Source organism: Ornithorhynchus anatinus, chromosome X1, assembly GCF_004115215.2.
Source record: "Ornithorhynchus anatinus isolate Pmale09 chromosome X1, mOrnAna1.pri.v4, whole genome shotgun sequence".
NCBI lineage: Eukaryota > Metazoa > Chordata > Mammalia > Monotremata > Ornithorhynchidae > Ornithorhynchus > Ornithorhynchus anatinus.
The window spans coordinates 86,836,163-86,979,744 of NC_041749.1; the positions used below are offsets into that span (position 1 = coordinate 86,836,163).

Sequence of the window (143,582 nt, forward strand, 5' to 3'; positions counted from 1 at the left end):
TCCAGGCAACAGAGTGAAGTATGGAGTGGAGCGGGGAGAGACAGGAGGCAGGGAGGTCAGCAAGGAGGCTGATAAAGTAATCAAGGTAGTATAAGTGCTTGGATTAATGTGGTAGCAGTCTGGATGGATTGGAAAGGGCAGATTTTAGTGATGATATGAAGGTCAAACTGATAGGATTTAGTGATGGATTAAATATTCAGAGAGGTTTGCTTGATTTGCTTGAGACTGATGGGCAGGACTATAACCCAGGTTTCCTGATTCCCACACCAGAACTCTAGAGAAGAATGTAGAAAATATTTGGGGATGAAATTCACTTTTTCGCTTCTTCTGTTTGTTCACAAACCAAATCATTCTACTTAATTCTACTGGCCTGTCCCAGGTGGTTCTGCACCCAGTATTTGCTCAATAAATACTATCAACTGATTGTTAACCACCACTACAGGTGAAGGGACACAAAGATCCTCTCACACATGCTATGAGACAGTGGCATTTCAGAAGGAGTTCCCATCTTTAGGTCCCCAAAGGGCTGGCCAGATAGGAAAAAGCCACAGGGTGCTGGTGATCACTAGAAAAAGACAAAAATGGTAGCCAAGATTTGGGATCCGTTCTGGTACTAGTATAAACAACTGGGAATCAGGGCTCCATCCAAGGCCAGGTTGGGCTAGAACTAAACCAGTCAGCTGGACCTGGGGTGGGCTCAGATGGTCCCCATGGTCCCCCAATATGAAAGCTATGGATGGGGAGGGGGTGGGGAGAGGTGCAGCATGACAGCTTGGGGAAATCGCTCTACTGGAAGTGAGGCCTGATTGAATCTGAATCAAACAGATGAAATCTGCATCAAACAGAAACTCCTTACCGTCGGCTTTAAAGCACTCAATCAGCTCGCCCCCTCCTACTTTACCTCACCATTCTCCTATTACAACGCAGCCTGCACCCTTCAGTCCTCTAACGCCAACACCACTATACCTTGATCTCATCTTTCTCACCGCCAACCCCTTGCTCACATCCTGCCTCTGGCCTGGAACTCCTTCCCCCTTCTTTTCCTACAGACCACCACTCTCCCCACCTTCAAAACCTTATTAAAATCACATCTCTTCCAAGAGACCTTCCTAGACTAAGCCCTCATTTCCCCTACTTCCTCTCCCTTCTGCACTTGGACTTGTAATAACAATGGTTTTTGTTAAGCACTTACTATGAGATAAGCACTGCTGTAAGTGCTTTGTACCCTTTAAGCACTTGATATTTGCCCCAATTTTTTTATTGTAAGCACATTTATTTTATGGAATTTGTTAAACATTAACTACATGCCAGGCACTGTACTAAATGCTGGGGTAGATACAAGGTAATCAGGTTAGACACAGTCCCTGTCCTACATGGGGCTCACAATCGTAATCCCCATTTCACAGATGAGGTTACTGAGGCACAGAAAAGTTAAGTGACTTGCCCAAGGTCACACAGCAGACAAGGGGTGGAGCTGGGATTAGAATTTAGGTCCTTCTGACTTCCAGGCCTGTGCTCCCAGGCCATACTGCTTCTCCATTTGGACCTATTTGTAATTTTTTAAAATTAAATCATTCATTCATTCAGTTGAATTTATTGATTATTTTCTGGTGCAGAGCACTGTACTAAGTGCTTGGGAGAGTACAATATAACAATAAACAGATGCATTCCCTACCCACAGCGAGGTCTCTTTCCTCCTATAGACTGTAAATTCCCTGTGGACAGGGACATGTCTACCAACTCTGTTATGTTGTACTCTCCCAAATGCTTAGTACAGTGCTCTGCACACAGTAAGCACTGAATAAGTACAATTGATTGAATGATTGATCAAAGAGGGCCGGGCCTCCCTTCAAGATGCAAGCTCGTCTTGGGCAGGGAACATGTCTACCAACTCTGTTATATGTACTCTCCCAAGCACTCAGTATGGTGCTCTGCACCCAGTGAGCACTCAATAAGTACCATTAATCGATGGATTCCATATGCATAGAAAGCTGCTGGGACTACAATTCTGCCTTTTCCCAGCTGGCTCAGTACCCAAATCCTCTGTCTGGATCCAGGGCTGGGCCAAGCCAAGCAGGGACTGGGGCAGTCAGTCAGGCCTTGGATTTCTTGCCTGTACAGAGCTCCTTCAGCTTGTCGTGGGCAGGAATATGTCCACTAACGCTGTTATATTGTACTCTTCCAAGAGCTTAGTACAGTGCTCTGCACACAGTAAGCGCTCAATAAAGACCACTGATTGATTTATCATCCCTTCTCCCTTTGGGCCTCAACTTCTCCAGGCATAAAATAGGTGAGACACCCTGAGCTGGCCTCCCTGCTGCTTCCTGGGGCCAGAGTGATTTTTGTTTGGGTTACTGGGATTGTAAACTGGTGTGTGACTGGGCTTGGGAGTCAGAAGGATGGAGGTTCTAATCCCGGCTCTGCCACTTCTCTGCTGTGTGACCTTGGACATATCACTTAACTTCTCTAAACCTCAGTTCCCTCATCTGTCAAATGGGGATTAGGACCATGAGCCCCATGTGGGACAGGGGCCCTGTCCAACCCCATTATCTTATATCTAACCCAGGGCTTGAAACAGTGCTTGACACATAGTAAGCGCTTAAAGAATACCACAGTTATTATTAAGAGGTGACTATCTGTGGCAGTGTGAATGGGTAACTGAGATTGGTTGTAGCTGCATGCACATGTGTGGGTGTGTGCACGTGTGCATATGTGTACATGTGTGTGGTTGGGTGTGACTATGCGTTTATCTTTATATGACCCTGTAGGATTGTGTGTATAATTGGGTGTGTCTGTATGTGTATGTGAGACTGTGTGGGTAGGTGTAGGAGAAACTTGCTCACAAAACAGCCCGGTAAGAGAGACGCTACGGATTGATGAAGAGGGGTGGGATGGATTTGAGAATGAGAGCTGGGACTTTTAACCCTAATAATTGCTTCCCCCCGATCCCCGGACCTTAACGATCGCTCGGAAACCTCTGTTCCAATCCCAACGATCACTTACTGGCCTGGGACTGTGGGACAAGGGAGAGACCCAGGGATCCAAACCAGGACTGCTCTAGTTTCCTTGTCTCTGCCCTGTGGAGTAATTAGGGCTGCTTTCCCCAGTCAGCCCCGCCCCGATTTCAAGATTTCACAGATCTATGCATTCCTGGGCAGGGCCTCCTCACGGAGGGGAGGGGAGAAGGAGAACACAGCAAGAGGAGGAGGTAGGGGGGCTGGAGGTCATCAGGTCGGGAGGAGGGCAGAAATCCAGGGAGACACCCAAGGCCGGGAATCCCCCAGGCCGGGCATCAGACTGGGGGGAGAGACAGAAAGAGAAATCTGAAACCACCCAGTTCCCATCATCCAGGTTTGGCACTTGTAGAGGAAGGGGTGGGGAGGGTTCATAACGAGAAGTGCCGAGCAAAGGCAGTGGGTTGGGGGATGGGCAGAGATACCCCAGCTCCTTCCAGCCTCTGTCTGGAGAAATCGTCTGCTCCTTCCCCAATTCGGCAGTCAGCAGATGGAATGAAACAATATCTTCATTTCAGCCCTTGAGACTTCACCTGCGTCTGGGGAATGCATTCAAATGAACTATGACAGTGATTCACTCCCTTGTCTTTACGAAGAGCCTACCTGCAAAGAGTCTGGCCTGTTCTGGAGAAGGGTGGGGGAGAGGCTGAGGCAAAGTCCCTTAACCTCCCTGGACTCTTGGTTTGCTATCTTTACTTGGGGATCAGAAGCCAGAAGGGATATTGAGCAGTGCAATTCTGGTCCGTGATTCAGCATATGATAATGGATGCTCAAACCAAAGCCCAGAGAAGTCAAGGGGCTTGCCCTCAGCCACACAGCAAATAAAGCCCAACTCTTCTTCACTACTTTCTTTCCTGGTTCCAGTCCCAGATAATAGGCCTACTCTGCCTCCCCCTGACCCACACTGACCATTCCCCCAGTGTTGACTGACAGTCAGGGGGTGCTGAAGACTAGTGGAAAAACAATGGCCAGTTGGAGTGGAGTCTGAGGGCTTTCAGCATCTTCTCTCCATTCTCTTCTCCCTCACACCCCTTCTCTTCTGTAAAAAGCAGTGAGATTCTGGAATCAGTTTTCTCATTTTTCATCTTGAATAGATTGATGATGATGATTTCAAATATTTGAAATCTTGTGACAATTTCTAAGGGAAAGCTTGGGAAATTACTCCCTACTTCCCAAGTCACTGCTGTTATGCTGGAAGTACACCAATTCATATAGTTTTGTTTTCAGGCAATCTCGGGATACTCAGCAAATTGCTAGACACAGGTGGGGATCTGAGACTTCATGATGGTGGACAGATCAATCAATCAATCAGTCATGTTTATTGAACACTTACTGTGTACAGAGCACTGTACTAAGTGCTTGGGAAAGTACATTATAACAGAGGGATAGGCATGATCCCTGCCCACAAGGAGCTTACAATCTAGAGGGGGAGGCGGACGATATTAAAATAAATTATGGATATATACATAAGTGTTGTGGGGCTGAGGGTGGGGGGAATATCTACTGCTTAAAGAGTGCAAGGGTGATGCGGAAGGGGGAGGGAGTAGGGGAAATGAAGGCTTAGTTGGGTAAGGCCTCTAAAAGAGATGGACTTTTAGAAGGGTTTTGAAGGTGGGGATAGTGGTAGTCTGTCGGATATGAAGGGGGAGAGACTTTCAGGCCAGAGGCAGGACATGGAAAAGGGGACAGCAGTGAGATAGATGAGCTCGAGGTATAGTGAATAGTTTGGCATTACAGGGGCAAAGAGAACGTGCTGGGTTGTAGTAAGAAAACCCCCACAGACCTGGGCACTGTCAGCAGGAAAGAAGCAAATTGCTCAGGTAATGTTTAACAGTCAGATTTCAGGCTTCGTTACTAGTGGGCCATTGGGGAGAATACCACCTATTGGAGCAAAGACCAGCAGATTAGAAAATCTAAGGTCGTGGCCTGTACTCCAAGTCGTAGCAATCCAACAGCCACCTATAGCACTAGTGGATTGATTGAGTTATACCCACCCTCAGCACTTTTTTATGGAATTTGTTAATAATAATAATAATAATGTTGGTATTTGTTAAGCGCTTACTATGTGCAGAGCACTGTTCTAAGCGCTGGGGGAGACACGGGGGAATCAGGTTGTCCCACATGGGGCTCACAGTCTTAATCCCCATTTTACAGATGAGGTAACTGAGGCCCAGAGAAGTTAAGTGACTTGCCCACAGTCACACAGCTGACAAGTGGCAGAGCTGGGATTCGAACTCATGACCTCTGACTCCAAAGCCCATGCTCTTTCCACTGAGCCACGCTGCTTCTCTTACTATTTAATAGTAAATGTTAAGCATTTACTATTTGTCAAGCACTGTTCTAAGAGCTGGGGTGGACACAAGTTTATCAGGTTGGACGCAGTCTCTCTCCCACATGCAGCTCACAGTCTGAGGGAGTACGATTTGATCCCCATTTTACAGTTAAGAAAACTGAGGCACAGAGAAGTTAGGTGACTTGCCCAAGGTGACAGAGCAAGCAATTGGAAGAGCCAGTATTAGAACCCAGGTCCTCAAACTCCCAGGTCTGTGTTCTTTCCACTAAGGCAGGATGTTTCCTACGTGTATTACATTCAATTGTACAATCAAATTATTCACTCTGACTCCACTCCTTGGAAATATTTTTAGTTCTGTCCTCATGATAGATTGTAGACTCCTTATAGGCAGGGAACACTTCTTGAATTCTGTTGTACTTTTCTAAGTGCTTAGTGTAGTGCCTTACACTCTGGAGGCATTCAATAAATACAATTATTATTACTACTACTTCTTTCCTTCTGTATCTTACCAGATATACTTCGATATCCCTGGAAGCACACACTCCCAAGAAGGCATTCAAAGGACGATGAACTGCTTTTCACAGACACCACAGCGGATTGTCTGTAAACTTGAAAGAGGCTGTGGTAAGGTACTGACTGAAACCAACAATAAGGAGCCGAAGGCTGCTGCTGAATCCTGCTTTCCAGGCAGGCCACAATTCCATGAGGTGCTGAAGAAAAAAGAAAAAGAAAACTGAATCAAGGAGGGCAAGTTGTTTTTTGGAAAATGACAGACTGTGGACTACCCACATGGCATCAAGCCCCAAATCAACCTGAAGATCTTTAATCAATCCGTCAATCGTATTTACTGAGCACTTACTATGTGCAGAGCACTGTACTAAGTGCTTGGGAGAGTACAATACAACAGTATTAGCAGACCCGTTCTGTGCCCATAATGAGCTATGTATCTCCTCCTCAAATGTTGTGAGTCACGGATTTTCTGGAAGAACTAGCAAATGAAGTAACAGCTAAATGGTGAACTGAAAGGTGGTAGGTAAGGCTACACCTGGAGGCAAAGCTGTGGCCATCTGTGAAATTATGTAACATAGGGCAGAGATGAGAGATGTTCTACAAAAAAGAGAAGGAGCAGTGTGGCCTCATGGGTAAAGCACAGGCCTGGAGGACAGGACGACCTGGGTTCTAATCCCAGCTCTGCCACTTGTCTGGTGGGTGACCTTAGGCAAGTCACTTCACTTCTCCAGGCCTCAGTTACCTCATCTGTAAAATGGAGATGAAAACTGTGAGCCCCACGTGGGACATGGACTGTGTGCAACCTGATTAGCTTGTGTATAACGCAGAGCCTAGCTTAAGAAATACCATTAAAAACAAGAGTAGGGAGGTGGGTGTTAAACTAAGGTGTGAATATGGAGATGAAAGGTGATATGGAATTGAAGATGACTCTGAGGTTTCTACATGGCAGAAAGATGAAATGACAGCGTTAGCCACAGTGACAGGGAAAGGGAGTTAAAGAAGGAGCAAACAGTTCTGTCTTTGCAGGGCCGTTGACTTGGTAGTTGGTAGTGGTTGCTGCCCTCTAGGCCGAATCCTGTGCTGGATGAATCGAGAGGGAGGGGTCAGATGTTGATAGAAGAAGATATGACTGTCACTCAGGTGAGCAGGTAACCTTGCCCAGGGTCCCAGTGAGGATGGAGAGAGGAGGTGGTCAAGGAGAGGCCTTTGGGTGGAGATTTGGCTGTCAGTGGAAAAACTACAGAAACAATGGGTGAGGAGCAGAGCACGAAACAGTCACTGAAAAGTCATGACTGAGGAGTTGCTGGAGGCCAAAGATGCCAGTGGCTAGAGAGGACAAGCAGGGTCAGAGTAGTGCAATGATCTTTTGATTAGGCAGCATTGATCACCTGGATATTAAAAAAATCCCCTCCCAAGGAAAATAGGAATGAAAACAAGGCAGTGGCAAAGAGAAGTCACCACCTCTGACCCACTGCTCACACTCTCACCCTCTCCCCTCCCCTCTATCAAATCACATCCCCTCTCCTTGAAGGAATAATAAGAATATCAACATTTATTAAGCTTTTATTCTATGCCAAGTTATGTGCTAAATTCTGGGGTAGATACAAGATCATCAGATTGGATCCAGTCCCTGTCCCACACAGGACACACAGTTTTAGAGATAAGAGAACAAGGGATGTAATCCCCATTTTACAGAGGAAGAAACTGAGGCACCGAGAAGGTAAGTGGTTGCCCAAGGTCACAAAACAGGTCAATGATAGAGCTGGAACTATAGAGTCTGGGTCTTCTATCTATCCCATGTCCGTTCCACAGGGGCCATACTGCTTTTATATATTATTATTATTATAACATTTATTAAGTGCTTACTATGTGCCAAGCACGGTTCTAGGCACTGGGACAGGTACAACATAATCAGGTCAGGAAGAATCTCTGTCCCACATGGGGCTTACTAAACAAAGTAGGAGGAAGAACAGGTATTGAATCCCCATTTTACAGTTGAGGAAACTGAAACCCAGAGACGTTAAGTGACTTACCCAAAGTTACACAGCAGGTAAGGGGCAGAGCTGGGATTAGAACCCAGGTCCTCTGACTTCCAGGCCCAGACCCTTTCCACGAGGCCACACTGCTTCCCTATATATAAAGCTCTTCTAAAAAGCCACCTCCTCCAGAACTTCCCTGGTTGATCCCTCCACCTTCCTGGTCCTGCCATCCCCTCATCCACTTCAGCACTCATGTGCTTATTTATCCACCTGTGTTTATTATTTGTATGCAAAGTATACTCTTTGCATATATATGTATATATACACATATACAACACACTCATATATATATTCATATAATAATAATTATGGTATTTAAGTGCTTTTTATGTGCCAAGCACTGTCCTAAGAGCTGGGGTTGATACAAGGCAATCAGGTTGTCCCATGTGGGGGTCACACTTAATCCCCATTTTACAGACGAGGTAACTGAGGCACAGAGAAGTTAAATGGCTTGCCCAAGGTCACACAGGTGACTAGTGGCGGAGCCAGGATTAGAACCCACATCCTCTGACTCCCAAGCCCGTGCTCCTGCCACTAAGCCACGCTGCTTCTCTGATCTCCCCAATTAGATTACGAGGTCTTTAAAAGTGGGGATCACGTTTTATATCCCGGCTCTGCCACTTGCCTGCTGTGAGACCTTGAGCAAGTCACTTCACTTCTCTGTGCCTCTGTTCCCTCATCTGTAAAATGGGGATTGAGAACGTGAGCCCCATGTGGGACAGAGACAGTGTCCGACCCGATTTACTTATATCCATTCCAGCCCTTCGTACAGTGCCCGGCACATAGTAAGTGCTTGACAAGTACCACAATTATTATTATTGTTACTATTGTTATTATTAATAGGTGCTCAGGCAAGACTGTTGGTGATGATGGTAAGGAAGGCAGCATAACCTAGTGGAGAGAGCGTGGGCCTGGAAGTCAGAAGACCTGAGTTCTAGTCCATGTTCCACCGCTTGCCTGCTGCGTGACTTTGGATTTACTGTGCCTCTGTTGCTTCATCTGTAAAATGGAGATAACGTTTTCTCTCTCCTTCCTAGACCGTGAGCCCCGTTTGGGCCAGGGACTACGTCTGATCCGATTATCTCGTATCTACCCCAGTGGTTAGCACAGTGCGCGGCGCGAAGTAAACACTAGATGCCATCATCATCAGGAGAAAGAGGGGGAGGGAGAGAGACGGAAGGCGAGGCGAATGGAAAAGTAAAGACCAAGCAAAAGGGGAAGAGGTCGAGCAAGAGCCCGGGCGGGCACAGAGGGTGGGGGAAGGGGGAAGACGGTGCCCAGGGCCAGGACAGAGTCCCACTCCGCCCCCCACCAACCCTCGCCAGGTCTCTCTTCGCTAACGGCCTCACTCCGCTCACCTTGCGGGGTAGTGGAGGCATCTGGCTGGTCCGGGGAGTTTTTGCCGCCTGGAGGAGTTTCGGGGATTGGCGGGGGGAGAGGACTGGGGATCGGGAAACGGAGCAAGAAAGAAAGGGGGACAGAGAAAGGGGAGAGAGGAGTGAGAGACCCAGAGAGGCGGGGGGTGGGGGGTGAGAGAAGGCGGAGGAGCGAGGGCAGGAGGGAGGGACGGAGGGAAGGAACTGATTCCAACCTCTGGGATCGGAAGGTGACGGGGAAGGCGGGCCTCGGGCCAGACAAGGAGAGATTGGACGGGACTGGCGAGTGTACAGGCGGGCCCGGGATACCCAGCACCTGGGTGAGTTCGCGGCCGCCCCGCCTCCCCCCCGGCCCCCCGCCCCCCTTGCACTTCCTTGTGTGGCGGCGCCGGGAGCGGGAGGCGGCCAGAGAGGTGGGGTGGGTCCCCCGATCAGAGGGACCCCCAAACTCAGCCGAGAGACTCCCCCGAGAGGAAAGACCTCTCCGGGCCAGAAAGGCACCCCGGAAGGTGAGGAGGGTTGCGGGGAGGGTGGCTGGGAGCGGCGGGGAGGACTCGGGGGGGCGGGGGAGCCTGGGGACAAGGGCGCCGGACCTCGGAGCGGGGAGCGGGGAACCTGGGAGGTCCGGGAAGGCTCTCCCGCTCCTCCACCGCTGGCCACTCTCGACTCGGGTTCCCGTTTTCAGAAACAGAACCGAAGGAGGAGAGTTCGGCAGCGTCCCGCCTCCGCCCCTCCGCAACGTCCCTTTCCCCCCGACACTCCACCCTCCGGCCCCTCTGTCCCCACCGCTCCTCTCTCTGCATCCGTCGCCCCCCTGGCTTCTTTGTCTAACTCTATCCCTCGCCCGCTCCCGGTCCCCTCTGGAACTCGCCTGAACTTCCACCGGTCTCCGCGTCCCCTATCGCTCCCTTTACCTGTCCCTCCTCCATTCTTACCACGATTCTGTCTCCCCGCCCCGGACGCCCTCTATTTCCCACCCCCCTCTTTCTGTCATCTCTACCCCTTCTCCCTCTCCATCCTTCCTTCCCTCCCTTGCCGTCTCCCCTCTCACTTCCCTCTCCTCTCCTTATTTCCCTCCTCCCCCTCCCCCCCACCCTCCCGCCCCCGACCTCTCCCTCTGTCATTCTCTCCCCGGGTCCCCGCCCCCCACCCGCCCCCTCTATTCCCCTCCCGGGGTCTCCCCCAACCCTTTCGTCATTGCAGAAGGGACCGAGAGAAGCAGCTCTGAGTTTCTCTCTGTGTGTCTGTCTCTCTCTGAGTCCCTCTGGGCCCGACGGGGCAAGCCGGCTTGCCCCCAGCTCCCCAGTGCCGGGGAGTCTTTGGGACAGCCCAACAGCTGGACCGCGGGACGCGACGGCTCCCGGCCCGGGCGCCGGTCCAGCTCCGACTCCGCCCCCCGCCCGGTGGGGGCCAGGTGAGCCCGGAGGAGGAAGGCAGAAGGCCAGCTCTGCCCTCCTGCTCACCCGGAGAGGAGCGGGCGGGGCGGAAACACCGGGCGCTCCGTCGTGGGTCCTGAGGGGCGGGGGCAGTGGGGAGGGGGAGGAGACGACCCCCCGCCCCAGACGGGCCTGCCCTCCTCCTATACCACTTCTTCTGCTCCGCCTGGCAGGGAGAGCCAGGGGTGAGAGGTGCCATCGATCCAGCCCCCAGCGCTCCGGGATTATCCGGGAAGGAGATCGGGCAAGGGACGGGGAATAGGGGCACATTCAGATTCATTCAATCGGATTTATTGAGCGCTAACTGTGTGCAGAGCACTGTACTAAGCGCTGAAGAGTCTCCTGCTGACCTTTTCCCTCCCATCCTTCTCCCCCCGCCCCCCCATATCTCTTCCACTTCTCTCCTCTCTTTCTCAGCTTTTCTTCCTTCCTTCGTCCTCCAACATGTCCCCTCCGTCCCGAGCGAGGAGGTGGCCCCGGGAGATGCAGAAAAGCAGTGGCAGTGCGAGACCAAAGGAGGCGGAGGGGGAGGGGTTGGGCTGATAGAAATCAGGGTCCTTTCTCTGCCCGAGGGTAGGTATATTGCTGAATTAATTTGTCAAGGCATTTAGTGTCCAGTCTCGATTCACCCACATGGTGAGACTGCCGCCCAGGGGACTAGTGTGGGAATAGAGTGAGGGGAATAGTGGGAAAAGGGGGGGGGGGTCCCCCTCATTTCTCTGCCACCGTCGTGGGACTAAGGAGAGACACAAACCTTTCAGGTTGCTTTGTTCAGGAGATGGATTTAAACAGGACTCAGCTGGACATTCCAGCACAGGGCGGGTGTCCGTGTGTGTGTGTTTGCGTGCACGCATATATGGGCCTCCATGTCCGTGTGGGTGTTTTCGTGTTATTCTTTTGTAGAAAACAATTCCTCTTTGGGGCTGTGAAGAGGTTTGCAGTTCAGGAGCCTTGTGGTTTGCGAAGTTAACTGAGCTCACTGAGGACTGGGTGTCTGGATAATTCAAATCCACGGATCATCCCAAAGTTTCAGTTTAAACCAGCTTGAGTTTCCCCTCCTCTCTCAACTCCGGACCCCTGCCCCTGACCAACTGTGGAGGAGAAGCTTGATGAGCAGGGAAATGGCCACAAGGTGGAGAGCAAGGAGAAGCGAGGGACCTGGATAATCTTCACGCGGGATCCCGGCCCTTAGATAATTGAGACTCGACTGTGCTTATTCTATTTGATTCTAGTACTGAGCTGCTTGGCCTTAGGGGGTGCTGACACCATTAACAGGCAGAGATAATTGATGTTTTAAATTAGAATTAAAAATAATGTAAAGTAAGAGGATTCAATCAGCGTAAGGGCCGCAGTATAGTGTCTGCATGGGGTCCAACTTGGCGAAGAGGATCGTTCGGTGTATGGAGGGAGCAAGAAGGGGTCTTGGGTGTTTCGAGCATGGGGAAGGAGGGCTGCAAGCTCAATACAAACTGTTTGATGAATGAACGAATGAACAGATGAATGAATGAGCTTGAGAACGTCTCTCTTCTAAGATCTGTGTTCTGTCTGCTTTGCAGGTCCAGCAAATCAGATGTTGGTTGGTCACGTCCATTCCCCAGGCTCCATATAGAGCCTGCATTACTGGAGACAGAAGAAGGAACTGCAGTCCAGCACAGTATTCTGTCAGGTAAAGGGCTGGAGGCCTTCAAAGGTGCCAACTGACCTAGCTTTTCTCTTCCAGTTCCCTTTCTTCCCTGCTATGCCGTCCCCCCCGTCCCCTCCCCCGCCGCGTTCCCCCCCTTCCAACCCCATTAGAAAAACATGAGGCTATTGGGTCTTGCTGGGAAGGGAATCAGTGTCCATGGCAAGCAGATTTCTGAGTGTTGTTGGTATGTTGGGACATCCAGGGATTTGCAGAATGAACAGGCAGAGACAAAAAGTTGCTTTCTTTACCTGGATTGGGTTTGCTTTCATACTCGCCAAAGCCTCATGGTCTTTGTTTGTAAAAGGAGATGGGCCTAAGGGAATAGGAGTCTGAGGCTAAAAGGAAAAAAAGAAGAAAATGATGATGTGGTTTGAAATTTTTCAGCTAATGTGCCCTTGTACATGTGCATTGAGAGTTTTCTTCCAGGAAATGGGTGCAAAATAAGGGCCAGGTAGGGTAAGTCACTCCATCTTAGAGGAACTTCTGGTAATACTGTGCAGTGAAGAAGGCTCGAGGCAGTTTCCCAGTTTGGAATGAGAGCTCCAGAGCCGGTGAGCATCCCCACGGAGTTTTTAGGGATTCAGTTTGTGCAGCAGTCTGTATCTTGGCTAGCAGAAGGGGTGCCTTATAGGAATGGTCCAATTCCTCTACTTTGGGTATTTGGTCAAGCACTGGACCCTATTCTCAGCTCCTAATGTTGACCCTGACCTTGTCTATCTGGCCGTGAGCTAGATGCATCCTACATGGCATGGGATAGTTGGTCTGACCTTGACCTGACATGACTCAGTGGCCGACTCTCCGGTCCAGAGACTGTAGTGCTGAGCGTGGATTTGTGGGGAGTGGGGCCTCAATAGGGGCAGATTTGAACATGATGAAACAGGGAGAACAGGTTTCTAAAGGCCATCACGGTTCCCTGGGTCCTGCAGGTTGAGTTGTCGGTTTGGTGCTTTTTCAGCCCAGAGTAATCTCCAATCCTTGGGGGTTCCTGGGCCTGGGCTGGAGGTCGTCTGGAGGTCGTCTGGCGTGCTTGAGGGACTGTAGAGGGGAAGGTGGCCAGCCAGCCTGGGGGTTGGGGAGACAGTGGGGGAAGGGGCAGAGAGGCAAGGGTACAGCCTGCTTCCTTCGTCTTGTCTGAGGGGCTCGCTCTCCAGAGCTCCCTTGGCCACGGGGAAAATGGGGAAGCCTCTCCAGGGCTGACCCTGCTACACAGGCTTGGGATCAGAGGCTGCTGAGACTCTATTCTGCTGACTCCCGGTGTTTGCAGTCTGGTTCCATTCTTGACTAACCTCTGAGCGGAATACTTCCACACTACCCTCCTCCCAGCCATTCCAGCAGAACACTGTTATTACTCTATCATGGTTATTACAACTTAGAGCAGTGTTACATAAGACACAGTCTATATAAAACCGTTAGCAATACCACCTCAATTGAATAGACTGCTTTCTTCAGAGGAGTTCAAAGTCCTTCCCAGGTGGTGCCTCCCTCCTTTTCACCCCATTTCCCAGGGCGGGGGGGTGGATGAAGGAAGGGGGGGGCACCATGGGTTTGACTCCCATGTTAGAGGAGCCCAGAGAGGTTAAGGAGTCGGTTTGAAGTCCCACAACAGAAACAGTTACTGCTCCATGAAAACTCTAACTCTGCCTTTAAGAAGTAGTAAATGCATTTGAATAGCTGGGTAGTGGGGGAAATCTTGAAACCTTCCAACTCCTGTTCCCTGCAGCAGTTTCTCCTTGGGGATGGGCAGAGAAGTCCAAGAGGGAAGCTGAGCCTTAAAGCAGAATCTTCAAAGCTATAAATTGGAGGGAGAGAGGGCCACAACCTGGACACCTGGGAGTCAAATTCACTCGCTGGTCCCTGTCCCTCTCATAAGCCCATCTCTTTGTCCTGTCAGATACCCCATTTGTATCATGGGCCCGTGATTGCCGCCCCTCCCCCAGCCTGGGAATTTGTGTGTGTGTGTGTGTTTGGAGGGGGGCGTTGTGGCCAAGGGTGTCTGGCACTCTAGTGGGGTCTCTGAGCTCAGTGAACCTTGTTCCCCTTGCGAGTGGGGGTGGCGTGCGAAGCGGGCAGCCCTGGCTGGCCAGAACCAGGAGTTCATGGAGGGGAAATACATGAAACTGAGGTGCCTGCAGTAGCCTCTGTCACAAGTGCCACTCCCTTCCTGTGTCCCCTCTCCATCCTCACGGTCGGACGGCCTCCAGGATGTGGCTCTGTGCTAGGGGTCTGCTTTCCATCCTCCTCTCTCCACCCCTGCCCACAAACTGGGTCCTGCTTCTCTCCCCAAAGTCCACAAGCACAGACACACTGATCCCCAGGGATGGACTGGGGCAGAGCTTCCAGATCCGATCCAGGCGGGGGTCCAACGTCCCCCCCCTGGGAACTAGAAAGGGGACTCTGCCAACCTGGCTCTTCCTCGCTTCCTCCCTCTACAGCTGGGCGCCGTTGGTGGCTACGGAGAAGGAAACCCTGTGGTTAGAACGGCCATCGGAAGTTGTGTCGGTGGAGAAAGCAAGGGAGGGTTGGGGAGTGGAGAGGCAGAACTCGGCAGCTCCTGCTGACTTTCTCCAGCCAGGGGCGGCCTCAAGGGTCATTGACAGGTCTGAGTAGCATTGTGGCCTAGTGGAAACAGCTCGGGCGTGGAAATTAGGAGACCTGGTTTCTCCTCCTGGCTCTGCCACTTGCCTACTGTGTCATCTTGGGCAAATCCCTTAATTTCTCTGTGCCCCATTTACTCATCTGTAAAATAGAGATAAAATCCCCATTCTCTCTCCTCCTTAGACTGTGAGCCCCCTGTGGGACAGGGATTGTGTCCGATCTGATTACATTAGCTTGTATCCACCTCTGCATTTAGCACCGTGCTGGGCACATAGTAAGAGCTTAACAAATGTCACAATTTATTGTGCTCTAGATAAGTGGTGTCCTGGGGGAGTGGTGGGGAGCAGGGGGGGCGGGGAGGTTGCGGGGAAGGAATATGGAGGTGGATTCTCTCTGTGAGTGTGTGAAAAGCCCCCCAACAGGTGAGATCCCCAGCGGGGGCTGACCAAAAGTGTCTGGGTCTACACTCCCTTGGCAATTCCAGTGTTCAGGGTCAGGCCCCTGTAAATTAAGAGGCTGCTTTGTCAGTAGAGATGGAAAGTCTGCTACACTAGCAAAGCTGCCTTTTAATTTACAAGCGTCCAACCCCACCCTTTGGAAACACCGAGTTAGTGAAGGGAAGGAGGCGAGTGAAGGGAGGTTCTAAATCGGATTAATTACCAGTCTGTTCAGTTCCCTTTGGTGCCGAACAGGAAGCGATGTAGAAACCAGACAATTCTCGTCCACTAGTGGCTGAGGGGGTCGGGATGGGGGTCCCTCCTGTTTCCTCAGAGCAATCAGTGAGGTCCACGGGGCCTGACTTTGACCGCCCCCATAGAGCAGAGTGCCCTGTGGCTTTCTCTAGCCAACCGGGGAGGGGCCCAACATTAGGGAGGAAAGACGAGATTCCTGTGCCTCCTCCCCACCCCACAACCGTGGGCAATGCTCCCCAAATCCAGAGGGGCCCCGGCTAAAGCTGAGCAAACTGGTTGCAATGCTGCAGCTCAGCAGTCTGCTTTCAGGGTGGTGTGATATAATGCAACTTGGGAAAATCCGAGCTACTTGTCGAGCCTCCTGGATGCTGGCAGACTTGGGCCATGCTTTCTAAATTGGGTACTACAAAGGCAACCCCGCCACCCAGTCCAGTTGTCCTCAGATTGTTTTCAACATGATTCACTTGGGTGCTACAGTGAAGGAATGCCTACTGTGCCACTAGCTGAGGAGAGGGTAGAGAGATGAAATCTCCAGAAGACAGCTCTGCGGAGGGTGGGACTGTCACCCGTTCCCCCACTCTCTTACCCCTATCTCCTCCCCCTTCTTCCCTCTCCTCTATCCACCTCCTTCACTGGCTTTCCTGGCAGTACCCGCTCTCATTCCCCACTCCTCTTCACTGTCTCAAGGAAAAGTCAAAAAATTTGAGTTTAGAAAACAAATTCTAAAAATGTAAATCAAAATGTGTCCCAAGAGCTGGAACCCTAATTACCCCTCCTCTCCTCCACACCCCCCTCCTGCCCAAGCCCCCGCATGATTTTCTGAAGTCACCCGGCCCCTCAGCATCCCACGCGTGGGCTGCCAGCACTTCCATTGAAGCCGCTTTTCCCAGAGAAGCTTCTCCTTGCGTCGGCGAGCAGAGCTGCAGGACGGCTGATTGTGCTCTCACTCAGCTGCGGGGGAGACAGCAAGGTCGGGGCATGGAGAGAGAGGGGGCGACAGACAGCCAAGGGAAGGGTGCCCAGTGGTGTTTCTGCTATCTGCCTTGGGTGGGTGTAAATCCTGAGACCCCTCCCAGAAACTCCAGCTCTCTGTCAGACCCCTCTCTCCGATCATCCTTTTGCCCTTTCCCGCCCACCCTCTCCATTCACCGTTCTCCACCCCACAGCACCCCTGAGCCTGATGGCCCCGGGTTGGGAGGTGGTTGTGGGAGGTAGCCTGGCTCTGAGCTGGAAAAGAGTTTGGAAATGGGAGGCGAATGGGGGGAACTGGCAGGAGCCGAGTGGACCCAACATCTCGCGTCCCTCTCCCCGGTAGAGCTGGGAAGGGACTCCGGACTTGAGATGCGGGTCTCAGGGGGTGCTTCGAAGATAGGACCAGGGAAGGGAATCAAGGGAACTTGTGAGTAAGGCCGGGGGCTTAGGTCTGGACCCCGTGCTGTGTCTTTGCCCAGGTAGGCTTTTGCAGAGGATTGAGTGTGGTGCTGTGGCTGTAGCCTCTATTTTCACAACAACCGCGGGGAGTCTTAGGAACACTTTCAGTCTCTGTTGGGTAAATAGGAATGGTGACCTGAGCACCAGAGCCTGGGACCATCGGCAATGCTTGCAGAGGATTGTGTTTCAGAACCCTGAGCCCAGAAAGTCACTTGGGGGTACGTGTTTTGTTTTGTTGTCTGTCTCCCTCGTTTAAACTGTGAGCCCGTTGTTGGGCAGGGATTGTCTCTATCTGTTGCCGAATTGTACAGTGCTTAGTACAGTGCTAGGCACATAGTAAGTGCTAAATAAATACGAACGAACGAATGAATGAATGAATGAATGAATGAATGAATGAATGAATGAATGAAGTGTATGGGGGTTCTTAGTTTGGGGGAGTGTGTACGTTGGAAGAAGGAGCTGGGGATGTCTTGTTCAGAGAGGGCCCTAGAGGAGACCAGGTCCCCAAATCTTCTTCCCCACCAGCAAGCCCAACCCGGAAGTGTCATCACTAGAAACTGAGAAACTCAGGTGACAAAAGCTCACAGAATTTCTTCATCAGGGAGAACTTCCTGGACAGGGGGTTGGGGGGCGAGGGACTTAGCAGGAGGGGAAGAAGCAGCTGAGCAAGCACAGGGAGGATCCGTGTCCCTGAGCAGAGGAGCCACACTCTCCTTCATAATAATAATAATAATAATGTTGGTATTTGTTAAGCGCTTACTATGTGCCGAGCACTGTTCTAAGCGCTGGGGTAGATACAGGGTAATCGGGTTGTCCCACGTGAGGCTCACAGTTAATCCCCATTTTACAGATGAGGTAACTGAGGCACAGAGAAGTTAAGAGACTTGCCCACAGTCACACAGCTGACAAGTGGCAGAGCCGGGATTCGAACCCATGACCTCCGACTCCCAAGCCCGTGTTCTTTCCACTGAGCCACGCTGCTTTGTGGTGAGATTCCCTGCCTTTTAGGAGTTTTCATAGTCTAGCTGTGGAGGTGTGCCAATATGAATCTCATTCATTAGAATTAACTGAGCACCTGTGTACACAGCACTATACTAAGCACTTGGAAGAGTACATTAAAGGATAATGACGAAATTCCCCGCCCTTGAGGAGCTTACAATCTAATGAAGAGAGACAGCAGAGACAGAGAGAGACTGGATAGAGACAGTGGGAGCGGGAGGCAAATCGGAGATACGAATGGCAATAGCGTGAGATAAACAATGAATAAATGGAAAACGTAAATCTTCGTGTCGGAAGAAAGAGTCCGTGCACACGGAACCTTGTGCCGGAACAAGAGACAGCTACGGCGCAGGTTTTCTTTAACGTGGGGCTATTATGCAAGACCTCGACTCCTGCATTTTCAGAAAAAATGGGCAGTCCGGGGTAGGAGGAGGTCAAGTCAAGGAAGGAATGAGCTTTACTTTGACCCCGTCACCCGCCAAGCTTGGGAGGCGGTGGAGACGGTCCTATGGTCGGGGAAGCTCGAAGGGCAACTGAGCCTTTCTTAAACCACGAGCCCTGTGCGACAGAGCCCGGTGTCCAATCCGATTCTCTTGTATCCACCCCAGCACTTAAATAAGAGTAAGCACTTAACAGATACCTTCTTTGTTGTCCTCCCCCAGCACTCAGTACGGTGCTTTGCACACAGTAAGCGCTCAACAAATACGACTCCATGAATGAATGAAATGGCTAAGTGTAGCTGCTGGAATGACATAATTGGGGGCAACCAAAAGAAGTTGAGAAATGACTCCTGGAAGAGGTGGGATCATCACCGATATCTCATTCTTCCCCACCCAGAAAGTGGCCACACACAGTGAAAGTGGCTGCTTATTGCCATTTGGAAAGAGTAAATCGGGTTTCAAACAATCCCGTCGGACAGTCGTCATTGGGCAGTTCACGTGCCAGAAAAACCCCGCTCCTACATCTCCTGAGCTTTCGGGGTCTGTGAACTGATGGGAGGCCTCGAGACAGAACCGGCGAGGTTTCGCAGATTGATCTTGCCGTCCTCTCCACCCTACAGCACACATTCCATCTTGGGTGGGGGTAGTACAAAATGGAGAACCAGAAGGTGGGAGTGGTCTGCTCAGGGTGGTGGGGGGTTGGGGGAGTTGTAGGAGAGTGTAATGTCATCCTGCCGGCTTCCCCGGAGGAGCCTGGGTGAATGTGTGGCCAGTTGTAGGACTGGTGGAACAGCCTTGACTGAGCTCACTGTGGGCAGGGAATGTGTCTGTTTATTGTCGGATTGTAGTCTCCCAAGTGCTTAGTACAGCACTCTGCACACAGTAAGCGCTCAATAAATAAGATTGAATGAATGAATGTATAACCATGGAGAGATAGGGAGGTCAGCCTCCTATGCCAGTGATCCAGCCCAGTCCATTATCCATATTCCGCCCCCGACTCTCTGGCAAGCTTCCGTGCCTCCCCTCCCCCTCTGCTGGTGGCCGGACTGCAGTGTTACTTACATACACACTTTGGACCTGACAGCTGGGCGACTTTGCTCCGATATCATCGCACGGAGCAGTTGGAGGCTATTTCAAAGTGACTCACTGGAATAGTCTGGGTGACAGCTCCCAAATCTCCCATGTAGCCTATACAACTCATTCTCCCCTCTTCGTCCCCATCTGTCCCCCACCCATTCGCTGGAGTTCAGATTCTTCCGGAAACTGGAAAAAGTTGCATTTGATTTTTTTTTTATAGTGTGTGTCAAAACTAAAGGACTGAGTGTTAACAAAGGTTCCCCATATTTCTGCCTGCCTCTGCCTTCTCCTACGTCTGCCAAATCTTTGCCTCTTGGTCATTCCCCAATCCAGCCTTTAAGTGACAACAGGGATGATTCAGTGTCCTGCCCTTTGCCCTTTTCTCACAGGTGGTTGCTGGAGGTTTGGTCCACACAGACACAGATTCCCAGTGGGAGTGCACTGTTTCTGTTGGAGGTGTTCGCCCCTACGCAGTCTATCAATTAATAGTATGTATCGAGTGCTCACTCTGTGCAGAGCACTGTACTAAGTGCTTGGGAGAATAATAGAGTTGGTAGTGTGCTCTAGTGGAAAGAGCACAGGACTGAGAGTCTGGAGACCCATGGTTCTAATCCCAGCTCAGCCTCTTGTCTGCTGTGTGCCCCCTGTGGGACAGGGACTGTGTCCCATCCAATTACATAGCATCTACCCCTAGCACAGTGCTTAACACATAGAAAGCACGTATAACAAATACCCCTGTTCGATTAGTAGTATTAGTAGACACCATCTCTGCCTCCAGCCCTTAGTACAGTGCCTGGCACATAGTAAGCACTTAGCAAATACCATTATTATTATTATAGTCTCCCTTCCCTTTCCCCAGAGGGTCTGGAGTGGGCGTTGGGAAGGGAGGAAGAGAGAGATAGAAAGGAAGAGCTAAGCTGTTGCAGGCAGGGAACATGTCTACGAACTCTGTTATATTGTACAGTCCCAAGTGCTTAGTACAGTGCCCTGCCCACAGTAAACACTCAATAAATACGATTGATTAATCTACATATATTAGTGGGACTGAATGCAACCTGCTGTTCAAGCCATACTGTGCTGGGTGGGGCAGAAATTCCCTTGTTCTCTCCTTTAGCTACTTTTACAGAAGCGGTTTTGTCTTCGAAGCTGCCAGTTTTACTCCATGAAAGGAGCTTTGTTACCCTGGGCAGCGGGAGTTGGGGATGGGGGGGGATTCCTCTTGTTGAAACTCAGGTCAGGGCTTCCCTGGGAGGGAGAAGGTCAGGGGACAGTGGTGGGTCAGATCAGGATTTCCCTGAATGAGGAGGTAGGAAGGTTGGCTGATCCCCTTGCTGGGTTGGGAGGTGGTTAGGCCTTTCCCGGGCTACATAGAAACCAGGTCAGGTTGGCCCAGCTGCTCCCAGATTCAGGAGTCAGAACTAGGGTGGCCAGAGATGGCACTCGGAAGGACCTGGGTTCTAATCTTGGCTCCGCCACGTGTCGGCTGTATGACCTTGGGCAAGTCACAACTTCTCTGGGCCTCAGTGACCTCATCTGTAAAATGGAGATTAAGAGTGGGAGCCCCATGCGGGACAGGGACTGTGTCCAACCTGATTAACTTGCATCTACCTCAGCACTTAGAACAGTGCTTGGCTCATAGTAAGTACTTAACAAGTACCATAATAATTATTATTATTATTATCAATAATAATACTGGGGAAGGAATCACGTTTCCCCATCTGTAATTTATTTTATTAATAGATTGTCTGTCTCCCCCTCTAGACTCTAAACTCTTTGTGGGCAGGGATCGTGTCTTCCAACTCTATTATAGTGTATTCTCCCAAGTGCTTGGTACAGTGATCTGCACACATTAAGTGCTCAATAAATACTACTGATTGATTGATTAATGTGACATCATGCATTACGCTGGTCAAGCAGCATAAAATGATGCTATCATAAATATCAAAGTGCGGGAGTATGCCAATTTCACCTGATCCCAGAAGATTTCCCCAGGGGAACCTCTGACCTCCATCTTGTTCCAGAACCTTTGAATTCCCCTTTCAGGTCCATACAAATTCAAGCACCAATTCTGAGTGCTGAAAATAAAAATACCAGGCATAAAAGTGTCTGGTACCTAATCAGATCTGGTCAGGACACTGGCCTGCTGAAAATCAGGCTGTCTGTTGTAAAGCTGAGCAAATGACAACTCCTGACCATTGGCTTTAAGACACTCCAACAATTCTTTCTTACCTAACCACTCTCTTCTCCCGCTAGACCCCAGCTCACACTCTTCATTCTTCCCAAGCTCACCTTTTCAGTGGGCTTCATTCTCAACTCTCTTGGCTCAAGGTCTTCATCCTGCCTGGAACTCCCTCCCTCGTCAAATCTGTCAGGCCACAGCACTTCCCATCTTCAGAAAAGTAGTGTAGCATAATGGTAGTGGATAGAGCACAGTCCTGGGAGTCAGAGGGATCTGAGTTCTATTTCCGGCTCCACCACTTGCCTGCTCTGTGACCTCAGGCGAGTCGTTTAACTATTCTATGCCCCAGTTACCTCATCTGTAAAATGGGGATTAAGACTGTGAGCCTCTTGTCGGACAGGGACTGTGTCCAACCTGACTACCTTGTATCTACCCCAGTGCTTAGAATAGTGCTTGACACATAGTAAGCACATAATACCATCATTATTATATTATCCAAAGCTCTTCTAAAGCCCCACCTCCTCTACAAGGCTTTTCCTGCTTCATTTTTTGTCTTCCCAGTTCTCATCCTCCTTACGATCATCTCAGCACTTTTGCACTCACTACTTCTCATGTCACTTTTGTACATATCATCTTTCTAACTCTATTGAACACGTTTTACTCCACTTTATAAATTACTTCATATTGGTCTTCTCCGGGAGACTGTAAGCTCCTTGTGGGCAGGGATCATTTCTTCTTCTATTTTACTCTCCCAAGTGTACAGTACAGTCAGCGCTCAATACACACTATCGATCGATTAGCCGACTAATCAGAGAAATTCCATATTGGTTAGAGTGGGTGGCATCTCCTTGGAGGCCCTCTCCAAGTCCATGGTATGGATTTCCCAGGGGCTTTCAGGGAACTGAGGTTGCCCAGCTCTGTCCCTGGGGCTGTGGTCAAGGAGTGCCAATGGGAGCTTCCATCTAAATGTGTCTGTGAGATTGATTCTCTCCTCCTGGGCCTGCTTTGTCCATCCTCCCATTATTACAGAAATAGGCTCAACCTATTTGCTCAAAACTCCCCCCGCCCCCCCAAACCTCTTTCACTTCTTACTGACAGCTCATTACTTTGAGCTGCAAGCAGGCTTGGGGATGGGAAGGGGAATCCCGGGAGAGCTTTGTTTCAGAAACCCAGCAACTTTAAGATTTGTGAGGCAGCTTGTAGACAGTCTGGTAGAGCAACCAAAATCTCCTTGGGCCTCTCTGAAGTCAGAGGCTCCCCCATCTAGCTAGGAAGTCAAGGGTCAGAAGTTGAGCAAGGACTACCCAGGCCACAGAAGCAGGATCAGGGGTACCCTTTGCCTCCCCTTTTCCCCCACAGTGGGATATTGGGAGCTGTAGGGTGTCAGCTGGGAAAAGGGATTTAAGTAGCTTGGGGAGGGTAAATTCCTCGAAGGCAGGGATGATATCTTTTACTTCTAATGTATATTCCCAAGTGCCTTATACAGTGCTCTGCACACAATAGGTGCTCAAGAAGTAGGATGATGATGATGATGGAGAATAATAATAATGTTGGTATTAAGTGCTTACTATGTGCAGAGCACTGTTCTAAGCGCTGGGGTAGATACAGGGTAATCAGGTTGTCCCACGTGAGGCTCACAGTTAATCCCCATTTTACAGATGAGGTAACTGAGGCACAGAGAAGTGAAGTGATTTGCCCACAGTCACACAGCTGGCAAGTGGAAGATCTGGGATTCGAACCCATGACCTCTGTCTGACTCCCAAGCCCGGGCTCTTTCCAGTGAGCCATGCTGAGAAGGAAGAACAGTCTCTGGAGGAAGGAGGAACAGAATCTTAAGGAGAAGGAGCATGGGTGGGTGCCCAAAATTGCATCTGGGGTGTTATCTGGGGTCCTAGTTGGGCCCCTTGCTCCTCTTTGTCTCTGTCCCAAGTGAGCATGAGATACTGCTATGGGGCAGCTATGTGCCCATCTAGAAATGGCTTGCATCTCTGGCCTTGGCTGCATCTCTGGCCCGGGGGTGTGGGGGTCGGGGAATACCTGAGGATCCTTGGGGAAGGAAGTTCTCACCATCATCGCTATTGTCATTATCCCCAGTATTTACTGAGTGCTTATGGTAGGCAGAGCACTGGGAACATATAACAAAGTAAAAATCGTATAGACCCACTGCCTTCTTTTCCTCTCCACCAACTCTCCTGTCACTCACAGCAGTCAGGTTTTCAAAACCTTCAATCCATTGAGATTGCGCTCTCTAAGGTCGCCAATGACCTCTTCGTAACTATGTCCAAAGAGCGGTATTTTGTCCTAATCCTCTTCGATCGCTCAGCTGCTTTTGAAACTATGGACCACCCATGTCTCTGATACGGTTCCAACCTGGTTCTCCTTCTACTTCTCTGATTACTCCTTCTCAGTTTCACTCGCTGACTCCTCTTCTGCCTCTCATTCACTCCCAGTTGGTGTTCTGCAAGGCTCTGTCCTGGCTCCCCTAATCTTCTCACTCTCCACTCACTCTCCCAGGAGCTTATCTATTCAAATGGCTTCAGCTGCCATCTTGAATCAGATGACTCCCAAATTCACCTCTCCAGCCATGACCTCTCATCAACCTACAATCCTGTGTCTCCTCTCACCTGCAGGATTTCTCTCCCTAGTTGTCCTGCTGGTGCCTCAAGCTCAACATGTCTAAAGTGCAACTGCTATCAGAGAAGTGGCATGGCCTAGTAGAAAGAGCACAGGCCTGGGAGTCAGAGAACCTGGGTTCCAATCCCAGCTCTGCCACTTGCCTGCTACATGACCTTGGGCAACTCATTTCAATTCTCTGACTCTCAGTTGCCTCATCTGTAAAATGGGGATTCTATACCTGTTCTCCATCCTCCTTAGACTATGAATCCCACTTTTCTGACCTGATTTTCTTGTATCTTCCCTAGTGTTTAGCACAGTGCTTGGCACATAGTAAGCACTTAACAAATATCATTATTATTATCATTAAATTATTTATCATCCCTCCTCCTAATTTTCCCACCTCCAATACCACCATCCTCCCTAGCCCAGAAACCCACAACCCTAAGTGTCATCCTCAATGGCCCTCTCTTTCATCCCATGCTCACTTTGAATCTGCTGCCAAATCTTGCCACAGTTCTTTCTATATAATTTCTCCCAGATCTGCCCTTTCTTCAAATCCCATCTCTTTTAACATGGTTTCCCTGATTAGTTTTCTCTGTGCCTCATTTTCCTCAACTGCAAAATGGGGATTCAATCCCTGTTCTCTTTCATACTTAGACTGTGAGCCCCATGTGGGACAGGGACTGTGTCTGACCCGATTATCTTGTATCCACTCCATTGTTTAGAACAGTGTTTGACCTGTAGTAAGCAATTAACAATTACCATATAAAAGGGGGTCTTGGAAAGAGAATCCTTGCATTCATGCCCACCACGTCTCCCCTGAGTTAGGTCTTCTTTGTCTATGAAGGACAACTCTATGACCATGAGTAAAAACGAAAATAAGCAATTAAATAAAAAACAAAAATTCAACGTACAGATTTACATCTTAGTGCTAGCGAGGCTGATGAGATGGCATGATCAGTATCTTCATTGCATGGGAACCCAGGCCTATTTCTGGACTCAAGGACAGATCCCTCTACAGGAACTGGCAATATCAGGTATGGTAGTTAGCTTCAAGGCTCATCAGAGTCTCCTCCCTAGCAGTGGGGAGGTTGTTTTGAGCAGAAGTGGGAAGTGGGGGAGGGAGGGAGAGAAAAGGGTTCCATAATGCCCCTCTTCACCTGGCCACAGCTGGATAATAATAATAATAATAATAACAGTGGTATTTGTTAAGCGCTTAGTATGTGCCAGACACCGTACTAAGCATTGGGATGGCTACAAGCAAATAGGGTTGGACACAGTCCCTGTCCCATGTGGGGCTCACAGTCTCAATCCCTGTTTTACAGATGAGGTAACTGAGGCACAGAGAAGTGGTGACTTGCCCAAGGTCACATAGCAGATGAGTGACAGAGCCAGGACTAGAACCCATGACCTGAGTCCCAGGCCCATGCTCTATCTTCAAGTCTCTACACTTTGCTCTTTCTTGGTGGGCCCCCTTGAGATTGTGCCACTCTCCAAGGGCTTAATGATTAAAGGCCCGAAGCGGGGAGGGGGGAGGGGGTTGCCACCCACCAGGGCTGCCCCACTGAGTGGCTTCAACTTTCACCCCTGTTGGGGATGTAAAACTCACCCCGAGCGAGTGCACACTTGTTGGGGTGTTGCAATCGAGGCTATCTGGGGGAGACAGAAAGCAGTTGGGGCTGGTCTCTTGTTGTCCCCGGTGCAGAGCTGTTTGCGGGAGCAGGGTTCCTACTGCTTTCAGGCCCTACTCTTCCTCCCCACTCCCTTCCCTCTTCCATTCCTCTTTCTCTTCTCTTCTTCTCCATTCCCCCTCCCCAGTTCTTTCCTCTCCCCTTTGCCCATTTCCCCTTCCATCCGTCCCTTCCCTTCTCCTTCTGCCTCATCACACTCAGCCTTGTAACCTCACCCTCTCTTCGCTCCTCCTTTCCACACTCATGCTCACCAGAACAGAGAAAATGTCCAAAATGTTGGAGATGTTCATTTGAGTGTGCAGGGATGAGCGTGAAAGCGCAGTGTGTATGCTGGCCCGTGTGTGATGTTGTGCGCATGTGGGAGGGTGTGAGCACACAGAGTCAGCTCTGGTGAGCTGGCCTTATGTGCCCTCTATGGCATTGTCTTAGCCCTGCCGCCCATCTGGGTGGTGACATACTGGGAGCAGGGTAGTGCTGCCATGAATGACTTTTTGCCTGCCTATCTCCAGGTGTACCAGGTAGTATTAGTCTAGGGGATTCAGACATGACACTCACTCTCGCCAAATATCTGCAGAAGTCCCTCCCACCATTTCCTTGGTGGGTACTGGACCACCTTGACCCTAGAACACTGTCTTGGGGACCTTGGAGGGAGGGGAAAAGAGGAAGTGAGGAGAAGGTGACCTCCTCCCCCTTCTATCCTTCCACGCCCATCCCATCGCCCAAGCTGAAGGGGTCTCATCCTGAGGAAAGGAGGATCCTGGAGAGGAGATCCGGCTCATGTCCGGAATGTGGCCATCTCCCTAGGACCTTGCCATCCACTGCCAGGGCTGGAGGGGCGCTGGACCAGCACTGACCCTGAGACTGAGGACTTCTGATCCCCTGAGACAGTTGGCACTAATTCTGGTGTGGCAGAGCTTGTCTCTCTCTCCGATGATGAGACCATCTGGATGGAGCCTCAGCCAGATCGTCAATGGTCCTGAGTAGGGGCACCAGAATGGACCAAGGCACAGAGAACCACTTCACCCCGGCACTATCAATCCTCTGTCAAATTCTTCCAGTTCTTCCCACACATCATTTCCTGGATCCTTGCTTTCCTTTCCACCCAAACAACTACCCCCTTGATCCAAGATCTGGTCATATAATAGTAATGGTATTTACTAAGCACTTAGTATGTGTCAAGCACTATTCTAAACCCTGGGATAGATACAAGTTAATCAGGTTGGAGACATGCCTGTCCCACATGGGGCTCACAGTCTAAGCAGGAGGGAGGACAGGTATTGAATCCCCATTTTACAGATGAAGAAACTGAAACTCAGAGAAGTTAAGTGACTTACCCAAGGTCACACAGCAAGCAGTTGGCAGAGCCGGAATGAGAAACCAGATCCTCCGACTCTCAGACCTCTGCTCTTTCTACAAGGCCACACTGATTCTCATATTACACAGTTTAGGCTAGCTTATCAGCCTCCTTGCTGGTCTCTCCATCTCCAGCCCCACCCCCAATCTATTCTCCACATTGCGGCACGGATCATCTTCTTGGAGCATCGCCTGGCACGTATCTCTTCATTCCTCAAAAACCTTCATTGACTTCCCTTCTTCTTCCAAATCAAGCCAAAACTCCTCAATCAACTTCAAGGCTTTCTGCTAACTCACCCTCCTCTTACCTATCTGTTCTCTTGATTCCTCCCCAGCTCACCTACCCGTACCTCGCTCTTGACTCTCCCGCCTCTCTCCCCTTGCTCACACTGCTCCTCCGTCTTGGAACCCCCTCCCTCCCCAGATCCCACAGCTTTCCCCATATTCAAAGCCATCCTAACATTCCACCTCCAATGAGTCTTTCCCAGTAAACTCCTAACACCCCAGGCCATGTCAACTCACCAGCCATCTCTAGCACTCATGTGTTTATTTTTATCCATCCTCTGCATTTGTGTGTCTATATTCATTCATTTTTATAGTCTATTATTTACTCTGATTACTCTACTGGTAAATATTTTTAAGTCGGTCTCCCCCAGTAGAGTGTAAGCTCCTTGTGGAAAGGGAATTTGTCACTTCTAGCATACTTTCCCAAGTGCTTAGTACAATGCACAGCATCCAGTGGGCACTCAATAAATGTCATTACTATTTCTACCACTAAAGCTACAACTAACTACAATTTACTGTCTCCCCTCTAAACTTTAAGCTCATTATGGGCAGGGGACGTGTCTGCTAATTACCTTAGACTGTACTCTTCCAAGTGCTTAGAGCAGTGCTCTGCACAAAGTAAGCACTCAATAAATACCGTTGACTGGTTGATAGTACTACCTCCAATCCCATGATCTCTGCACCCAGTCAGGATTCCACTGACTCTTAGCTGCTCTTTGCCTCTGGGCGTGTAGGAGAGGGGAGAGAAGGATAGGTAAAGAGCCAGCAGCACCAGTTCTGTGTTTTTGCCCCTCCTTCCCACTCCATCTGAGCCATATGGGGCTCAGCACTGTCTGGAGAGGAGGAAAGGGAGCTCCCGGAGTCAGCCTGGTTGATTGATACTGGAGAATCCAGAGGACGGGGGCTGGGAGTGCCGACAAAGTGGCGACTGTCCCAGTGTGTACATGGAGAGTTGCTGATTCTTCCTTTCTGCCCTCCTTTCCCCTCATCCTCTCTCCCTGCCCCACAACCAGGTATAAGTGGAGAGGTCCTAAATATGGCAGGAATGTCTGGAGGAGGGAGAGACACTATTTTTATACACCCTTCTCACTCTCCTTCCCCTGCTTTCTCCATCTTTCCTAACCCCTCCAACTTTCTGGGTTTTCCTTGCTAGGAAGGGGCAAAGAGAGGCATGCACATCCCCCTCTTCCCCCCACAACTTGCACACAAGCACATTCTCCTAGCTGGAAGTGGGGGAGGGGAGGGAGTTGCCTTGTGCTTTGCTTATCATACATCTCAGAGCTGTGCACCACAGGAAGCCAAGGCCGTTCAGGGTCCCTAGTCATCATTCCTTGGCCACTTCCCAACAGCATAGAAAATCCCTGAACCTAGTGAAAGAGTGCGGGCCTGAGAGGCTGGAGACCTAGGTTCTCATCTCAGTGGCTCTGCCGCTTGTCTGCTGAGTGACCTTAGGCTAGTCACTTCACCTCTGGGTGCCCCAGTTTCCTTATCTCTAAAATGGGAATTCAATACCTGTTCTCTCATCCCATTAGACTGAGTCCCATGTAGTTCAGGGACTGTGCCTGATCTGATTAGTTTGTTACTTTCCCCAGAGCTTAGTACAATGCTGGGCACCTAGTAAGCACTTAACAAATACCACAGTTATCATTATTGTTTTTGCTAAATGCCAGCCGCCAGGCAGCTCAAGGAACCTGTCCCCATCTTCCTCCAGCAGTAAAATAGTCATCCACTTGACAGAGGGTCAAAGGTCACTATCCCTCCCTGTCACACCCTAGGCCCCAGCTCAGTGACTATTTCCTGGTCTCTGAGAGAAAGCTGTCTGACCCTACTTCACTCTCAGGATATCTGTGAGAGGGGTGGACTTGTCCTCTTCCCTGTGATAAGAGACCAGACACGGAGTCCACACCGTTAACCCCAAAGAGCAGGTCCAGGGAGGAGGAACAGGTGGAATTCAGGGAGGGAAGGGCACTGGAACCAATCAGCTTGGGGCTCAGCAAGGGGTAAACAGGTCACCCATCAGGTTGAAGTGAGGGACAGCTTTCCTCGGACGGGAGGATGGGGCTGGGGGATCTGATCTTTGATGCTGAGTCTGTGTCTTCCCGGGGCAAAGCAGTCAATGATTATGGGTAGGAACTGTTGGGATTAGGTGGATGGCATGGCCGAGAGAGGGTGTGTGTCTGGCAGGCTCTAGGATCCTTCAGGGGTAAGAGAGAAGCAGCATGGCCTAGAGGAAAGATCATGGGCCTGGGAGTTAGAGGACCTGGTTTCTAATCCCAGCTCTGCCACTTGTCTGTTGTGTGATTTTGGGCAAGTCATGTCCTTCATTCACTCAATCACATTTATTGAGCACTTACTGTGCTACTAAGTGCTTGGAAAGTACAATTCGGCAACAGATAGAGACAATTCGGCAACAGATAGAGACAATCCCTACCCAACAACGGGCTTACAATCTAGAAGGGAGGAGACAGACAACAAAACAAGTAGACAGGCAAAAACTCTGCCTCAGTTCTCCCACCTTCCTAGACTGTGAGGCCCATGTGGGACAGGGACCGTGTGCAACCTAATTAACTTCTCTCTATCCCAGCGCTTAGAACAGTGTTTGACACAGAGGAAGCGCTTACCAAATGCCATAAAAAAAGGGTGGAGCTCTGAGGTGGCTGGAGCACCTGTCAGTGTGCCGCTTATGATACTTTCCAGATCTTCAAGCCCCCTTTCCATTACTCATCCCCTCCTCACGGCACTCCTGGGAAGGAGACGGGTAGGTAGCCAAGACACGGATAGGTCTGGGGTGAAGGAAAGGTAGTAGGAAGTCAAAGGGTCATAAATTTCATGAAAGTCATCCCTTTCCTTTCAGACTGGATCAAAATTCTTTCCCCACTGGTTCTCTGGTAGGTGCAGGGAGTGAGTCAGGGCAGTTGTGCAAGGGGGCTCCACCTAGGACCCAAAAGAAACTGGGCTGCAGTCTAGACTGTGCAAAAAAATAAAATGCAGCCCCCAGACTCGGCCTGCTCCTGGCCATCAACTACGCCATCATGGGAACTCCCTGGTGGGGGGCAGAGGGGGAACTGGAAACCAGCTCCGTTTAGGGGAGTCTTTTGCCGGGCTTCCTCAGGGCCGTTCAGTGCCCACTATCATGACCGGAGGTCCCTCTCGGCAGAGAGGGGATGGGAAAGGCTTTTCAGAGACCTTGTCCTCTGCCGAGAGCCGCCACCCCCTGATCCTTGCGGCCTAGCACTTGGGAGAAGCGTTTCCCTGCCACTGAGTGCGGGCCAGCCCGAGTTCCTGGAGTCTGGGCTGGGGCTGGTGAGCAAAAGCGTGCAGCTCTGCAGAGAGCCTCAGGAGACCCTGCAACCCTCGCCACTAGAAATCTGCCAGACAGAATAGAGAGCTGCCAAACAAGGAGAACTCCAACCCAGCTGAGAAAATGCAGGCCATGCAGATGGCCTTCTGGGCATTGGGGGGCTGTTGGGGGGATGAGGGGGAGGGGAGAGGGACTGGTCATTGAGGGAGATAGCAAAGACACAGAGGGGAAGAAACGGAGTACTCTCTCCTGTTCTGTGGAGAGAGGCTCAGAAGGAATTGAGTGGAGTGGCAGAGCAGGGTCAGAAGAGCGCCTTGCTTCTGGGTTGTTCTTGACCCCTGCTGAGGGTTCAAGCCAGCAGCAGATCTTTCCCATCATTAACTGGCAAGCTCGCCCGGGACAGGGGGCGGCAACAGGCCTCCTATTCCCCTCAGCCTCTAGGACGGTCCTTTGCACACAGTAGGCACAAAATAAAAACTACAATTACTACTGCTGCGCTGCTTCTACTATGAGTATGACACACAATTACTACTACTGCTATGCCTACTCCTACTGCTATTATCACTATTAGTCAATCAGTCAATTGTATTTACTGAATGCTTACTGTGTGCAGAGCACTGTACTAAGTGATTGGGGGAGTACAATATAAAAATATAACAGACCCATTCCCTGCCTACAACAAGCTTACAGTCTAAAGGGGAAACAGACATTAATATAAATAATTACAGATATGCACATAAGTGCTGTGAGGGGGATGAATAAAATAATGTTGGTATTTGTTAAGCGCTTACTATGTGCAGAACACTGTTCTAAGCACTGGGATAGATACAGGGTAATCAGGTTGTCCCACTTGAGGCTCAAAGCTAATCCCCATTTTACAGATGAGGTAACTGAGGCACAGAGAAGTTAAGTGACTTGCCCACGGTCACACAGCTGACAAGTAGCAGAGCCGGGATTTGAACCCATGACCTCTGGCTCCCAAGCCCAGGGTCTTTCCACTGAGCCACACTGCTTTCCTGAATAAAAGGGGCAGCTACTATTACTACTGAGAAGCCGCATGGCCTGGGAGCAAGAAGGACCTGGGTTCTAATCCTGGCTCTGTCGCTTGTCTGCTGGGTGACCTTGGGCAAGTCACTTAACTCCTCTGCACCTCAGTTCCCTCATCTCTAAAATGGGGATTAAGACTGTGAGCCCTCAGTGGGACTTGGACTGTGTCCAACCTGATTAGCTTTTCTCTACCCCAGTGCTTAGAACAGTGCCTGATACATAGTAAGCACTTGGCAAAAACAAAGAAACAAAACAGTACTACTACTGATTCAGTTACACCAGGGTTAAGGGTAGCTGAACCAGCAGTGTTGGCAGTGGTTTCCATGGCTCCTCCGTGGACTTTACCATACCTCCCAACTCTGCTCACACCTTTCTAAAGATATTTTTGTGTCCCTTGCCTGGCTGGATGGCATACTGAAATTGATGCTGGGGAGGGCAAATACTCAGAGGAGAGAGTGTACCCAGCACTGTCTGTATTTGCCCCTCACCTTTCTTCCTCTGAAGACGAAAACAGCATAACATCCCCAGTCCAGGGGCCATACGGGAGCTCTGTACTGCCCAGGGCCCCCAGAGACGAATCTCAGGCCACAGGTTTACATGGGGTGGAAATGCAAAAAGATTTTTCAAATGAACAACATGAGGAAGGGGTGTCCTGATCCTCTTCCGTTTTATTCTCTTCACTTCTCATCTCCCTTCCTGGATCTACAGTCTGGTATGGGTCCAGACTGTCTTTATGATGATGCCCTGTTGGAAACGAGCCTGCCACAGGCAGCCTCATCTACCCCTACATTTCTGTGTGGCTGGGAAGATTCCCACGGAGGGGAAAAGGAACCAGGAGGGACAAGGTCTTGCCCAGACCACCCCGTGCGTCGATGGCCACGGCCCCTGAACTAGTGCTCCGACAGTCTCTTCTTGGCCAAGGCTCTGTCCCCTGAAGACGCCTCAGGTCTGCTCCTCTCTCTGCTCACTTCGCGACTGGGGTTGGGCTCACACAGAGAAAGCTTCTTATTTCAGCACTCAGAGACCTACCCACCCCACTTTGGTCAGGAGGAGAAAGTTGGCCACAGCCCGAGAGTCTTGGTGAGCCAACCTGCTATCTAGCATAGGGATAACGATGATGATGTCTATTAAGTGCTTATCGCATGCCAAGCGCTGGAGTAGATACCAGATAATCAGATCAGACACAGTCACTGTTCCACCCGAGCTCATGGTCGAAGAGATATGGAGGTGTCTAGTTCTCTGGGGCAAGTTGTCAGCACCAAGTGGGGATAATAGAGAAGCAGCATGGCATAGTGGATAGAGCACAGGCCTGGGAGTCAGAAGGTCATGGGTTCTAACCCCGGCTCCACCATGTGTCTGCTGTGTGACCTTGGGCAAGTCACTTTACTTCTCTGTGCCTCAGTTACCTCATCTGTAAAATGGGGATCGAGACTGCGAACCCCCCCGTGGGACAGGGGTTTCGTCCAACCCGATTTACTTGTATCCACCCCAGTGCTTAGTGCAGAGACCGGCACATAGTAAGTACTTAACAAATACCATTTTAAAAAAAATCTGGTCATGGGCAGCCAGAGCAAAGTTGATTCCATGATGTTCTGCACCACCGTCCCCCTCTCTGGCTTGGGGGGTGTCAGAGAGCCCTGGTGCTCTCCAGGGCCTGAGGTGTTGAGATTTGTTCCTCCCTGGCAACCATCCAGCTCTTGGGCCCTGGCCTGGGCAGAGTTATGGGAGGCAAAGCTGGCAACCGGGCAGATGTGCCTGAGCAGGTGAGGCAACACACCCCTCCAGGCACCACACCCCAAAACACAGCCTCACAGGACCCAAATGGAGAGACATTTCACCTTTGAGCCTCAGCAAAGAAGACAGGGCATCTGGCGGTCATCCTGGAAAGTGGTTCATTCCTTCAGCTGAGGGAGGCTGCAGCCCTAGGGTCCAGGATCCAGCAGGAGTCTGGGCAAGCCGCTCTGCCCTTCAAAACTCATAAGAATAACTGTGGTATCTGTTAACCACTTTCTATGTGCCAAGCACTGGGATAGATATAAGATCATTACACCGCCCCCCCCCCCCCAGGGATCACAGTCTAAATAGTAATAATTATGGTATTTGTTAAGCACTTATTGTGAGCCAAGCACTGTTCAAAGCACAGGGGTAGATACAAGGCAATCAGATTGGACACAGTCCCTGTCCCACATGGGGCTCAGTCTTAATCTCCATTTTACAGATGAGGTAACTGAGGCACAAAGAAGTTAAGTGATTTGCCCAAGGTCGCACAGCAGACAAGTGGCAGAGCCGGAATTAGAACCCATGTCCTCTGACTCCCAGGCCTGTGCTCTTTCCACTAGGCCACATTGCTTCTCAGCAAGAACACTATTGCTGAGCTCTACCGGAGGCCTGGTCACTAGTGGGGTGGAGGTGACAACTGCTGCCCCTAAGGAGGAGACTGTCAGGTTTCACCTGGGGTGAAAGGATGTCTTTCTGAATCAGGCTGGCAGGGGGGCTTCGAATGAGCAACCTGCCCCTCTGCCTCTCCCCAAATGCCCCAAGTCCCTGCAGTGCTGCATTTGTCAAGGGAAGGGGCAGCGCTTAGTTCAGTGCCTGGAACATAGTAAGTGCTTAACAAAGGCCATAAAAAGGAAATATCATTCAACCAATGGTATTTTTTGAGCACTTACTGCATGTGGGGTACTGTACTAAGTGCCTGAAAGAGTACAGTACAGCAAAGTTGGGAGACATGGTTCCTGGCCTCAAGGAGTTTACAGATTAGAAGGGGAGACAGACTTTAAAATGAACTCCAGATAGGGGAAACTGGCTGAATAAGCCCCACAATATAACTCCTTCTTGTCTCCTTCCTCTTCCTGAGAGGTCTGTGATCTCCTCACATGATCAGGAGCTCCATTTATTGCCTTTCAGATAAGATTCCTCCATTGCCCAGCTTTTAGATCCCAACCCCAAGCCAAGGCTCCCAAGCCCTCCAAACTGGAATGTGAGCATGAAACCAGCACTGAGCAGGAGGCCCTACCCCAAGAGTCCCTCACTATTGGGAGTCAGAAGGACCTGGGTCCAATCCCAGCTCTGCCACTTGTCTGCTGTGTGACCTTGGGCAAGTTGCTTCACTTCTCTGTGCCTCAGTTACATCATCTGTAAAATGGGGATTAAGATGGTGAGCCCCATGTGGGACATGGACTGTGTCCAACCTGATTATCCTTTACAGTGCCTGGCACATGGTAAGTGCTAAACAAATACCACCAAAAAAAAATATCGGGCAGCATCAGGAGAATGAGACATGGATGGGGTTAGCTGAGGGGAATTGGTCCCCACTATGGAAGAAGGAGGGAGGTGAGCAAAGCCTTGGGTCCCCCTTCACTATCAGCCCCCTGAATACAGTACATTATACTAGGTGCTTGGAAGCCACATTTGGACTTTACAGTCTAATGGAGGAAACTGGCAGACACAAATTGAATAAGAGTGGGAATAGGAGGAAAAACAGACAGAACTGGTAACAACAACAGAAAAACAGAGACTGACTCAATCTCTAAATAAATGAGCCAATGGATCTGCTGATAGGATAAGATGACCAGGAAGATTCAGTTATCAGAGAGTACTTCCTGGAGGAGGTGGCTTTCCAGGAGGTCTTTGATGATGGGGAAATATGTGGTCTAATGAGTTTAAAAGGGCGAGGGAATTTCAGTCAGATGGGAGGGTTGACCACTGGACCAGCTCCAGTTAGAAGGTGAGCTTGAGAGGAGCAAAGCAACATGACCTAGTGGAAAGAACCCCGATTAGACTGTGAGCCCATCATTGAGCAGGGAGTGTCTCTGTTGCCGAACTGTACATTCCAAGCACCTAGTACAGTGCTCTGCACATAGTAAGCTCTCAATAAATGCTATTGAATGAATAAATACTATTGAATGAAAGAGCCCAGGCCAGGGAGTCAGAGGACCTGGGTTCTAATCCCTTCTCTTCCACTTGCTTGCTGTGTGGCCTTGGGCAAGTCTCTTAGCTTCTCTGGGCCTCAGTTTCTTCATTTATAAAATGGGGATTCAATACCTTTCTTTGGGTGGGGGGGGAGTTTTTATGGCACTTGTTAAGTACTTACTTTGTGCCAAGCACTATACTGAGCACTGGGGTAGATACAAGATAATCAGGTTGGACCCAGTCCCTGTCGCACATGGGGCTCAGTCTTGATCCCCATTTTACAGATAAGGAAACTGAGGCCCAGAGAAGTTAAATGCCTTGCCCAAGGTCACACAACAGACAGGTGGCAGAGGCAGGACTAAAACCAGGTCCTCTGACTCCCAGGCCCAAGCACTGTGTCCAGTCTGATTACACTCTATCTAGCCCAGGGCTTAGTACAGTGCTTGGCACATAGTAGAACTTAATAAATACCACTATTTATTATTGTTATTCTTACTACTATTATCTTAGCCAAGGGGGTGAACTGGGGTGTAGCAGGTAGCAAGCCAGTGGAGGGTCTAGAATCAAGTGGTCCGAAGTTTCTGCTAGATGCAAAGGATGTCATTTCCTTCTCTGAGCTGTTTCAGTTCAAAAGCCAATTTGCCATTAAGTGTCCCATGTAAAGAAGGTCCCTCCTGGAAGTTCAATTCTGCTACTTCCTCAAGATTGGAAGAAGGCACAGGGCTGATGGCTAGTTCCAGATCTGGATCTTTCTAAGAGGCAAACATTAAAGTGGTGTCATGTGCTGCAAGCAACAAATGCATAAGCACCCCATGAGACCATCTGGGGGGGGGGGGGGCACGTGCGCCTGTGCGTGGGTGTGTGCAGAGTGGTCAGAACTGTCAGCCACACTTGTATCAGTCAATCAGTCGGTGGTGTTTGTGTACAGAGCAGTATATTAAGCAGTTGGGAGATTACAGTACAGTAGAGTTGATAGACACGATCCCTGCCCATAAAGTATCCAAAACTGAGCTTGCTGGTCAGTTTGAGTACAAAGGGCAACTAACTATCCATATCTCTCTCTCTCTCTTTCTCTCTCTCTCTCCCTCCATATACACGCGCACACACACACACACACACATACACATACATACACATATAAAATCCAGGTGCTTGGTACAGGCCTCTGGCTCATGGATCGTGTTCTTGATGCTTCTTCCGGCCCTCAAACACCCCCCGGCCAACCTCAGCAGTTTTGCTTCCTCTTTCCACTAGAGCGTGCCAGGTGGGGAGTGGAGACCCCCAGCTGACAGGGTCTCTGGGCTCCCCCCGGGGAAAGGTGAGGGATCTGAGAGCCTTAGCTCCAACCCATCTCCACTCAGCCTCTGAATGCCACTCAACAGCCCATTGCCTGGGCCACAGCAGCAGCTCCTGCTAAGTACTTGGCCTGGTATCCATCCAATCAGAGGGCCTCCCTGCAGAGCTGAGATACCTCAGAGTTTGTTTCCAGTGGGCCCTAGAGGTTCCTGGGATAAGACTCTGGGAGATGGGGGAGAGAAGAGGGACACCGGCAAGAGCCAAACTGCCAGTTGACTCAGCAATCGATCTGTCAAGCAGGGATATTTATTGAGTGCCTACTGCGTGCAGAGCACTGTACTAAGTGCTTGGAAGTGGACACTAGAATGAATTGATACGATCCCTGCCCTAGAGGAGCTGACGATGAGATGCAGTATTGAGCAGGTGTAGACAGCAGGCAGAGCAGCAGTTCCTGGTTTCTCCGAGGAAAGGTTTGAATTTTGCAGCTAGGTAGGCAGGAGCAGGCAGACAGTATGTTGGTTTGACAGACATAGGTCTGAGGGCTCCCTGGCAGGGTTGGGTGCTAATGGCAAGCAGCTGAGGTAGTTTCCTTGGGGCACACTGTCAGGGGAGCAACAACTGATAGAAATTTGAATGCACCCATCCCGAGTTAGAAGTGACTCCCATGTTAGGAATGACCTAGGAGGGGAATGCAATGGCTCTAGAAGAAGGTGGAGGTCAGCATTCCCTGCCCCAACAGAGAAACAAGGGTTTAAGAATTGGAACTGACTTCCTTATGACATCATTTTGATACATAACATTATGCTGCAGGTGAGTGCAGCCTAATGGAATGATTTCATACAGATCAGGGTAGGGTGAGGGGTGAACTTTTCCTGGCCTCAGGGAAGCTAGATAGCTAAAGCTGGCTGCAGGGAGTGATCTGCCCCTAGGCGTGAGTTCAATTTGATGGGTCAGTGCAGACATGACCTGTATGGCAGTGGTGGCATGGCTATGTTCAGCATATTGGGTGGAACAGGTCAGTTTCAGGGTAGTCCAGCCTCGCTGGACAAGCCTGAGATGTATTCGAAAGACCCTTTCTGCTGTGGGCAGTCCCCTAAGGACCTCCCCCCTCTTTCTCCTCCCGTTCTTCCCCCCTCCTCTTCCTCCTCCTTCTCCTTCCCTTCCTCCTTTTCCTCCTCCTGTCCTCCTCCTCCTCCCCGGCTCAGAAGAGGAGCTGATTCCCTGCTCGGAGAGCATTCTCTCCCACCACTGATCAGTGCCTGCACTGAGTGCCAAAAATCCCAGGGAGGTTCAGAGGCAACCAGCTCTCTAACACAATCGATCAATCAATCAATCAATTAATCCTATTTATTCAACACTTATGTGCAGTTGTACTTGGGAGAGTACAATACAGCAGAATCATGACAAGCTGCCCATGACGAGCTTAGTCCTGCAGCTTGGGGAGGTGCCGTGTGCTGTGTCCTCTCTGTACGGTTTCTTTGTCAGTGTGTAGGAACAGCTGAGAAGAAAGGGCATAACCACCGCTGAGGGAGCAGCACCCTAGAAGGGGGCACTTTCTGCTCTCCACTCTCTCGCCTGCCATGACTCAGTGCCAAGATTCCAGTCCTCTGTGTGTCAACAAAGGGGAGCCAGACATCCGCAGGGTGGGGTCGATGTGAAAATCCCCTAGTGTCTTGGAATAAGCCAATGGGGTCTTGCCAGATGCCCCATGGCCCTGATGGCATCAACACTGCAGGCATGGGAACATCTAGAGCGGTTAGATTATGCCTGGACAATGTTCTCACCCGTGGCTGCCTCCTTATTCCAAGCCGGGCAACAGGTACTGATGGCGTGACCCTCGTGCTTGTTGATAAGGGGGGGCTGAGGGTGGTGCTTATAGGTATGGGGTAGACCCGTCTTCCTCCTCACTTGCTTGAGTGCCCAAAGCAAGAGGTCAGTTGGGGCAGCTGGCTCTGTTCCATCCCCTAGCCCCTCGAGTCTTTTGGGCTCTGTCCAGCTCGAGCTGATGACCTCTGGAGGTAGGCCCCATGGGGGAAGTTCCCTTCCTCAGCTTTGGAGCGGACTGTTCCCTCTTCTCTGTGGTTACAGTGGCAATCCTTCAGCACCCTTGGCTTCCTTGGTTACAGCATCAGCTCCACCCCTTCAATGGGCTCCAGATCCTCTAGACCAGGGACCAGAGGGATTACATGGTTTGAAACTGCCTCCCAACCATGAAGCTAGTGATTGTCAGCCATGCCTCATTCCTTTCCGGCCTGGACCCCGTGGGCCTAGGTGGCCACAGGACAAAAAGATAAGCTGTGTCTGGAGCAGAATCCAAGGCTGACCTGACCCCAGGTCCCTCTGCCTCTGCCCTTCCCCTTACCAGCTATGTTTAGGGCCCTGCTTGGGGCTGCAGCTCCTGGGCCCTGGCAAAAGGGAGCATGTGTGGAGAGGGCTTGGACGCAGGGCCTGTAGTGAGCTTGTCACATCTGCACAGTGCTCAAAAGTCCACTGGCTAGCTACCTTTGGGACCAGTCCAAGAAGTCATGGGACTGGGCTCTGGGGAATCTGTCAGAAGGTGTGTAAGTGCTTAGCATGGTGCAGTGGATAGAGCACAGGCCTGGGAATCAGAACGTCATGGGTTCTAATCCTGGCTCTGCCACTTGTCTGCTGTGTGACCTTGGGCCAATCACTTCACTTCTCTGCGCCTCAGTTAACCTCATCTGTAAAATGAGTATTAAGACTGTGAGCCCCATGTGGGACAGGGACTGCGTCCAACCCAATTTGCTTGTATCCACCCCAGGGCTTAGTATAGTACCTGGCACATAGTAAGTGCTTAACAAATGCCACAATTATTATTATTATCAGTCCAATGCTCTGCACCCAGCAACTGCTCAATAAATGTCATCGACTGATTGCCTGATTGATAGAGGGACCTGTAGGGCCCTACTTTATCTTGAACCCCTGAGAAGTCAGGGAGGGGTATCTTATCCCCCTCACTGCTGCTTCTCCCCCTCCCCCTTCCCCACCGCCTGAGGAAGAGACTGCAAGGAACTGAAAATGGCTGGTGTTTTGCTTTCCATTCCCCCATCTCTCCCTCCCACCCCGCCCCCACCCCGCATTTTAAAATAACATTTGTGCAATAGCTGTTGAGAAACTCTGGTTCTCTGACTGCTCCCCACCACTCCTCAGTATCCCCCCGCCTTGGACACCCACCGCTCTTGCTTTGATTAAGCAGCCATGAGGCCCCGGGTAGGGGCAGCCCCAGCCTCCTGAGAGACCATCCAGACAGGCTGGGAGCACGTGCCAAACCCGAGAAGGGGATGGAGACAGAGAGCTAGGGAGGGGATGCTCTCTGTCCATCCCATCCAGCCCAGCCTCAGGCTCCCTCTTGGCCCCCCAGTCCAGCTTTTGGCTCCAAGTAGCATGAAGTCAGTGTTTCCTCTGATCTCATTCACAGCTCTGAGTGCAGGAGACACAGCTGCCGTCTTGTTTCTTGGGGTGGTTTGGGTCAGTGCTCCTACTCCCACCTTCTGTCCTTCCTTCCAACCCTTACACCAAGACTGGGTGGCTGAGGGCCACAGCTCCTTAGGCTGGGGTTTTAGAGAGAGAAGAGAGCATACACATCTCTCTCTTTCTCCCTCTCTCTTTCTCTGTGTGTGTGTGTGTTTGTGTGTGAGAGATAGACTGTGTATCTCCATCAATCAATCCACGCATTTATTGAGCACAAGACAGACACCAAAATAAATTACAGGTAGGGGGAAATAACAGAGTTTGAAGACATGTTCGTAAGTGCTGTGGGCGTCAGAGGTTCAGATAGGGGGAAATAACAGATTTTGAAGACAGGTATACAAGTGCTGTGGGAGTCTGGGAGGGGTGAGTACCCAAGTGAGGACTCTAATGTACAGGGGACAGGGAAGAGTTAAAGTGGCAGTGGAGGTGGAAATAGGCTGGCGAGAATGAGAGATTCATTAGGGAAGGCCTCTTGAAGAGATGTGATTTCAAAAGGGCTTTGAGGATGGGGAAGATAATGATCTGTTAGATGTGAAGTGGGAGGGAGTTCCAGGCGTGAAAAAGAAGGTCAATGGGGAGAGAGACGAGAATGAGGTACAGTGAGTAGGTAAGTGTCAAAGGAGCAAAGTGTGTGGGCTGGGCTATAGTGGTGGAGGAGCGAGGATAGGTAGGCGGGAGAGAGCTGATTGAGTGCCTTGAAACCCTGGAACATACGTTTCTGCTTGATGTTGAGGTGGATGGGCAACCATTGGAGGTTTTTGAGTGAGAAGATGTGGACTGAAAAGTGATTCCTGTAGCAGAGTGAAGTATGGACTGGAGAGGGGAGAGGTTGGAGGCAGGGAGGTCAGTGAGGAGGCTTATGTGGTAGTGGAGCTGGGATAGATTTGTACAGCTTTGTTTGTGGTCGTGGATTCTGCACATCTGAGGTGAGAGAGAGAGAGAGAGAGAGTGTGTGTGTGTGTGTGTGTGTGTGTGTGTGTGTGTGTGTGCGCGTGTGTGTCCCACATACTTTCCTGGGACCCATGCCGAAATTGTTTTTCACACCAGAGAAAGAGAGGTTTAATCCCCATATTCCCCTTGAATTGTGAATTTGTGGAGTCAGGAGAAACTGATCCTCCCTCTCTTTACCCTCCATCTGCACAGCGACAACTGGCCTAGAACTCCTTTCCTCCACAAATCCACCAGACTACAGCTCTCCCTCCTACAAATCCACCTAAAATAATTATAATATTTGTTAAGCACTTGCTATGTGACAAGTACTGTAGTAGATACGAGATAATCAGGTTGGTCACAGTCTCCATTCCACATGGGGCTCCCAGTCTAAAGGAGAGAGAAGAGGTATTGTCGAATTCTCATTTACAGATGAGGAAACCGAGGCTCAGAGAAGTGAAGTGTGTTCCCCAAAATCACCCAGCCGGCAAGTGGTGAGGAGGGTATTAGAACCCAGGCCCTCTGACTCCCAAGAAGCTATGCCATGATGCTTCTTTCCCGAAGGTCTGCCCTGATTTATTCACAACACCCTGATCACATCAGCGAAACCCCCTTAGCACTTATAATTTAGTTCCAAACTTCAGCACATATGTACCTATCTCTATTTTAACTTGTATATGTATTTATATACTCTGTCATTCAGCTATTTCATCTTGATATGTTTGTGCTACTTCCTAATATGTCCTTGTTCACCTTCCTGCTCCCACTGTTTGTAAATTATTTTGGCCTGTCTCACAGACATCTTATATATTCACTCGCTACTGCCCAGGTCACACTCTTTGCTTCTCCCAAGCCAACCTTCTAACAGTACCTCACTCTTGACTTTCCTGCCTCCTTCTCTTTGCTCCCATTCCTCCAGCTTGGAACTCCCTTCCCCCGAAAGTGGTCAGACCACACTTCTCCCCAAGTCCAAAGCCCTCCTAAAATTCAATCTCCTCCAACAAGCTTTCCCTGTTTAGTTCCCAACACCCTGAGTCATATCAACTAACAGCCACCTCTAGCACTTGTTTATCCATTTACACCCATCCTCAATGCTTGTGTAGATGTGTTACAGTAAAAATCCCCAATCTGTTACTACCTGCTTTCAATCTAGTAAAAACAGGCAGGGCCTTCTAGTTCCACTAGTAACAATTTAGAGTAAAGATCATTTTTACTGGGAAGAGCTGATAGTAACAGATGTTGGGTGTTTACTGTAACAGTCATATCATTAGTTATACACTCAACTATTAATTCAGATTATTTGAGTTTATGTCTGGCTCCCCTATTAGAGTGTAAGCACCTTGTGGGCAGGGACCATGACCCTTACTTCTGTTGTACTTTCCCAGGAGCTCAATAAATAATATTACTATTACCACTAATAAGACGACTACTATTACTATTATTACCACTACTCTTGATCCACCACGTTATATTGTAAACTCCTAGAGAAGAGTGGTCAGGTGTCTCACTTCTGTTTTACCCTCCCAAGCACTTTAGACAGTGCTTTACACTCAATCAATAGTATTTAGTGAGTGTTCTATTTTGTGCAGAACACTGTACTAAGCTCTTGGGATAATTCAATAGAATTAGTAGACATAAACCCTGCCCTCAAGGAGTTTACAACGTAGCAGTTGAGATGGACACCTAATAAAATTATGGATAGAAGGAAGTAATAGATTATGAAGATAAATGCATAAGGCCACTGAGGATCATGAATGCTTAAGTGGTGTTGAAATGTTGACGTGACAGTTGGCGGGTATATGATGGTGAGATGAGAGATTAATCAGACAAGGACTCCTGGAGGAGATGTGATTTCAGAAGGGCCGTGAAGATGGAGAGAGTTGTGGTCTGCTGGATGTGAAGGGGGAGGGAGTTCCAGGTGGAGGGAGGGAAGTTTGAGCAAAAGGTGGATGACGGGAGAGACAAGAAGGAGGCACAGTGAGTAGGTTGGCTTGTGAGGAACAAGTGTAGAAGAGAGTGGATAAGTAGGAGGGAAAGAGCTGACTATGTTAAAACCAGTGGCAGTAATTTCTGCTTGTTATGGAGAGGAATGGGCAACGGTTGGAGGCTTTTGAGGAGTGGGGAAGATGTGTATGGAGAAATGTTTCAGAAAAAAATGATCCAAGGAGCAGAGTGAAGTATGGACTGAAGGCAGGGAGGTCAGAGAGGAAGCTGATGCAGTAATTAAGTAGGGATATGACAGCTACCTGGACCAACATGGTGGTGGTTTGAATGAAGGGGAATAGGCAGATTCTGGATATGTTGTGGAGAGAGAACCGAAAAGAGAGAGAAGCGGCGTGGCCTACTGGAAAGAACAGGGTTCTGGGAGTCAGAGGACCTGGGTTCTAATTCCGGCCCTGCCAATGGTCTCCTGGGTGACCTTGGACAAGTCATTTAGCTTCTCTGTGTCTCAGTTTCCTGATCTGTAAAATGGGGATTAAATACCTGTTCTCCCTCCTTAGACTGTGCGGGAGAATGTGGGATGGAGACTATATCCAACCTGATTAATTGTATCTACCTTAATGCTTAGAACAATGTGTGACACATAGTAAAATGCCCAACAAATACAATAATAAAAATACTAATAATTTAATAATAATAATAATGTTGGTATTTGTTAAGCGCTTACTATGTGCAGAGCACTGTTCTAAGCGCTGGGGTAAACACAGGGGAATCAGGTTGTCCCACGTAGGGCTCACAGTCTTAATCCCCATTTTACAGATGAGGGAACTGAGGCACAGAGAAGTTAAGTGACTTGCCCACAGTCACACAGCCGACAAGTGGCAGAGCTGGGATTCGAACTCATGAGCTCTGACTCCAAAGCCCGTGCTCTTTCCACTGCGCCACGCTGCTTCTCCATGACGACAGACTGAATATAGGGATTGAAAGAAAGGGAGTTGATAACGTCGAGGTTTTGATCTTGAAAATGGGGAAAGGTGGTGGTGTATTGGGAAGGTGTTGGGGAGGAGAGGATTTAGGGAGGAAGGTGAGGAGTTCACTCTGGACAAATTGAGCTTACAGTGCCAGTGGGACATCCATGTAGAGATGTCCTGGAGGCAGAACGAAATGTGAGCTTGTATAGAAGGAGAGCAGTCAGAGTTGAGGAGATCTATTTGGGAGTCATCGGCAGAGAGGTGGAAGTTGAAGTTGTAGGAGTGGATGAGCTCCCCAAGAGAGTGAGAGTAAATTGAGTAATAATAATGATAATTATTATTATTATGGCATTTAAGTGCTTACTGAGTAACTGAGGCCCAGAGAAGTGACTTGCCCAAGGTCACACAGCAGATAAGTAGCAGAACCGGGAGTAGAGAAGGGGACCTAGAGTAGAGCCTTGAGGGACCCTCACAGTTAGGGAGTGGGGAACAGAGGAGGAGCCAGTTGAAAGGCTGAGAAGGAATGGCCAGAGAGGTAAGAGGAGAACCAGGAGAGGACAGTGTCTGTGAAAGCAAGGGTAGCTAGTGTTTCCAGGAGAAGGTAGTGGTCCACAGTGTCAAAGGCAGCCAAGAGTTCGGGAAGGATTAAGACTAAGACCATTTGATTTGGCAAGGAGGTGGTCCTTGGTGACCTTGGAGAGAACAGTCTCAGTGGAGTGAAGGGGGCAGAAACTAGATTTGAGAACGTCAATAATGGAGTTGGAGAAGACAAAGCAAACACTCAATAAATACCAATGAAGATGTTGATTGTTAATTGTCCTAGTACTTGCCACAAGGAGCACGGGGTGATGGGGAGGGGGAGGGAGGCAGAGTGGGGACTCAAAGTCAGGTATTTCTCAGAGAGTCAGTGGAATATTCAGGCAGATGGAGCTGGCAGATAGTCAAGATGTTGGTGATTTCCTTACTAACCTGTCCTGACCTGATTCTCCAGACCCCTCAGTTTCCCTCTCTCCTCCCAAGTCCACATTCTGTATTGTGTTTCCCTCCTTCCCAGACCCACAGGTGTCCAGCCAGCTGGTCACGCAGTCAGCGATGGCACCGTTCCTACGCATCTCCTTCAATTCGTATGATCTGGGCTCTCTGATAACTTCTGAGGAGCAATGCCAGCCCTTCTGTGCTGTCAAGATGAAAGAAGCTCTAACCACAGGTAAGGTGCTGGAAAAGTGCTGACCACACTTATGTTGCTGGGGGAGGCCTGGTGCTGACCCTGTTGGTGGAAGGTGAGTGATTTCTCTCTGACTCCGAGGGGCAGGAGGCAGGCAGCCCCCAGGTTGATCAGGAAGATGTTCTGACTCCCCTTTGGAAAAGCCAGAATGGGGAGGGGGACCTTTTCCTTTAGCTCCACCCTTATCATTTTGAACGTTTTCCTGAATGTCCTGAGTATTTCCTGAGTGAATGGAGGCATGGCCTCAGTACTACTATGGCCCTTGGGCATCCTGACCTTAAATCCCTTTGTCCCTGCTTCCTCAACTGTCAGTGGAGGAGTTGTCTTGCATCGCTGGGCACCCTATTTTATAGACAAAGAGGGAGTACTGTGTTGGGGAGTGATTTTCCGCTCTGCCTTGGAGGCTGGAGTGGTGCGGGGGGAAGGCATTTGGAGAGACTGGGAGGAGCTCAGGATAGAGGCTGGAGAGCCGAGGGGTTCAACTGGATACTGTACTGGGGAAAGGCTGATTCAATTATCTGGGGTAGGATTGTTCATCTTGTGTAGTGATTCACCCAAGTCTTTCTCTTTCTCGCCCCCTTCCCACCTTGGGGCTATTTCCTTGGCCACCAGCAGCTCTTAGAGGTGAGGTGGGGTTGGGGAGGGAAGAAGAAACTGTTTCTATTGTCTCTTCCAAACATGACGTACATTACTCCTATTGCTATTACCACTACTGTTCCTACTGCTGCTGCTACTACTATCTATGACAAGCCTTTTGGCTTCTCCTTAGCAGCTCTCTGAATACATCTGTAGAGAAAGTAAATGGAGACCATCAACTGAGATAACATTTTATGATTCTGGTGATTTCTCTGATGTCCCTAGAAGCACTGAAATCCTATAGCTTCCGTATTAAAACAGCCACAAAACCAAGTAACTTGGTTTGGGGGATAGATAGAGAGATGGGGGGAAGAGACTGCAGAGACAAGTAATGGCTTCCCTTAAGCCCCCTGCTCCTTACCTATATACCTTACCACCCCTCCTCCCCCAAGCTTTAGCTTTGTGGTTTCTCAGACAGAGGGAAGACCCTAATCCAGAAGAGGCCAACCATGTATCCCGAGTGGAATTCGAGTTTTGACGCTCACATTTATGAAGGCCGGGTGATCCAGATTGTGCTGATGAAGGCTGCTGAAGAGATCTTGTCTGAGGCGACTGTTGGTGTCTCGGTCCTAGCTGAAAAATGCAAGAAGAGCAGCGGCAAAACAGAGTTTTGGGTGAGTTCAGTAAAAGGGCCCTTGGTGGGAAGGGGAGAGACAGGAATCTCAGAGCCCAGACTGACACTGAATAAATGGGATGATGACGACATGGGTGATGGGGTACAGTGGGGTGTGTGTGTGTGTGTGTGTGTGTGTGTGTGTCTGTGTACACAAACACATGTGCTTGGGTACTTCCACCCCCTCCATTCTCTCCAAGAACTGCTCTCTCTAAGGTCACCAATGACCTCCTTCTTGCCAAAATCATCAGACCCTACTCCATCCCAATCCTATAATAATAATAATAATGTTGGTATTTGTTAAGCGCTTACTATGTGCCAAGCACTGTTCTAAGCACTGGGGTAGACATAGGGGAATCAGGTTGTCCCACGTGGGGCTCACAGTTTTAATCCCCATTTTACAGATGAGGGAACTGAGGCACAGAGAAGTTAAGTGACTTGCCCACAGTCACACAGCCGACAAGTAATCCTCTTTGATACTGAGGATCACCCCTTTCTCCTGGAAACACTGGCCATCCTTACTTTCACTGTCACCATCCTCTCCTGGTTCTCCTCCTATTTCTCTGGCTGCTCATTCTCGTTCTGTTTCACAGGATCCTCCTCTGCCTCCCACCCTCTGACAGTGGGGTCCTTCAAGGCAGTTCTTGGTCCCCTTCTATCATCCATCTACACCCACTCCCTTGGGGAACTCATTCGCTCCCACGGCTTCAACTACCATCTTTTTGAAGATGATTCCTAAATCTACCTCTCCAGTTCTGACCTCTCTCTTTTTCTGTAATCTCATATTTCTTCCTGCCTTCAGGACATCTCTACTTGGATGTCCCATTGACACTTCAAACTTAATACATCCAAAATATAATACCTTATCTTCCCTCCCAAACCCTCTCCCTGCCCCCGAACCTGATAGTCCCATCACTGTTGACAACCCCACTCTCCTCCCCAAGTTACAACCCCATAAAATCGGCATTGTCCTTAACTACTCTTTCAGTCACCAAATACTGATGTTACTATCTTTACACACACACACACACACACACACACACACACACACACACACACAAACACACAAATAAAAACATTGTTTTTTGTATAGCCTTTTTGTTCCCAATGTGCTCTCATATTACTTATCTCATTTTTGCCCTCACAACAACCCTGTGAGGTAGGTAGAAAGGCAGGTATTATTAATCCTCATTTTGCAGTTGAGGGAAATGTGGTACAGAGAGGTTAAGTGACTTGCCAAAGGTCACACAGCAGGCTAGTGGCAGAGCTTGGACTTGAACCTGGATCCTCCGGCTTTCAAACTGGCACTCTTCCATAACACCAGGCTGCCTCCCAAAACATCTCCAGAATCTTCTCCTTCCTCTCCTTCCAGACTGACACCATGTTAGTCCAGGCACTTGTCATATCTCAACTCGACTACTGCATCTGCTTCCTCCCAGACCTCTCTGCCTCGAGGTTCTTTCCTTTCTATTCCACACTTCTCTCTGCTGCCTAGATCATTTTTCTAAAACCTCATTCTGTGCATGTCTTCCCACTCTTCCAAAAACCTCCAACAGTTGCTCATTCCTCGCCGCGTCAAGCAGAAACTCCTCACCATTGGCACTCAATCAGCTGTCTCCCCACTACTTACCCTCATTCTCCCATTCCAACACAGCCTCCACTATTACAACCTACTCAATGTGCCTTGCTCAGTTTCTCTCTCCATCCACCTCCTGCTCATTCCCTCCCTCCTTCCTGGAACTCTGTCCCCCTTCACATCTGACAGTCCACTACTACTCTCCTCGTCCTCAAAACCCTTCTGAAACCCCATCTCCTCCAGGAGAACTTCCCTGACTAATCTCTCATCTCCCCCACCCATTTCCCTTCCTATTATGTCATCTATGCACTTGTGTCCTCACCCACTAAGCACTTAGTTACTCACCCCACCATCTCCTCATCACAGCACTTATGTAAATATCTTCATATTCTGTTGCAACCCCCTACCTGTAACTTATTTTAGCATCCATCTTCCCTTCAAGATTGTCAGCTCCTTGTGGGCAGGGATCGTGTCTCTACTAACGCTAATGTTCTCTTCCAAGCACTTACTACACTATTTAACACAGAGTATGGGCAGGCCTGGGAGCCAGAGGACCTGGCACCTGGGTTCTAATCCTGGCTCCACCATTTGTCTGCAGTGTGACCTTGGGCAAGTCACTTAACTTCTCAGGGTCTCAGCTTCCTCAATACCTGTTGCCCCTCCTAATTAAACTGTGAGCCCCATGTGAGACAGGGACTGTGTCTGAACTGATTAATTTGTATTTACCTCAGCACTTAGAACAGTGCTTGACACATAGGAAGCACTTAACAAGTACCCAAAAAAAAAGTAAATACTCAGGAAATACTATTAACTGACCAATTGATATCCATCCTAAACACTTGTTTAACAATGTATGTTCAATTGCATACTCATTTATTCTGATTACTGTATTTGTAGATATTTGAATGTCTGTGTCCCTTGTTAGAGTGTAATCTCCTTGCAGGCAGAAAAATGTGTCTCTGGCTTCTGTTGTACTTTCCCAAGTGCTTAGTACAGTGTATTACATCCAGTGGGTGCTCAGTAAATACCTTTACAACTACTACTACCACCTCCCTATTCCTACTGCATGCTCATTAATTGTGGTTCTTGAATGTGCAAGTCTGTTTATGCACATTACTGTCCTTTGTATTCTGTGACAGTCTCCTGTTCCTGATTGCCCCACAACTCCCCTCCAGCAACCCCAACCCTCTACTAACTAGGCCTGCCCAGCCCTGCCCCCCAGCCTCTTGTTTCCCAGTACTGAGCTTCCTCCCATCTGTGTCTATCCACTTGGGGAGAGGGAGGGCACATAAGGGTTGAGACAGAGGCTGGAATTCAATCAATCAGTGATATTTATTGAGCTCTTACTGCATGCAGAGCACGCACTTAGCGCTTGGGAGAGTATAATAAAACAGAGTTGGTAGACACGATCCCTGCCCACACAAGGAGCTTACAATCCAGTTGTACCTTTTCCCACCAGTCCACATCTATCCTTTCCAGCCTCAGCTTTGTCTGCCTTTCACTGACACCAAAAAGCCCACAGAGGACACTGGGGTTTGGCTTCTCACACCACGCATCCCCTTTCTCCATCCCCACGAAGAGGAGATGTCTCAACAGGAAGAGGCTTCTTAACCGTCTGCCTCAAGCATGATAGCTCAGGCTCGGAAAACACCCTTCTACCCTCAGACTCCCTGATCCTTGGGAGACTAGGGAGCTGGGAGGCAGAGAAATGCTGAGCCCTCTGAGTTCACCTCATGGTTTTCCCCTCAGGCCCCCCCCACCCCAACTCCTCTCCCACTCTCCCTTCACCATCTTTCCCCTTTCAGAAATGACAGAGAAAGGCTCTCAGCCCTAGAGACAATGGGGTTGGGAGCTAGGGCCTTCTTTCTGTGAGATTTTCATAGGGGAGAGCTTCTTGTAGGCAGGGGGAGGGTCAGGACAAGCTCTGAAGAATCCTGCCAGTTAGCGGTTATCTGAAGATGCCAGCTACACCCTTGGAGAACTTGGGTATAGAGATTCAGAGGCTGCAGAATTTGAATTCTCAGAGTCCTCCTTTCCAGGAGCTGTGCAGTGGTAGCCTGAGGAAAGAGCAGGAAAACAGGACCTTGATTTTCTCAGATCCTGGGAAAAACTAACCATAACCCTATCCCTAACCCTAACCCAACCCTAACTTCTCTGATTAAACAGGGTGGGGGGGTGGGGCTAGACATCAAAGAGAGATTATGACATCACCCAGAATTCCCCCTAAAGTACTTATCACCCCCAACCCTTCCCCCCGACAATTTTTCTGCCACGGATTGCTGTGAAGACAATAGCCCAAAGATCGGCGGTTGGAGGGTTGGGATACCATCATGGGGGACAAATCGAAGGAACTAGAAAGTCTCCCAAAACATGTAAGGATGAAGGTTAGGACTCTAAGGAGAGTGGAAAGGTCTGAGTTTAGCTGGGCCTAACCAGAAACCACCCCCGGAAAACACTGGCCTAAAAGACCTACTTATGGCAGACAAATTGTGAACACATTTATATATAAAGATATTTAGGGGAATTATGAGTGAAAGCATGTACTTAAGTGGGATTCTGCCTCCCTCATGGCTGCCTGACTTGGGCCTCTCAGGCAGGAATACGTAATTTTTTCTCGTCCGCTCTGAGTTTGAAGAGAGAGGGGTGTGTGTTTTTTTGGGGTGTGTGTGTGTGTGTGTGTGTGTGTGTGTGTGTGTGTGTGTAAAAGTAACTTCCCCTCCCGCTCTGCCTGTCAGCTTCAGGAAGAGGGGAGGGTTAGGGAGGTGCAAAGAACCTTTCGGTTCCCTAAAGACCATAATATCATTCAACAGTTGCTGTAGTTTCTCAGCACCCTATCCTCCCCAGGGGAAATATGAAGGTGGGAAGGGGATCGGGTCCAGCTGAGAGTTGGTCAACCCAGTTGGAGTTGAGGTGAGCCCACCAGAGCCCAGAGAGTTAGTGGCAGGCCCATTCCTGGACTCTTTGCAACCAGCCCACTCAGCTGGGCGGGGTCTGTGAAGGGAACACCCCTCAGGCCTCTTAACCTCTTGCTTCTCCCTTCTTCCCTCAGCTTGACCTACAACCCCAGGCAAAATTGCTGATGGCTGTGCAGTATTTCTTAGAAGATAAAGGTAATGGGGAGAGGCAGGTGACAGGAGGTACCCTGTACCTGGGGTGGAGAACTTGGGGGCTGGGGATCGGTTTTATTTTGGAGGAATCGGGGCTCATGCTAATCCTGGAACTAGTGTACCATACTGTTCAGAATGAAGAGCTCCAAAAGACCCCTGGACCATGGGGTTAGAGGCCAAGGCTGTCTACCAATGGTGGGCTCTGGGCATGCTCCTAAGGTCAGCCCCACCCACCCCCTTGAGCTCAGGGCCTGGTTGGAGGCTGGAGCTTCCTGGACATTTTCCTCAGACGATCTGCCTGATTTATATGCTATCCTAACTCCTGACGGAGATGTCCCTCATTCCCACCTTTCCCCCGGGAATTAGGGTCACAGTCCCCTCTGAGGTTTTGAATGCAACAATCCTAACTCCACAGTTGCTCCCCAACCCCACGTCAATGACCTGGCATGTACCCCACCTCAATCTCCTCGTACCTCTGGGGCAAATGACTGACTGCTTCCTTCTTCTTGTATCCTCCCCTTAGACAAGGATGATTCTGATCGCACCATGAACCGCAGAGGGGCTATCAAGCAGGCGAAGATCCGTTACATCAAGAACCATGAATTTATTGCCACCTTCTTTGGACAACCCACATTCTGCTCTGTCTGCAGGGATTTTGTCTGGTGAGGAGAAAGCCAGGGAAGGTCTTGAGGGAGGGTTCTGAAAATTGGATGGAGGCCCAGGGAGATCAAATAAGTTCCATAGAACTCTGAAGTGTCAAAAACAGCTTTGTCTTTTCTCTATTTCTTTTCCTTTCTTTCTCCCTCTCTTTATTTCTCCCTTCTCTCATCACCTCTCCCTTTCTTTTCTTCCCTTTTTTCCCTTTCTTTCCCATCTCCTTCCTTATTTTCCTCATTTCCCTTTTCTTTTCATTTTTCTTCCCCTACTCTCTCTTTTCCTCTCTCCTTTTCTCTTTCCCTTTCCTTTCTTTCTTTCTCTCCTTCTCTTGTTTCTTTTTTCTCTTTAATTCCTTCATTCTTCCTTTCATTTCTTTCCCTTTCTCTTTCCCCCTTTCTTTTACCATTCTCCTTTCTCTTTCCTCTACTCTTCCCCCTTTATTTTCCCTTTCTTTCTCTTCCTCTTTCTTATCTTCTCTTTAGATTTTCTTTTCCTTTCTCTTTCCCCCTTTCCCTTTCCTTCTTTCTCTCTCTACTCCTTTCCTTATTTCCCTCTTTTCTCCTTTCCACCTCTTTTTTATTCTTCCTCCTTGCCTTCTTTCTGCCTCTCACTGTATGTCTCTTTCTCTGCCTTAACCTTTTTCTCTCTCCTTCTCTCCCCCTCACCCTTTATTTGACCTCATTTTCTCTTTCTTCCTTTATTCTTCTTCCCCTCTATCTTTTCCCCACCCTTCCTTCCTTTTTCTTTCTCTTTCTCCCTCATTCCCTTTCTTTCTCCATTTTCCCTGCCCTTTCTTTCTTTATGCCTCTCATTCTCTTTTCCCTTCCTTTCCTTCTCTTTCTTTACCTCTCTTCCCTTCCTCCATTCTTTTTCCCTTTCTCTTGTACATTCTTTCCCTCTGTCTTGCTTTAGTTCTCTCCTTTTTCTTCAATATCAGGGTCCAAACTGATTAACTTGTATCTACTCCAGCACTTAGAACAGTGCTTGGCACATAGTAAGCACTTAGCAAGTACCATAATTAGTTTTCCTCCCTCTATCCTTTTTCTCTTTCCCTTTGCCCCTTTCTTACCCTTTCTCTTTCTTTCCTTCTCTTTTTATCTTTTGTACTTTTCCCCTCTCTTCTGACAATTTTTCTTTCCCCTCTTCTCTACCTTTGTTTCCTTTTCTTTCCATCTTTTTCTCTTTTCCTTTCTCTCCTTCCCTTTCTTTTCTCCCTACTTTTCTTTCAATCTTTCTTACAATCTTCCTCTGTCTTTCCCTCTTCACTTTTGCTTTTTCTCTCCCCTTTCTTCCTCCTTCTTTCCATCTCTCTCTGCTGTCATCTTTTTTTCTCCATGAGCTTGAGAGCCCAGGCTATGGGATGGGGCTAGTTTGGTGTTTGGACAGTAGAGTGGCCTCCCAGTCTGACAGGACTGGCAGCTATTCCATGGCCTCTTTGCTGGGATGTTGGCGGAAGTTCATCCTGCCAAAATGCCGGGGAAGGGAGGACAGATCTGATTCCAGGACTTGGAATTTGCCAGAACTGACTCCTCAGATGTCTTGGGTGGGTGGGAGTTGAACCTGGTAGTATTAGGGGTTTGGGGGGGCCTGGGTGGTGGACCTGTGGAGAGGTCTTTCACAGTGAGGTCCTAATCTCCTTGGGGCAGAGTTCCTGGTCCCCCCAGCTAGACATCTCCTGGATGTGTGAGATCATTTCCCACTAAGTGTGTTGCTTCTGTCTGCTTTGCCTTCTAGGGGTCTTAACAAGCAAGGATACAAGTGCAGAGGTAAGTGTGTCCAACCTAATTAACTCGTGTAGAGAAGCAGCGTGGCTTAGTGGAAAGAGCACGGGCTCAGAGGTCATGGGTTCTAATCTTGACTCCGCCACTCATCAGCTGTATGACTTTGGGCAAGTCACTTAACTTCTCTGTGCCTCAGTTACCTCATCTGTAAAATGGAGATTAAGACTGAGCCCCACACGGGACAAACTGATTACCTTGTATCCACTCCATTGCTTAAAACAGTGCTTGGCACATAGTAAGTGCTTAACAAATATCATCATTATTATCTACATCAGTGCTTAGAACAGTGTTTGACACATGGTAAAACACTTAACAAACACCATAAAAAAAGGGTGGGTAAGGGCAAGGACACCTGTGCTTCCCCACGAAGAGTCACAGAATAGGCAGGGAGATGGGAATTGGAGTGAGAAGGAAGGGTCCATGGAAGCCCTCTACCAGCAGATGATGGCTTCAGTCCCCCCAGTCAGGGCCTTCAGACGTCATCTGGAAAGCAGAAGGCAGTTACTGCTGCCTTTGTGAGTGGGGGGGAGGGGGAGGAGGGGAAGGCTATGGCTTTGGGTCTGGTGTCATTCTAGCCCACCATCCCCTAGCCCTAACCTCAGGTCCCCCTCCAGTGCCCTCCCGGGACTGGGGGCAAGTGCACGATGGGAGAGGAGAGAAAAACTGGCCCTTTGCCGATAGTGTGTGGGGAGCAGATGCCTCCAGGGGCCGTGGGAGGGATACAGCTTGGCCAGCGGGCAGGCCAGCAACCGAGGAGAACAGGCAGCATTGTGCCCCAAGGCTGGATGGATGCCAGTCATGGTCTCTGTTCCTGCCTTACACCCTTTCTCCCTCCCTCCAGAGTGCAACGCTGCAATCCATAAGAAATGCATCGACAAGATCATTGGGAGATGCACGGGGACTGCGGCCAACAGCAGAGACACTAAGGTGAGCCTGGCTGGGTATCCTGCGGGGAGAGGTTTGAGAAGGCCCACTGGGAGGGGGCAGAGAGGATCTCTAGTTTTGTGTGAAATAAGGGTTTGGACTTTATATCCGGGTTGGAGGGAAAGGCCTGAGACATTGGCTTAACGTTGCCCTGGTGAGTGGGACCAGGGCAGATTCTCTTCTTTGAGAATGGGGCTCTGGTACCCCTAGCATGTAAGCCAGAGTGAAAGCCAGCTCTTGGAGCTGTTCTAGTCAGGATATGATCTTCCTCCTGGACGATTATTAATAATTATCATTATTATGGTATTTGTTAAGCACTTACTATGTGCCATGTACTATTCTAAGCACTGGGATAGTTACATGGTTATCCCATGTGGAGCTCACAGTCTTAATCCCCATTTTACAGATGAGGTAACTGAGGCAGAGTGACTTGCTCAAGGTCACACAGCAAACAAGTGGTGGAGCCAGGATTAGAACCCATGTCCTCTGACTCCCAAGCCCGTGCTCTTTCCACTAAGCCACGCTACTTCTCTAACCCTATGGATGTTGGGGACCAAATCAGCCTTAGGCTATGACCCTCCCCAACCCCCCACTTGGGCCAGGAAATGGGGTCAGCTGCAGTGGGCACCGGGGTCTGCTCCCTCCTATGACCTATGCTGGGGTGGTTTAAATTGGACACTGAGGAGGTTTCAACCATGACTCCTCTTCTGGGAGTGCCCTTGGAGGGTTCCACTGCCTGCCTCATGTTGTACTCTCCCAAGATCTTAGTACAGTGCTCTGCACACGGTAAGCACTGGATTAATGCCAACTGTTGATTGATTGCTCCAAGCTCAGCTGGACTTTTCCAACTTCTGCTCCTAAGGTTAGGACCCTTGGGGGCTGCGAGGCCCCACCTCTGTACTAACAAGGTCTTTGCTTCTTCCGCCTTTCTCCCCTCCGCCTCTTCCCCATCCAACTGCCCGGATGCAGTTCCAGAAGGAACGTTTCAAAATCGACATGCCACACCGCTTCAAGATGAACAATTACATGAGCCCAACTTTCTGCGACCACTGTGGCAGCCTGCTCTGGGGGCTGGTAAAGCAAGGGTTAAAGTGTGAAGGTGCGTGGCCTGCGGGGGCACAAGGGGAAGAGACCAAGTGGCACCAAGTCAGAGGTCCAGGTTCTCCTTCCCTTGCCCTTCTTGCTCAGTCTTCAAAGATCTTATGGTCCCAGTTCCTGGGCCCCTAAGAGGTGGGCAGCCTGACTTCCAGGTCAGGCCCTGCTCCTTTGGATCCATTGAGGGAAGAGCCAGTCCAGCTCAGGGCAGTCGGGTTCGGTCTCTGGAGTGTGTAGGCCAGGAGCATTATGGGGTGGCCTTGGCCCCAAGCAGGTGAGTGAGAAGGGAAGGGTTGAGGGAGCCAGGGGCTCCCGGCTCACCACCTGAGCCAAAGTGCTGGGGTCCCATTGGGCCCAGAGGAGGATCTGCACTGACCTTTGACCCTATTCACTCAATCGGGTTCAAAGTGCTCCTTCCCCCCTGCTGTGGAGAGGGCAGGTTTGACTGTGCCTCCTCTGCCTCTCAGAATGCGGGATGAATGTTCATCACAAGTGTCAGAAGAAAGTGGCGAATCTATGCGGCATCAACCAGAAGCTTTTAGCTGAAGCTTTAAATCAAGTTAGCCAGGTTCTCAGGCCCCCGGAGATGAAGGTAGGGGGATGGTAGGGGTGGGGGGGATGGTACGCTGACCCCAGCCAATCGCTGGGCTGACTGCGAGGAGGGTGACGAACAGGAGCCTCACTGGCCTCTCCTCCTTTTGCAGAAAACCGGCCGTAAAGCCGATGCGGATGTGGAATGTATTGGCATCTACCAGTCGGTTGAGAAGAAGGTGGAGACCATAGGAGAGTGCAGTGCCGGTGAGAAAACTGAGGGACCTGGCCCGAAATGACGCCCGAGACCACCCGAGATGTCTATGCTTCAGTTTCCTCACCTGAGCCTTCCCTGGGGTGACGGGGAGGGCCGGAAGGGCTTTGGAGCTGGCTCTCAGAGTGGCCCTGGCGGGGTCTCGCTCGCATTGGTGGAAGCTGGTGGCAGTAGGTTCCCCTTTTATTCTCAGCTACCTGACCCCTGATGCAGGGGGAAAAGGAAAGTCAACCCTGAACCAGGGAATAAGCCAGAACAGCCTTGCCTTGGAATTTCTGCCCTTGGCGGGAATCCAGAGAGGAGACAGGAGAGGTCCTGCCATCCAGATGATTAGCCCGACCCAGTCAATCGGGACAGTTTCAGTCCTCACCCAAAATCCCATTTCCTGAATCCTTCTCGGCCACTCTCCGAACTCTGGTCAGGGACCCAGAACCCGAAGAGCCCCCCAGGGGTTACTGTGGGCGTGGCTGCATCTGGGAATGAGGACCCTGCTCTGCTTTCTCTGGCTCTGCCCCAACCCAGGCTGAGTGACTGGAAGAACGCCAATGGGGGGCGGGGAGGGCGGGGAGGAGGGGACGCTCACCCACCCACCCTGGATTGGGGACCCTCTCAGTCCTAAGGGGACACTGCAGCGCCCCGGGGGTGTGGCCGGAACCCAGGATTCTCCCGATCACCCCCAGGGAAGCTGGAGGAGAGGGAGGAATCTGACACACTGCTTCTTCCCATAGAACCATCAACCTCTAAAACACCTAAAGAAATCCTAGAGGAAAAGCATAATCTGAACATCGAGAACTTTACCTTCCACAAAGTCTTGGGCAAGGGAAGCTTTGGAAAGGTGAGGAGCTGAAAGGCCTAGGAGGAGTGGGGTGGGAGCAAAAAAGGACAGGGAAGATGCACTCCACAATACCGTGGGGATACCCATTCTTGCTCGCTGACACTCCAGAAGAAATACTTTTTTACCCAGTGGCTGATCAATGTGTGGAATTCATTCCCCCAGAAAGGAGGCTGAAAGTACCAGGTTCCAAAGAGGGGAATGGATACATTCCTGGACAAGCGGCCCATAATGGGCTCCTAGGGGGAAAGCTGGGGCTGGTTGCTGGTCTGTCTCTAAACAATAGACTTGGTGGCAAGGAGGGCAGCCAGCACGTGGTTCCTCCACATATCCTGAGGCCACTGTCAGAGACACAATACTGGGCCCTGCACTCACTCACCTCCCGCTCATCCCCTTTCCCAACTTTCTCTCCCTGACTTTCTCCTATCTTGGTTCACAATCGAGAATAATAATAATAATGATGGTATTTGTTAAGCACTTACTATGTGCCAAGCACTATTCTAAGCGCTGGGGTAGACACAAGGGGTGGTGGTAACACAGAGGTGAGCAATACTAATAATGATAGTATTTGTTAAGTACTTACTACGTGTCAAGCACTGTTCTAAGCGCTGGGGGACAGACAAGCTAATCAAGTTGGACACAGTCCCTGTCCCACATGGGGTTCACAGCATTTGTTCCCATTTTACAGATGAGGTAACTGAGCTAACAGAGAAGTGAAGTGACTTGCCCAGGGTCACACAACCGACAAGTGGCGGAACTGGGATTAGAACCCAGGTCCTTCTGACTCCCAGGCCCTATCCAGTAGGCCAAGCTGCTACTCTTCTTGTCCTGCTCTTAGCCAGATATCTTTTAGGCTAACAGCTGGTTGGTCTGTGCTCATTCAAATGGCTGCGATAACGTGATTCCCATAGGCTCGTTCCATGTCTCCATTCCCTCTGTCACTGATTCAACATCTCTTTACCCCTCAGGTGCTTCTGGCAGAACTGAAGGGAAAGGGGGAGTTCTTCGCCATCAAGGCACTCAAGAAGGATGTTGTTCTGATTGATGATGATGTCGAGTGCACTATGGTAGAAAAGCGGGTGCTAGCGCTAGCTTGGGAGAATCCATTTCTCACCCACCTGTTCTGCACCTTCCAAACCAAGGTACTTCCTCTTCCCTCCCTGCTCTAGCAAGCAGTCCCCAAACGTTTTGTTTTCTAATCCTGCCCCCCGCTACCTCCACTTTGGGGCCCAGACCCCTGGAAAGCACAGCCTCAAGGCCCCCAGCCCCTACCATCTCTGTCTGATGCATGCTTTCTTCTCCCCACTTGTCTTCTGCACCAGGACCATCTATTCTTTGTCATGGAATTCCTGAATGGGGGAGACCTGATGTTCCACATCCAGGACAAGGGCCGATTCGACCTCTACAGAGCCACGTAGGAAGGGCCGGGGGTGGCCTGTGCTGAGAAGGCATGGGGGAGGGCACAACTGGAGAAGACAGAGCAGAGCCCCATCCTTCCTTCCAACTAGCCACTGGGGGAGACCCTGGGAGGGAGTTCTAGGGAAGAGGGGGAGAGGAAAGATCTATTCTGAGTCAAGGAGTAGTGTCGGGGGCAGGGAAAAGGTTGCAGGAGAAAGAAGCCAAGGAGTCCCTGGACATTGGGAACATGTCAGTGATGTTTCGAGATAGTCAGCCAATTGTATTTATTGAGTGCTTACTGTGTGCAAAGCACTGTACTAAGCGCTTGTGAGAATACAGTATAACAATAGACAGACACATTCCCTGTGCACAGCAAGCTTATAGTCTAGAAGGGAGATGGGGGCCCTAAGTTCCTGGCTAGTCCCCAGAGCAACTCTGATCTGAGCTCTGGCCAGACCTAGGGGGTCCCAAGGATAAAAAGACAGATGGAACTTCATCCCCCAGTACAGCAGCCTCTCTGTCTGGGGCCCAGGGTCCCTTTACCCTCTTTGCACTGAACCTCCCATCACCTCTCATCAACCCTGACCTGATGACAGGAGCTGGGAACATGGGGCAGGGTAAGGGGATCCCTTCCCCTCACCTCTACCCTCAAGTAGCCCCATTGCTTCCCCAAGTGCCCCCGTTGACATGTCTGCCTTCTCACCCTCAGGTTTTATGGAGCAGAGATCCTGTGTGGTTTGCAGTTTCTGCACAGTAAAGGCATAATTTACAGGTTCGGGATGTCATTTTCAGTCTTTCGTCTCGGGAAGTTGGGCCCTTGGGTAATGCCTTTCTCCGTGAGCCCGAATATGGCCAGGGAGCTGGAGCCACAGTGGCAGTGGGGGTTGAGGGCCATCTGGGTAGGGGCTAGGAGCCAGGGGATGGCAGCTGGCTTGCCCAGGCACATCTGACACCCAGATGGGGACCGAGAGGGGGAAAAGGTTCAGATCCCAGCCCAGATCCTGAGCTTCCCCAAAAAGGTTTCTGGGGAAAAGATCCTGATCCCTGGCAAAGGAAGGGAAGAAGGAAAGTTCTGATGGAAAGGCAGGTCCCTGTCCTTGGAGGCTATCATTATTATTATTATTATTATTATTAATAATAATATCTGTTAAGCTCTTTCAGTGTGTCAAGCACTGTTCTAAGTGCTGGGTAGATACAAGTTAATCTATCAGACACAATCTTTACCCCACTTGGGGCTCACAGTCCCTGACAGTCCTCTCCTTTCTGCTGCCCACAGGGACCTCAAACTGGATAATGTGATGCTGGATAAAGATGGGCACATCAAGATTGCTGACTTTGGGATGTGCAAGGAGAACGTGGTGGGAGAGAACCGGGCAAGCACCTTTTGTGGCACTCCAGACTACATAGCCCCAGAGGTGAGGGCAGCAGACCAGCAGGGCCTAGGCTCAGGGGGGGATGAAGATTAGGGTGGAAAGGGCTAAAGAGCTCATTCCAGATGTCCAGTGAGACCTGCCAGGTCAGGAAGGTGGGTTGGGGTGGGGGGCCAGTTCTTGGCCAACTCCTTCGTCCCAGAGGAGCAGTCAAGTAGTCACTCCTGGGAACTAGGAGATGGAGATTTGGTTTCTGGTTTCATGGAATCCCAGAACTGCCAGGGTTCTCAAGGGTTCTGGGTGGCCCAGCCACATGTCTCCAGGCAGGTGAACATCTAAACCAGCCAGCACCAGTGAGGTGCCGATCCTTTTCTCAAAGACTCCCAAGGTTGGAGATTCCCTGACTCTCTCAGCAGCCCCATTCCAGTACTTCATCACACTCATAGTCAAGAAGTTCTTCCTTCTGCCCAATCCAAACTGCTCCTGTTATAGTTTAAGCCCTTTTCCCCTTGGTCCCCATTCTCCAGTGGCTTTAGAGAACATCCTCACCATGAAAGCCCTTTGTAGGCTTGAGTTTCATCGAGTTTCTCCTCAGCTTTCTCTAGGCTGACACTGCCCCCCTCCCCAACTGCAGCCCCTGTGAACTCCACAACCTTTCCTCTTAGGACCTATTTTCCATCCCTTTCATGATTTCTGTTACAGGTCTGAGGAAACTCAGCCTGGAGAGCTCTCTTTTTGCCCTCAGATGGGGGTGGCTCAGCTTTCACCTCTGCCTGCTTCCCTCCAAAGAGCAACTCCATAATCTCAGGAAATTTAGCCTCAGAGCTAGCATGGTCATTTGAGAAAAATAAGATATGTGTTTTTGACTTTGTAGCATAGCTGCCCACTCCACGGGGGTCATAACCCCTACCATTTTCCAAGCTGGACTCCCAACCTCACTCCAGCTCTCTGACAAGACCTGAGAGTTGCATAGCAGGTAGGGCTGAAAAAGCTCCCAAATGGTGGCTTTTCCACCTATAAACTCTTTGAAGCCTGTTTCTCTCCCAGTCAGCTCCCCTAAAATTCACCCCCTTTCCACTCACCCTCCCCCCCGTCACCAAAACTCTGCTCAGTGGGCATAATCACTACCCAATACAAGTCTTCAACCAGGACTAAGCAGTAACTAGGCTGACAAACAGGGACTCTATCGAGGTGGGGGCTCTGTAGTCACCGGAAGAGGTAGTGGGGTTTGCCACTTGACCCATCTACCCCGTGGCTCACTTTAGCCTTATAGTAGGGGTAGGAGGAAATTGCGCTTTGAGCTCTCCCTGTCTGACCCAACTGTCTGCCAGTTTTAGCATGTACCCCGGAGGGATGGGGGTGCAGAGAGGAGGGGGTTTCTTGCTCATAGTCCCCCTTCAGGACTCGCCAGATCTAACTTATCCCTGCACACCTCAGCACTTTCTTCAGGTGAAGCATAAAGGTTTTTGTAGAGCAGGGCCTCTAGTCTTCCATTCTTCATGGCAGAATGTTCCCCAGCTAGAACACCCTCATTTTACAAGGTCTTCTAACTAAGCAGCTGCCACCATACAATGGCTTGAAAAGATACTCCTGCAAAGTAACCCTGGAAACAGTTGGGGTTACGTTTTTATAGTCCAGCACTAAGGCTTCCCTACTTAAGACCTTTCTATCCCTTTTCTCAAGTGTGTGAATGTAAACAGGGGCATAGATACCAGTCACAGTTCACAGCAGTGAGGTTGGGGGTGGGGGTGGGCGTTATTTTAGTTGTAAACTAAAACTAAAGGTAAATGAAGGGGATGAAGAAACCACCTTTAAAGACTGGAGCAATGAACAGATGTCACATTCCAGAAGTCCTGCTAATCACCAGGTCATGGACCAGAAGAGCAGAAAATAAAGTCTTAGTTCAAAATGCAATCTTTCCTTTCTGCAGGGTGAATCCTAAACGAGAGTTTAAATGACTTCAAATTCCCAAAATGCTACTTTACCGTTTGCAGAGTCTCTGTAAATGTTCCTTTGAGCCACAGGGCTGCAGCCTCAGTGAGCGATGTCCAACCAGAGACCAGGTCAGCCTGTCTGCCTCCCATTAAACCCTTTCTCTGTTCCCGGCCCTGACAATTCCTGGTCCACTACTGGTTCAGTCTCTTGTGACATCATCCAGGTGAAAAAGCCCCCTGCAAGGGTTTGTCTCTTCCCCCTCACTCATCAGTCTGGCCCAGGAGCCCACTCGTAGATCATTTAAGGAGGAAGGAAAAAAAACCCCCGAAACATTACAGTATATTTGAGCAAAACATAACTCGTAGCAAAACTACTGTTAGCTCTGACCGTTTTTAAAGAGGAGACTTGGCCTGTCCCTCTCGTAACCCTACATCAAGATGCCTGGGCTGTAGAGCCAGTTCTGGCCCGACCTACTGTGTGACTGTAGGCAATTCATTTAACTTTTCCTGGGCTTGTCCGTCCCTCCTTTGCTCTCCTTTCCTTCCACCCTTCTTTCCTCTCGGGGATCTCGGGAGAGAAATGAGAGCATGAGAGCCTCTCTGAACAGTAGGGGAGGGGGTGGGGGATGAAAGATGCCAAAGAAAGTACAGATGGAAAGGTGGATATGGTTGTGAATAATAATAATAATGTTGGTATTTGTTAAGCACTTACTATGTGCAGAGCACTGTTCTAAGCGCTAGAGTAGATACAGGCTAATCAGGTTGTCCCATGTGAGGCTCACAGTCTTAATCCCCATTTTACAGATGAGGTAACTGAGGCACAGAGAAGTTAAGTGACTTGCCCACAGTCACACAGCTGACAAGTGGCAGAGCCGGTAACGAGCCCCACTGGGTGCTCCCCGGACAGAGTGGTGATGTCAGAGGTGGTCATGGGGGTTCTACTCTATGAGATCTTCATTCTCCCCTCGGGCAGATTCTGCAAGGCCATAAGTACACATTCTCCGTGGACTGGTGGTCATATGGGGTTCTACTCTATGAGATGCTCATCGGGCAGTCTCCCTTCCACGGGGATGATGAGGACGAACTGTTTGAATCCATCCGGCTGGACAACCCCTACTTCCCCCGTTGGATCACCAAAGAGTCGAAGGACATCCTAGAGAAAGTAAGACCGCTGGAACTCCAACTGAGGTGGGGCTCTCCAAGCTGGGCTCCTTAGCCCCCATCCCATCTACCTCCTCCCCACCCCATGCTCCCATATCCCACTCCTTTTATTTACATCTCCCCTACTTTTGACATACACAGCATACAGGGAACCTCACTAACCCTAAAATGTTTATTGTAACGCCCGCCCCCCCACCATCCCATGATGCTCTGCACACTATCCCTAATATACTTTGGGGCCAGGCCTACTGACATTCCCCCTTCATACCCTCCTGTTTGTTGCAGTTATTTGACAGAGATCCAAACAAAAGGCTAGGGGTGACCGGAAACATCAGGATGCACACCTTCTTCAAATCCATCAACTGGACGTTGTTAGAAAAGCGGCAAGTGACTCCACCTTTCAAGCCCAAAGTGGTAGGTGACTTGGTTCCGAGTCGGGACCACAGGGGCTCGTGCCCTTCCTCTCACCTTCACCCCATTCGTACCCTGAGCCCTTTCTTGTGTCCCATCCTTCCTCCTATCAACCGTCCTCTTTCCTTTTCAGATTTCCCCTCACCTCCTTCTTCCTCACTTTAGAGAGAAAGTGTCAAAGTGTGGGCTAGGCCAGGCTACTTTTTTCATTTTCTCTCCCTCTCTTCCCATATTGTGTAACTCCCTGCCCTCTTCTTTTTCTCCTCAATTTTGCTACTTCCCCCGCTCCCTCCACCCCTGTATCTGCCTCTCAGAGAAGCCAAAGGGAAAGTGTTTAAAACAAGATGGAAAAACACTCAACCCTAACAACTCAATTTTATTCAATCAAAATGTAGACACTCGGGGTAGTGGCCTGCATCACGTCTTCTCTCCTGTAAGCTCCTTGGGGGCAGGGGACATGTCTGTCAATTCTGTGGTACCACACTCTTCCAAGTACTTATTACAGTGCTCTGCACCCAGTAAGCACTTAACACCATTGATTGATGGCTACAGGTGGCATGGGCCCTTGGGCTTGTGCCTGAAATCTCTCCTCAGGCTGCAGCCAGAGTGATCTGGAGTGAGGGGGCGGGGCTTGCACTCCAGAGACCATCGCAGTCTTCAGTGCAAGAGACCTACCTACCTATGGAGCTGCACATCCAAGGGAGGGGCCCAGCCCACCCCCCGATCCCCAAACCCTTCATCAGAGAACCTGGCCAGCCGGAGGAGACTAAGCTGAGTCTAGCGGGCCCCGCCCCAATGCTAAACTGGGCCGGGGGGCAGGGGAGGATGTTTGGGAAGAAACGGGCATCAACCGGGGTCCCCGATGAATATGCCTTCAGAGCAGAGGGCTCCCCCCGCCCACAGCAGAGAGGGAAAGCAGGCTCCATTAGGCTCAGCTGGGGCAGGTGAATGGAGTCTGATCTCTCCAGTCTACTCACACCAGCCCTGTTTGGCTCCTCCAGAAATCAGCTAGTGACTACACCAATTTTGACCGAGAATTCCTGAGCGAGAAGCCGCGTTTATCCTACAGCGACAAGAACCTCATTGAGTCCATGGACCAGGCTGCCTTTGATGGTTTCAACTTTATCAATCCCATTTTTGATCGGCTCTTGCAAAAGAAAAGCTCCCCCAACTAAAGAAAACATGCCGTTCTCCCAGCCCAGGGGTTTAGCCACACAAGCTCACGCCAACAAGTGTGAGCAGGCCACTCCGTTTCCTTCCTCCTTGTCTTCTCTAATAACAAGCATCAGTGTCATTGAAATGTTTTTTTCTCGCCTCCTCAAACGAAGAAGTTACTTTTGCATGGTTGAATTTTAAGGTACCTTACTCTGTGAATTGTTTGTGAATTCTCTTCGCCTCCTCTGATGGGGTGTGTATGTGTGTGTGCATGTGTGTGTATGTGTGGGGGGGGTGTAAATCCTGTGTCTGTTAAAAATGTGTGATATATATAGATATATATATATCTATATCTATATATGTGGGTGCGTGTATATGTATATATACGCACACATATATAGCTATCGATATATACGTATATATAGTAAGCTGTATATCTTGCTCCAAGAGAGTCGGGTTGGGGGTGGGGGGAGGGGGGAGGGGAGGCGATTGAAGGTGGGTTGATTTTTTTTTTTTTTGGTGTTTTCAATAAAGTTACCTCCATGGTCCTTAAACAGAGCAACCTACTCTTTACTTGCCCCTTCCCCGGGGTGTCGCTGCCCCCTGCAGAAGAAGAATGATGAAGAAAGCATTGAAAATAGAGGCAGAAAAGGTCAATCTAGAAAGAAACTTCTCTTCTTGATGCAGCTTTCCCATGTTTACCTCAAAACACAACTGCTGTTAGCAGCATGAACACTATATATATATTTATGCAAATGCGGTTCTGTATACGTGGTGGGGGCGGGGGGCGCGGAGGGCCTAGGTACCAAGAGGGCCTGCACCAAGACCGGTGGAAGGCAAGGTCGGTCTGATTTGCCTGCAGTGGGGTCTGCCCCCACATACCCATTTCCTGAGAAGCTAAGCCCCAACCTGATGCTACTCCCCACCTTTCTGAAGCAGACAGTTAAGTCCCAGGGGTGGGAAGCCCCAGGGCTCATCTCTACCTCTTCCTTCCTCATCTCCCTGCTCGCCCCATCTGAATCTGCAACTCAAAGGAAATGGGGAGGTGAAAGTTGGGGTACAAACCGAGGCCTAATTCACTGTGCAGTAATCCTTTCTCCCCTGACTGTGTGCAGCTAGCTAGACGGCTTATTTATCCTAGTGAGACACAAGCGTTGAACTTCTGGCAGCTGCAGCTGGCAGCAACTCACTTCCTGGGAATACATTTTTATGGGCTGAAGTACAAGTTTCCATGGCTGGAAACAGGGCTGGAGACTGAAGTGCGTTCAGCAATAAGACGGTTCCCTGCCCCAGCAGCAGCAGCCTGAGCTGGACCTTGCACCTGGCTGCCATTTTCCAAAACATCTTGCCCCGCCAACCGGGGCCAAATCGGCCTCCAACCATAGCTATAGCTGCGACCTGAGATTTTTCTGGTTCATAAAGAGAAGGGCCAGAGAAGTGCAGGAAACCCTGACAGAGAGCCTGGCCCGACTCACATCACCCATGAATATAGGGAGCTGCCTGACATCTGTATGTTCTTGTGAGGACACTGAGTCCCAAGGGATCGGTCTCAAGAAGCACATAACCAGGCCTTGTAGTCACATGCAGAGCCAATCTCCTGTCAAGCTGTTCCCACCATCTGCCTTTTTGGGGAATGACCAGCCACAGGAAACCAAGGATCTTGGCTTAATTGCAGCAGCTCTGGCTCCCAGGCGGATCTTACTCTCCAAGCCCTGACAGCCTAAGTTAAAGGCTCACTCTGGATGGCAGGGGTTCAGCACAGCATGAAGCTAGCTAAAATAGCAGCAGCAGCAGCAGCATTCATTCATTCATTCATTTTTACCGAGTGCTTACTATGTGCAGAGCACTGTACCAAGCGCTTGGAATGTACAATTCAGCAACAGATAGAGACAATCCCTGCCCAATGCTCCTCTACCTCCTCCCCCACAGGGCTTGAATTTAGTGGTGGGCAGAAGGGCAGGGAAAAGTCATGTTCTCACAATCTGAACTATCGGCTGCCCGTAATGACAGTCTGAAGAGGCCAGTTCCAACTTAGGGAAGTGGAGGAGGAGGAGGGGCAGGGGAGGAACTTCCAAAGCAGATGAGACTATTTCCTCCCGTGTAGTCTCCATGGGTCACGGTGTCTGGGTTTGCTGAGCATGGGGCCAGGAGTTCTGGAAGGGAAACAGAGAGGCATTTCTCTTTTCCATTCAACCCTCAGAGATAAAGAGGGCAGAAGACCAAATTCCACGTTGCATGGAGATATTTTTTTCCTCCTCGGTTTTTCCGAGGACGGTGTTGGGTCCCAACCAGCGTGTGTGCTCCTCGCTAAACCGCTCGGGCAGATGGTGCAATAAAGACCAGCAAGGGAACTCCCTACAGAGGCTTCTGCTACTTTATGGAGCTTCCTGGGGAATGCCAAGGGGCAGTGGGGGGGCCGGAGGGAGGCTGTTCTTCCAGGGAAATCTAGTAACTTTCAGCAGGAAAAGGGACATAAGGAAGAAGGTGAGAGGTCAATAGAAGCCTTGCCCTTTGAGCGAAAAAGGGGGACCTGTTTGCTGACTCCGGATCAGGGGAGATTATGGAAGATACGGGGATAAAATGTTACAGATCTTGACACACAAATACTTGAGAAACTCCAAACTCTTTTAAAGAAGAAGAAAAAAAGCCCCTACAGTGTTTCTCAGCCCCAGGGGCCCCCATGTTCCAGTTCCACCATTCCTCGAGCCAAGTCTAACTCACCTCAGAGAGGATGGATGGATGGAAGAGGGCGCCACCTGGTGGGGACCAGCACAACTGCAGGGTGAAACGCAGCAAACCCGTATCCGATCCCCAAACTACTCCTAGAGGGCCCAGGGGAGCGATGAGAGGGATCACATACCTAGGATTTTAAAGCCCATTTTCCTAACAGTGCCAAGCTGAATAAAAGGACCACAAAAAATCAATCGGTGGCCACAGAGTTAGCACATTCTAGGCCTGAGTCCAGTCCCCTTCTCCCCACGAGGGAGAGCCGGCCCAGAGCGGGGCTGAACCGGGTGAGATCTTTGTTGTTGCAAGTTTCCCAGGGCACTCACGCTCACATGGAGCAGCCTTAGGCCCATATTCAGTCCAAGGAACTTCAGAGGGAGGTGCATCTCCTACCTCACATCTCCTCCACCCAGGACTCACCCTCCCTCTCCTTTCCTACGAGCCATTTCCCTGCCTCTGCTAAAGCATTACTCTCACTTCCTGCAAAACTCTGTTCAAGCTTCACCTTGTTCCAGCCATTCCTGATACCCCAACAACTTGCCTCTCCAGCTTCCCCATTCCCCATCCCATCCCCAGGGCTCCCTACAGCGTGGCTCAGTGGAAAGAGCCCGGGCTTAGATTCAGAGGTTTGAATCCCAGCTCTGCCACTTGTCAGCTGTGTGACTGTGGGCAAGTCACTTCACTTCTCTGTGCCTAAGTTACCTCATCTGTAAAATGGGGATTAACTGTGAGCCTCACGTGGGACAACCTGATTACCCTGTATCTACCCCAGTGCTTAGAACAGTGCTCTGCATACAGTAAGCGCTTAAATACCAACATTATTATTATTATTACCTAATCTATCTAGGAGCCCCCAAGAGAGAGTTGGGTATAATGGCAATTCTTACCAAAAATTGAGCAGAAGTGGGCCAAAACAGAAAGGCCACCCTCAAACCCAGAAGAACTTGGAAACATGTGATCTATTACTCGCTCAAAGATGAAAACTGAAGGCCAATTTCTTGGCCCAAGGTTGGCTACTGCCACCAGCAACTGCTCCTGACCCTATCGTAGTCCCCATGGTTTAAGGCCCAGTGATAGGTATCTTCTCACTATGACACTTATTTCAGATCACTCTGCATCCTGAAAGGGTATAAAGCATTTAATCATCACAGAGCTTTCTTCGTAATAATGATGATGGTATTTGTTAAACACTTACTATGTACAAGGTAATCAAGGTAGTGAAGGGACTTGCCCAAGATCACACAGCAAACAAGTGGCAGAGCCGGGACCAGAACCCAGGTTCTTCTGCCTCCAAGGCCCATGCTCTATACACAAGGCCATGCTGTTCTTTCCAACTTCGCCCCATCAGCTCCTACGGCTAGGTTGGACCACCCCAAATCCAAACCCGGCCAGGCTGCTTCAAGTGGCACTGGCCAAATCTCAAGTGGACCTGAGGCTTGAGGTTGTCCCATAAAAATAATAAAAAAATTAGTTGAGCACCAAGCACTTCCAATTTGGTGACACCGCATTACGGTGTACTGGTCCCGGTCCAGACTGGGCCAGCCCTTGGACTTCCATCCTGTGCAAGGCTCTGTTCTCCACCCTCCACAGCCAGAGCTAACCCCGCCCGATAAAATAACAGAGCAGGTTTTCAGAAAGGACTAACTCACCAGTGTGAGGGTGGATTCCTAGAAAAAAAAAGTTTCCTTTCTCCCCAGCTTCCCCGCTTAGTGTGGAGGGTTCATTTATATATTCAATCACCGTGACTGAGCTCCCAGTCAATCCTGAGCCATGTGAAACCTCCCGCTCTATCCCCAACCCTAAACAAAGCATGACATCCAAAGACCTCACCCCACTTCCATTCCATCTCTGAGCGACACTGGGGGAGGGATCCCAGGGCCAGGATAGGGTGACAGTGTGATGGGAGAGAGAACTGCTTCTCTTCAGAGGCCTCCAAAAAGTTGCTGGGGACCCTGCACAACCCTTCTTGATTGCTTTATGTTGCTTAATTTTTTGTACGTTTGTCTTTTATGGTATTTGTTGAGCCCTTACTATGTGCCAGGCACTGTACTAAGCAGCAGCTGAGAAGCAGCATGGCTCAGTGGAAAGAGCACGGGCTTAGGAGTCAGAGGTCATGGGTTCTAATCCCGGCTCCACCACCTGTCAGCTAGTGTGACTTTGGGCAAGTCACTCAACTTCTCTGTGCCTCAGTTACCTCATCAGTAAAATGGGGACTAAGACTCTGAGCCCCATATGGCACAACCTGATCACCTTGTATCCCTCCCAGCGCTTAGAACAGTGCTTTGCACATAGTAAGTGCTTAACAAATTAATCATTAATTAATTACTAAGCGCTAGGGTAGATACAAGATAATCAGATTGGACACAGTTCATGCCTCACATGGGGCTCACAGTCTTAATCCCCATTTTATAGATGAGGGGATTAAGGCCCAGAGAAGTTAAGTGACTTGACCAAGATCACACCGTGGACAAGTGGCAGAGCCAGGATTAGAACCCACGACCTCTGACTCCCAAGCCCGTGCTCTTTCCACAAAGCCACGCTGCTTCACTTAATGTGGCTTTTCAAGTGACACCCAGATAGTAGAAGGTTATTTATCACATACCTTTTTATCTTTCTCCCTCTGGGTCTGTATCTCTTTAAACATACACAGTAGAGGACACACACTAGTTTTCAGCCCCTGGGATGTACGCAAATAGTTTCCCCCATTCAGTTCGCTGTGTTGTTTCCTCTTGTGAAATGTTGTCTTTTTTCAAGTCCATGGCCTATTTCCACAGCATGAAATCTATTGCTAAATTGGCTTGACCAAGAGGGCCACATGAGGGTGAATTCTAAGGAACAAAACGCAGTTTGGTTCTGGCCTGTGAGGCAAGACTGGAAAAAACAGTTAAAACATTCACTGGCGTCACCGAAACACAGTCAGAAGGCGACAAGCAACAGGCAAAGGGCCAGCAGAGCCAAAAGACCAGAAATAATTGGTGGCAATGTAGTCCAAAAGTCCCACAATGCAATTTTCTTCTTTTCAACCAGTAGCGGAGGCTGGCTTAGCTCCAGATGATTTCTACCCTGGGAGGCCCACTATAGGGGGTGGGACCCAAAAGGCGCAGAAAATCTCTCCCTCTTCAGTAATCAACCACCAGCACCCAATCTCCACGAAGATATGCAGGGTTGTAAAACATTCACTTTAACACAAATATCCACAGAGTCCCTCAACCATGTCCCAAGGGGGGGAAGAGTACATTCAGACAGGAATCCCCCTGCTTTTCATCCCTCCATGACAATTCAGAGTGTTAACAAACCTCCAACTCTGTATTCGGTTGGTTAGGCTCTTCATTAAGCACTTACTAGGTGCCAAGCTCTGTGCTAAGCACTGGAGTAAATGCCAGTCAACCGTTTCAGAAGCAGTTCTTGCTCCAAAGGGCTTACAATCTGAGAGAGGATAGATAGACAGATACAAAGAATGGTAACATATTACAGCAATGTTAAGACATCACTTAAGCACGTACAATAGTAATTGCGGTATTTTGTTAAGGGCTTACTATGTGTCAGGCACTGAACTAAGCGCTGGGGTGGATAGAAGCAAATTAGGTTGGACACAGTCCCTATCTCACTTGTGGATAAAGACTGTGAACCCCATTTTACAGAAGAGGGAACTGAGGCCCAGAGAAGTGAAGTGACTTGTCCAAGTTTACACGGCAGCCAAGTGCCAATGCCGGGATTAGAACCCAGGTCCTTCTGACTCCCAAGCCTGTGCTCTATCCACTAGCCCATACTGTTTCTCTAGTCCTTTTGCTTTGTTGCTTCCCCTACCTGTAGTTTATTTTCACGCCTGTGCCCGCTGCTAGATGAAATGCAGGGAACGTGTCTACCAACTTTATTGTACTGTACTCTCCCAAGCACTTAGTACAGTGCTCTACACACAGTAAGTGCTCAATAAATAACAATGATAATGCCGAGTTCATTCAATCGTATTTATTGAGCACTTACTGTGTGCAGAGCACTGTACTTAAGCACTGGGGTAGATACAAGGTAATTAGTTTGTCCCACATAGGGCTCACAGTCTTAATCCCCATTTTACAGGTGAGGTAACAGGCACAGAGAAGTTAAGTGACTTGCTCAAAGTCACACAGCTGACAAGTGGAGGAGCCGGGATTAGAATCCACAACCTCTGACTCCCGAACCCATGTTCTTTCCACCAAGCCACGCTGCCTTACTTTTCCCCCATTCCAGATGCACAGTACTTAGTTACAAGCTGCAACAGGTTGGAAATGTAGCAGGGCTCAGGGGCCTATGGTAGTGGAGGAGATTGGTAGCTGACCCCAGGGCTCCTGGTCTGAAGGGTGGGAGGGCCTCAATCACATGGGTCTCAGTCTCTACCCATTCCCTACCCCTGCAGGGAATGGGGCTTCTGGCACGCAGTGACCCACGGTGCCGGGGGAGGCAACACTGCATTTAGAGAAGCAGTGTGTCCTAGTGGAAAGAGCACGGGCCCGGGAGTCAGGGAATCTGGGTTCTGATCTCGGTCCGTGACTTGTCAGCTGTGTGACCTTGGCCAAGTCACTTCACTCCTCTGTTCAGTCATTCATTCAATCGTATTTATTGAGCACTTACTGTGTGCAGAGCACTGTATCAAGCACTTGGAAAGTACAGTTCGGCAACACATAGAGACAATCCCTACCCAACAATGGGCTCTATGTTCCTCAGCATCCTCATTTGTCAAATGAGGGCGGGGGGAGGGGGGAGGGGGGAGGGGGGAAGGTAAGTCCTACTTCCTCCTACTTAAACTGTGAGGTCCCATGTGTCCACTCTGATTATCTTGGCGCTACCCCAGTGCTTAGTTCAATGCTGGGCACATAATCGGTGCTTAACAAGTACTATAGCTCTCATTTACCACCAAAACCTATTTCCCCAACCTGTTCCAAGAGGTTCCAATCCTACATATCTGCCAACCAGGCTGGAGCAGTTTAGGCCCAAACAAAAACGATCCCTTCTTGCTGAGGGAACTCGGGGGTGGTGGATAGAGGCTGTTTCCTTCTCCACTGATCCCCAGGAAGAGCAGAGGAGGCCCAGTCTCAGAACGAGATGATCCTTCCTGGTAATCCCCGAGAGTGACTGCAGCCTGCTTCAACCTGCCATTGTACACTGCCCCTCCTGCGATCACCTTTGAGGCAGAGGTGAAGGGCCAGTACCACTTGCATTTGGGAAGAGCTGTCCCTACAGGATACCTGACTACAGAGAGCAGCGATTTCCATCAAATGGGACCTGGGTGCATCCAATTAGCAATTACCAAAAAAAGTCTCAATCTGTAGTGAAGCTTTTTGAAAGCAAAATAAAAACGCCCCGAAAAACCTCTCATTTTAGGCAACTGTTCAAGGCTGGAGAAATTCTTAAAAAAACCCACCACCACTACCAACGAAAAAAACCCAGTAGGGAAACGGTCCAAGTCCGATGAGCCGGCAAGCAGCTTTCAATCTTCCGTGATCCACGTGCAGAGAGTTCAGACATATTTGGAAAAGAAATGGCATCAAAGACACGAATGTCCCGTGACTTGGTGGAAAGAGCCCAGGCCTGGGTTCTAATCCCCACTCCGCCACTTCTCAGCTGTGACTTCAGGCAAATCACTTAACTTCTCTGTGCTTCAGTTACCTCATCTGTAAAATGAGGATTAAGACTGTGAACCCCATGTGGGACAACCTGATTACCTTGCATCTACCCCAGCGCTTAGAACAGTGCTTGGCACATAGTAGGCTATTAACAAATACCATAATTAGTATTATTATCCCGCATGGCTTCCACAGAGTCCGTGTCTACAAGGACCTGCCGATCTTTCCTGGGACCGGCTACTCCACCAGGCTAACGGGAGGAATATACTTGTATGTTACTCGCGCATGGCAGAACCCCCAGGTCCCACCCAGGAGGAATTCACTTCTGGTTTGTTTGCACGTGGTGAGTCGGCTAGCTCCTACCCACCAATGCTTCCCACTAGGGAGGAATCCACTTACGGGTTCGCCGCCTGTAGCGAAGCACCTGGCTCACATCCACCAAGTTTCGGCTAGAAACTGACCCATCCTGCAGCCCTTTCCTCAATGTGCTCGTTCTGGTTGCACAGCGGCCGACTGGCGCACTGAGCAGGAGAGAAATGTGGGCTGCTGCTGCTGCTGCACGGCTCAGATGGCTGCCCAGAATGTCAGAGGCGACCAGTATTTATTACCTGTGGTTTGTGCTGTGCCAGCTTCCTTCCTCCTCTTGCTCAATCTCTGCCCCTTCCATCCCCTATAGAGACACCTGTCTTTCTGCACCACCCTGCCCCCCGACCAGAGAAGTTAAGTCACAGGTAGCATTTTGATCTTGAGAGGGCCAGTGTTCAAGTTCAAGTTCAACTTGGCACACCCTCAGAGGCCTGCGCTTAGAACTGTGCTCAGTGCTCAGAACAGCACTTGGCACATAGTAAGCGCTTAAATACCATTATTATTATTCTGTTCCTGGGTGTCCCCCAAACTTTTCTGTGAACCAATGGTGGGGCGAGAGGATGGGAGGGTGGCTGAAGATAGGTGGGGCTGTCTTCAGTGCTTCTTCCCAGGAGCGGTGCACATCCACGTTCTATAAACCAGAGAGAAAGGAGCATTAGGGTGATGTCACCTCTGCCGCCCCTTCCCAAGCAGCTGCTGCCTTCAGCTGCATCGTATTGACCGGGGTCAAACCTCTTCACCTGTTCTCAGCCCCAGGAAACAGCTCAGAGATGCTGGCTTTCTAGAGGGCCCTCTCCACCACCCCTTTCAGGGTCTTGCCCCTGGGAGGAAAGATAGTACCATTCCAAGTGATCCCAGGCAGTAGTCCAGCCTGACTGAACTCAGTGAGGCCTCACCCATTGTGGACTTCACTAGTTCAAGAATTAGGCAGAATACATAACAATAGGATATCCAAACGGTTGCTGGATGGGGAGCTGAACAGGGGCAACTGAAAGCAAGAGGAGGTGGGAAACAGAAAATGCTTCAAGGATGTAGTGACTTGCCATCTTAGACAATGCAGTATCACAGCTGGGAGACTACTGTGACAGACAGACCAGCCTGGTGCATTGCTAATCATGAATGGCTCTTTTTGAGCATAAGTTTTGAGGGAACTGTGAAACAAGGCAAAAATGAAAATAGCAGTCAGGCGCCACTAACAACAATGACATCAGTACAATGTGGCAATCATTGTGTCTGCCCAACGTGGTTTGGACTGCTGGTTCTAGATGGGCTTTTTTTAATTCCTTGCCTACACAGGTTAATTTGACTAGCAGTGGCATCATCTTCAAATAAGAACTACACGTATGCATGTTTGTGTCTAGGTCAAAGAGTGGGTTCTCCAGACCCTCTGCCTGAGTAAAGATACCTCCAGGGCGACCGCAAGCTCCGAAAAAGGGTGGCTTGACTGCTTCCTTCTACCCCCACAGCCCCACTCTTCTGTGAGAAAAGACATTACCCTTGATGAAGGAGCTCTCAGGTGAAGCAGCTTTCTGAGTGACGGTGGATAGGCTTGGGAACAGGGCTTTAAGTTTGGGTGAACCTGTCCTATCAGTTATTTCCACGGTAAAAAGCCAGTTTCCCACAGCTGGTCAGAAGTGAATTCAGGTTTTCAAAACTGTAGGAAAGAACGGAGAGAGAAAGTTCATCCTGTTGGTCCCAAGTCCACCATGACGAGTCCCAGAGTCCTCCAGATCTGAGGCTTCTTCCACCAAAGGCCAGCAAGATGTTCCAATCCCCACAGAAGCCTGTCCCCACAATGTCCCCGGACCAAAAAACGTGTTTTAAAGAGTCTTAGTTCTCTGAGGTGTAGGAACAGAGTAGGGTACCTGCTGAAATTCCGGCGACACTTGACTTTTCCTTCCCTAACTATAGTTTTCCACACCCCTCTTGGGAACCTTTTCCTGCTCAGTGGAAACCCGCAGAGGAGCTGGTCCCACAGTGGCGTGGATTGTCTGGGAGGTAACCACAGCGTGAGATGCAGGAGGGAGAGGCCCAAGGGCTCACGTGACAAAATGTTGGAGGAGCCCCAAGGGAGGGGAGGCTGTGAGTTTGTTGACCAACTTAATCAAATTAATCATTTATCTGGAAAACAATCCAGGGTCCTGCAGCAGAAGGGGAATCACCCAGCAATGGGCTGAGACCCACCAGGGCATCTAAGATTTCCATCCCCCAAATATCCTCTCATCAAAGGTGTTTTTATCTCCTCTCTAGCTAGGCATCCGCCGTATTTCACTGCCTCCAAGCTTCTCCTACTGGCAAAATCCCCAACGATGCTGGTAAGAGGTTTGAGTATGAGCAACTTGTAGATGGATGTTCTGATTGGGAAAGGAGAATCGTTTTGGAATTGGCCTGATGGAGCCAGATGTCCAAGTCAAGAGAGGTTCGGTCCCATTTGCCCCTTGGGAATGAAGCTTACAGATAGGCAGTCAGAGCCAGAGCCACGACATCGTCCATCTGGTTCCCAGGGACTAATGCTGCATTTAGAGTCAAACCCAAACAGAGCAGCCAGCCCCAAAGGCCCTCAGAGAACTGCCATCCGGCTTCTGGTGGAAGAAACCAAGTTGTGACGAGCGGGCGCAAAGCGGCTCAAAGGATCTGTAGGCGACCCACAAATTCTAAATGCCACAAATGAGTACAGGGCAAGATCTCATCGCAACAGTTGACAACAGACTTCTTTCCGTGTCTCTCATCCACTCACCCCTTTAAATGAACGGGACTCTGGAGGTGTACACAGGCTGAACAAGGCCGTCTGGTTCTTGGCAGGCTTCTGAGCACTTCTCTTCCTCCTCCTCTTCTTCCAGGATCAGCAGTCCCACCGCCCACACCACACCATAAATAGCACTGGTGGTTAATATCAGTGCCCAGGCATGCTGCTTCAATGCAATTAGTTTTAAATAACCTCACATTTCATTAGATGTTTAATGTCTTATATATGCCCACATTTTGTGAGAACATTTACAGTCCACCTGATCCTGGGACGGGCAGAGGCAGTTTCTATCCTCTCTGCTCATTTCCAGACTTTGGTTTTTGTTTGCTTTTAAAACCTAAGGGAATGAGTTGAGCTTAAAAAGGATCAGGGCATATTTTGTGACCAATCTGTTAAATCCTATGTTCTTACTAATGTAAACTTGCATTTTGTATCCATCGATCTCCCCCATCAGACTGTAAACTCCCCAAGGGCAGGGACCGTGTCTTATTTCTGTTGTTCTGCTCCCAAGGGTCGAAGACAGTGCTCGGCACACAGCGGACACCCACTAAATGGTGCTGCTGTTGCTGTGACACCCAGAAACATTTTCCCCACAGCTGAACTGTGCCAGGGTCATGGTGGTCAACCTCCTCAGGACATTCTACTCACTGCTCATCTGCACCCTTCTTGGAAGGTGAGAAGGAGAGATGTAAGGAGATGAAGCTCTTAGCACCCAATCTTATGTCTTGTACATGGCCCCGGGAGGAGGAAGAGGAGATGGAGAATCCCCTGTGGATTCTCCCTGATCCCCACAAGCCCAGATATTCCCAGTGATAGCAAGCATTCTCCTCAGTTTTCTGAAGAAACTGGGGCTCAGATCCTCTAACTCGCCCACCAACTCAGCGAGTGACCAGCTCTCTCCTCTTTTTGCCAGGATGACCGGCTGATGCTTTCTTGCTGTATTACCAAGGGCATTAGCAGAAAAACATTGCTAGGAAAACCCTGGGTGGCTGCTCTGAAGCATCACCGAGCGCCTTTCCAAATGAGTGTCCAGGAGAGCAGGTCGTGGGCTCGGCCCAGCACTTGGGGTCCTCATTCATTTCCGCCAGGGTCAGAACATCACTCTAGGTTCTATTTCAGGAAGAGGGTGAGGAGGAAGTTTCCTAATACTCCATTCAAACCCTGACCTTTGTTCCTTCCCAGTCCCTTCCCCAACAGCAGGCCCACAGACTGGGTTTGAGTTTTGATGGCCAGATCTGCCCATGCCATCTTGGAAGGAAGAGTGTCCCTTCCCAATCAAATTCTGGGTCCCTGGCAGGGACCAGGTTTCAATTTCTTGTTTCAGATGTAGACTCACAATGGCCAATGATGGGTTTACCAAAGAAAGACAACTTTCCCAGGCTCTTAGTGGTGAATTTAATCACAAAAGGGTGGCCCATTGAGAGCAGAAGCTTTAAAAGGCTCATGAGATAAGAAGGTCAAAGCAAAAACATCTCCAGGTGCTTCAAAAACAAGCATGACCACACACGTGTGTGCCTAGTGCAGTTGGGATTGTGGGTTCTTGCATTGGCCTTTTGGGCCACACATGAACCCAAAGATGCATTTTGCCATCAATGGTATCTTCTTCAAGCACACAATACCTGTGCACATATAACCAAAAGAATGGTCTGTCTTCATCAGACCTGAAGAAATCAACTCTCTAAACAAAGTCCCTTCCTAAGTTCTAGAGGCCTTAGCATAATGCTCCAGGAATGGTCAAGCCTCGAGAATCTAGCAGGATTTCAAGAAGGAAGGATTCAGAGACACATTTTTCTCGAGGCATAAACCAAAGGAAAGCCATGAGGAGAAGGGTGTCCCATTTTCAAAGGTGCTGGTGCTTGTTCACTTGTTCTCATCATGTAAAATTGCTGCTTGCTAGAATCAAGCCTCAAAGCATCTGGACTTGTAGCACATGATGAAAGTTCTTCAGCATAAAGTGAGGGGGGGGGAAAAAACTAGAAAAGGCAAGGTTGAGCTTTAAAAAGCATTTATTGCAATTAATGGCTGATACAGAGCTTATTGTGGCTTCAGTTACATTGTAAGTTGGAGAAAAATATTGAAAATGTCTTAAACATTGAAATGTTAGTTTAAAAAAATCACTACGTAAGCATCAGCTGTCTAAATCTAAAATACAAAGCAAAAATCAAAGTTTGCATTTTCATTTATTACGGGAGTGGATGTAAAGATCCTTAGCAGGAATATCTCATTCCGCCTAAAAACTCAGCTTCCCCAGTGGAAACTTAAAAATTGGGTGGAAATATTCCCAGGATCCTGTATTTCTTCCCCTCTCCCATTCTACTTCTTTTTCTCTTCATCTGGCTTCTAAACAGCTATTTTAGTTATAAAACACCAAGGCAAACAGCAATTAAATCATAAAATACACATAGCATGTAAATGTACACATGGAGAAGCAACCATTTGCACCCATTATATTAACTTAGCACTTTATGGTGTTGACCCAGACAAGAAACTCTTCGTTGGTATTGCCCCTTCTTGGGGGGAGGGGGCATGGGGGGTGAGGAGGGAACCGTTCCACCAACCTGGTTAATAAAAACAGTTTTAAGACCCCACCAACATCCCAGGTGCTGCTAACCAAAGGGGTCTCCTGCCCATGCAGACCAGGGAAAACAGGGGAAACGCCTCAGAAATACACTTAACACGTGAATTCAGGGATCAGTTCCACTTCAGTTCTGTGGATATCCCCCACCTTCACCAAGTTCCCACGTTTTTGGGCAGCTAAGCCTTGAAAAGGTCATTGGTAGCCCAGAAGAGTTTCTTGGGGGTTCAACGATCAATTTATCCATGTGTTTACTATTTCTATCTACTCACTTTCCTCAATTTATGTCTGCTGGTCTTCCCAGTAGACTACAAGATCTTTGAGGCCAGAGATCCTGCCCACTATATTCCCCAAGGAGTACTCAGCCCACAGCAAGGATTGCCATTCCTGGGGGCAATGGGGATGATGATGATGATTGTCTTGAAGGGCATGATTGTGGATCTGTACTTTTCAAGACTATTTGTGAAAGGAGGAAGATTACTTGCTTTTCCTCCTTGGCCCATGGTGTTCCAAACTGAGCTCCTAATCTGCTCCAAACTTCTCTGTCTGGCCCCCACCCCATCCCTCCTTCCCTCACACACACACACACACACACACACACACACACACACACACACACACCCTTCCTGTTCCTATTTGTTAATGATGGGGGCATAATCCAATTCACTGAGAAGCTGGAGTAGGGAAGGTATCCACCTGGTGCAGCCTTCAGGGCCCCTCGGGACTTTTGGGGACTCTGAGTCCAACCCAACAGGAAAAAAAAAAAAAGGAGGAGGGGGAGATGAGCAACCACCCACTTTATAGTCTGGCAGCCATCAGCCCCCACTCTTCTAATACAAAAAAAGAGAGGGAAAGAGAAAGGGAGAGGGGGAGGGGGAAGAGGATGGGGAGGGGAGAAGGGGGGAGAAGGGAGGAGAGACAGACAGAGAGATAGTGCTTCACAAGGCACAATCCCATGACACTTGACACAAACAAACATTGGATCAAACAACACAGTTCCTTCTAGTCTAAAGTATTTCTCTTCTAAATTGGTCAAGGAAACTGCATTTTATATATATAAATCACATGCTACAAAGAGTAAGGGTCTACCCCCGGCTTAAATTTATTCTGAAAGCTATTTAAAAGGAAGGAAATTCAGCATCTTCTTCCAACCGTTCAGGCCTTCAAAATGGGGTTTAAATGACCCAGTAAATTCAAGCATCAGCTCCTATAGTTCTCTATATACAAATAAACCATTTTCCCCACTGTTACATAGTGCAAATTAGAGCTTCTGTCAGCTCGAAGATCCAATTGGATCTGTCTGGAGAACATCTGACACAAACAGGAAAAAGCAGAGCTCGAGTTTTAAGGGACCAAACTACCAACAATGCAATCCAGAAACAACTCGAGCTTGAAATCACTCACCGTTCAATCCTTGGCCCGGCTCTGCAGAGAACCACAGTCTCTGAGCCAGTTGTTAAGATTATGGGCTTTTTTAGTTTGTTTTCTTTTTTTAAAAAAATTGTTTTCCTATTTGGGTAGACAAGGCAGAGGCAGGTAGGATTTTCCACCTGCCCACAAACCAAGGCTGGAAAAGGTGTTGGGCTGAAATGAACTCTCAGACAACAGAACCTCAAGGACTTCAACGACAGCTGTGATAGGGCATTATTAACAAAAGTGAGGGTAACAGGGTGCATTACTGAGGAAACAGTTCCAGCTTTGTTTTTAGCTGCTCGGCTCAGAAGAGACCGAGGCAACAGAGTGCAAAACAAAAGGGTCTTTTTAAAAGACCAGGAGTGGTTGCAAACTCAGAAGGCCCTGCTCTTCCTTCTCTGGGCTCACAGCTCTTCAGCCAACCCACCTCACCGATCCCAACGTCCTCAGCGTTGGTGTGGAATCATCGGTCACTCCGGGGGCTCCACAGACTCAGACACACAGGTGGCTGAGCCCAGACCCAGAGGCAGGCAATATGAGCAGGCCTCCCACATGGCTACTCTCCACCCATCTCAGCAACCACCAAAGCGGTCCCTGATCGGGTGGTAAAATGGCGGTCTGGTCTCCACACTCCTGACAGGGTGAGGTCCAGCCTCTCCTCTGCACAGGCCAAAAGCAGGGCAGGTACTACTGGGAAATGCACAATCAGGTTCCGGCCCAGCTCCCCATGGCAGGATGGCCCAGTTCCAAGATGCCCCACTCCAACTTGCCTTGGGAACTCAGCAATCTGCTTTGGGAACTCAGCAATCAAAATTCCTTGAAGCAACCCTCTAGGCAATGCTCCAGCAACAGAGCGGCAGGCTTAGACTGGAAGTGAGTAGATAGGCCAGGAGCTGGAGGAGGTGGCAAAGGTGATTTGGGGGCAGGTAGTCATCCCCTCAAAGTCGATGCTGAACCCTGGCCTAAGCCTTGGGGAGGGTGAGTGCTGTTCTCTGGGGGGATACTGGCTAAAGGTGGTACTTATCTAACTGCTATCTATTCTTATCTAGAACTGTGGCTGTGTCATTTGGAACCTGGGAATTTGGTCTCTCTAGAGTAGTTTTACACATGGTCAAGGATCAGCCCACTCACTTAGGCCAGGTGGGACTTCCTTGATTGTATTATTCAGCTTCCAAGGAGTAAATCTCTGTACTTGTTTGCAAAAGTGCAATCCCGCTGCCGTGTAATCCACCGTTTAATCGGTCTGGACTGCCAACCACGGGCAAGACACCGTACAGGACACGGATTAAAAGAGCAGCTAGCTCTTTTCACAAAGTAGGTACATGGCTGAAACCACAACACCTCATGGACACCGCCTAGAAGACAGCATGCTCTCTGGGTCGTTCCCTCCAGGAAATGTAAACTAACTCCTTTTGAGAGGGGTCCCTAGGACAGGAGACATTTTTCTGACTGATGTTACAATCACACATTCATCCCTGGGCTACATACAGGCATGAAGTGCTGTGTACAATCAGCAAGGACTCGACACAATCAATATCTTCCATGCACAGGTCAAGTGGTTCACTAATACAGGGCAACATAAAGCAGTTCTTCCTTGGGGAAGAACACTAGGGGAGGCTCCTGTTTAACTATGGAGCATTTCAAATTAGTTATTTCACGCACATTTCTATCTTAATTCCTGGCACTGAAAGAACAGGCTTTTAGTTGCCACCTCTTCTCGGAGAGCTGGACTAAGCATCTGGCTCACCGGGGCCGGTCTGTCTCAAAACCAAGCATGATACATAAAAGAAATTCAGCTTCACTAGAACAACGGTTGAACACAAAACAACTCAGACAGCGACCTCGTCGCTCCCAGGGTTTGCTCTACTCTGGGAGTTGTGGAGGATGCTGAACTTCGAACTCGGGCAGAACCCAGGCATGATCTCAACAGAAACAACTATCAATGAACAAGTTGTGGTTGGTTTCCGCTCTTTCCAGCAGTCCACTCACACTCTCAGAGAATCACAAAACACTAGCCTATCACAAGAAGCCCAATAAGTTTCACAGCTTTCAGAGTATAATACTTCAAAAAAAAGGCACACTTGCTACTGGATGATAGACTCTAAACTCGAGTGGAAAGACCAAATGATTACAAAAAGCTTACAAGAACAGCAAACGGCATTCTAGCCCATCAATGACTTCTAATCTTTCACAGAGAATTAGTCAACACACTTAGACTGATCCTTTAGAGCTCTAAGTTTCACGTGCAAGTTGCAATAAGTTGAATTTGGAATGAATTTTAATGGCACCAGAATGGTGGTATTTGCTTAAGGACTAAGATGAAGACAGCACCACAAGTTTCATGGCTGATGAGGACACAGGTTCACTGGTGAGCAGGGACTGTTACAAGGGCTTCTTCTGGAGGTCTCGAAATGTCTACATTCTGCATAATAATAAAAATACAGAGGAGAACATTTATCATGCAACAGGAAGAATTAGTAAGTTACCCATCATCTATTTTCACAAAACAGAGTGGCATTTACTGATACAACCATTGTGAGCTCACAAAATTCACAAGTGACAGCTTCCCCAAACCAGTGCAGTAAGACCATTAACTGCAGTATTTCTTGTGGCATTAGCCAGAATCTCAGCACTCACTTTTCAAGTTTCTCAAATTTACAGAACGACTACCAAATGCACTGTTTCCACATCCAATTGCAAACTATTTGAAATCATCTATTAGAAAGGTTCTCAAGTATTCTCTGCTTGACCTTTGGACTCATAAAACAAAATCTCTCTGAACGTCCAACAGGCTCACAGCCTCCCAAGGCTTCAAGATTACTCGTCCCCATTCCAGATACACAACTTATTCCCAAAGAATAATGGTAGCATGGAACGCCACACTTGACTTTCCCAAGTCTTGCAAGATTCATGCGGGATTCTTGGCAGGCAGACTAATCCCCCAGATTTTGAAATTTCTCTTCTGTTGAAAGTTTGAGCTGGCTCCAAGAAGCCTCTGACCTCTGGCCAGGAAAGAAAGCAGGCAGCTGTGCCACGTACTCAGAATTTGGTTTCTGACCACTCCACCCCAACCAAGGCTGGAGGGACAGGGCTTGGGGAAGACCTGACAGGCAGGAATATGGATTTAGGGGGCAAGCATTTAGTAGATTCCATTATCATCATCATTCTTACTATTTTTTTTAAACTCCCAAAGCATCTCGCCCCCCTACTCAACCTCTTTCGTTCATCAGTTTATGTCTACTTGCCTCCCCCACTAGCTCAAGGGCAGGGTGGGCATCGCCTGTTGATATGGAGACTCATAATATCTTCTAATAATAATAATAATAGTAATGATGATGGTATTTGTTAAGCACTTACTACGTGTCAAGCACTGTTCTAAGTGCTGGGATAGATACAAGCTAATTAGGTTAGAGACAGTCCCTGTCCCACATGGGGCTCAGTCTTAATCCCCATTTTACAGCTGAGATAACTGAGGCCCAGAGAAGTTAAGTGACTTGCCCGAGGTTACACAGCAGACAACTGGCAGAGCTGGGATTAGAAACCAGGTCCTTCTGACTCCCAGGCCTGTGCTCCATCCACTAGGCCACGTCGCTTGTAGTCTAGAGATCAAAGTCCCATAGGAAAATAGGGGAAGGAAAGGACTCTTCCAAGTTTTTTCCCCTTCTCCCAGCCTGAAACAACTAACCCCAAGGAATACTACTTCCAACAGACCTCTAGATGCTCCTTGCCAATCCTTGCTGTGACAGATCTGAAAAAATGGGTGCCTTTCACCTCGAGCTGAAGAATTCCTGCATTGTGCACCCAATCCAGGCAAGTTACAGTAAAAAATAGCTGTGAAACCAGAGGCATTCTTCCAAATACTAGTCTCTAGCACCTTGTTTACTCTAAACAGTGTGTCTTCCAAAATGATTCAAGAGATTTTTCATACTTGACGCTTGCTAGATCCTGTCCTGGGACAGTCTTCTCATACTTGGGCCCTATGCCATACTTTTAATTTGGGGGAATTGGAGGTTTAGAAGCCACGGAATTCACTTCCTCCCAAAAATGCATTTTAAAGGGAAAAAGACCATCAATCAAATCGATTTGGGGTTTTAAGGCCAAGACTAGACTCCTCTCTGAGTGTCCTGCAAATAGTTTGGCAATGAAAATTCCTCTCACACACGAGCTTAGTGATTGTTCCAGGTACTTCATGAAGTATCTCGCCCTTTGCAGAAATCTTTTAAACAGGAATTGAATAAAGTCAACTCCGGGTTATTTCTGGGAATGGGAAAAGGGAGAAAACAGCCAACCGAAACCCCCAAAACCTCACTCCAGTAATTAGCTTTACTTCCTCTCCTACCAAGCTTTTTCCTAGAGCTGCAAACAGGGAACAAAATTGGCTGATTTGAGCTTCACTTCCTTTCCCCACTTCCCCATTGGTAGAAGGGCTGATGGCTAATGAAATACCTAAAAGGCAGGCAGCGAGGAGAGTGAGGAGGAAGACGAGGAGAACGAGAATCCAGGAGCCTGGAATTCACAAGCTGGATATTCATCCCTTGAATAATCAAGAGGGGTGGAAAATACTATTTGGTGGTGAATGTGAACTTGTTTCACTCCTCTGGGTTCACTCTTTACCTTATTCAAATTAGGAATCCAGCCTTCTGGGGAGCCCTGCATGGGATAGATGGGAACAGTAGGTTGGGAGCAGGCTGGGGTAGCTGTGCTCGCTCACTGGATTTGAGAACCAAGGAATAGCAATCGTGGCACTCTACCCCCATGCAATGGGTTAGGTATGCACTGAACTACCCATGCACCTGCAGAAGTCCCAGCAGGCATTTGGGACCAACCATGCATGTGCAATGAATCACCTATGTCTGGCCTCACTCGCCATGTCCAGGAAATAAGATCGGGCAAGGCTGAGTTTGGGCTGTCTGCACCCACAGGCTCGGCTTAGCCTGTTCACAACTCTAATGTTTCTGAATACAGTTGGTCCTCACCATGCCATAAGGCCTAGATTCCCTATAGTCAGGGAGAAGATGATACTAACATAGGTAGGGGGAGCATCATCATCATCATGTTAGCCCTCTCATTCTCATCCCCTGACCTTCGGCCTGAAAGCTAGATGGGAATAACCATATGTCCAAAGAGCTAGGAGAAGTTAGGGGGAGGAGATGGTACAAGATCAAGGGGTGTCAGGGATAGGGTGGAATTTCCCATCAGGTATGAAGGATGAGCCTCAGTCCTGAGACTTAAGGACTGAAAAGCTCAGGGAAGAGGACAAGAGGGGCAGGGGAAGGTAGCTCACCATGAGTTGAGATACCTGGCATCTGCTACAGAGAAAACTGCCCTAAGTGTACACAGTTTCTTGAACTGTCAGCCGCTGAATTTTCCTAAATTGCTCCTGGCGCTTTTCTGCATCGTCCTCCATTTGGGTGGGAGGAAAGAACAACAACAAAAAACCCCCACCACAACTAAAGCTGGTAATTCCCAATTGCCCTTTTCTCATCTGCCTTTCAAATACGAGGCATGTGGACCTGCCTCAAATGATCGGAATTTCTATTTTCAATTAATAATTTGAGTTTCCACATGGTGCAGGGCAGTGATCACTAGATCATTAAAGAACGCCTCTGGAAGAAAACAAACATTTGGAAACAAATCTTGTGTTCTGCTTTTGAATGTGGAGAGACAGAACTCAAAAGAGTGTTTTAAGGCCAGTAATGATGGAATTGCCAAATTACACCAGGCTGACTTGTTTGGAAGCTTTGGAAAATTAGGGTTAATTCAGCAAATAACAGATTGTGGGCTCTGAACTATTAGATTTCTCTGGCCAAGAAACACTTCCAACAGATGAATCCTTCTATTTTAAAAGCCCTAAACGGTCCCGACACCCTAGGAATCTACCTAGCCAAGAAGCTGCACAGATGTTCAGTATAGCTGACCCTCGGCAACCAAGCTATCCCGGGATTTAACTGAATACTTCTGAAGGAAGGCTTCACTGGCTTGAGGGGTTCTCTACTCCAGAGTTTCACCTAAGCCCAGACATTCCAAACCTCAATGGCCCCGTTGTTGCCCTTTGGTCCAAATAGGATGGAGGGAATTTATATTATTGTCATCCTTACTCTTGCTCTTTTTCCTCTAGTGCATTACGGCAATTTTTGTCTGCTTGTTTCCACAGCTGGGATGTAAGCCCTCTACTTCTGTGTGCTCCCAAGTGCCTAGTTCAGTACTCTAAAGACAGTAAGCACTCAACTACTGATAGAGGGAAAAAAAGGGGGGTGGGGAGGCAGAGAGGAGGGTAGAGGGAAGGAGAGGGGGAACAGGAGGAGGGGGAAATGGGGAGGGAAGAGAAGAGGGTTCTTCCCCTCTGGTGCAATGCAGTTTGCCATCTTCTGCCACCACCAGTCGAGTGGCAGAGGTAATGGAGCTTGGCCCATGTTGGGCCAGCTGAGTCAAGCAGTGTGGAGGTGATGGCAGAAGATGGCAGCCCCTGCCATGGAATAGAACCAGCAGCTGCACAGAACCAGACCGGTAAGGATTATCCGACCACTGGAGCTGCAGAAGAGCCCCAAGACCTGGCTCACCCCAATAGGATTCCCCAGACTCTTTGGAGAGGGCTAGGGGTGAGGTGGGTACACGGTTTCCCCCGCAGGGAGACCTGGGGCTAGAAGAGCCTCTGGTCTAAGCTCATAGTCTGGTGTGAATGAAAGGAGCCCTATATGGGCTGGCAGCCTGAGCCTAGTACCAAGAGCTGTGTGGGTGAAGCTAATGGCTTCACCCTCACGCCCCCCTGGCCAAAGGCACCAGCACAACTCACGCTCATACCCCACAACCTTGGGCCCTCCTCTCTTCTGTGGAGCTGGTACCCCTGGCACGGAATGATCTGGCATTTCAGGAGAAGGAGGAACCTCTTACTCTTGGACTGGGCTGGGTGGAAGGCATGCTAGTCAGAGAGTTTTGGTATCCCAGAATCAAAAGAATCTTTAGGCTCAAAAAAATAGGTCAATTCAGAATGCTAGAAACCCATCTAATCTCTCCCCCTCACTAAAATTTTGCCATAATTCAAGAGGTACATCAATACCTAAGGCCGGATTGTTTGTCATCCCTAAAGTTGAAAATAAAATCTATTCCTAGAAAAAACCCCTCTATGAAAAGAAAATATTTAGCAGGACAATGGCTGGCAGAAAGCTGTAGAAAACAAATAAGCAACAATAACAAGTGAAAAGGGAAAGAGGAGATTTAAAGTGCACTTAGCAGCTCTACTACTAGCTGAAGGTCAATATTTTACTAACCAGAGACTTCAGCCATCAAGATAAACGATCAGCAGTGGGTGCTGGGTGGAACTGTGTGGAACTCCCAGCCTGGCCTAACTTTGCTGAGCAATAATATAGAGTCCATAGTACTGTGTGCTTAGTAAATATTGATTGTGAGGCTGTTGCAACAAACTCTCCCTGAGCTTCTTTCAAAGCAACACTAAAGAAACAGTTGTACTAAGCCAAACTTTTCTATGTGTTAAGGGAAAAAAATGTCTTGCTCTATCCCTTTTCCCAGAAAACCCAAACAGTACAGTGCTCTACACACAATAAGCACTCAATAAGCTTAGTGATAACACCCTTAACCATATGATTTTGAAACCCAATGGTGAAAGGAGAAAATGAATTGCTGCCAGTTAGAGATGGTGAGGATATGGCATACTGATCCGACCCGAATAGGCAATCCGGTCATCTCAGAGTGAAGTCAGAGCTTAAGAAAGTATGTGGCTCAAATATATTGATTTTCTTTACAAACCTGTTACCTTTACAAACTTTATGGACTTGTACTTTCTTTCTTATCAATATACTTGGCTTGGAATCAAACTTCCCACAATAAAAGTCCATCTGCCTGAAGGAGAGATGGTACCATCCTCCTTAAAAGCCAAGAGTACTTCTCGAGAGTGTTATTTCAACAACAAAATTAAAGTTTGTCCGAACACTTTGGGACACTTATTTAGGGTTCAAATTCCCTGATATTGGGGAACTTTAAAATATATTCCATTTGAAAATAAGGAAAACTCTCAATCCTATGGCTTCCTGAAATTTTAACTAAGAATGCTTTCTTTCCTGAAAACCCACCCTCATCTTCCCTAATTCATCTTGGGGACAACATAGCTATTTCTGCAGAAATGGCCAGAAACAGAAGGTTGAGAGAGAAAATATGCAAACTGTAGAATATACATCAAAAATTGAAAAACAACATGGACTTCACATTATTGGCTTTGGATTTAGTAATCGTGAGATGCAATCCCTCAGGAGGGGCTATCAGAGCAAATGATCATTCTATATCAAATATCAAAGTAGTCCTGATTTTGATGAGATAATGAAAACAACCTGGGGAAAAGAAAATGCCTCTCTAGTACAAGTTTTGGGAAAAAAAATAGACGTCAAGCTAAGCTTCTTAGTAAGTGAGCTTGTCATCTGTGTCAGTGCAAGACATCCTGACAGTCAGCCACGCTCTCTTACTGCCCGACAATGGATGACACCCCACACACACACACACACCCCACCCCCACATTTGAAAAGCATGAACTACAAATACACGCTTACCTTTATAACCACCACACAACTGAGGTAGCAAATATGTCATAAGGGGTGGAATTGCCATTAGGACAGTCAAGGTGGCTGCCCAGGGCCCAACCATGAGAGGGGAGATGTGCAGGCTGATCACTTGTGCCTTTGTTCTAATAATAATAATGATAATTATGGTACTCTAAGTGCTTACTACGTGCCAAGTACTGTACTAAGCACTGAGGTAGATACAAGATAAATCATGTTGGACACAGACTGTGAGCCCCATGTGGGACAGAGACTAAGTTGGAAAGAGAAGGGGCATTGAATCCCCATTTTGCAGATGAAGAAACAGAGGCCCAGAGGAATTAAATGAGCTGCCCAAGGTAACACAGCAGACAAGTGACAGATCTGGGATTAGAACTCAGGTCCTCTGACCCCCAGACCAGGGCTTTTTCCCCTAGGCCATGCTGCTTCTCAAACAATTTGGCTCCACAAGAGTGGTAGAAGCAGATGAGGGCCGGGGTGGTAGGAAGGGGGAGCAATTCACTGGTTCTCCTCCTCCCCACAGTAAGCCTACAATAGATGCATCAACCTAAGAAGATTTAATTCCTGAGGGCAGGTATGGATTTTAGACTATTTAAAGTCTCAAAATGGGGTCAAAAGGAGGAGGTCTCTCTCTCTCTCCAAATGACCAATTCCCTTAAGATGGTCATCAGCTTATGTTCTTTGCAACGCATGTTGTATGAAAAAGACAGTTTTAAGAGCTTAATTATAACAATCTTGCTGGAGGCAGGATCAACCTGAGCATTGGCAAAGCGCCAACTGCTCTGGAAGTCCAACAATGTCACATTATTTTGACTCATCTTATTATAATGCTGGAGTACTACTACAGTCTAGCTTTGGGGAGAAATGCTACCAGAGACTCTACAAACTAGTCCTTATGTACTGGTGATTGAAGCCTGACCAAGAAATTGGTAGATTAAGTCAACTGGTTCTATAGAAATTCTTCCATAATATACAAATGGAGTTTTAAGATGCCAGCTACTTGAATTGAAGGCATTCCTACCTCAGGCTTATCTCTGTGTGTGTTCACAGCTTCGACGTTCAGGAATATAGATTCCACCTTACAACCTGCCGAAGAAAAAGCAAAATTAATCAACAAATGAAACCACAGACTATGAAATTTTCCCTTTACCCTCCTCGACCCCCCACTTCCTGCCCAACACACATAGATAGAATAAGTAGTTTAAAACTAAACAGATGACAAAAGATCACTTTTCCCTCAGCTCATCTTTGGATTCTTTTACTAAGTTCTGAATGTTCTTAAACTCCCCAATAGACAAACTCCAGAGGGAATCAGAGTTGATCACAGCTGCACAATTACAGAACCCATCAAACCTTATGCTTCCTTTCCCAGTCGTGGTACTGTAGTAACCCAAACGATTTTTCATTAAGCTGGATGCTTTCTTTGAAATCACATACAATTCAGGAAGATTCATGTTGTCAGATCACTTTAATAACTTTCTTGAGCCCATCAAGCTGCACAGCTGCCTCCCTTGGGGTGGGGCCAAGATGAATATCCCCATCATAATTCAGGATCCGGAGGGAGGGATATTAAAAATTTGTCAGCTGGCCTGGAGTAGCAGTACCCAAGGGCCTCAGGCCTCAAGCCACTCAACACAAATGGCAATCCAACAGCTTCAATTGTTTTAACAGAGGGGAAGGGGAGGACACGACAGCTGAATTGATTATGTAGAAAATTAAGATTCAATTATTTCTCAGTCTGACATCTTAAAAAAAAAATAATTGAGTTTTCAGGACCCTTAGATGGCAATTTGCTCCAATAGCTCTGGGGTAGTAGACACCACTGGAAGGGAGCTGGCTTAATTTATTTTGCAACATATACACTACTTTTGGAGGTAACGATTATGAAATCATATTTATAAATTGCTATTCTACTCTGAGGTCCTTTTCCCAGGCTATTCTTACTTAGAAGAAATAATGATTTCTTGGCTTTACATTTGAACTGAAGTCATGGTTCAACTCATCTGAGCCTCTAGCTTCTCAAAGTATTTCCATACAGCCACCTTTGTCAGGAGTCCCAATTTTTTCATGATTAATTCACACACAAATCAACAAAACTTTTCCTCCAGCTGAAATAATTCAGATGTCCTAAATGCTAACTGGCTAGCACTGAACATAACTATGATTTAACTTTTTAAAAAAATGCAGATACGAAGATTAACTTATTTGGAAAGCCACAACGTGTAAAGAGAGGGCAAATGATTACAGGGAAGAAACGGAGAGGAAAATTGGAAACATAACCACTTTGAGTTTGCCCAAAAAAAAAAAAAAAAATCACAAGCATTTTTCCTTACCATAAGCCACAGGGGTTAGCTTTAAGACATTATGCAACGGGCACTTGAGATAAGGCAGTTGTTCTGAGAAATACAAATCAGACACAAATGTTAGGACAATGCACAAAAATTGGCTACACCTTGGTAAATTCTGAATAAACCACTTTTTCTGGAAAAACATTCTCTAAGGTTCCTCCCCGACCACCAAATTAATTTTTTTTAGGTATTGACCAATGAATGCACAAAGAAAAAAATAAATTTAACTCTTTTTGCAACTTTGCTTATTGTGAATTGAGATGTTCACAGCTGACTAGAATATCTCCACACTGTGGTCCAAAATACTCCAAAAAGAACATTTTGATGGGTTTACACACCTGCAGTCTTGTCCAGAAAGTAGGCCAGAAGACAGCGCATCACAGCTTGGTGGCAGATCACTAGAACGTTCTCTTGCCTTTCCAATTCCATTATCACTGGCTCCAGTCTCTGAACAAGATCTTCATACGACTGGGAAAAAGCAACACAGTTCAGAGGTTCAATTCACAAAAAAATTAATAATAGTAATAATGAAAATAATAATGTTATCTATTAAAGCACTGTATTAAGTACTGTGGTAAATATGAGCTAACCAGGTTGGTCCCAGTCCCTGCCCCACACGGGGCTCACAGTCTAGTAGGAGGGAGAACAGGTATTGAATTCCCATTTTACAGATGAGGAAACTGAAGCACAGAGAAGTTAAGTGACTTGCCCAAGGTCACACAGCAGGCAAATAGTGGAGCTGGGATTAGAACCCAGGTCCCCTAGTTCCCAGGCTCATGCTTGTTCCACTAGGCCATTACTTGTCACCCCACAATATTTTCACAAGCTGCTTCAACTTTACTCTTATAATGATGTACCTGCTATTAGTGAATAGAAGCAAAAAAGTGAGCGTAGTTACACTGTGAGTCACAAATTCCATTTTTAATAAAACTCTTTTCAGAGGCCAGCTTCGATAAGGCCCAGCCCCCTAACTTCTCAGGTCCTGGTAACATAGGCCTGTGTTGATTTGTATAGCTAGAAGGCTGCCCGGTTATTTATTGATGGAAACAGAAATTTCAGAAAGAGAAAATGCAAAAAGAAACTCTGCAAAATATATAGAAACCTTAAAAAACAGGTATTGTGAGCTTTAGTCTGGAGACTCCTATGTACTACTTCTGAGCTTAACACCATTTTCACTCTATCTTAAGTCTCATCTGTGTATCAAATTCAGAGGGTATACTCAGCACCATCTAAAGTAATTACAATGAGGGACCATTGGTTCTAGGTTATGTGTTATAAAATAAAGACAATAGACATCTCCTTTGCTTATTATAGTTCTTGTGAAAGAATCCCTGTTGGGTTTTCGAGTACCAAAAGTCTGCAGTGCTTGAGAATGGTGGTAGTAGCAGCAATGATCTGTAATAAATCATTTAGTAAACACCGAAGAGATACACAAGAACATTGATTCAGCCATGCCTAGGGCCCATAGTGGGCTCACAATCTAGGGGAGGGAAAGGAAGGATAGGCACCCAGTGAAAGGGCAGTAGGGTAAATTCAAAACAAAACAACAATAACCATGTCAATAAACATTACTGCGGGGAAGGAATAGTTTCCAAGGCTCCTCACTGCTCTAGGCAGGGCCAACTATGGTCTAAAATATCACAACATTATAAATGTTGGACAGCAAGCCAGCCCTAGATCTGGATCTGGGCAGGGGAAACCCCCTGCTTCTGGCAACTGGGGTTTCAGCATGGCATAGTGGATAGACCACGGACCTGGGAGTCAAAAGGTCATGGGTTCTAATCCCGGCTCTGCCACTTGCCTGCTGTGTGGCCTTGGGCAAGCCACTTCACTTCTCTGTGCCTCAGTGACCTCATCTGTAAAATGGGAATGAAGACTGTGAGCCTTGTGTGAGACAGGGACTGTGTCCAATCTGATTTGCTTGTATTCACTCCAGCGTTTAGTACAGTACCTGACACATTGTAAGCGCTTCACCAATACCATAATCATTATTATTCAAGTCCCTCTTGCAGCTACACAAGTGTTTTCCCACCCCATCTTCCAGGGTGTTTTGCTGCCAGTGCTATCTCAGGAGATCTGGGCCAGGCCAACAATCTGAGGCCTTAAGCCTGAGGACCCAGGGGACCATATTCAGCTTGACCCAACTTCTGGCCAGGATAAACCACACGTGACACTTCTAACCTTGCATCAGACCTTAGTAAGTGGAAAGGGACGTGGACATATCGAACAGAAACCCCTTACCATCAGTTTTAAAGCACTCAATCACCTTGCCCCCTCCTACCTTCCCTCGCTGCTCTCCTACTACAACTCAGCCCACACACTTAGCTTCTCTGCTAACCTACTCACTGTACCCTGCTTTTGTCTACCTTGCCACCAACCTCTCGCCCACATCCTGCCTGTGGCCTAGAACACCCTCCCTTTTCATATCTGACAGACCATCACTTTCCCCACCTGCAAAGCCTTACTGAAAGCACAGCTCCTCCAAGAGGCCCTCCCTGACTAAGCCTTTATTTCTTTACCCACTCCCTTCTGCATCACCTTGCACTTGAACTTGCACCCTCTATTCACCCCACCCTCAGCCTTCAGCACTTATGTACATACCCATAATTTATTTATATTAATGTCTGTCTCCCCCTCTAGGCTGTAAACTCACTGTGAGCAGGGAATGGGTCTACCAACTCTGTTACACTGTGCTCTCCCAAATGCTTAGTACAGTGCTCTGCACATAAACACTAAATAAATGATTAAATAATAAATAATAATAATTATGGTATTTGTTAAGCGCTTACCATGTTTCAGGCACTGTACTAAGCGCTGGGGTGGATACAAGCAAATCAGGTTGGACACAGTCCCTGTCCCACATGGGGCTCACAGACTAAATTCCCATTTTGCAGATGAGGTATTTGAGGCCCAGAGAAGTGAAATGACTTGCCCAAGGTCCCTCAGCAGACAAGCGGTGGAGTCGGGATTAGAACCCATGATCTTCTGACTTGCTGTTTCCATAAATACAATTGATATGAGACAGAGCACCCCAAAATGGACCAGAAGGCAGCCCAAAATGGGGATGGACACACACACACACACACACATACTCTCCCCTCCCCCTCCAAAAGTTTGGAATCTGACCTCCCATCCTTTCTTTATGAACTTTGCTTCACATAACCGTTTGCTTTACCCTGCCTTTTCTCAACATAAAAGGAAAGAGGGATTTCAAATACTGCCCCCAATATTAAAATCTTTTCCAAGCTACTAATACGCTTGCTAATATTTGACAGTATGTCTTTGTTTAAAGTGATATTATATATAACTATTTTATTGGTAGTAAGCATTCGTAGAGTAAAATTTACCAAAGAAAAATTTGACTCACCCCCCCCCCCAACTGTAGACAGCATTGGCCTGAGCACAGAGCATGAACAAATCATGTTTTATTTAATCACCAAAAATACTCCCATCAGACAATTCTGAATGATTCAACCATGAACACTATCAACAGCAAATAAACTGCTTTTTGACAAACAACAGAGATAAACTACTTGGAACACTGATTGCCCCTTTAGATGAACTGCTAATACACAAATAATCCCAGATTTAGAAACAGATTTGCTCAGTGTCTTACCATTAATTACCAAGTGATTAGTAGCACTTCTAAGAAAACAGAAGAATTTTTGTCAAACTGTGATTCTGTGATGATCACAAAGGTGTTGTGCAGTGCAAGTACTGTAAATTTATTTGTGTAAAACCACAACCTGTCACGCTATTTACAGGTACCAGGACAATTGCTCTCTTACAGTGAATAAGGAGGAGACCCCAAATACTATTTATGACCAGCTGAGACCTGTGAAACAATCATGAGATTTTTTTTGGGGGGGGGGAGGTGGCGGGGGGAGGTTCTATCTTCAGAATTCTCACCACTTTCCATTATTCTTTTATCTATTTCTCAGTCTTTCCCTCTTCCTCTCCTTAGGTTCAGCTCACATCCCTCATCTCCCTGATCCCCAGGGTTCTCCACTGTTTTTGCCTCTCTAGGCTTCTGGATCTCACTTTCTCTGTAACTCGGCCTTTAAGTGTCACAGTGGGTAGGTAGTGGGAAGGTCTGAAGGGGGAGGGGAGCTGTGTGTATGAGAGAGAGAGAGAGAGAGACACACACAACACGAGTGTTTGTAGCCTCATTTGTGGCTTTCTGGTTAGAGCTGTGTTTATCCAGCTGCTTTTCTGTATGTGTGTATTTCTTCGTGTGTTTGTCTATTTTTCTTTATGTGGCTCTGTTTTTACAATCTGCATTTATGCTGTTACTCTAACTGAATTATAGTTGGCAATTTGCCTCCTAGTTTCCTCTATTAGACTGTAAACTAGAAAACAGGGCCCACATTTTCCTTCTATCGTATGCTCCCAAGTGTCAATGCCCTGCACATAGTAAGCTCAATAGATGATGACGACACAGGGAGATAGCAGTCCCCATTAGCGTTAGATCTGTTATGTTCACACCCCATGTTCAAAAATCCTTGAAAAATTTCAATAACTTTTGTAACATAAATGATAAAAAGAAACTTGAAATGGCAAAGGCATAATTAATATGGCCTACCTAACAGTGTTATTGGAATCACTTCCAAGCCATCCACTTTAAATGGCATTTTTATTTCAGGTCTGTGACTTACAGATACGGCAGAGGTAGAAGAAGTTAACTGTGGGCTATGGTTAGCAGAATTGAAGAAATAAATTTACATTACCATAAAACTTAATGAATCGCCCTTTTAAGTGCCATTTAAAATGTATTTGTATCTTATGTATCTCAAAAGTTTTAAAAATGTAAAGTTGCATAAGGAATCTATAAATACCCGGTATACGCATGTGACTACCTACATACACAGACAGCAAATTCTTGCCTATCTGAATGTCAATTTGAATGACAAATTTTCAGATATCAAAAATGTCTTACACCCACACCCCGCATTCCCTTTAGGTGTGAAGTGGTGGCCGTTGGTGGTTAAACATGAACTGTAAGTGTATGACTGTATAGCTGATGCAATTTTTATACTAAGGCCGAGGATGGAGTGTACTATTGGGACTCGACTGCTTTACAGTCCCAGCTATTAGGGAACCCCATTGGGAGGAATAATGCACCTGTCAGGTCCCTTCAGTATTGTTCTGGCAAAAACAAGGTTGTGGGTGGTGGCTGGAGTGGAAGGCGGAAGCAGCAGGAGTAGGCAGTGGCAGTTATAATCAAATCGATGGTATTTATTGAGCACTTACTGTGTGCAGAGCCCTGTACTAAGTGCTTAGGAGAGTACAACAGAGTTGGTAGACATGTTCCCTGTCCACAGCGAGCTTACAGTCTAGAGCGGGGCCTAAACATTAACATAATAATGATGGTATTTGTTAAGCCCTTACTATGTGCCAAGTACTGTTCTATGTGCTGGGATAGATACAAGGTAATCAAGTTGTCCCGCCTAGGGCTCATAGTCTTAATCCCCATTTTATGATGAGAGAACTGAGGCACAGAGGAGTTAAGTGATTTGCCCAAAGTCACACAGCTGACAAGTGGCGGAGCAGGGATTAGAACTCACAACCTCTGATTCTTGAGTCCCTGCTGTTTTCACTAGGCCACGTTTATAATTTATAATATAGATAACTTATAATTGGGGAGGATGCAGCTGTACAGAAGGAAGCACGCCATATCAGTGAGATATGGAGGCAATCCTCTGCTCCTCCACTTCTTGCTACCAACCCCGAGCTAGCAGGGCTCTCTATGGGGTGGGGAGGGGAAGGAGCCTGTAGCCAGCCTGTGCCCTCAAACCCCTGGTGTCACCACTGCTGTCTATGTGAATACTGTCCTTGAGTTTGCCTCTGCTTCTCAAAAGCCGATCCTACAAGAGGGTGCCTGCAGTGTGGCCTAGGGGTTGGACCACGGGCCTGGAATCCCGAAGGATTTCAATTGTAAAATGGGGATTAAATACCTGTTCTCCCTCCTACTTAGACTTGTGAGTCCTATGTGGGACAGGGACTGTATCCAACCTAATTAACTTTCATCTACCCCAGCACTTAGAATAGTTTGCCACATAGTCAGCACTTAAATACCCTAAAAGGAAAAAAAAAATAACCCAGTTCCACCACTTTTCTGTTACATGACCTTCGGCAAGTCACTTAAATTCTCTGTGCCTCCGTTACCTCATCTGTAAAGGGGGTTAAGACTGAGCCCCATGTGGGACATGGATTATTTCCAACCTAAGTAACTTGGATCTACCTCAGAGACAGTTCTTAGCACAAAGAAAGCCCTAACAAATACCAATTAAAAAAAAAAAAAATCAGGCTCCTTGACCTGGAAGAGTTACCCCATTCCTGAGTACTGCTCCAGGGTAGTCTGCCTTCTGTTGTTGCTTATCACTTCACCTAATTCCATCATCCTTTGTCTACCAATCACTTGGCTCTAGCTACTCTTTTCATTCAACTATCAGGTCAGCTTTGCTTGCAAAACTAACACCTATAAGCTTCACTTTTTCAATCTTGCCCCAAGATAAGGCTGTTGACCTGGACAGATGTCATCTGCTCTTAACCTAGAAAGCAGCCACAGTGTCCACTCTACTGACAGATGACAATGACAAACAGCCAGAGCTTGCCTATCAGCCTAGGCTATACCCATTCTGTCAATGACTAGCCAACTGACTGGAATGAGGAGTTACAGGAATCATGTACTCTGTCGATTTTTGGAGGCAAATTCTCCTCTTTTGAGAAGAGTAGAGAGGGAAAGATTCCAAGCTTGTAGATGATCTCCTTTTTGGCTTGCTGTGCTTGGTACACCTATTTTATCATGACAATTTATGGGAAACTCAGGTGCAAGGGGCAGTGGACTCCCTTAGGAACAGGCCAAAACTTATCTGGGAATGCATGCCCTGGAATGACAAAGGCTTTTCTAGCTCATGCAGCTCTTAGAGAAGCAGCATGGCTAGATGGAAAGATCACGGGCTTGGGAGTCAGAGGTCGTGGGTTCTAATCCCGATTCCACCACTTGTCTGCTGTCTGACCTTGAGCAAGTCACTTAACTTCTCTGGGCCTGAGTTACCTCATCTGTAAAAATAGGGATTAAAAAATGTGAGCCCCACGTGGGACAATCTGATTACCCTGTATCTACCCCAGTGCTTATAACAGTGCCCTGCCCATGGTAAGCGCTTAACAAATACCATAATTATTATCATTATTATTAAGCCCTAGAGCTCTAAATGTCCTCCAAGTGATGGAATCATGTGTATGGTGCAGCACAGGGGGCCACATTGTGAGAAAGGCTATAAACTGAGAAGCAGCGTGGCCTAGTGGATAGAGCACAGGCCTTGGAGTCAGAAAGAAAATAGAGAAGCAGCGTGGCTCAGTGGAAAGAGCACGGGCTTTGGAGTCAGAGGTCATGGGTTCGAATCCCAACTCGGCCACTTGTCAGCTGTGTGACTTTGGGCAAGTCACTTCTCACTTCTCGGTGCCTCAGTTACCTCATCTGTAAAATGGGGATTAAGACTGTGAGCCCCACGTGGGACAACCTGATTCCCCTGTGTCTACCCCAGCGCTTAGAACAGTGCTCAGCACATAGTAAGCACTTAACAAATACCAACATTATTATTATTATTACTACCTAGGTTCTAATCTTGGCTCCACCACTTCATTCATTCAATAGTATTTATTGAGCCCTTACTATGTGCAGAGCACTATACTAAGCGCTTGGAATATACAATTCAGCAACAGATAGAGACAATCCCTGCTCAATAGCACGCTCCCAGTCTAAACAGGGGAGACAGACAGCAAAGGAAAGCAAAACAAAACAACATCGTAACTTGTCTGCTGTGTGACCTTGGACAAGTCATTTAATTTTTCTGTGCCTCAGTTACCTTATCTGTAAAATGGAGATTAAAACTATGAGCACTATATGGGATAGCGATTGTGTCCGACCTAATTAACTTCTATCTACCCCAGTGCTTGGTACAGTGCCTGGCACTGTAACTGCTTAACAAATACCATTATTAAAAAAAAAAACAAAAAAAACAAATCCAAAGGGCAGAATATATATTTTTCAGACCCATGACCACCTGGTTCAATGGGATCAGTGCCAGCTGCAGTATTTTTTTCCTCCAAACTAATCCGGGTAAGGTCCCCATCTTCCTCAGGTTTGACCAGTTGAAGGGGGTGTCCAAGCAGTAGTGGGGGGCAGAGAAAGAGGAGATTCGGGATAGCCTGTGGGGAAGTTTTAACACGCCACCTCATTCTCCTGGAAGAGTAATAACTCCAGATATCCAGGAATTTTTCATAAACTGCTACTCTACCTGACCCTGCAGTGGTTTCCAATCCCATGATAACACTATGTCATTACAGGGTTCTTTTCTATAGAACCTTGGTCTGCAGTAAAGGCATAGTCTCATAGTAAGAATTAAGCTTTATGCTTATCAGACAGTAAGTCAACATCCCAAACATGCTTTCTGACCTGCAAGTCAAACCTTGATCTTCTAGAACACGGCACTAGGTGAAGCTGAAAAACTATAGATTAAGGGAAAGGAAGAAAAGAGCCTTTAAAAAGGTAAGCGTCTAACATACCTCTCCTTTGGGGTATCTGTATCTGTATTTATCTTGATCTCGCAGGGCAAATTCAAGGGGGTAATGTTCCTGAATTTCTTCATATGTCATTTCTTCACAGACTCCCTAAAGAGAAGAAATGAAACCCGTCATTCCAAGAAGAGAGCCAACCCAACTAACCCAAACCACTTACTTCCCTTAAGAGTCTATAGATTTTTGAAGCTTCCTGAAAAACCACTTAATACCAAATCTAAGAATTCCTATTAGGCTTTAGAAATGCCACCTCATTGGAAGAAAGTCTGCACCCAAAAAGTGTGGGTTCCAATATTGTTTGCAACCCTCTTCACCCTCAAACAGAAGGCTTGAACAGGTCTACATTGAGGTAAATCTATAGTCCTCTAAGTTTAGATAAATTTAAACAACCTGGAGAGAAGGTTGTTGGATGTGTTTTAACCAATAGCTCAAAGAAAAGCAGGCCACAGACTTCAAAACCATATGCCAAATGACCTTACAAGGCCAACCAACCCTATTTGTCAAAATGGGAAAGTAGGGAAAATTACCGCATCGATTTCATTCAGAACCTTCCATTGTTCATAAGGCACTCCTAAAGCTTCTGCAGTTTGAATTGTCCTTTTCATCTGACTTGTCCAAACCTTCAGATCTTTGATGTTCTGCTCATCGATGAACCTGGCCAAGCTCTTTGCAAACTGAACACACACACAAGATGCAAGATCATCAATCCAGCCCAGATTTCCTTTTGGCTTAAGGATCTGGAGGTTTGTGGAAATTTCAATATACTGTTTCACAAATATGAAAAATCACTAAAAGTGGACAGGAAGGCAGCCACTCCCACACACCTACTCTCCTTCCCCAAACCTTCATCTATTTCCTGGAATTCTGCCAGCCCCTCCCCATTTCTCCAGCCCTTCGAAGGCACGGTTGGATGGAGCATTTGGACAAGTTTAAATTTTCAAAATGGATTTCCCCATTTCAGTGTTCTCTAAAAATAAAAATAGAAACCTTAGGATGATTGGGAAGTCTACTGTGTAAAGGAAGTTTAAAAACAGAAGGCTATTTCAACTGCCTCGTGGCTTAGTGGAAAGAGCCTGGGCTTGGGAGTCAGAGGATGTGGGTTCTAACCCTGGCTCTTCCACTTGTCTGCTGTGTGACCTTGGGCAAGCCACTTAACTTCTCTGTGCCTCAGTTCCCTCATCTGTAAAATGGGGAGTAAGACTGAGCCACACGTGGGACAATCTGATTACCTTGTATCTACCTTAGTGCTTAGAACAGTGCTTGGCACATAGTAAGCGCTTAAATACTGTAATTATTATTATTATTAGTTGAGGATTCAGTTAAACTGTGAGGAGAAGTGGGTTCACAGTGGAGGAGAGGAAGATAAGCAACATGGGTTACTCCTCCCAGATCCATACCAAAGCCAATGTACCTCTTTCCCTCTTGGTGACAGGCCAGTGTCCCCTCCTATCCGTCCTTTTAGATTTAGCTCACTTTCTCCGTGACGGCAGAGGTAGATGGAGCGAGGAGTCACGTGGATATTCATGAGGTAGTAGACAATCCGACTCTGAATATGGTCCATCACTCGATTCACAAGATAGCTCCTTCCAACATCCATGATTTTAATATAGGAAAGATCCCTTTCACCAGCAAGAGGGAAAAAAAAAGTGCATGGATTTCTTTTTTCCTGAGGCTCAGAATTCAAGTGGTATGTGCTCAATAACAATGACGTTTCGATTTACAATTCCCATTTCAACATCCTATCATACACATCTTTTATATTTTTGCCAAGTACCTTACAGCCAGTCAGAGCTTTCAACTTTGAAAGATAATAATAATAATAATGTTGGTATTTGTTAAGCACTTACTATGTGCCGAGCACTGTTCTAAGCGCTGGGGGAGATACAGGGTCATCAGGTTGTCCCACGTGAGGCTCACAGTTAATCCCCATTTTACAGATGAGGTAACTGAGGCACAGAGAAGTTAAGTGACTTGCCCACAGTCACACAGCTGACAAGTGGCAGAGCCGGGAGTCGAACTCATGACCTCTGACTCCGAAGCCCAGGCTCTTTCCACTGAGTCACGTGAAAGATCCCAACGTGACCATTTTATAAATGACTACTAAAAAGCAATTTATAAATCACATCCCCAAAATACTTCTGTTTTCACTGTTGATCTTCTTGCCCATATGAATTCCTACACTTGTACTCTATGTTAGCTTTCCTTTAGCATTTTCACTGCTTCAACCACAAGGACATTTCCACAGTAGCCACCTAGGAGCAGTGTGACCTAGTGGAAAAAGCACAGGTCTGGGAGTAGAGGACCCTTTGGTTCTCTGTGCCTCAGTTACCTCATCTGTAAAATGGGGATTAAGACTGTGAGCCCCATGCGGGATATGGACTGTATCCAACCTGATTAGCTTGTACCTACCACAGCACTGAGTACATTGCCTGGCACAAAGTAAGTGCTTAACAAATACCTTAAAAAAAAGGTGGGGAGAGGCACACAAGACTGGGAAGATGGGAAGGAAACAAAATTCTGCCTCTGTTTTAAATTGGGCAGCTATTTCCAGGATATTCCCTTTTCTAGTGTAGTTTCTCTAACTACTTAGTGGCTCCCAAATGGGATGTTGCAGCTATCCACAAGAGGAATCCTGAAGCTAAAACCCCCTTCCACACTCTGTGAAAGTTTGGGGGTCCCCCAGCCTTTCTCCCAACCCAAAGTACCCCAAAGTCTCTTCTAATAGGATTTGGAAGCCCAGAGCTGTCTCCAGGGTCTTAAAGCCCTTCCCTCCATTTCAAGCAAAGGGATGGGTTTGGGAGCTCCCCAAAGAGTCATCACAAAAACATGGCCCTTGATTCACCATCACCATCCCTTGGCTCTCCAGATAAGCAAGGGGCTCATCTAGGGTCCAGTCAGCCTAGCTTTCTCTCTGGGAGCTTGGAGAGGCTTTTCTTCCCTTCCTCAGTTTCCAGGGTAACACTTCTCTCTGGCAAACAGGAGCCCTGCACATAGGACCGTTAACACCCCTGCTTGCTAATGGAGTTTGTGGGTACCCGCATGTGAGACACACTGGGAATGAGCTCTGCTAGGAGCCTGTTTTCCCCTGTACCATTCTCCCAACCAGAGACTGATTATTCACAACCACCATTCATTCATTCCATCGTATTTATTGAGTGCTTACTGTGTGCAGAGCACTGTACTAAGTGCTTGGAAAGTACAATTCGGCAACAAATAGAGACAATCCCTACCCAACAACGGGCACCACTTCACTGATGGGGCTATGAGCCATCTGAAATGGGGATGTAAGCATTTTGGACTCTTAGGAAGTTTCACCACAGGAGAGGGACTGATTGGGGGAGGGGGAGGATTGTTGCCTTATTCAACTGGTGGGGGTTGGAGTGGTGGTGGCTGCTTACATAGCTGTGGAGTGTTCCAAGGTCTCCCTTAGCCTGGGGCCCCTGAACCTCAACCCCGTGAGCCCCTGGGTTGATCCAGCCCTGGCCCTCTAATATCCAGACACCAAGGCTAAAGGTCTTAACTGACTTTTGTTATTGAACTTGATCATAAGTAGGCAACACCTGCAAGACACACCCCATTCCAAACCGCCTATCCTTTAATTAATAAACTTACCTCAGGGGTAGCTTCCCAACCCCTTCCCCAGGACCTTTTTTTCCCCACTCAAGGAGACCATGTAAACTGTCATGTCAAGTTGAGTCCTCCCTGCTGGCCTCAACCCTTCATGGAGGATCACCCCTCCCCATCCCTTCAGCCAACTCGATGGAGGGAGCCTCATTTCCTGGGAAAGAGCATGGGCTTGGGAGTCAGAGTATGCAGGTTCTAATCCTGACTCTGCCACTTGTCTATTATGTGACCCTGGGCAAGCCACTTAACTTCTTTGTGCCTCAGTTACCTCATCTGTAAAATGGGGATTAAGACTGTGAGCCCCACGTAAGACAACCTGATTACACTGTATCTACCCCAGCGCTTAGAACAGTGCTTGGCACATAGTAAGCACTTAAATACCATAATTATCATCATCATCATCATCATCATCATCAGAGAGCCTGCTGTCCTGCATCCCGGCCTACGGATCACTCAGCTCCTTCTCTCAAAATGGGATTGAGGTTTCTTCCCCATTTTATCTAGCCCCCTCCTCCATTTCCCAATCCTCTTCTGAGATTGGCTGTATTCAAGGTGGGGCCATTGGATAAGTATTACCTTTCCTTCCTTGGGGAAGGGACGCATTCAAGAGTAAACAATTACTTGTTCCAGAAACTTCTGTCTCACTAGCTAAAGTGACTATCACAGTCCAGAAAACAGAGATTTAAAGGGCTAGCATTTTCCAGAGGCTGTTACTCTGGCCAGTGGACTCTTTAATCTGCCCCCAAATCAGGCAGTGGATCAAGCCCTCTGGAGCTCAGGTAAGTCAGGGATGCTTCGAAGGGAGAGGCAGCCTTTGTCAAACGAAGAAGTAGCAGCTAGTGGGTCCTAGGGCACCAGGCTTAGAGCTAGGTATGGCCAGGAAGGATAATGATAATTGTGGTGCTTATAACTAAACACGGGGATAGATACAAGAGCTAGCTGTAGGTGGTAGACGACCTGCACCCTGGAATAGGCTGCACGTGATAATGATGGGCTGCACCCCAGTATAGTCTTCTCGGGAAAGGTGGTAGTGATGGCCCGCACCCAGGAGGCTGCAGGTTGTAGTTTCGAGCAGTGTGGCTTAATGGAAAGAGCAGGGGCTTGGGAGTCAGAGGTCGTAGGCTCTAATCCCAGTTCTGCCACTTGTCAGCTGTGTGACTGTGGGCAAGTCATTTAACTTCTCTGTGTCTTAGTTCCCTCATCTGTAAAATGGGGATTGAGACTGTGAGCCTCATGTGGAACAACCTGATTACCCTGTATCTACCCCAGCGCTTAGAAAAGTGCTTGATAGTAAGCGCTTAACAAATACCATCATTATTATTATCATCAGACACTGTCCCTGTCTCACTAAGTAGAGGGAGAGCAGGAATTGAATCCCCATTTGACAAATGAAGAAACTAAGGCCCAGAGAAATGACTTGCCCAAGGTCACACATCAGACAAGTGGTGGAGCTGGGATGAAAACCCAGATCCTCTGACTTCCAGGCCCAGGCTCTTTCCACTAGGTCACACTGAGGCTTCTAGCCAAAAAAAGTAGTCTGGCAACTGATGTTCTAGACTTAGAGCCCTCTGTGAATTAAATGGGATTTCCTATCTAATGTTGCCACTCAGTCAATGCTATTGATTCCGTCAAAGATAATAACTAGATCGGAAGGACACAGTCCCTATTCAAGAAAAATAAATGCAGCTCGAGATAGCCACATTTCTAAGCCCCAACATCCGAAAGACCTGGGGAGTAAATTAAATTAGGGGCTCCATTTCTCTCCTAAAATCCAAGACTGGTTTCAAGCAGAACTGTTCTATTCCTATTACTCAGAGCAGGCAGTGAGGAATAAAGGTCACTTTTCTGAAGTTAATCATTGCTGACCTGGGTAGGTCTAAACAGAATGATCACAGGAGATACAACATGCATAAAGAGGCATAAGTCAATCAGCTTCCCAGCTAATCTAATTGAAATATTTGTATTATTAAGTTTTCTGCGAGGAAGCAATTAGCTGAATCCCTAGCAATGCTGAAGAATCAGAAATCAAAAAAAAAGCCAAATCCACTCTGCAACCCCAGCTATACTAAGAGAGAAAGGAACACCATTAACAAGCTTGCTCCAGGAGTCAATGACTGGGAATTCTTTCTTCCAGCACTTACTTCAAGCAATCAGTGGTATTTATTGAGTGCTTACTATGTGCAAAGCACTGTACTGCTAAGTGTTTGGGAGAGTACAATACAACAGAGTTAGCAGATAAGTTCCCTGCCCACAGCCGAGCTTACTTGTCTAGATTTTCATCCAGAGTCTCGTAAGAGTTCTTGTAGCACTCTATCCTCTTCATGAAATCTTCAGTCGCTTCATCATTGTCACAATTTACATAGTCAGGACTGCCAAGTTTCACTTGCTATCAAAAAGCAAAGGGTCACGAACACACATGCCCACACATATACACACAAAAAATAAAGAATATATGGGTTGGGTTTTCAAAGCCTAATGAAGAAAATGAGCAAAAGGATACGATGAAACTTGGCTTGAGAGCTGATCACAGCCCCCTATTTGATGTTCCTGTTTAAATGACTGGGAAATCCTTCCCTTTAAAAATATTCTGTGATGGAAAGTAAATTTTCTCTAAGGTCATTTATGTGCTCAAGTAGTTAGTAGCATTTATTGGGCACCTAGTGGTGGGGTGCATTATATTATGCGCTTGGAAGTACCGAATAAAAAAGTGTCTGGTTTCCTGCCCACAGTGAGGTGTACACCCTAAGAGGGAAGACACAAAAATATTTACAACTAGAATGGTTAAAATAAATAAACTGAGCAGGCATATATATAAATGAGTGCTAAAGAGGGTATGAAAAAGTTCATATGTTCTAGAATTGGCTGGAGGAATGATATGCCTCAGGGTTCTGGGACATTAATTGGGGAGATCTGGGTGGAAGAGATGGGATTTTCATGTGGGAAGAGCTGTGGTGGGGAGGCAGGGGAGGAGTTTCAAGCCAGGGGAACAGTGCAAGCAAGGGGAGGGCAGTGGGAGAGTCTATAGTGAGGAAGAGCTAGAGGGTTGGATGGGGGAGAAAGGAAGATGGTGATTTGGGGATTAAGTGGGTGAAGAGCATAAGATTGGTCAGGTGGGGTCAGTTGATGAAGAACCTTGAAGCTGACTGTGAGGTGTTTTTGTTTGATATGAAGAGACACAGGATATCAGTGGAGGGTTTTGAGGAGAGAAGAGATGTGGTCTGAGTGGTGCTTGAGGAAGATGATCTGTGTAGTAGTGTGAAGTATAAGATTAGATGGGGGAAAAGGACCAAGGCTGGAAGACCAGCAAGGAAGCTGATGCAATAGTCTAACCATGGCAAGACCAGAGCTTGTACCAGGGTGGTAGCAGTTTGCATGGAGAGGAGGGGGGAATCTGAAAACTACTGCAAAGGAAAAACTGGCAGGATTTGAAAGTAGACTGAATGTGACAGTTGAACAATCATGAAGAGTTAAAGATGACACCATGATGGAGAATGGGGAAAGCAAACTGTTGGATGGTTCCAAGCAAAATACCCTAGGATAATGCCAACTACCAGAGAGGAGGAAAACAAGGCCAGTGGAGAGGAACCAAATTTTAAACCAGGAGTTTTCTTGGTTTCAGGATTTAGAGAGATTCCTAACCAAGAAGATTCACTCACCACAATGTTGGCAGCAATGACTTCTGGATCGACGCAAACTGACTCAACAAAAAATGTCTTCAGCCCAGAATTCACCATAACAAGGAAAACATGTATGGGGATGAAAGAAAAAAAGATATTTAAGGCTGGTTTACACTGCTTTAATGAAGAAGATAGGAGTATATCCAGTATTTTAATTTCAGATGACATGCTGGGCTTCCATTCTGCTCTTTTTCACTATGCCCTCCCAGAATTTTTCCCCAAACCAGAAATGCTCTTCCAAAAGAGAAACATGTTTACTAAGCAGGCTGGTGGGGGGCAGGCAGAAAGTAGCAGTAAATGGAGAAGGAAGCCACATCAAAGAGATAGTCTGTTACTCTTATCAAGGTAATGACTTGTAATAATTGTTCTACTTTTGAAATCACACCTAGGAAGCAACAGCAAGGACTCGGGGAAAAATATAAATCTCCTGTAAGTAATCCTTATTTTAATTTTTAGTGATATTTGTTAAGCAGTTACTGTGTGTCAAGCACTGTTCTAAGAACGAGTTTTTCAGGTTGGACACAGTCCCTGTCCCACATGGGGCTCACAGGCTAAATTGGAGGGAGGAGTATTTAATCCCCATTTTTACAGATGAAGAAACTGTGGCCCAAAGAAGGTAAGTGACTTGCCCAAAGTCATACAGCAGGTAAGAGGCAGAGCCAGAATTCAAATCCAGGTCCTCTGACACCTACGCCTATGCTGCTTTCCTAATCCTTTTGTATGAGGCGGCTGTGACAAGGAAATGAAAACAGCAATATTCAAAAGAGAACCTCTCCAATAACTATAGTGAACAAGATCAATCTTTCCATTATTTAAGGAAACTAAATGGGGAAATACAACAATGGCTCAAAAACAAGACCGCTTTTCAATTTTACTCAAATTTTGAGGTGAACTACTCTAAAGAATCCTGGCTCTTCTGGTCCAAATTATAGCACCAAATGATTTGACTCACCTTGTAGCCGTTCTCCTCTCCGAATGTAAAAATAGTATCTCTTCTTTCCCTAGTGGTATTGGTAGCATCAAAGACCTAAAACAAATAAAGAGGAGATATAACCACAAAGCTAAAAAATACCACTATAGCTTGAAGGCAGCATTAAAATAATCCTTAGCTTCACTGTGGTTATATTAGGGTCAAATCTTTCTCATCCGGATAAACAGCTAGATAGATCCTTCTGACCTCACTAATGGTTAATTGCTCATGTTTTTTAAAAAAAAAAACCATAAACAACAAAAAAACCCAAGAGAGAGAACTACTGAAATAAAAATAGATTGGACAGGAAGCAGCATGGCCTAGTGGAAACAGTACTGCCCAGGGAATCAGAACTCCTCATCTTCCCACCCAAACTCTGTCCTCCCCCTGACTTTCCCATCACTGTAGACAGCACCAACATCATCCTTGCCTCACAAACCTGTAACCTTGGCATTATCCTCGATTCATCTCTCACTCAACTCATATTTAATGTCACCAAATTCAATAGATTCAACCTTCACAATATCCTAAAATCTACCCTTTCCTCTCCAAACAGCTACCATGTTAATCCAAGCATTTATCCCAACCCTCATTCTCATGTCTCCTCATCCTAAAATAACTGTCCCTTGACCCCACGACTCCCTCCAGTTATCACCCATTTCCCTACCATTCCGCTCCAAACTCCTTGAATAAGTTGTCAACACCCTGCTGTCTCCATCCTCCCCTACAATTCTTTCCATGACCCCCTCTAAACTGGCTTCATCCCCTTAACTCCACAGAAAACTGCCCTCTCCAAGGTCACCAATGATCTCCTTCTTGCCAAATCCAACGGCTTCTACTCCATCCTAATCCTCCTTGACCTCTCAGCAGCCTATTACCACCTTCTTCAGAAACATCATCCAACCTTGGCTTCATTGACACTGTCCTCTCCTGGTTCTCCTCCTACTCTCTGGCCGCTCTTTCTCAGTCTCTTTCACTGGCTCCTCCTCTGCCTACCACTCCATAAATGTGGGAATCCCTCAAGGCTCAGTTCTGGGTTCCCTTTTATTCTCTATCTACACCCACTACCTTGGAGAACTCATTTACTCCCAAGACTTCAACTAGCATCTTTATGCAGAAGATTACCAAATCTACATCACCAGCCCTGATCTCTCTCCTCTGCAGTCTTGCATTTCTTCCTGCCTTCAGGACATCTCTACTTGGATGTCCCAATGACACCTCAAATTTAACATGTCCAAAACAGAACTCCTTATCTTCCCACCCAAACATTGTCCTCCCCCATGACTTTCCCATCACTGTAGACAGCACCACCACCCTCCGTCTCACAAGACCATAACCTTAGCGTTGTCCTCAACTCATCTCTCTCATTCAACCCACATATTCAATCTGTCACCAAATCCTGACAGTTCAACCTTCACATCACTAAAGCCTGCTCTTTCCTCTCCTTCCAAACTGCTACCACGTTAATCCAAGCATTTACCCTATTACAGCCTCCTTGTTGACCTCCCTATCTCCATTTTAATCCATACTTCACTCTGATATCTATAACATTTTTCTACAAAACCACTCAGTTCATGTTTCCCTACTCCTCAAGAAGCTCCAGGGGTTGCCCATCCATCTCCACAAACAGAAACTCCTTAACAGAGGCTTTAAAGCACTCAATCACCATGTCCCTCCTATCTTACCTTCCTGATTTCCTACTACAAACCAGCTCACACACTTTGCTCCTCTAATGCCAGCGATCTCATCTCACTGCCAACTTTTTGTCCAAATCCTGCCTCCGGCCTGGAAGATACTCCCTCTTCATATCCGACAAACGATAACTCTCCCCACCTTCAAAACCTTATTAAAAGTACATCTCCAAGAAGCCTTCCCCAACTAAGCCCTCAATTCCTCTTCTCCCACTACCTTCTGTATTGTCCTTGCACTTGGATTAGCCTCTTTATTCACCTCTCCTCAGCCCCACAGCACTTCTATACACAGTTGTATTTTTATTTATATTAATGCCTGATCCCCCTCTAGACTGTAAGCTCGTTGTGGGTAGGGAACGTGTCTATTAACTCTGCTATATTGTACTCTCCCAAGTGTTTAGTACAATGCTCTGCACATGGTATGTGCCCAAAAAATGCAATTGATTTGCCCTGCCTTGATTACTGCATCAGCCTCCTCGCTGATCTCCCTGCCTTCCTGTCTCCTGGAACATTTTTCTACAAAATTGTTCAGTCCATGTTTCCCCACTCCTCAAAAACCTCCAGTGGTTTCCCACCCACCTTCAAAACAAACAGAAACCCCTGACAACTGAGTGCTTTAAAGCACTTAATCACCTTCCCCCTCCTACCTTACCTCTCTGATTTCCTACTACAACCCAGCCTGCACCCTTCACTCCTCTAATGAAAGTCTACTCACGGTACCTCAATCTTGTCTATATTGCTGCCGACCCTTCACCCACATCCTGCCTCTGGCCCGGAACTCTCTCCCCCTTCACATCCGACAACAATCACTCTTCCCACTTTCAAAGCCTTATTAAAAGCACACCTCCTCCAAGAGGCCTTCCCAAACTAAGCCCTTATTTCCTCTCCTCCCACTCCCTTCTGCATTAAGCAGCGTGGCTCAGTGGAAAGAGCATGGGCTTGGGAGTCAGAGGTCATGGGTTCGAATCCCAGCTCTGCCACTTGTCAGCTGTGTGACTGTGGGCAAGTCACTTCACTTCTCGGTGCCTCAGTTACCTCATCTGTAAAATGGGGATTAAGACTGTGACCCTCATGTGGGACAACCTGATTACCCTGTATCTACCCCAGCACTTAGAACAGTGCTCTGCACATAGTAAGCGCTTACCAAATGCCAACATTAATTAACATTAATCTCCCTCCTACTTGGATTTGCACCTTTAACTCACCTCACGCTCAGCCCCACTGCATTTATAATAATATTTGTTAAGCATTTACTATGTCCCAAGCACTGTTCTAAGCGCTGGGGGAGATACAAGGTAATCAGGCTGTCCCATGTGGGGCTCACAGTCTTAATCCCCATTTTACAGATGAGGTAACTGAGGCCCAGAGAAGTTAAGTGACTTGCCCAAAGTCACACAGCTAAGAGGCAGAGCCAGAGTTAGAACTCACGACCTCTGACTCCCAAGCCCGGACTCTTTCCACTAAGCCACACTGCTTCTCTAATGTACATGTCCACAATTTATTTATATTAATGTCTGTCTCCCTCTGTGTGGGCAGGGAATGAGTCTACCAACTCTGTTATATGGTAGTCTCCCAAGCACTTAGTACAGTGCTCTGCACACTGTAAACATTCAATAAATACAAATGATTGATTGACCTAGGTTCTAATCCCTGCTCTGTCAGTTACTTGCCTTGCATAGCAAGTCACTTCATTATGCTTCAGTTACCGCATCTGTAAAATGGGGAACAAATCCTCCTCCCACCAACTTAGACTGGGAGCCCATGTGGGACAGGGACTATGTCCAACCTGATAAACTTGTATCCACCTCAGTGATTAGAACAGTGCTTGATACATAAGCACTTAACAAGTTCAATAAAAAAAGCTCAAAGTCACAGTTTTGGTCTTGAGGACCTGGACAGTAATAATAATAATGTTGGTATTTGTTAAGAGCTTACTCTGTGCAGAGCACTGTTCTAAGTGCTGGGGTAGATACAGGGTAATCAGGTTGTCCCACATGAGGCTCACAGTCTTAATCCCCATTTTACAGATGAGGTAACTGGGGCACAGAGAAGTGAAGTGACTTGCCCACAGTCACACAGCTGACAAGGGGCAGAGCCGGGATTTGAATCCATGACCTCTGACTCCCAAGCCCGTGCTCTTTCCACTGACCCATGCTGCTTCCCTATTAGATTCTATTCTCCTCTTGCAGTGCCAAATACCCATCTTGGAGATGCTTTGGGCATGCTCGGGGGAAAGCAGGGGTGTATTCTGCCATGGGAATTGGCTACTGGACCTGCCTCCACACCCTGAGGAACCAGGCTACATGCCGTCATTGTTAAGGCAAGAAAAGGCCCAGTTGAAGGGTCCTACCCACCCAGGAAGGTGGGAAAACACTAGTCATCCTGGTCTCCTTGGAAGCAGGGGAGAATAGTGCTGGTTCGCATTTAGGAACACCTGCACAATCAGCATCGTTTCACTTTTACCTGCCTGCAGAAATGTTGTTCTTTGGGAATGCTGGGTGCTCTCAGAAAAAACTGACTAAAGTTGCTGGACCCACGTGTGCAAATATGTTATCGGGGGGTGGGGGGAATCAATCAGTGGTATTTACTGAGAGATATTCCTTGCCCACAGGGAGCTTAGAGTTTAGACCAGGAGACTGACATTACAATAAATTATGGTTATGTACCTAAATGCTGTGAGGCTGAGGGTGGGATGACTATCAGGTGCTTAAAGGGTACAGATCCAAGTGTAAGTGTGCAGCAGTGGGGAGAACAAGGGGGGATAATAATGATAATAATGGCATATGTTAAGTGCTTACTATGTGCCAGGCACTGTACTAAGCACTGGGGTTGATACAAGCAAATCGGTTTGAACACAGTTCCTGTCCCACGTGGGGCTCACAATCTGATCTCCATTTTACAGAGGAGGTAACTGAGGCACAGAGAAGTTAAATGACAAGTGGTGGAGTCGGGATTAAAACCTACAACCTTCTGACTCCCAGGCCCGCGCTCTATCCACTACACCATACTAAGGGCTCAGTCGGGAAAGGCCTCTAGGATGAGATGTGAATGGCACTTAAGGGGGCAGCCTCTGGAATCCTGCCTAGGAGCCACTCTCCAAAGCCTCACAGAGTTCAGGGAATCCACCGGTCCGTCCCATAGAACTCAGACATGGGGACTCTCTTCATCTACACCAGTCTACAAGTGCAGACAGTGACAAATAGGAAATAACTGTTCTAATCTTCAAACTGCTTGGGAGGGGGTGCCAAAACTGAGCAAAAACTCTTTAGACAACAAACTCACCCAAAATGACACTCTTTTGAAATTAGAGATAAATTCTGTTCCCACTTTCCAAATTCATTGCACAGACTGCTGCATAATTTCCCCATAAGTTCTACTAATGTTTTTCCTTCCCTGAGCACAGAATCACGTGGGTTTCACAGTCACTTTCTTAGCCCTTCAAATTATTTGTGGTCAGGGATCACGCCTACCAACTCTCCCGAGTATTGTACTCTCCCGAGCGCTTAGCACACTGCTCTGCACACAGTAAGCCCTCCATAAGAACCACTGATTGATTGGTGGGACGGCTGTTGGGAATGGCAAGCACAATGCAGAAGTTGACACTGGGGGCTACCCCAAACTTCTGGTCAACCTGCACCCTGCTTCCTCCCAGCTTCACCCAGCTCCTTTTCACTTCTATGACAACAGGAAAGCTGTCTGAGTCATGGTACATGGAAGCTGTATGAATCATAGACCCTTCTGGGCTTCCAGCATTGATGCTACCTACCATCCAGATGATGTACAGTGCTCTGCACACATTAAGAACTCAAATACCATTAACCAATTGATTGGCTCCCAGGGTTTAAGCCTCAAGGGAAAAGTGCACAGAGGACAAATGAGCAGATGAGCCACCACCATGCACAAGTTACATCGTAAAAATGTTATTTATTTTATTAGGAACTTTTTCCTCTTCTAGAAAGGCACAATCAATGGCATTTTTTGAGTACTGTGTGTATACTAAGCATTCAGAAAAGTACAATTAAGTAAATTGTACAACAAAGTAGGGCTTTGCACATTTTTCTTCACTGAAAATTAAGTTTCCCCTTCCCTCCACCCCCACTTTTCAAAAATGGAAAGATTTTAAACACAGAACATTTTAATTTCATGGACATTTGGAGAGTTCTTCAGAAGCAAGTTTCAGATGAGAGTCCCTATTTAGGACCCCACCGTCCTTCCTCCACATCCATGCCCCCCACCTCTTTTGGAAATACTGAAAATAGTTTTTGTTCTGCCTGGTACCTTTCTCTTCCATACTGAAAAAAAGGAAGTTAAGCTTCTCAGATAATAAGCGGTGGCCAGAACAATGAAAAGATGGATTTTCCAGTGCCTGGGCAAGTCCGTACAATTTGTCTGCCAATTCCCAATAATGGTACAAACCTCAGATTAGAAGAAAAAATGAAATCTTAAATTGAGATCCTCTCGCAGTCTCACATTGCCCCAACTTCAAATGATATTTAAAATTACTATTCCCTCTAGGACTGCTAATGAAATATTTCTTCTCCTCCTTGATTAAATGGCAACTAAAAACATCAGTGGCATTTGAGAGCTGCAAATGAATTTTCTGGGCCAGAAACAATTCCCTCCTCCCCACTGCTTTGTATTCAAGCACAGAGCTGAGTGAGAATCAGTAAGCCCCGATATGTCCTAAAATTTCAGGCCCAATTCACTCTTCTCCTTGCCTGCAGCTCATATAGGGCCAGGTCTTACCCGAATTGGAAGTGAACTTGGGCCAAACCAGAAGTAGCCCATGCTTCACTTCTGGGGGAAGCATTACTGTGCAGATACAATTGCCCCTGGGAATACTGGGAGTGGTAGCCATGGAACAATCGAGTACGTGCACAAACGATATGTTGTGCGGCTTCCCCTCACTCCTGCTTTGGTCCAGGCTCATTATGCGGAGTGCCTGGTATACACTAATGAGGCCACGAAGATCAGTAAAAGTCCCACTCACTGCCACGTGCCCATCTTCCTCGCTGAGAAACCGTCTGACATCACGGAGTGCTGCTAAGGCACACTGTCTGAAGGGAGAGAAAAAACACAAATAAGAAACCTTAGTTCTCTCCAGGTTCAAGTCTTATTTGACTAAGATATTTTGCATATTTCTCTCAGTACGCACCGAGAATGTAATCTGGTCAAGGCTGACTCACCGTGTGGCTTTGAGCAAGTTATTTATGCTAGCTTTCTCCAACTATAAAATGGGGAGAGTAACCTGACCTTAACATCTTCAAGGAAAGATAAGGAAAAATTACATGATATATGTGAAACAAATCTGAACTCAGGGGAAAGGCACCAATGGAATCTGTGGAATCAGTATCATTGAGCTTTGTTCTCTATTTCGAACAATTTCTAAATTTAACCCTATGGCACTGCAAAAAGCAAAGGTGTTCAGTATTTTATTTAGCCATTCCTCCATCTAAGATGATCAGAAGTCTTAGTGATCAGAAGTCTTACATTAGGCAGAACTGAACCAATTTTGGGGGTTTTGTCCTGTGCCTCAACAGGCCTAAGGTGGACTCATTAATGACCCACTTTAGGTTGGGGAGATGGGATGCAATCTTTCAGCTATGTTGATGATCAAGGCAGTTTCTGTTGCCATCAGGGAAGAAGAGGAGAAAGAAGCCATCCTCTTCTTCCCTGGTGGCATCAGCAGACACTGCTGCTGCCACCATTGACATAGTTGCAGAACTGGTGCCCGGGATCGTGAGGAGGGGTTACGGTGGCAATTGGAAGATCATGATGCCATCCCTCCAGCCTCCACATCCCCCCAGCCTTCCTGCCATCTCTGCCCAGCTCAGGAAGAACTGGGAGTCAAAGAGATGGTCTGCAGAGAGCAACTGTAGAAGAGGTGTCCCTCCCTCTCCATGTCTTCCTAGATAGTTCTTTTCTCTATCTTCCCCTTTGCATCCCATCCCTGTCCTGCTCTGAGCCCCTAAAATTCAGTCACAACCCCATAAACCTAAAAACGTATACCACCTTCAAAATGTGGGAAAACGGAGTTCACGTATGCTATTTTTTCCCCAACAGAATGTAGTTAACGTTTTATAATCCTCACTCACATATGAAAATTTTCCAAAATAAAGGGCCTTCTTAGAACCTTTGATTTATGTTTCCAGAATGACTTCGAAAATGAATTCCTCAAAAGCTAAGAGCCAACAGCCATTTCTTGCTCCACCCTTAGAGACAAGGGGGAAAGAAATAATTGTCATTGCCTTTCTCTAGATCAGATGAGGAAGAAACCATCTCTGAACATTATAACGACTCTATCCAGGAGAGGCTCAGGTAAACTTGATGTCTCGCCTTCAGATCACAGCTCAACGCTCTCCTCCTCCAAGAAGCTTTCGTCAATGAATCTCATTCATTCTCCTGCCTGCTAATACAATCCATGACTCCTTCCTCTCAATTCACTTTTGCAATTCAGTCAACTCTGAATTAAGCATATGAGAGGGGAGAGATGATGCAGATAAAACATCACAAGGAAGTTGGCTTGATCCTGGTTGGCCAGGAAGAAGTAGCAAGTCCTTGATCTCTCTGGGCTACGAAGCAAGTTGTCCATCATCCAGTGGAAACTGGAGAAAGTTAAGGTTATGAAATGCCACAATGTAGGCAAAGGTTAGAGGTTAGGCAGACTCACACCTGGGGCTTGAAAATATGTTGCAGATACTTTGACTATTCCATTAGCATTGACAACTGCAGGTATGGAGGCATATACTTCTGCATATTTCAAGTTTGCCTAGCTTGAAGTAGATTCTAATGTACTTGAGGGTAGAAACCATGCTTCTTTAAAATGTACCTTGAGCAGTTACTACTGTGTTCTACATCAATCATATTTATTGAGCACTTTGTGCAAAGCACTGTACTAAGCACTTGAGAGAGAACAATATAAAACACTTGGTAGAAACATTCCCTGCCACTGTGAGCTTCTACAGCCTCTTGGCACTGAATAAATTCATTCATTCATTCATTCAACAGTATTTATTGAGCGCTTACTATGTGCAGAGCACTGTACTAAGTGCTTGGAATGTACAGTTCGGTAACAGAGACAATCCCTGCCCAATGACGGGCTTACAGTCTAATCGGGGGAGACAAATGGAGAAAAACAAGACAACTTAATAGCAATAAATAGAACCAAGGGGATGTACACCTCATTAAATGAGCATGAGTTTCTAGTTATATATTTGTTTTGGGTACGCTTGCTTCATTTAAAATTTAAGAAAATTGTCCTCTATTTGGGAATATTAAATTTCTCCTGGCAACCACACTTAAGTGCTGTGACTATACTGACAGCATTACTCACACTGAATAGCACCTTAGCATGACCCCCTCATGGCTCAGCCAAGGGGAAGCACTGTGAAGCAGCATAGCCTAGTGGATAAAGCACAGGCCTGGGAGCCAGAGAACCTGGGTTCTAATACCTGCTGTGTGACCTTGGGCAAGTCACTTGACTTTTTGCCTCAGTTTCCTCATCTGCAAAATGGGGATTACATACCTGTTCTCCCTCCTAGACTGTGAACCCCATAATAATAATAATAATGTTGGTATTTGTTAAGGGCTTACTATGTGCCGAGCACTGTGGCTGATGCAGTAGTCAAGGCGTGATATAAGTGCTTGGACTAAAGTGGTAGCAGTTTGGATGGAGAGGAAAGGGTGGATTTTAGCAATATTATGAAGGTTAAACTGTCAGGATGTGGTGACAGATTGAATATGTGGGTTGAATGGGAGAGATGAGTCAAGGATAATGCAAGATTATGAGTTTATGAGACAGGGAGGATAGTGGTACTATCTACAGTGATGGGAAAGTCAGAGGGGGTTAGTGGGGGACAGGATTTGGGTGGGAAGATGAGGAGGGTTTTTTTGGACATTTTACATTTGAGGTGTCGGTGCATCCAAATAGAGATGTCCTTAAGGCAGGAGGAAATACAAGACAGCAGAGAAGGAGAGTGATTAGGGTTAGAGATGTAGATTTGGGAATTGTCTATGTACAAAGAGTACCTGAAGCCATACATACAGTAATACCATCACCTCCCAGTTATTCATGTTCTCATTCTCCAGTCAGTGGCTAAGTACTTCCTCTAGACTGTAAGCTTGTTGTGAGCAGGGAACATGTCTACTATCTCTGTTAAACTGAACTCTCCCAAATTCTTAGGACGGTGCTCTGCACACAGTATGTTCAATAAATGCAATTGATTGATTCCAATGCCCAAGTAAAAGCCACTCCCTCCATCCTCTTTGGTGGCTGCCTTAAAACAAGCTGCAAAGCCTAGTGTATAGAGCACAGGGTTGGGAGTCAAAAGGATTTGGGTTCCAATCCCGGCTCTGCCACTTGTCTGCTGTGTGACCTTGGGCAACTCAACTTCTCTGGGCCTCAGTTACCTCATCTGGAAAATAGAGATTTTCCAGATCCCCACTTGGGACATGGACTGTGTCCACTCTGATTAATTTCTATCTACCTCAGGGTTTAGTACAGGGCTTGGAACATAGTAAGCGCTTAACAAATATCATTTTTAAAAAAATCAGAATTAGGCAAGCACCTTTCTTTCACTCTGTTCTGCCATTGGCTCAATGCACAGGGATTCACCCAGCCAGCAAACCCAGGGGCAGAGCACCCGCTACACTCTCTCTTTCCATAGTTCACATCAACTGAATAAAAATAAACTTCAAATTGAATGAGGTTGTTTTTTATTAATCATCATTTCCACACCTCTTCCTTTTCTTGTGAAAAGGAGAGATCTTGAAATATACCAACTTACTTTCTGATTTTCAAGCCCTCTTCGTTGTCAGGAAGAAAGAACTCAAAAGATCGATAGGTCTTAACCAAGTCTCTTCGATACTGGCCCACGTTAAATTCTGAAAAAAAAAAAATCAAAGAAGAGCTAGAATTTGTCTGGGGCTAGAAACAACAGGAAAAAAACACCCAAAACACTACCACAGAGGATCTGCTCCAACCTCATTTCCTCCAAGGGATGGGGAGATCTTTGACAAGATTCATACTCTTAACAGAATGGGAAGAAAGAAAACCACACAGAAAAATAAGGTGTATTGGAACAGGACTAAACCTTCCAGAATCATAATCCAAAATACATGTCCATCCTATTGATGGCTGGGGAGATACTGACAATGCATTTCACAAATATGCTGACTATATATGCTGGTGGAAGCATAATGAGAATAGATTTGTAAAAATGACATGTCTATTTGGCAATGAAAAAGAAATGGGAAAATTTTAAATGAAAATTTGGAGAGGGGGTTGAAGAGGTTTAATCTCAATTTTGAAAGTGATGAGGAGGATTAAGATGGTGTTATACTGAGTAAAATCCATATTTGGATCACAAATCACCATAATGCCCCTAGCTCTAAAGGGGACACCTTAGCAATTTAAATTTATATTACTTCATTACAATGCTACCCATTAAAGACACTGGGATCTGGCTGCCACGTGTCCAGAAAATTCCATTCTCCAGTTTTCTAGGGTACTTGTGCTTGCCTAGTAAATTAGCAATTCACATATTATGGAGACAGTGTGGTACATTCCCAGGTTCCCAAAGGCCTTGATCTGCCGCAGGCTAGCTGATGGTGAAAGGGCAAATCTATTTTCACCCTCATGCTGGCTGTCACTGCAATAAAGAGGAGTTTTAGGTAGCAAATACGCATAAATGAGCATAAGAAAAGGCATTGTAATTGCCAGAGCTCTAGACTATAAGCTCGTTGTGAGCAGATAACACATTTACCAACTCTGTTGTATTGTACTCTCCCAAGTGCTTAGTCCAGTGCTCTGCATATAAAAGCGCTCAATAAATCCCACTGATGATGATGAGCTTTAAAGACAACCTAAAAATCAACACTATGGTACATGAAGCTCTTTATCTAAAAATAAAATACCATCTACAGAATTTTCAAATCCTTCAATTGTCTGTCACCTTATTTCATGAAAATATGTAAATGTAGCTGAACTTTGATTTTTAAAAAAATCACTACAATTTGGTTATCCAGCCTACTTGGTGATTCAGACTGGCCTCAGAGCTGTGCATTTTTGATTACTGAAACCTAGAGATCTGACTTTACTATTGGCTTAGCAAGAATCTCAAGGAAGGAAAAAAAAAATCACATCTACATGAAAGATCAAACTACAGCTCCTTAAAATATACACATTGTTCCTTCCTAGAATTGGGGTGGGGGAGAAGGGGTGAGAGGAAGAACAGGAAACAAGCAAGATAAAAGTTCATTAGCACTTCCACTAATAAAATAGGAAACTCCAGAGCACCAAGGGGCCAATGGCTGTGTTAAAAAAACATATGTCACTAAATCCTAAAGAATAAGGACACACACTCAAAAGGGGGAGAAAAAGCAAAATACCATCCAAAGAAATGTGCTTTTTTAAAAACCAAAATTTGTCACCTTTAGTGGGCACTCCAATCCAATTTAAATAGCGTGTTAATTTCTTGGAGATGTACGTTTTGCCACGAGCTGGAAGACCCACCATAACGATCAACGTAGGACAATTGGTCATACAGACTGAAAGAGACAAGAACATACATGTTTATTTTTAAAGCATGCAAGCATGCACTTTAAACAGGAAGGAACCTTAGTGAGCTGGCTTTTTTAATGGTACTTAAGTGTTTCTACTTGTCAAGCACTGTTCTAAGTGCTGAGGTAGATACATGTTAATCAGGATGGGCACAGTCCCTGTCCCACATGGGATTCACAGTCTAAGCAGACATTAAACAGGATATGGACGCCTTTGCCTAATCTTTGTTTTTCAAATAAATTTGAATTTTTCCTATATTCAGCTTTCAACTCAAGTACTATGTCACCATGCTGGTTACGGTTTTTAACAGTATAATTCCAGTGTTTGTCAAAAGAAATAAAATGCTCTTTGAAAAAATGTTTATTAGGGATGAGAAAATGAGTAAATTTATATGCAATCCAGCTTTTTAATGGTATTTATTAAGTGCTTATTATGTGCCACACATTGTACTAAGCACTGATATACTCTAATCAGGTTGGACACAGTCCCTGTCCCAAATAGGGTTCACAATTTGAATCCCCATTTTACACATAAGGTAAACTAGGACACAGAGAAGTTAAGTGATTTTCCCAAGGTCACACAGCAGACATTTGGCAAGGTCAGGATTCGAACCCAGGTTCTAACACAAAGAAATATATTATCAGACTGGGGTATGCTAGGGGAGAGGAACCCTTCCTCTCAATTTTACACTTTTAATCCAACATCATCATCAGGTTTGGTAATGATTTTTTCCTTTTCCCACTGCACCTGGGGAGACCCATAGCCTCAGATTACTTTTACACTTTTCCAGCCCCATTTCCTGGGTCAGGAATGATGTAATTAACCTGGCTACTTCGGTTCAGAAATTTGCATGTCCCTTACAGAAGCTTTGGTCTCTCCATTAGCTAGCACCCAAGATGTTGCCTTATCTGGGACCTGTGCTTAGCAACAATTCCTACTGCAGAACCTGAAGGGAAAATGACAAAATGGCTCTGATACAGATCTTACACAAATTATGCAACAGGAGAAGAGATATTTTGCCTTTCTACATTTCCTTCAAAAAGCTAGCCGACCCCTGTAAACCTCAACAGTGTTACAACTGTAGAGTAATTGAGTCATTTGGGGGCCAGTACTGATTGTGAGTAGCCACAACTGGAACTGAAAAACATCAAGAAACTGAAAAGAAAATTGCAACATGGAGACTGTTGACTTTTAGACAATCTTTTAGCTGCATTTCTTTTCTGCTTTGTCTCACCAATAACTGAACAGTGTTTGTGCTTGGAGCCCCAAATTCTCTATTTTTAAAAACAAATCAAAGTTGCTTAATTGCATACCTCCAGAGGGTTTTTTTAATGGTATTTGTTAAGCACTTACTATGTGTCAGGCACTACAGTAAGCCCTGGGGTAGAAACAAGCTAATCAGGTTGGACACAGTCCATGTCCCACGATCTTAATGCCCATTTTTTAGATGAGGTAACTGAGGCACAGAGAAATAACCTGCCCAGGGTGACACAGCAGACATATTGCAGAGTCAGCATTAGAACCCAGATCCTCTGACTCCCAGGCCAGTGCTCTATGAGCCAGACCTCATTGCTTCCCATTTACCCTTGATCCCAAGCCTAGTTGAAATTCAGCACTTGGCAGAGCAGTGCCTTGTTGCCACCTTCTCTCCAGGTATTGGTCATAATAAGAACTGTGACATTTGTTTGGCACTTACTATATGCCAAGCACTGTACCAAGTGCTGGGTAGCTACAAAATAATCAGGTCAGACACAGACCCTACTGAGGTTCACAGTCTAAAGAGGAAGGAGAACAGGTATTGAATCCCCTCTTGCCAGATTAGGAAACTGAGCCCAGAGAAGTTAACTGATTTAATAATAATTGTGGTATTTGTTAAGTGCTTACTTTGAGCCAGGCACTGTATTAAATGCTGGGGTAGATACAAGATAACTGGGTCAGACATAGTCCCTGTCCCACATGGGGCTCACAGTCTTAATCCCCATTTTCCAGATGAAGGAACTGAGGCCCAGAGAAGTGAAGTGATTAAGGTCGCACAGCAGGTAAGTGGCGGAGCCAGGTTCAAACCCCAGGTCCCCTGGCTCCCAGACCCAAGCTCTTTCTACAAGCTCCACTCCACCAACCCCACTTCATCTGTTGCAATTTTTAGAAGGGGTTGGTTTTCGGAGTCAGGGGCCACACATCATTATGTGAGTGGCTCCCCTTCCAGGGTTCAAGGGGCTTATAACCACCAGCTTATACCCAAATTGAACAAAAGAATGCACCGTAGTACAGAATGTAATGATAGGCCCCTTTCCTTGAATCGACACCCAGCTGCCAAAGGCTTATTCATTCATTCAGTTGTATTGAGCACTTGCTGTAAGCAAGCACTGTCCTAAGAGATTGGGAGAGTACAATATAGCAATAAGCAGACATTCCCTGCACACAACGAGTTTACAGTCGAAAGGATGAGCTTACAGTCTAGAGGCTTATGAGAGAGTCAAGCCCATGTAACAGGCTATGTGGGTGTCAGTCTATGTTCACTGAGAAGTACTTCAGGCTTTTGTTGGCTTTGGTCCCAGGCAACTCAGTGAAACAATGGAGTTTGCCCCACCCCAGGAGGGAAGCATCCTTTGCCTTTATTTTCCCCTTGCTGCATGACCAACCTACTAAATTGCATTTCCAGCTGAGGGCAGGAGGAGGTCAGTAGTCTTCTAAGGCAAAACTGACAGGTAGATTTCACCTCCCACCTTGACTCTTCAATGCAGAAGAGCGATGTAGGTCCACCGACATCTTGGGGAAAACAAAGGTTGAATTCTCCCAGGAGCCTCTGATCCCATTCCAGGTGGTTTCATGGGACTGTCATTTATCATTTACTTAAGGGTATCTTAAACTTTCATCAGGTTACTCTAAGAAGGCAGCAGAGTCAATTGTGGAAACTCACTGGGTGTAAGCAGGTTTGCAGACAAAAAAAAAAAAAAGCCAACCACACTGATTTAGACCCCACTGAAGGAAAAAAAAAAAACCAATTTAACAAGTGTTCTCCCTTTTGAAGACAATAAAGTAAGTGGTGTGGAGCCTCTTCTTCCTTGGCAGAAATTCAGCTCACAGCAAACCCAACATTTTCAAGGATGTTTAGAAAAGTCTGGATACCAAACCATATTTAAAGCGCATTAGAAAGGAACACTGCAAAGATTCTTGGCTAAATTATTCAGGGAGCAGTAATACTGGAGAAGCACTATAGCCTAATGGAAAGAGCACAGACCTGGGAGTCCAAAGGACCTGGGTTCTAATCCTTGCTCTACTTGTCTGCTATGTGACCTTGGGCTTAACTTTTCGGTGCCTCAGCTACCTCATTTGGAAAATGGGGATTAAAACCATGAGCCCTATGTGGGACAGGGACTGTGTCCAACCTGATTAGCTTGTATCTACCCCAGTGCTCAAATACCATTTAAAAAAAAGTGGGGGGTGGTGGTGGAGGGAGTTCTATGACACAAGGATTGTACTCCTGAAGAACCTTGAGTTATGGTGAAATCATAAGAGCCACTGATGTCTTTCAACCATCACCATAACGGACATTTTTTGATATGAATTCCTACGTTCCTGTTATGAGCACTGCCGGTAAAATGCTTTACACCTTTGCCTCTCATTGCCATTTTACTGTATTAAATACTGAGAAGTTGCAAAAAATGCAAATGCAAATGCAAAAAAAAGCCCCAAAAAACAAACAAAAAAATCCCCAGGAGTACTGTACAATACAGTTCAGTAAGGCTGAGGCAGAGGCTGGGGACGCCAGCAGCCTCATGCCTTATCCAAAAACACAAAAATGCATAAAATTTATTCCTACACCAAATCTACAGTACCTGTGCCAACTTGTGAATCATGTTAGAGCCAAACAGACTCATGTTGTTAGAATAACATTCCTTAATTTTTCCACCGTGTTAAATGCAAGTCGACTAGGGAAGTTCATGTTTTTGATACAAATTCCTATATTACTATTGCATTTCTATTACTATTCACTGCATTAGATCAGAATTCAGTGCAATCAATGGTATTTAATGAGCACTTACCATATGCAGAGCACTGTACTAAGCAGTTGGGAGAGTACAGTACATGACACATAGCAATTCAACTCATTTTCCCCCTCCTACACTCAACACGAGTCCCCGTTATTGGTCCAATGAGACCCTGAGGTTCTAGTCCCTGTCCCATATGAGGCTCACACTCTTATTCCCCATTTCATAGATGAGGTAACAGGTATAGTGAAGTGACTTGCCCAAGGTCACACAGCAGACAAGTGGCAGAGCAGGGATTAGAACCCAGGTCCTGCCATGAGTGGTAGAGTTTCTGACCGAAGAACTGCCTGGGGAGTTCAGCGGGGTAGACAAGCTCAGTGGGAATCTCAAAAAACAGGTGGCTGGTGTGGGTGGCAAATATCACAGCAGTTACCAAGGAAAATCCCTACTGGATTATGGTGCTTCGTCATGGTGTCGGCTTTACCCTACAGTCACTTCAGCCATAAATGGTCCTGTGTATCAAAAGCCCATTGTATCCCAGGCCTCCGTGATAATAATAATAATGGTATTTGTTAAGCGCTTACTATATGCTAGGCACTTTACCAAGTGCTGGGTTAAATACCATCACATTGAGTTGGACCCAATCCCTGTCCCATATAGGGCTCATGATCTCAATCCCTATTACAAAGATGAGGTAACTGAGGCCCAGTGAAGTGACTTGCCCAAGGTCACACAGCAGATGAGTGGCAGAGCTGGGATTAGAACCCTCGACCTTCTGACTCCCGGGCCTGTGCTCTATACACTTGGCCATGCTGCTTCTCATAACTGGGAACACCACTGGCAGGGGTAAAAGAGGGAAAGTGGTGCCGGGCAAACCACAATAGTGATATCATCTCTTCCTCTGCCCAAATTCTCAATACCTCAATCTCAGGACTGCGCCTCACCCGTCCTTGATGGAAGACTCCATTATCATCATCATCATCATATTATCCAGCTGGCTAGATATACTATAGATCTTCTCCCAGTGAGTTTATTTTGCCTAATCTTTACCACCTCTTACTCTTTATTCTACTCTGGTCTTGCGCCACTAAATTGCTATTGTTTCTGTCTACCCTTGGTTTCTCTGGACGTTACTGAAACTGCCATTTAGGCATGCTGCCAGATGCTCACCCTCTTTCCCAATCCATTAATCCAGAGTCAAAATACCCCTCTCCTAGAAAAACTTTCAGGATGAAAGATTTAAAGGGGAAAAATTGTGAAAGTGACCACTGATCAGCTAATCTGTCATTTTTAATATATTAACTGTGTCCCCACTCCCAGACTCTAAGGGCCAGTCAGAAACCTCTTAACAATAGCAGGCTCTAAAAAGTCAACAAATAATTATGATTGAATAGAATTCCTCCTGGGTTTGTTCGTTCTTTTTTTTTTTTTTTATCTTCTTCACCATCTGACCACCTCTAGACTATAAGCAGATAACATGCCTACCAACTCTGTTGGACTATACTCTTTCAAGCACTTAGTATGTCCACAGCAGAACCATCTTCCCATCCAAACCCTGTCTCCCCTTGCCCCCACCAACTTTCCCATCACTATAGACAGCACCACAGTCCTCCCTATCTCAGAAGTCCATAATCTTGCCATTATTGTCAGATCATCTCATACAACCCACATATTCAATTTATCACCAAATCCTGTCAGTTCTACCTTCACAACATTGTTAAAATCCATTCTTTCCTCTCAATCCAAACTGCTACTATGCTGATCCAAGCACTTATTCCAATCCACCTTGACTACTGCCTCGCCCTCCTTGCTGACCTTCCTGACTCCTGTCTCTCCCCACTCCAGTCCATACTTCACTCTGCTTCCTTGATCACTTTACAACAAAACCATTCAGTCCATGTCTCCCCACTCTTCCAGGGGGTTGCCCATCCACCTCGACAAACAGCAATTCCTTACCATTGGTTTTAAAGCACTTGATCATCTTGGCCCCTCCTCTCACCTCACTGCTTTTCTACTACAACCCAGCAGCACATTTTGTTCCTCTAAATGCCAACCTACTCGCTCTACCTCAATCTTGTCTATCTCATCGCCAACCCCTTGCCCACATCCTGGAACTCCCTCCTCCATCCTATGTGACAAGCCATCACTCTCCTCACCTTCAAAGCCTTATTAAAATCACATCTCCTCCAAAAGACCTTCATGAACTAAGCCCTCATTTCCCTACTCCCTCTCCATTCCGAGTCATCCCTGCACTTGGATCTGAACCCTTGACTCACCCCACTCATAGCCCTTATGTACATAGCCATCATTTATTTTAAAGTCATTTTCCCCCTCTAGACTGTAAGCTCCTTGTGGGCAGAGAACATGCCTTCCAGCTTTGTTATACTGAACTCTCCCAAGTGCTTAGTACAATGGTCTGCACACAGTAAGTGCTCAATAAACATGATCGATACACTGCTCCATGCAACAAATACCATTGTTCAATTGATTGGGAGTTGGAAAGAGCACATAAGAATTACACCCCATTTTCCTATCCAAATGCTTGAATGGTGGTTACTCTTTGGGTGAGTGAAAGTGAGGTAGTGGAAGAGGGGGCATGTGATATGGCCTTGAAGAATGAACTACATTCTATTTCCTAAAATCTCAGTTGGGGATGGGGGGAGGAAATCACCATCACCCCCACCTCTCCTTGACTTCTATATTAGCACAGCAGACATTGATTTTACCTAAAAAAGTGAATAATGTGCATCAATAAAAATGATTTAAATCCCGTAAGGAACTTTGCTATTCTCCCATTGGCCATGTCTTTTGCTCTTATGCTAAGTGATGGATGATAATCCATGGAAGAATACAATGAATATAATTATAGAATATTTTGTTTGAAACATTCCAGCGTAATCATTCTTTTATCTCGCTCTCATCGTAGACTACCAAAAGCCCACTTTCAAAATTCTAATATCAATACCCTTCACACCAATATGCCACAACCTGACTGCTTAAAAGAGCTAATTCTGAAGAGAGTGCAATATTCCAAGAGGTGACAAATCATTTTCCAACAGGAGTCCCATGGAAAAATTTACAATTTTTTTTAGCTCATTTCCAAAAACAGCAGTGTAAGAGTTACCAAGGCCCAAAAGAGTTTAGAGCACAGAGTACAAATGTATTTTAGAAATCTAAATTCCACCAGGTTTCAGTAATCTTCTGAATGCTAGATTAAAACTTCATCTATGTCAAAATGAAATCATCTGTATATTTCTAAGGTCTAATTACTTCCACCTCCCCTACTATCACCAGCCTGACGGGTGATGAGGGAAGTACCCAGAAACGTATCCAGAGTCCCTCCCAGAAAGGCCTAACCCAACATGGCCACAGGTCATCTAGTCCAATGCCACGTCACCTCACTAAAGATCAGCTCAAACTCGACCCAGAGGGTGGGCCAAGACCCACAGACCCAGCTCAGGCCCATCAAGGCATTATCCCAAATATTAATAATAAGAATTCTGGTATTTGCTAGGCACTTACTATATGCTAGGCACTATACTAAGCACTGGGGTGGATACAAGCAAATCGGGTTGGACAGAGTCCCTGTCCCACGTAGGACTCAGTCTCAATCCCCATTTTACAGATAAGGAAACTGAGGCCCAGACAAGTGAAGTGACTTGCCCAAGGTCACACAGCAGATAAGTGGCAGAGCCAGGATTAGAACTCATGACTGACTCCCAGGCCTGTGCTCTACCCACTGTGCCACACTGCTTCACTACATATTTCCTTTCTACAAATGATACATGCAGCATATGATACACACAACGAATGTTAGCTCTCTGCCCCAGGGTTATCCCCAACCTTCACGGCATTTGACTCAAACTTAGGAAAAGATACAAGGTATTCCCATAAAGCTGTAGTACTCTTCAAAATAAAATACTATCTCGAAATATTCCAACTGCTTTCCTCATTACAGGTCGACAGCTGTTCAAAAAACTGCATCAGGGCCCCAACTACCCCATTTATACATGAAATGCTGGCAAGCTCAAATCTGGATGATTTAAAACTTGACATGCTAGAAATTGAAATTGGACTCTCATTCCTGAGGCACCCTTGCTTGGTTCACAGCCTTACGGATGGAAAGTACTAGATGTTGTCCTTTCCACACCACTGTTTAAGTTTCCCTCCTTTACAATTTCTTTATAATCAAACCAGTGTGCTCAGCTATAATGAGTTGCAGCTGGAAGCTCAATTCAACCAGAGGAAATAGCTCGATGTATTGCAGTAAGTACAATTTGTTCTATGAAGCTGTCCAATAAAGCATCTGCACACCAATAAGCAAAACCTTTTCATTACTATGGGGAGTGGGGTGAAAAAAAAACCTGAGTTTTTGTCAGCAGACCTGCCCGGGGTTGCCACTATCCACAAAAAAGAAAGGCGTCCTTTATTACAAGGGCTAAAAAAGGTTACTCCTGATTAAGGGATTCTGCCAGAGCAATATTAAATGAGAATCCCAATGCTAAATTTCCTCTGCCCCCGTCAGAGACATTTTAATCAACTACAATTCTGAGATCATTCCCCATCTCAATTTACAGATGACTAAATGTCAAACTAATTTTTAAGATTCTCAAACCTCTCCTGTAGTCATTCTAACCTGGGTATTGTAGTTATTTTTCACACCCATACTTGGTAGTTAACCCTGCTCTGAAAAGTCTCAAGTTCTGGGACGGCAGGCCTAGGACTTGAGTTGTCGATCCACACACACATATACTGAAACTTTTTCTGTTTCTCGGACAATTTAACTTGAATTTTCCAATAGCCAAGGTTGTTCTCTCTCAGGCACTTTTCAACATAAAGATTGAGAAAATGTCATTAATGGCATTTGTTAAGCATTCACTATGTGCCAAGCACTGGGGTAGATAAAAGGTTATCATATCAGGTTGGACATAGTCACTGTCTCATTGGGGCTCACAGTCTAGGTGGAAGTAGGATTTAATCCCCATTTTATAGCTGAGGAAACTGAGGCACAGAGAAGTGACTGGTCCAAGGCCACACAGCAGGCAAGTGGTGGAGGTGGGATTAGAACCCAGGGTCTCTGGCTCCCAGGCCTGTGCTCTTTCCACTAGACCACACTGCTTCTCACTAAGTCAACTCCACAAAATGCAGCTAACAGGAGCTTGCACATACTTGGTAAATCTGTTAAACTGTACTGTACTGTTTTTAACAGTACTGCATTGAAGAGCATGCCAAAAAAAACTCAGCTTCCACCCAGGGCCCAAATGCCCTGAAGGTTACTCATCTCCTTCTGCATCTTTACCATTGGTCTCAAGGCTTCACATAAGCTCTCTTCATTTCGCACATCTGCTGCCTTCACCGGTGACTCCCCAGCCAGCACGTACTCCTCGTTCATCATTCTAAGCCCACCTTTTCTAACTGTGCCTCCCTTTCAACTCTCCCCTTTCCAGACCCTAGCTCCTGCAGCTCCCCCAGCCTCAACTCCCTTTTTCCCCAAATCTGCAAGACGACTGTTCTCCCCATCTTTAAAGCCCCAGCCCTTGCATATTTGAGGCCTCTCCTAAGTGGAAAGAGCATGGGCCTGGGAACGAGAGGACCTGGGTTCTAATCCCAGGCTCTGCCACTTGTCTGCTGGGTGATCTTTGGCAGGTCATTAATTCATTCATTCAATCATATTTATTGAGCACTATGTGCAGAGCACTGTACTAAGCGCTTGAAATGTACAATTCGGCAACAGATAGAGACGGTCCCTGCCCAACAACGGGCTCACGGTCTAAATGGGGGAGACAGACAACAAGACAGTTTTCTGTGCCTCAGTCACTTCATCTGTAAAATGGGGACTAAGAACATAAGCCTCATGAGGGACATGGACTATATCCAACTCGATTATCTAGTATTTAGCTCAGTGCTTAGTACCGTGCCTGGCACGTTGTGGGCAGGGAATGTATCTGTTTATTGTTGTATTGTACTCTCTCAAGCACTCAGTGCTCTGCACATAGTAAGCACTCAATAAATATGATTGACTGAAGTGCTTAACAAATACCATCTAAAAAAATTAATCTACATATGCATTTTATTTATATAGTCATCATGTACATTGAATTATATGCTCGGCTGTTTCATCCTGATGGATTTGTACGGCTTCCTCCGGCCTTCCCTAAGCAGAATCCTTGTCTGTCTCCTCCCATTAGATTGCTAACTCCTTGAGGGCATGGAGTATGGGCTTTGCTTCTGTTGTACCCTCCAAGTGCTTAGTACAGTGTCTAGGACTCAGCAGGCGCTCAAATGCCGTTGATCGATCGACACAAATGAAAAATGCTCTCTTTCCTCAGAGGCTCTTGAAACCACTTTGAAACACTTTTCTTATCCACCATGATCATTTCTTCTTAAATACTATGAATTACATTGCAGTTGAAAGTCCCAAATGCTAGCCCATCATTTCCTTCTTTCCATATGACAACTGCTACATGGCAAACTTACTATGGAAAGGGATTCATGGGAAAATGACAACAGATTAAGAGACGATGGGGAGAAAGAAAAAACACCCACAAAGAGTAGTGTGGTTAGTGCACAGATGGTAGCCAGAAGGACCTGGGTTCTAATCCCATCCCCTCACTTGTGTGACCTTGGGTAGGTCACTTCATTGTGTCTCAGTTACCTCATCTATAAAATGGGAATTGAGACTCTGAGCCTCAGGTGGGACATGGGCTGTGTCCAACCTGATTAGCTTGTATGTACCCCAGCTCTTAGTACAGTGCCTGTCACATAGTAAGCGTAACAAATACCATAATAAAGGTTAAGAATCCATATTACAGAAATTAAAACCTACACATATCCACAGGGACAAAATGGAAATTACACTAATCAAAGTGAGCACACCTCTTTGGTCTTTCCTTTTGACTTCTAGAATAACCCTATCCAACTAGGAGGGCACTGAGAATTCTGATTACTTTCTATTGCTCCTTCAAGCCAAGTTAAAGCAATTTACTTAAAAACAACAAACTACAGAATGCTTTGTTTCATCCCGGTACTGTTTTTCATGTTATTTATAGAACTTTGTATCATACGCTGCTCTTGGAAAAGGCCAATTCTAATTGCTAAGAAAATCCAATTTTGCCCCCTCACCCTCATCCATTATAAAACACTAAAGGTCACTTTGTTCTCAGGAGATAATCAGAGCATTGAAGGCTTAAAACAGGGTTTTCAGGAAGCCAGTCACTCCACTATGCCGCACTGAGGACCATTCCAGGAAACCAGGTTCCACCAGGGACCCATAATGCCCTGAAGACTAAAGACTGCGAGATAGGCAAAAAAAAAAAAAACACGAAAAACCATACACAACACAAATAAACAAGCACCAAAACTGTACCCTATATACAATAAAACTTTTTTTTTAAACACCTTTAACTAAGCCCCTGGGATTGTCAAATGCTGAACTCAGTTCACATAGGGCAAGTTTTAATTAGTATTAGGTAGAGTCATTGGAAATTTTATGTGTGCTTAGCTACACAAAAACCATTTGCAACAGCCCAGGAATTAGAGATTTAAAAAGCTAAACTGCAAAATTTGATTTTGGATAAACTTTTGGCTTTGGACTACTCATTTCCTTAATGCTTTGCAATATTTTAATCCACATTAATAAGCTTTTCAACATAGGTGCCAAAAACTTCAATTCAGTCTACTTCTATGGCACCTGACAATTCAAGATATTTGAATGCATCTACGTATCCTTGCTAGACTCCAAAAGCCTCTACGTAATTTGGATCCTAAACATCATGTCCATTACTGGAGATCTAATAGAGTCAACAAATTTAGATTCGCATCCTTTCAAAAGATGAAGAGTGGTGAAAACAGGGAAGAGAAAATGGTTTAAAGGGACGTTTTTAAAGAAACAATCAATAGCTTTAAAAGTTGCTTTTGATTTACTAATAATGCCAAGTCACCCCACAAATCCCCCTTTAACTCTTCCCAGCTGTCTCATTCCTCCTGTCATTGGAGTGCAATGTGGGAAAAAGAGCGAGCCAGGGCAGGTGGTGCCGAGCAAAACAACCCTTTGAGTACCTATTATTTAGCATCCTGGTAATGTTCCCATAAGCAGCAGCCCATACAAGAACATGAAAAATGCCTCTACAGGCTCAGACCAATAACCCAAGCTGCTGCCTCCCACAGCAGTAACAGGAAATTTGGAGGAACCACGTAATGGCTGTCATTTTCTTAGTACAGGGAAAGTTCATTAACTTTGATTTTTTTTTTTTAATTAGCGTTACACCATTTTGGGGCTTCACTTTTCACATTGACTGTCAGTTGTACTTAATCTTAGGGCAGCACCATTGAGCGGCCTCCCTTAAATGTTTCTCTTCCTACAGGATTGCAAAATAGAAAAATCAAGGGGGGAAGCCATTTCACCACTGATTTCATAGGAAAGACACATTCGCAGATTTTATAAATCGTGTAAAACCCATCTCTCTGTCTTAACCCTATTTATGTACTGCTGTGATAGCAGCATGGCATAGTGGATAGAGCACAGGTCTGGGACTCAGAAGGTCATGGGTTCTAATCCTAGCCAAACCAAGTCTTCTGTGTGACCTTGGGTAAGTCACTTCACTTCTCTCGGCCTCAATTACCTCATCTGTAAAATGGGGATTGAGAGTGGGAGCCCCACGTGGGACAGGGACTGTGTCCAACCTAATTTGCTTGTATCCACCCCAACGCATTGTACAGTGCCTGGCACACAGCGCTTAACAAATACCGCAATTATTATCCTCTGAACTAGAAGTATGCGAGAAGCTTGTAGCCTGGAAGAGACAGCAGATGGAGAGGGTGCATGAAGTAGTTATCAGGTGCAAATTAAGAAATCAAAAGATATGATATTGCATAGGAACAAGGTAAGGAGGAGGATTTGGCATTCCCAGAACCCGAGAAATCCTGTTGAGATTTGGATTAGCTAGTCTCCATTTGCGTAGGAGGAATTTGCAACCTCATTGCCAAATACTGCAAGATGTTAGATGGCCTCTGAAACAGCAAGGCAGGGAGCAGAAAGGAAAGCAGGAACCCCATTTCACCATGGGACCAAAGCTGGAATTTTCTGAAACAAAAAAAGAGCTACACTCAATACGCTAATTTTTAAGGAGTCGATGCTAGCAAGACAAACTAGAGAAGAAAGGGGTTGAATTTTTTGCTAAAATACCAGACGATATTAGAAAGAAGGGGAAACGGCTCACGACGGAGACACTAATCAATAGAAACTAGCTTTTGGACTACATTCAGCTTTTTATATTGCTCAAGAGGAAAATGTTAAGCCACATAGCCTAGTGGAAAGAATCCAGGCCCGGGAGTCAGAGGACCTAGGTTCTAACACTGGCTATACCACTTGGCTGCTGGGTGACCTTGGTAAAGTCACTTCACTTCTCTGGGCCTCAGTTTACTCATTTGTAAAATGGCGATTCAATCCTACATCTTCCTACTTAGACTGTAAGCCCCATGTGGGACAGAGACCGTGTCCAACCCGGTTATCTTGTACCTACCCCAGCACCTAGGATATAGTAAGCACCTAACAAATACTAATATTATTATTTCTGAAAAAACAATCAGGTCAGAAAACTGAAAAGTTAAAAACGGTATTTATTACTCGCAGTCCAAAATTTAAAGAGCTCAAATATCTGATAACAGATACTTAGAGGAAGCAAACAAATACTCAAATAATTCATGAGCAAGAAGCTCATGCATGGGTCGAAAGAGCAAACAGGTCCAGAAAAAAAAAAACCAATGGAGTTTTGAATATTATCAGACAAAATCCATTTTAACAGATGCTAGTAAGGAATTCTGAAAGCATCTGATATTGATACCACTGAAAACCGTCCTTGCAAAAGTACAGTAATTCAAATTGGCTTGCATGGGCACAATTGCCGAAAGGGCAGGCTTGGCTGAAAGGAGTTGGGAGGGGTAGAAGAGCACTTCAGATGGGAGAATTAGATCATCCCTTAGGTGGGTACCATGGAGTTTACTAAATCTATTCCTTTATTCACATAAATCAGTAAAAATGGGTTTGTGATATCCAAGAGACAAGCTAATAAAAAGTATTTAGGGTTCAGTAAAACAGAAAACAAAAACAAGGACAAATTTATGCTGAATACTACCAGTGAAATCTATCAGTTTACGGATCAATCTTCCAGTAGATAATACTGAGATTTCCCCGTTTCCAAACCTCCATCCTCATCAACTCCTATTTAGCTGGTCCTTATAAACCGTAGTAGAGATCACCAAATTCACCCTATCGCAGTCATCTCACGTGGCCCAATGTTCTTCATTGTGTGTCTGCTGGGGGCTGAATACCTTACTTAAGCACTTAAGAAGATAAAGCATACCAAAAGTAAAGATCGAGATTTCTGCCTCAAGTTAACCGTAGTCAAAATCTAGATTGGAGATGCCAGAAGGTTGGGAAATATTCTGGTAGGGGGAGTAAGGTTAAAAGAGCTTTCCCTCTTCTGTTTGTTCTTAAAATATTGAAGAATTTTTTTTTTTTCTGGGTCAACCGTCCTCTGCCATTTGGTGAAACCCAACGTAATCCCTTTCCAAATCCCAGTATCTGAAACCTTTAGGCAGGAGCACACCCCAAACTCTCCCTCTCGCACACACGCACACCCCACCCCCTCCCACCTTTCATATAATTCCTATCGCAGATCGCTATTCCTGGCTAGATCACCCAAAGGAGAAAATGGAGCCGTTCACCGTTCCCCTCCATTTCTGTATCTGTGCCCCCGCCCCCCTCCCCCCCCCCCCACCTCCAATCCCTGGCTCTTCTCCAACTCCCTTCTCTCCCCACTCCGCAGTAATCATAGCCACATATCGCTGTCCTCCCTTTTCCCAAACCCTGCAGTGACAATTTAGCCCCTCTCCGGTTAGGTCGGAACCAGATGCCATCAGCCTCTTTGAGGCTACCTTGTAGGCGCGGGCACGCGCGGAGGCGCGCCCAGTCACACAAAACACACACACACACACACACACACTGGTCCCTCGTCCATCCTCCTGCCCGCTTCCTTCCTGCCACGACTCCGTCTGGCTGCCCCCCGCTCGGCCCCTGGCCGCCCGTTTCCCTCCCTCCTAGGGTTAAACTTCCGTCCCCGTCCCCCCTCCTCCCCCGGCTGCGAGACCACCCATCCCTCCTTAACGCACTACCTCCAACCCAAGCCTGTCTGCCCCCTCTCCTCTGTCCCGCCTGCCTTCTCCCCCACACCTCAAACCCATTTTGTCCCCTCCCGCTTCTCTCCATCTCTGGGCCGGCCCGGCCCCCTCGGTCCCCAGCCGGCTCACCGCCGCGCTGACAGGCGTGCTGGGCGGGCCGCCCGTTGCTGTAAGGCATCCAGATCTTCTTCAGCGGGTTCTGGGTCAGCTCCCGCGGGGAGGCCATCCTGCCGGAGGGGAAGGGGAAGGGAAAGGGGAATGGGGAGGGGAAGGAGGAGGGGGGAAGGGGGAAAAGGGAAGGGGGGAAGGGGGAAAAGGGAAGGGGGAAGGGGGAAAAGGGAAAGGGGGAAAGGGGGAAGGGGGAAGGGGAAGGGGGAAGGGAAAGGGGGAAGGAGAGCGGGAGCCGGAGAGCAAGGGGCTCCGGGCGGGAATTGCGAGCACAGCGCACCCCGCAGCAGCACCGCCTCCTCGAGCCGGAGCTGGAACCAGAACCGCCCCCTGGGCGGGACCTCCAAGACTCCTCCCCTCGAGAGGCTGTCCCTGGGGAGCGGCGAAGCCTGTCGGTGCCCGCGGTTCCGATCGATCGCTCAAGCGCTTACCGTGTGCACAGCACTGTACTATTACTAATAATGATGCTAGGTGTTAAGCGCTCGCTCCGTGCCAGGCACTGTTCTAAGCACTGGGGTACGTCGTACAAGCTAAATCAGGCTGGACCCAATGTATGTCCCACATGGGGCTCTCAGTCTTAATCCCCATTTTGCAGATGAGGTGACTGAGGCCCAGAGAAGGGAAGGTCACACAGCACACATGTGGCGGAGGTGGCATTAGAACCCAGGTCCTTCTGACTCCCACTAAGGCACAATGATTGGGACAGTATTCATTCATTCATCTGTATTTATTGAGCGTTTACTGTGTGCAGAGCACTGTACTAAGCGCTTGGAAAGTGCAATTCAGCAATAAAGAGAGACAATCCCTGCCCACACAGGGCTTACAGTCTAGAAGGAGGTAGACAGACATCAAAACAATTAAACACGCATCAATATAAATAGAATTATAGATATATACATAACAGCTGTGGGTTGGGGAAAGGGGGAAGAACAAAGGTATCAAGTCGAGGTAACGCAGAAGGTAGGGGTAGCTGAGGAAAAAGGAGGCTTAGTCTGGGAAGGCCTCTTGGAGGAGGTGAGCCTTCAGTAGGGCTTGGAGGTGGCAGGGAGAGAGAAGAGTGATTGCTTGACTGACTTCAGGAGGGAGGGCATTCCAGGCCAGAGGTAGGACATGAGCCGGGGGGCAACAGCGGGACAGGCGAGATGGAGGCACAGTGAGAAGGTTAGCACCAGAGGAGCGGAGTGTGTGGGCTGGGATGTAGGAGAGAAGGGAGGTGGAATAAGAAGGGGCAAGGTGATGGAGAGCTTTGAAGCCAATAGTGAGGAGTTTTTACTTGTTACGAAGATTGATAGGCAACCACTGGAGATTTTTGAGGGGGGGTTGTGACATGCCCAGAGAGTTTCTGTAGAAAGATAATCAAGGCAGCAGAGTAAAGTATGGACTGAAGTGGGGAGAGACAGGAGGTTGGGCGGTAAGAAAGGAGGCTGATGCAGTAATCCAGTCGGGTTAGGATGAGTGATTGTACTGAGTGATAGCGGTTTGGATGGAGAGGAATGGGCGGATCTTGGCGATGTTGAGACTGGCAGGTTTTGGAGACAGACTGAATATGTGGGGTGAATGAGAGAGCAGAGTCAAGGATGACGCCAAGGTTGTGGGCTTGTGAGACGGGAAGGCTGGTTGTGCCATCCACAGTGATGGGAAAGTTAGGGAGAGGACAGAGTTTGGGAATTAAGATAAGGAGCTCTGTCTTGGACATGTTGAGTTTTAGTTGGCAGGAGGACAACCAGGTGGAGATGTACTAAAGGCAGGAGGAGATGCGAGCCTAGAGGGAGTGAGAGAGAACAGGGGAGAGTACCAGACAACAGAGTTGGTAGACATGTTTCCTGCCCCCAGTGAGCTTCTAGTGTAGAGCTAGCTTTCAGCCGGACTACGATAATTCCATCAACTGCATCACACCCTCCCGTAGAGCTGGGGCACCCTGCTCCTGGGGGAGGAGGTAGGGAGAGAGAGGGATGAAAGTGGCAGGGAGGAATTGGCCCCTGCAAGTCCAATGGGCACAAGGGGGCCCAAGGCACAGTCAGAGCATATTGAGACTCACCAGCTAAATGCCTACCTGACCTGAGTGGGGATCAATCTGATTCTGGGTGTCTCCAGAATGACTATATAAACTGATTTTGAGCAGTGGTCCTCAAACTTTGTCATAATAATGATAATAATACTAATGTTGGTATTTGTTCAGTGCTTACTATGTGCAGAGCACTGTTCTAAGCACTGGGGGAGATACAGGGTCATCAGGTTGTCCCATGTAAGGCTCACAGTTAATCCCCATTTTACAGATGAGGTAACTGAGGCACCGAGAAGTTAAGTGACTTGCCCACAGTCACACAGCTGACAAGTGGCAGAGCTGGGGTTCGAACTCATGACCTCTGACTCCCAAGCCCAGGCTCTTTCCACTAAGGCACGCTGCTTCTCTAAGGACCACTTCAGCAGAACCCCACCCCCACCCCCCAGCCCAAAAGGGGTCACCCTTGGGGGGAGAGGTGTCCTCTGCAGCAAGGCTCAGTGGAAAAAGCCCGGGCTTGGGAGTCAGAGGTCATAGGTTCTAATCCTGGCTCTGCTGCTTGCCAGCTGTGTGACTTTGGGCAAGTCACTTAACTTCTCTGTGCCTCAGTTACCTCATCTGTAAAATGGGGATTAAAACTGTGAACCCCATGTGGGACAACCTGATCACCTTGCATCCCCCAGCGCTTAGAACAATGCTTTGCACATAGTAAGTGCTTAACAAATACCACCATTATTATTATTTCCAATTAGGGTGACCATTTGTCCAGTTTTATCCTGGGCAGTCTGGTTTTCAGCTGCTCTCTTCCCTATCCAGTACTATGGTGGTGCTGACAAACAGCTGCATGGTATTTTTGAATGCCATCAGGGCCACCCTACTTCTGATAGAGCTGGCCCCATCTCCTTCTCCAGGACCTCTATTATTTTACAATGGGAGAGAAGCAACAGCTCTATGTAGTTTTTTTTTTTTTTTTAAAAAAAAAGGACAGCTCTATGTAGTTTTTTTTAAAAAGGACACTAGCTTCAGAAACAGCCATTTCAGAGTGGCCACCTGAAAATGTGTGGCCAATGGGAGAGAGTCTCAGAAAATCTCAGGAATGGAACATGCCCATTAGAGGCTGGAAATAGTCTATACTGCATAAGACCCCACATTTCACTGTAAGAGATCCCCTCCCCCCCACACACCTCCAACCCTACTACGAATAAGGCTCCCTTTGAGTCTTCGACACAGTTATCCCAGTGGCACATCTGGGCAGATCCCCAAATTTAGACAGAGGGGAGCTATCATTCTTGCATGGCAATGAGCCAATTGAGACACACACATAAGGGGAAAAAACTGATCCCACACAGAACAGTCTTGTCTCCAGCAGCCCAACCTAGCCTCTTCTAGCCCTACTATGCTAAACTGTGACTAAAAGTACTGGTAACCAAGACAAACCTCCTTTCATTAGGTTGAAAACTGGGCACACATACCGTGCATGAGCATAATAGTAAAATGCCAACCACACTTTGCATTTTGAAAGTGTTTTTCTTTCAAAAGCTCAAAGGTAGTATCCATCTCAATAGACTGTGAGCCCAGTGTGGGACAGGGCCTGTGTCCAACGTGATTATCTTGTATCTAACCCAGCACTTGGTGCCGTGTTTAGCAGACAAGTGCTTAACACATACCACAATTAATAATATTGCTATTTTTATTATTATTATGAGGAGGAGTGAATTAAGATACACTTCAGTGCCACATCACTAAATTTAAGTGAAAAGATCAGTTTGGTTGACTACTCATAAAATGATGACTGCCACCCCATAGATAAATTTCAGTCTTTAATAGCCCTTAGAGCACCCCCTCCTAAACAGTTCTCAGTGATTATACCTGTTTAAGAAGTGCAGTTGCATTGCCAGTTTGGGGGCTAGCAGTGCTTCTGCCGTCTCAACAAATTAGTGATTAGACTGTTAAACTGCAGAACTCTCCGGGGGGAGAATTGCTCTCTTGTCTCCAGTTGAGCACCGCATAGAAAAAAGACACAGGGGAATTATCAAGCGTCAAAATATTTACTATACCCAGTCCTACAAATGAGCCACAGTCTCTATTTTGAAAGAGTGATCAAAATGTAAAAAAAAACAAAAAAAACAAAAAAACCACAAATATTTCCCCTGAGTTTATGGAAGATTATTTTACATTTAATGTGATATTTGCAAAAACAAAGATTATATTATATTAACAATTTGAGCCTCTCATTTTTACCAAAAACCCAGATTTCTTAAAGCCATCCATTCTTGTATTAACATCTTTTAGCCAAATACAAAAATTAGTGTCCACTTGTCTTTCCTTTCCACTGCAGTCTTCCTAGTCTACCCTGCCCCTCAGTCCTCAAACACAGAACATGGCCTTTTTTCTTGATTTATGGTTCTCAAATATTTTAATTCCTTATTTGCATTTCTTATTGAACAGCTTGCCAATAGTTATTTCACAAGATGAATAAAAAATAAGAAAAAAGTACATGCTGTTACTTTAGCAGGTCCAAGGATTTAAGGATTTTTTTGGTAGCAGATTTCTCTAAACTTTCACTGACAGGAGAAATTCTCATTCTAAATGAATGTTACCCACAAACTGTCCTCATATTTTTCGGTTGAAATGGTTAAATAATTACTCTTTTGGTTGGCATTTCATTTAAAAGACAAAACTTCAAATGACACCATTTTAAATATATCTTCTGCCCTTAAATTATAATTATAATTGTGATATTTGTTAAGCACTTACTATGTGCAAGCACCACTAATTACTGAGGTAGATAAGATAATTAGGTTGGACACACCCTTGTCTTACAAGGGGCTCACAGCCTAAGTAGGGGATGGGTATCAAATTCACATTTTGCAGATGAGGGAACTGATGCACAGAGACGGTGGGTCACTTGCCCAAGGTCACAGGGAAGGCAAGTGGTGGAGCGGGGATTAGAACCCAGGTCCTCTGACTCCCATGCCCATGCTCTTTCCATTAGGGCACACTGCTTCTCATCACAATAGTACTGAACTTCAGAAACATAAGAGACCCCCCAAAAGTTTTGCAAAAATTGGAGGCATTCCTCTACTGACAGGACTCAAATATTTCATATACTGGAGATTTGTATGCTAGTATTCTTCACAGATTCCATCAGGAAAGTCCCAAGGGATTTCAGCACCTGTAAAAGATTACACATCTTGCTCAATACCAGGCAAGGAGGGATAACGGAGGGTGTGGAAGGTACTCTGTGCCATGTCCTCCCCACCCACATGCCCATTTAACACAGCCCATGTACTCCTTAATGCTGCACATGCGCCTTTCAGTATACCGCTAACCGGTTGAGCCTTAGTACTCCCAGCATTAGGGATTCCCATGCCTGTTGCCTTGGATACACCCTCTGCCCTTTTAACATTCTCAAGGGACAATTACATCGTTGTTGCTCAAGAGAAAATAACTCCCAACTACTTTGTACCTGCTCTAATTTGGTGGGAATTGCAATTACTTCTACTTCTAAAGGAGTTCTTTCTTCTAAAACTACATTGGATTAGCCAAGAACCAAGAGATTTATCAGACAATACCTAGTTCTCTTTTGAATTACATAGTCAAAGAACACTCTACTTTTCAAGCCCTAAATCTTACACGTCCCCAACCCACACTTGGCAGGGCTGAAGTGAACCTGGGTTGAGTCCAAAGCTGATTGGAATTAAGCCCAAGTCTAGAATCAATAGTACTGACTGAGCACTTAGTCTATGTGGAACACTGTACTAAGTGCCGTTACCAATATAACAGGATTGGTAGATGTTCCCTGCCCACAATGAACTTACAATCTAGAGGGGAAGGCAGACATTAATAGCAATAAATGAATTAAAGAGATGAACAAGTGCTGTGGAGCTGAAGGCAGGGTGAATATCAAGTATAGATCCAAGTGCACAGGCAATGCAGAAGGGACAGGGAGTCAGGAAAAAGAGGGGTTAGTCAAGATAGGCCTCTTGGAGAAGATGTGACCTTAACAATTGCCTGGTTGCATATGGAGGGGGAAGAAGTTCCAGGAAAGAGAAAGGCCATGGGAAAGAGGTTGGTGGTGAGACTGATGAGATCGAGGTACATTCATTCATTCATTCAATAGTATTTATTGAGCGCTTACTATGTGCAGAGCACTGTACTAAGCGCTTGGAATGAACAAGTCGGCAACAGATAGAGACAGTCCCTGCCGTTTGACGGGCTTACGGTCTAATCGGGGGAGACGGACAGACAAGAACAATGGCAATATACAGTCAAGGGGAAGAACATCTCGTAAAAACAATGGCCACTAAATAGAATCAAGGTGATGTACATTTCATTAACAAAATAAATAGGGTAATGAAAATATATACAGTTGAGCAGACGAGTACAGTGCTGAGGGGATGGGAAGGTAGAGGGGAAGGAGCAGAGGGAAATGGGGGGAAAAGAGGGTTAAGCTGCGGAGAGGTGAAGGGGGGGCGGTAGAGGGAGTAGAGGGAGCAAGCTGGTACTACAGGAGCAAAATGTGTGGGCTGGGCTGTAGCAGGAGCTCAGTGAGGTGAGATAGGAGGGGGCAAGCTGATGGAGTGCTTTAAACCCAATGGGAAGGGGTTTCGGTTTGATGCAGAGGTGAATGGGCAACCACTGGAGGTTCTTGAGGAGTGGGGAAAACGTGGACTGAATTTTTTTTTTTTTTTTTAGAAAAATGGTCCAGGAAGCAGAGTGAAGTATGGGCTGGAGTGGAGAGACAGGAAGCAGGGAGGTCAGTGAGGAGGCTGATGCAGTAGTCAAGGTGGAATAGGACAAATGCTTGAATCATCTTAGTAGCAGTTTGGATGGAGAGCAAAGTGCAGATTTTATTCATTCATTCAATCGTATTTATTGAACACTTACTGTGTGCAGGGCACTGTACTAAGCACTTGGAAAGTAATGTTGGTATTTGTTAAGCGCTTACTATGTGCAGAGCACTGTTCTAAGCGCTGGGGTAGACACAGGGGAATCAGGTTGTCCCACGTGGGGCTCACAGTCTTAATCCCCATTTTACAGATGAGGGAACTGAGGCACAGAGAAGTTAAGTGACTTGCCCACAGTCACACAGCTGACAAGTGGCAGAGCTGGGATTCGAACTCATGAGCCCTGACTCCAAAGCCCGTGCTCTTTCCACTGCGCCACGAAGTACCATACAGCAATAAGGAGAGACAATCCCTGCCCTAGAATGGGGGATTATTAGCAAGGTAGAATTGACAGGATTTGGTGACAGGCTGAATAGGCGGTTTGTATGAGTAATGAGTCAAGGTTAATGCCATTATGGGCTTTTGAGATAGGGAGGATAGTCGTATTGCCTACAGTGATGGGGAGGACAGCATTTGGGTGGGAAGATGAGGAGTTCTGCGTGGTTTAGTGGAAAGAACACGGATTTGGGAGTCAGTGGATGTGGGTTCTAATGCCTGCTCCACCACTTGTCTGCTGTGTGATCTTGGGCAAACCACTTAACTTTTCTGTGCCTCAGTTACCTCATCT

General features: G+C 47.1%; 2 protein-coding genes across 11 annotated transcripts in view; one reads left to right on the top strand and one right to left on the bottom strand.

The window, feature by feature from the left end:
• The first annotated feature begins 9,414 nt into the window (after positions 1 to 9,414).
• PRKCD (protein kinase C delta) lies at positions 9,415 to 65,448 on the top strand. 7 transcript variants are annotated; one of them, XM_039910170.1, is made up of 19 exons: positions 9,415 to 9,552; positions 12,225 to 12,334; positions 45,655 to 45,807; positions 46,876 to 47,075; positions 51,700 to 51,760; positions 52,281 to 52,419; positions 54,149 to 54,180; positions 55,037 to 55,122; positions 56,089 to 56,218; positions 56,682 to 56,806; positions 56,919 to 57,012; positions 57,748 to 57,854; positions 58,820 to 58,993; positions 59,174 to 59,265; positions 59,959 to 60,021; positions 60,526 to 60,664; positions 63,527 to 63,715; positions 64,000 to 64,128; positions 64,720 to 65,093. In XM_039910170.1, the coding sequence occupies exons 3-19, from the start codon at positions 45,693 to 45,695 to the stop codon at positions 65,071 to 65,073; spliced, it is 2,229 nt and encodes a 742-aa protein (XP_039766104.1). In that variant the 5' UTR covers positions 9,415 to 9,552; positions 12,225 to 12,334; positions 45,655 to 45,692; the 3' UTR covers positions 65,074 to 65,093. The 7 variants fall into 7 exon arrangements, with proteins under 7 accessions (XP_039766104.1, XP_039766102.1, XP_039766103.1 ...); XM_039910168.1 differs by lacking the exon at positions 9,415 to 9,552 and adding an exon at positions 9,627 to 9,741; XM_039910169.1 differs by lacking the exon at positions 9,415 to 9,552 and adding an exon at positions 10,463 to 10,646.
• Positions 65,449 to 73,615: 8,167 nt separating this feature from the next.
• Positions 73,616 to 143,582, bottom strand: part of PFKFB4 (6-phosphofructo-2-kinase/fructose-2,6-biphosphatase 4) — a 108,440-nt gene continuing 38,473 nt past the window's right edge. Inside the window, exons 1-16 of one of the 4 annotated variants that reach the window (XM_029050917.1) lie at positions 136,025 to 136,157; positions 120,596 to 120,712; positions 118,951 to 119,047; positions 115,155 to 115,221; positions 108,456 to 108,530; positions 107,483 to 107,539; positions 106,091 to 106,212; positions 101,614 to 101,821; positions 100,730 to 100,876; positions 100,191 to 100,295; positions 91,961 to 92,090; positions 91,608 to 91,670; positions 90,296 to 90,360; positions 75,469 to 75,627; positions 74,468 to 74,604; positions 73,616 to 73,655 (exon numbers count right to left, since the gene is read on the bottom strand). In XM_029050917.1, coding sequence (XP_028906750.1) covers positions 75,622 to 75,627; positions 90,296 to 90,360; positions 91,608 to 91,670; positions 91,961 to 92,090; positions 100,191 to 100,295; positions 100,730 to 100,876; positions 101,614 to 101,821; positions 106,091 to 106,212; positions 107,483 to 107,539; positions 108,456 to 108,530; positions 115,155 to 115,221; positions 118,951 to 119,047; positions 120,596 to 120,712; positions 136,025 to 136,121 — 1,356 coding nt within the window. In that variant the 5' untranslated portion in view covers positions 136,122 to 136,157 and the 3' untranslated portion in view covers positions 73,616 to 73,655; positions 74,468 to 74,604; positions 75,469 to 75,621. Of the gene's footprint in view, positions 73,656 to 73,711; positions 74,605 to 75,468; positions 75,628 to 78,707; positions 83,130 to 90,295; positions 90,361 to 91,607; positions 91,671 to 91,960; positions 92,091 to 100,190; positions 100,296 to 100,729; positions 100,877 to 101,613; positions 101,822 to 106,090; positions 106,213 to 107,482; positions 107,540 to 108,455; positions 108,531 to 115,154; positions 115,222 to 118,950; positions 119,048 to 120,595; positions 120,713 to 136,024; positions 136,158 to 143,582 lie in introns of those variants that run through there. The other 3 variants (XM_029050918.1, XM_029050915.2, XM_029050916.2) reach the window with 3 other exon arrangements.

Bases quoted from the DNA above. Each gene is read 5' to 3' on its own strand.
- PRKCD (XM_039910167.1), top strand. From the start codon at position 38,953: ATGGGGTCTTGCCAGATGCCCCATGGCCCTGATGGCATCAACACTGCA. The intron at 55,123-56,088 runs GTGAGCCTGGCT...GCCCGGATGCAG, and splicing joins CCAACAGCAGAGACACTAAG to TTCCAGAAGGAACGTTTCAA. The intron at 57,013-57,747 runs GTGAGAAAACTG...TTCTTCCCATAG, and splicing joins CATAGGAGAGTGCAGTGCCG to AACCATCAACCTCTAAAACA.